Here is a 129266-nt window from a genome sequence, read left to right as displayed (position 1 = left end):
ATCTCACCATAATTCAATTGAAAATTTATTAATAAAAAGAGATGAGTGCATGTTTTTGCAAGCAGAAGGCCCAGGTTTGATTTCTAGCACTTTGTGATTTGTATACACACACAAACACACACACACACACACCATTAGCACTTAGCATTGAATTGGGACTAATCCCTGAACACTGATCAGTATAGCCTAAAAACTAACAGAAAGAAATTTAGAACCTAAGTGCTTTTATATTTAAGTTGAAGTGGAGAAACCAAGGAGCAAGGCCTAAAGAAGAAAGCCAGCCACCCACAGGGACAAACCTAAGTACAGCTACCTGATTGATGTCCCTGCCCATACTGCCTGGTCTCCAACCCTCCCCTGCAGGACACTGTAGTCAGGGCTGCCCTCTCTGTGGTCCACAGCTCATCCTCTTCCTCTTCCAGGCCCCGGGACTCTGTAGACAGTGCAAGTCCCGGCTGGACATCTTCAGGAAGACTCTCCAGTCACCTGATATCCTGGAGCCAGATAGACCTTAAAGATCCTGACTCATGCTAATGGTAGTAAAAGAGGTTGCCAAATAGTGGATCCAACCTGAGAGTCAAATCAAGGGCCTCTACTACTATCTAAGGCCTGAGCTTAGGGGGAGAACCCAGCCTAGAGGATCAGATTTGCCAGGCCTGCAGGCAAGGGACACCCATAGAAGGGGCTGGAGAGATAGCATAGCATGGAGGTAAGGCATTTGCCTTGCATGCAGAAGGAGGGTCGTTCAAATATGGTCCCCTGAGCCTGCCAGGAGCGATTTCTGAGCATAGAGCCAGGAGTAACCCCTGAGCGCTGCCAGGTGTGACCCCCCAAAAAAAGGGGGGAGGGGGACACCCATAGGGCACAAGTCTGCAAATGAGGGCCAGGGCTGGGGCTCAAGAGGGACCCCACATGAGCTTTGCATGTGTTGGGTCCTGGGTTTGAACAATCCCACCCTCAGCACAGTGAGAATCTGCCCCCCCCCCTTATACCCTTGTGTATTTGGCACTAGATGTGGTATTCAATAGAACTTTCCAGAACAACAATGTTGACACATGTGACCTTTTGTGTCCCTTCTAATTTTGTGCAGGTGCAATGCCGTGGCTTCCTTGCAAATCCACACTCTTTAAAACCCAGTGTTTGGGGGATTGAAAATAGGATAGAATTTAGGGCACTGGCTTGGTATGCAGCTAATCCTGGTTTAATCCCCGGCATTGAATATGGTGCTCAGAGCTTACTATTAGTAATACTCCTAGTAATAAAAATTGATGTAATTTAAGAAAGCCCAGTGCATTAATAAAAAATAAATTTTGGCAAGGCCAGAGAGATAGCATGGAGGTAAGGCATTTGCCTTTCATGTAGAAGGTCGGTGGTTCGAATCCCGGCATCCCATATGCTCCCCTGTGCCTGCCAGGAGCAATTTCTGAGCATGGAGCCAGGAGTGACCCCTGAGCGCTGCCGGGTGTGACCCAAAAACAACAACAACAAAAAATTGTGGCTATTTTGTCCATACCCAGACTATCACTCCTGCATGCTTGGAGAAACCATGTAGGGTGTTGGGGATCAGACCAGGGCCAGCTGTGTACAAGGCAAGCACCCTGCCTGCTGTACTAGGCTCAAGCCTCAGTAAAGCCCAGTGCTTTAGGGGTGCAAATATAGTCCTTGCCTGTGGTCAGCTCAGTTTTTTTGTTTTTTGGACTCTACCCATTTGTGCTTAAGGGTTACTCCTGAATTTCAAGTTACTCCTGAAATTACTCACAAATCACTCCTGGCAGACTCAGGGAACCATATGGGATGGGAGGGATCAAACCCCGTTCGGCTGCATGCAACAAATGCTTTATCCACTGTGCTATCGATCCAGCCCTGATCTTCACCTTTTAGGTTCTCCCAGAAATGGGCACATCTCTCGGTAAAAGTCCCCTCGCAGAGTATTATGCTGAGTGAAATGAGTCTGAGGGAGAGGGATAGACACAGAATGGTCGCACTTGTTTGTGGAATATAAAAGTAAAGATAATATAATAATACTATCCAGAGACAATAGAGATGGTGGGACCAGTCCATGGTAGGAAGCTTGCCACAAATAGCAGGGGAGCACAGTTAGGGCAGAGACTGTGACAATGATAGTTGGCTATGATCACTCTGGACAAGTATTAGGTGCTGAAATGAGATAAAGTGATATGTATGGTATCATTCATTAATAATATTGCAAACCAAAGCATCCCCAAAAAGGGGGTGGGTCTGGAGAGATAGCACAGTGGTAGGACGTTTGCCTTGCATGCAGCCGATCCAGGACGGACCCTGGTTTGAATCCTAGTATCCTATATGGCTTCCCATGCCTGTCAGGAGCGATTCTGAGCACAGAGCCAGGAGTAATCCCTTAGCATCACCGGGTGTGACCCCAAAAAACGAGAGAGAGAGAGAGAGAGAGAGAGACAGAGAGAGAGAGAGAGAGAGAGAGAGAGAGAAGAAAAATGCTGCCCAACAAGCAGGTAGAAGAGAGGGGGGACTGGGAACATTGGTGGTTGGAAATGTGCATGAATCAAGGATGTTAGACATTGTATGATTGAAACCCAATCATGAAATACTTTGTAACTGGGCCCGAGAGATAGCATGGAGGTAAGGCGTTTGCCTTTCATGCAGAAGGTCATTGGTTCGAATTCCGGCGTGCAATATGGTCCCCCGTGCCTGCCAGGAGCAATTTCTGAGCATGGAGCCAGGAATAACCCCTGAGCACTGCCGGGTGTGACCCAAAAACCACACACACACACACACACACACACACACACACACACACACACCACCACCACCACCAACAACAACAACAAAATGAAATACTTTGTAACTGTGTATCAATGTGATTCAATTAAATGATTTTGTTTTTGTTTTTGTTTTTGCTGTTGGGTCACACCCAGCAGTGCTCAGGAGTTACTCCTGACTTTATGCTCAGAATTCGCTCCTCGCAGGCTCGGGAGACCCTATAGGATGCTGGGATTCAAACCACCGTTCTTCTGCATGCAAGACAAATGCCTTACCTCCATGCTATCTCTTCGGCCCCTCAATTAAAGGATTTTTAATAAAAAGAAATAAAATAAAAATAGCAATGTTCGGGGCCGGCGAGATAGCATGGAGGTAAGGCGTTTGTCTTCCCTGCAGAAGGATGGTGGCTCAAATCTCGGCATCCCATAGGGTCCCCCCGTGCCTGCCAGGGCGATTTCTGAGCGTAGAGCCAGGAGTAACCCCTGAGCGATGCTTGGTGTGACCTAAAAAACCCCCCAAAATAAATAGCAATGTTCAAGTCAATAAAAAGGAAGAAAGTGATGCCATAGAGAAAGCACAGCGGTAAGGCATTTGTCTTAGACGCAGAAGGTGGTTCAAATCCGGCATCCCATATGGTCCTCTGAGCCTGCCAGGAGCGATTTCTGAGCATAGAGCCAGGAGTAAACCCTGAGCGCTGCCGGGTGTGACCCAAAAACAAACAAAAAAAAGTCCCCTCTCAATCGGCTCTTGCCTCACAAGGCATTTTGGCTTTCTCAGGGCATGTTTCCAGAAAAAAAAGTGGGAGGGGGGCTTGAGATATAGTCTAGGTCCTAGACTCTAGGAGGTGAGCTTGTAGTCTTGCTTATCACTGACCCCAGTTAGATCCCAGCACTGCATAAGGTATCCATAACACTCCCAGACCATGTGCTCAGGGGTCACTCCTGAAGACAGGCCTAGGAATAGTTTCTGAACATCATCACCAGGTGTGGTTTGAATTCCACATTGAATTCTAAGAAAAAGAACTTGGGGCCAGAGCAGTGGCACAGCAGTAGGGCATCTGCCTTGCACATGCTGACCTAGGACGAACCAAGGTTCAATCCCCTGGCTTCCCATATGGTCCCCCAAATTAGAAGTAATTTGAGTGCAGAGTCAGGAGTAACCCCAGAGTGTCACCAAGTGTGGCCCAAAAGAAAAAAAAAAAGAAGAAGTGGGCATGGAGTAGATCTATCTGCCGCCCTCAGTCAGGCCTCTGCACTGGGGTTTCTCACAGTTCAGGGGTAAAAGCTCTAACTCAAGGGTGGAGCAAGGTTCCCTTAATGTATGTAATGTCCCACAGCAGTCTCCCTTGTCCCTGCCATGCACATACATGACAGGACAATGATCACAGGGGCATAATCTGCAAGACTCAAAGTCTGAATTTGCAGTAAATGCAGAAGGGTGCTACCAGCTTGTTTGAGAGAGAGAGGCGGAGGGTGGAGAGAAGGGAACAGGGAAAGAGAGAGGAGAGAGGGAGAGAGATGATGATGATGATGATGATGATGATGATGATGATGATGATGATGATAATGATGTCAGAACATGGCAGATGGCATAACATACCCCTTTCACAGCAGAAAGGTAGGTTTAGAATCTGGAATCTCCTTTACTTTTTATTTTTGGTTTTTCAGTTTTATTTAATTTGGGGGCCGTGCTCAGCAGTCCTCAGGGCTTACTCCTGGCTCTGTGCTTTGGGATCACTCTTGGCCATATATGGTGCCAGGTGCCAGGGACTGAATTTGATTTGGTTGCTTGCAAGGCAAGACCTTATCTGCTGTACATTCTCTCCAGTGCCCTAGACATGATTTAAAAACCCCAAATACCCTGATTGTTGCTTAAAAACTCAGAGCTCTTGGGCTTCATTGTTAAGTCCCTGGTCTTTCTCCGTGATGTTGGCATTGAACTCATGGTCTCATACATGAGATGTGTATTCTACCTCCCAACATTTGTCGCCTCAGGGAACTTTCAGTTTTGTGTGTGTGTGTTTGGGGTGGGGAGGAACTTGGGGGTCACAGCCAGTGGTGCTCAATCAATGGATTGCTTCCAGTGAGGTTTGGGATCTTGTGTGCCAGGGCCCTCGGGCATGCCAAGCCTGCATTCTTTTCACTCACTGGACTGTTTCTAGCTTAATGGAACTTTGGTTTTAACCAAGTGAAGTAGATACTTGTGAAAGTCACTTTAAGTGACAATTGCTTGGCATTAGCTTCTGCAATCCCAGAACAAGAAATTAGCAAAGCTGCCATTTCTTCTCCTACTAACTTGTCTTTGTTCATCATGTTTATCAGGTTAAAACAATTATCTCCACTCTTATCCTTTAAGGAAAAACAGTACAACTTATTGAACTTAAAAACAAATAACTGTAGTAAAATGCCTGTCTCGAATACAGGCAGGGGATGGGAAGGGGGGAAGGGGTAATGTTACACTGGTGAAGGGGGGTGTTCTGGTTATGACTGTAACCCAACTATGATCATGTTACTTAAATAAAAAATATATTTAAAAAAAACAATTATATCCAAAGGTCAAGGTTGTGTAGCTTGACAGTAAAGTACATGCCTCAGATTAATGAGGCTCTGGGTTTGATCCCCAGCACCATGAAAAGGAATTCTCATCTAATAAGAGATTGGTAAAGTGTTATTTAAAATAAAAATCATTATTATTTGTTACATCCCATTTAAGGAAAGCTTGCACCAGACGTGGTTTGTTCCTTCCCTGGTGCAGTGCCTTCCTCTAAAAGAATTATTTGCCAAAAGGCCCACTTAGCAAAGTCAATCATTTGACCCTTTGCGTGGATCATTGGTGGTAATTCCAACATGGCTGTAACATTACATTTTTCTATTTGGCCACTAAGAAATCCAGCCTCAGCTCTCCTACAGACAAAGAAATGTCACTACCAAAAGCCCGCCAAAAGTCCCCTGCTGGCTAGTTCATATAACCTGGTGCCAACAGCTTGTTTTCCTGAGTCTAGCTCTATGATGGTAAAGAATTATTTCTGTCCCCACTAAAATCTATTTTGCGGCTACTACATAGACATAAAAATATATCTGTCTCTCTCCTCCTGGTATCTTGAAAAACCTGCTTTTTGCTAACCATAGACATCCCCAGCTCTGATTTCACTGACCTCCAGCAGAGTTCTTTCTCACCTGAAGAATGGTCTTTTTTGTTTTGTTTTGTTTTTTGTTTTTCGGCGGTGCTCAGGGGTTACTCCTGGCTGTCTGCTCAGAAGTAGCTCCTAGCAGGCATGGGGGGACCATATGGGACACCGGGATTCGAACCAACCACCTTTGGTCCTGGATCGGCTGCTTGCAAGGCAAACGCCGCTGTGCTATCTCTCTGTGCCCCTGAAGAATGGTCTTTTAATATGTTAATTTAAGGCTTGTTTCCCCATTATACTGCTCTCCTGCTCTTTGAGGACGACACCTTGCATACCAGAGTCTGTCCTTATAAAATGTCATCGGCTGAAAAATAAATTTGTCTCTCGTCCCTTGGGCGAGGGTCCCCATACAATGTATTTTGTGTGGTCTCATTTATTTCATATTTCATATTCGTCCACTCGTGCTCACGCTTCTCTCTCCGTGAAAGGTTCCCAGACCCCACGAAGGTTCTGCTTAGCAACACTAACCCGTCTGCAGCAATTATTATTTGGTGTTACCCACACCTGACTGTGCTCAGGATTTACTCCTGGCTCTTCACTCAAGGATCACTCCTGATAGGATTTGGGGATCCATTTGGGATCAAACCCAGGTTGATAAGGCAAGCAGCACCCTGGCCACTATATTATTGCTTTGGCCCCCCAAATGGTTTTAAATAAACAAGACCGTGATCTTATGTTTCCCTTTAATACTAACATTCCTCCAAGTGTATATATGGTCCTGTAGTGTTCACTGGTCTGACATAAACCTAATCAATGACACTTAGAAGCTAAATGTCTAAAACATGAAGATGGGCCATGACTTCTTCAGTGTTTACAGTCACGCCACACTCCATTTACAAACCTTCATCCAGGAATGATACGTACAGCTCGGGTTCTTCACTAAAACCAGACACCACCTTCTGAACACAGAGGGAAGCTGGTGTCCCCAGAAATGCTGATGGAGGAGAATGGGAGAAGCAGGAAAAAGGATTATAATGCAGGAAGCTTGATCCAAGTACAATGGCTCTGCGAAGTCTCAGTTTATGGCATAAAATCGGCCAATTGTTTTAACCATGAAATATCACATACAAGTATTTGAACACTATGCACCAGAGATGTTTCAATCATTACAAATCACAGGGTGGGGCTGGAGTCAGGGTATTTGCCTGGCATTTAGTCAACCTGAGTTTGATTCCCAGCCCCTCGTATGGCCCACTGAATCTGCCAGGAATGACCTCTAAGCACAGAACCAGGATTAAATCCTTAGCACTGCCATGTGTGACCCCAAAACAAAAACAAAATCACAGTGGCTGGGGCCAGAGTGATAGCACGGTCGGCAGGGTTTGCACTTGGTCAACTTGGTTTGATCCCAGCACACCAACTCGTCCCCTGAGCCTTCCAAGAGTAAGCCCTGAGCATTGCAGGGTGTGCCCCCCCCCCAAAAAAAATCCCAGGGGCCAAAATGAGAACTCAAAGGGCTGAGTGCAGGGTAGAATAGACAGTATAGGGGTTAAGGCATTTTTCTGACCCCCTGGTCTCTGGACACCTGGTCTAGTGGTCTTAAGACCCTCAGGCTGCTGTAGCCTCAGTGGTGCCAGGCAGACCGGCCCCCACATTTCCCTTATGCCCTGGAGGAACCGAGACAATAACCCACTTCCTCTTTCGGGAGCACCACTGCACCCTTGTTTCAGAAAAGGGAAACCTGGCAGGCACCCACAGTGCAGAGCTGGCCTCGTGGGCAGTGTGTGGCCTCGTGGGCAGGATACAACTAGAAGGAGGAAATATGCAACCCCTTCCAGTTCCTTCTTTCCATCCGCTTCCAAGGGGCTATGGGCCTCAGATCTCCGGGACTCAACATGGTACCATCGGTGCCTCCAAGTGTCAAAGCTGCTGCAAACTGACATGACCTGACAGGCGCCTGGGCAGCCTAGCCTCGGACCCAGGCCCCTGTGAGTGCAGTGGGAGATCTCTGAGGGCGCTGGAGGCTTAGGGCACCGGGCACCTGGGCTAACAGCTGGGCAGGGCCACATTCCTCACAGTCAGCGCTGAGTCACGAGGGCAGGAAGCAGTGAGTTTCTCGGTTTCACTCCTTGAGTTCCACTTCGTTTTGCGGATCACATGTGGTGCCGCTAGGGGCAGCAGAGCAGGGCTGGGCTGAGAGCCCAATTCCATGCATGCTGTCTGTCCATCCTTTCAAAGGGCACAGGGGGCTTATGGATAACGGCTTCATCTGTCAAGGGATGTAAAATCAACTCCACACGCTGTATCTCCAACCCCAGGTGGACCAGGTGAACGAATATGAATCAGGTTCGCGCATGAAATAATCTAAACCAGGCTGAGGGTGAAACACATATCTGGCAGTCTTTACCTTGAATCTACACCAAACTGTCTGCCATTTTTAATGAGTACAGAGACCACCCCTTGGTAGGGCAGTAAGGGCAGATAGCTCAGGCTAGCCCAGTGCTTCTCCATTATTTTCTGTCATGCCCCCTAGAAAGAAGAAAACATTTTTCACGCCCCCCACACGCGACTGTAAATAGTATCTTTAAAAAAAAAAAAACAACTTTTAACCTGCAAAACAAAAATATAAAAAATAATTTGCGCTGATTTTTAATCAGAGGTGATTTCTGGTTAATGGCTACAATGAGCACGCTTGCAATGCATAGCTTTTCCAAGCGGGGTTTGGAGCAGACACAGCAACTCTCAGCTCCAGAGACAAAACAGAGGACATAAACAGGGGGCTTAGCTTGTTATGTCAGTGTTTGTCGAGGGTCAAAACGCACCTCCTTTTACGGAGCCTTGAGGACCCCCCTGGGGGCTGTGCCCCACTATTTAAGAAGCACTGGGTTTGCAGAAGGATGGTAGTTCAAATCCTAGCATCCGACATGGTCCCAAGCCTGCCAGGAGCGATTTCTGAGCGTAGAGCCAGGAGTAACCCCAGAGCACTGACAGGTGTGACCCCCCCCCCCCAAAAAAAAAAAAAACCCAAAATACTTTCTAGGGGCCGGAGAGATAGCAAGGAGGTAAGGCATTTGCCTTTCATGCAGAAGGTCATCATTCGAAACCCGGTGTCTCATATGGTCCTCCGTGCTTGCCAGAAGCAATTTATTCTGAGCATGAAGCCAGAATAACCCCTGAGCACTGCCGGGTGTGACCCAAAAACCAAAAAAAAAGAAAAGAAAAGATAAGCACTGTGGCTAGCCTGAGTCAATCCCACCCAGGTTTACAAGTAAGACAATCTCTGGTTTAGGATAAATCCAAGATGTAAACAAACATACAAAGAAACCAGGGATGATCTTTAAGGTAAAATAAGGTGTAACCTAACAGAGGGAAGTTCTGCAACTTCCATTTTATTGATTTCATTTTTGAAAACATCTTGGTTTGAGAGTATGCTCACATACTCAGGTACTACGGAGTTACTTAACTCCTGGTAGGGCTCAGATGGCCATAAGTGATGCTTGTGGGGTCCCGTTTACTCCTTTATTTGTTATTTGTGTATCTTCAAGAGCTCCCAGAATGAGAAGTTGATTCCCATCCCCTTCTCCCCTTTTGGGGGGAGATCTTGGTAATATTTATCCACAGCAAATAATCCACACAGGAGGGTTAAGGGGTAAAAGGTTGGGCGAAGAGAGTTGTCAGCCTGCTGCTAGCTCCGAAAACACACCTTGAGCCAGCCAGTCAACTCTGGCAAAAGACCTCAATACATCGCTCCCAATCTAATTATCCAGTTCTCAAAGCGCCCCCACCTGGAAGGTCAAGGGGGGACAGCAGGCAAAGAATAATCTTATGGATTAGGGGATCAAATCCAGGCTGAGTATATGCAAAGCAAGCGCCTTACCAGCTGTACTACTCTCTCCAGTACCCTTAGCGAGAGTTGCTTTTTTCTTTTTTTTAAATCAAGAACGTGCATGAGATCTTTGTTTAGGGGGGCCATACCCGGCATTGCTCAGTGGGTTTCACATTCAGGAATCACCTCTAGTGGATTCTAGTGGCATTCTTGGATACAGAATACCAAGGATAGAACCTGGGTTGCCTGTGTGCAAGCAAAGAGGAAAGAGGCCTTTCCTGCTTTCTGCCTCTTAGTGAGTTTTTTTTTTCATGAATGAGTGTGGGATCTTGTAGAAATGCTTTCTTTGCATCTACTGATATGGTCATAGTGATTTTTATTAATATTTGTATTAATCTGGTATATTAGGCTGACTGATTTGTATATTAAGCATCCCCAGGATGAAATATCGCTAGCCAAACTGTAAACCATGGTGATTAAAATATTTAAAAAAGCCAAGTTGGGATTCTCCAGAGGGGCCATTGGCACAGAGCTGGTGCCAGGACGCTCAGGTACAAACTCAGCTATCTCTGGCTTCAGCACCTGGGCTGAGAAATGCCCTAAATGGAAGTCACTGAGATGCCACCCAGCTCTAAAACTCTCTAAGGCGTCTAGGAGCCAGGCACAGGCATAAGGATGATACAGCAAGTCACAAAGGTCAACCAAGGCTTGGGCGACAGTACAATGGGAGGGCATCTGCTCTGTACTGGGCTACCTGGACTTGATCCCTGACATCCCATAGGGGTCGTACACACACACGCATCAGGAGTAATTTCCAGGGTGTGTTCCCAAAACAAAATAAAATAAAAATAAAGTGGGGTGAGATAGTACGTGGATATGATCCCCTGATCCCCCACCAAGGGTGATTCCTGAGCACAGAGCTAGGACCTGATGCACCACTTGGTATGGCACCAAAACGACAACAATAAAAACAACCAACCTCAAACCAAAACAAAAAAAAAATTAAAAACCAAAAAAAAGAACAACCAACAAAAAGAATTAAAAAAATCTTTTCCCAGGGGGGCCTGAGAGATAGCATGGAGGTAAAGGCGTTTGCCTTTCATGCAGAAGGGTCGGGGGGGGTTCGAACCCCGGCATCCCATATGGTCCCCTGAGCCTGCCAGGAGCATTACTGAGCATAGAGCCAGGAGTAACCCCTGAGCACTGCCGTGTGTGACCCAAAAAACAAAAACAAAAAAACCTTTTCCAAGACTTATCCCTGCAGTGATGAGTGGCCCTGAAGGGGAAGAGGAAGGCTGTACCAGACAGCCTCACACTGCATGGACAAGGACTTAACAGAGCCCTGATTTCACCTACCAAGGGTCAGCAAAGAACAGCTCTATGTGAAAATGCCCACAGGGTACAGGGTCTGGCTTCAACAAGAAAATGCCACTTATTGACAGGTTTTTAGCTTCTTTTTGTTTTAGGGCCACACACAGCTGTGTTCAGGGGCTTGCTCCTGGCTGGACACAGGGCACAATATAGGGTGAACGCAAGTCAACTGCATACAAAGCCCTAGGTTTATTTTTTGTCTGGGGGTTTCACAGGTCAGGGGGTCACTCCTGGAGTGCCCAGGAAACCATGCAATGCCAGGGAACTGAACCTGCAACCTTGCATGCAAAGCCCGGCTGGACTAAGCCCACTACTGCAGGTTTGAAGCTACTAAAGAATCTCAGGTTACTGAAAAGTCTCATAAATGAGGTTGCAAACTGTGCTGAAAATTTGGCCCCCAAACTCTACTCAAGCCTCCAGTAAGCATCAAGGAGAAATGTCTTTTTTTTTTTTGTGTGTGTGTGTGTGTGGTTTTTGGGTCACACCCGGCAGTGCTCAGGGGTTATTCCTGGCTCCAGGCTCAAGAAATTGCTCCTGGCAGGCACGGGGGACCATATGGGGGCGCCGGATTCGAACCGATGGCCTCCTGCATGAAAGGCAAACGCCCTTACCTCCAAGGCTATCTCTCCGGCCCCAAGGAGAAATGTCTTATTCTAGAACTTAGCAGTAGCCAAAATGACACTTGCTTTAACAAAACTCTTGACTATTTTTGGCCACTAATATGGTATTTTTAATTTGATCAAATTGATTGCTACTTTTATAGGAACTCAAAGAAAACAGATAAAAGAAAAATCAAAGGGCTGGGGCACATTGCTTTGTGAGACCTCCAGTGCCAAACCAGATTTGGTTTTCTCCCCAAAATCGAATGTACAAATACTGATGGATGGGGCCGGGGAAAGTGGCGCTAGAGGTAAGGTGTCTGCCTTGCAAGTGCTAGCCAAGGAACAGACCGTGGTTTCAATCCCCGGCCGTCTCCATATGGTCCCCCCAAGCCAGGGGCGATTTCTGAGCGCATAGCCAGGAGTAACCCCTGAGCGTCAAATGGGGTGTGCCCAAAAACCAAAAACAAAACAAAACAAAAATACTGATGGGACTTGGTCAAGGATAAAAGGTAAACATGAGCTGTAGTAATGTAGAGTGGGTGGGTCTTACACATGAGAGGTTTAATCGATACCCCATATAGTGCCTGAGCCCACCAGGAATGACTCCTAAATGCTGACAGGAGTAAGCCCTGAAGCATAGCTGGTGTGTGTCCCCAATAATTATATAAAAGATGAACAACAGGAAGACTGATCAAGGTACTCATTAAGTTTAAAAGTATAGGAGCTAAGGAGCTGAAGTGATAATACAGCATGGAGGGTGCTTGCTTTACACACGTGGCTGTCCTGGGTTCAATTCCCTGGCCTCCCATAAGATCCCCCAAGTACCACCAGGACTGATTCCTGAGTGCAGAGCAAGGGAGGTAAGTCCAAGTATTGGCTGGGATGTGGCCCGCCAAACCAAAGTACATATATTAATAGAAAATGTAGGAGCTGTTCAAGATATTAAGTATCCCTATACTTAAGGCACTTGCATGTAGCTGATCCAGACTTGATCTTCCAATGTGATCAACACAGCAGAGGTGCCGCCCACGTCCAGAAAATAAATGCAGGTGGTACAGAAGATGCTCAGAATGGCTTACAGCACTTGCTGGGCAAGTTCAAGGCCAGGAGCTCGAATACCTCCATTCAGAATGGTTCTGATTATGGTCCAGTCAGAAAGAGCCCAGATGGCCCAAAAGCTTAGAAAGCCCGCAGGGACCCTGGTGGCTTACTTCGGGGCCATCCTGAACTCACTGTGGCACTGGAGACAGTACTGAGGCTCAAGGCAATACCTGCCTTGCATGTTCAATCCCCAGTGATTGCATAAACCTTTCCACAGCACAGAGCTAGGATTAATCTCAAAGTGCCATTGGGTGTGGCCTAAACCATTTATCCCCAAATCTGAGTGGGGGGGGTCCCTAAATGTGGGAAAAGGTGTTTGTGTATGTATGTGAGGGGTATGGCAGGGAGATGAGGGAAATTATTTACCCAGATTATGACAAGAATGCAAACACAATAGAAAACATAATAGAAAAAGAAAGCCCAGTAAGCTAAAAGGGGCTAAACCTGACCCACTTCAGACCTGAAATTGGCAGTCACTTCAGATACAGGGAAAAGAAGTAGCTCAGGGGCCTTTTTATGGATGCTCCTTGCTACAGGAGGCTCCTTTCTTCTTTGGGATGGCGTTTCCTTTGCTTTTTCCTCTTTTGTCTTTTGGGCCCTAACTCTGTGGGGCTCAGGGCTCACTCAATGGCTCTAATGCACAGAGATCACTCCTAGATGGTTTTGAGGGATCATATGTGGTGCTGGGGATGGAACCCAGGTCAACCACATACTAGGCAAGTGCCCTCTTGCTGTACCATCTCTTCAACCCTGGAGATGGGACTTTCTCTATGGAAATGTAATTCCATCCTGTCAAAGGCCCGGTATCCACTGTCCCAAGGTGGGGTGGCACTCTCCTACTGACCCCCAGAGGTCAATGAAACGCAAGTCTCAGTGGAAGTTAAAGTATTTATTGATGTGTTTAAACTCTGTACATTCTCCACAGATCAGATTAAGGAGTTGGTAGGTGAAGTTCATCTGTGCATAGTGGGAAGAGACATGGATAACGGAAGAAGAAAAAATAATAACAGCCACAGGGAAACAGAAAACAAAAACAAAAACGAACAAATGAAAAACAAGACCACAGGTTACCAGAACCTTCGGAATATAAAAAAGAGAAGATCTGTGAGCATATCCACGAACGACTAGACAAAGCATTACGGAGGGGGTGGGGCACGGGCGCTAGCTGCCGGGACCTTATTCTGAAGGCAGCGGAACCGCCGACTGCTCGCTCCCTTCCCCTCCTGCAGGAGCCCCAGGAGGTGGGCAGTGGAGGCCATGCCCATGTCCAAGGGGGAGGACAGGGACCGGAGCACGTGCCCGGGAAGAGCGGGAGGGGTTGGGGAGAGCCAGTGTGGCCTGGACACCCCATGTTGGCCCTGCTAGAGGCCCAACTATGTGATGTCAGCTCTGGTGAGTAGCTGGAGAGGGCCAGCATGTCTGGGATGGGGCCCCCGCTTGTGTAATTTCTCAGCCACCTCTGGAAGCTCATGGAAGGGAGTGGCTCCTCTGCAATGCCCTGTCCCCCCACTTTCCCCGACATAAAAGCCAGGCGGCAGATGAGCCAACCAAAGCCGATTCCACATCACATACTAGAGCCTAGAGCAGCACAGATAGGTCCAGTGGCGAGGAAGAGTGAGAGCAAGTCACCATAGAGAGGGACATCAGCTTAATTATAAAAAGGAAACTGCTGGGGCCTGAACCATAGCTCAGAGGGCAGACGCTTTCCTTGCACGCATCCAGCCCAGGTTTGATCCCCGGCATCCCATATGGTCCCCCAAGCCTGCCAGGAGTGATTCCTGAGCATCAAGCCAGGAGAAACCCCTGAGCATCAACAGGTGCGGCCCAAAAAACAAAGGAGAAAAAAAAAATAAGGATCAACAGTCACTGTGCTGCGGCCTTCAGTCCCCATCCTGTTTGAGTGTGTCATCACAGGGGGGGCAGGGTGTCTTGCAGGCATGCTGACTCTTATGGGGGAGATCGGTGGTCGGGGGGTAGGGAGAGTCCACCTGCCCCCATCAGATCTGCATCTGCTCCAGGTACTTATAGGTTGGGTTCTCGTAGCCATGGTTCTGCATCTTGTTCAGGTGACGCTCTTCTTGGGGTCAGCATGGGGGGTCCACCTGTGGAGATGAATGTGAAGGAACAGCAGGTTTGGGGTGGGGCCGGACCCATGTCCCAGCACTGAGCCCACCCTTCAGAACCAAGACTGTGCTGAAGCGGTGGGGGTCCAGGCGGCCGTTTGTTGCACTGAGTAGGTTCTGGATATACACCTCCAAGCCACACAGGATGAAAAGCTAAGCTAACCTGCGAGCAGCCTGCAGGGCCTTCTGTGTCCAAAGTGTGGACACAGGGCATTCAGAATCCAGGGCATTTTTTTAAAAACCTGGCAACAAGGGACCCAAAGTCCCAGCCCCAAGCTGAGGAGCCAGAGACCAGGATAGCGGAAAGGCATTTGACTTGAATGCGGGCCCAACCAGGTTCACTCCCCGGCATCCCGGAGGGGTTCCACAAACACTTTCCAATGGTGAGTTTTTAAGCTCCGTTGGGTGTGGCCCCCGAAAAGAACAAGATCCCAAAGTCGCCCCAGACTTTGGGCAGGGCAGTGAGGTGAAAGGGGGCATTTTCCTCCCGCGTCACCTCTACGATGCCATGGCTGATGGAGCCGTACTTGCCCTCTTCTCAGCATCACCAGGCTGATGACGATGACCGATGGCCACAGCCCACTGCGGATGACCAGCAGGCCGATGAGGGCGCTGCTGCTTAGGCTGAAGTCCTTCACGTAGGGCCCTGTCGCCTCCTGAGGGACAGAGAAGGGCACAGTGGGGTCCCCAACACCTTCTGGAACCCACGATCCCCGCCCACATGAGGGCCCTTGTTTCCCAGAACATTCCCACGGGGACTAGGATGTATGTGTTGGGGAGGGGGGAAGGACATACTTGTCTTAAGAGGCTACATACCGGCTCTTCCTGTAGGCCCCCCACTCTCTCAGGCATTGAAAATCATCTCCTTCACATCAGAGTCTCATCAATGACCTGAAACCATGGGCAGAGGATGGCACAAATGAACCCTTTCCTAGAGTGGCCACACACAGTGAATCTTACTCCTGATTCTCTCTCTCTCAGTTAGTCGTCTCTCTCTCTCTCTCTCTCTCTCTCCTCTCCTCTCTCCTCCTCTCTCCTCCTCCTCTCTTCTCTCCTCTCTCTCTCCTCTCTCTTTCTCTCTCTCTCTCTCTCTCTCTCTCTCTCTCTCTCATCTCTCTCTCTCTCTCTCTCTCTCTCTAGTGAATCTTACTCCTGATTTTTCTCTCCTCTCACAGTGAATCTTTTTTTTTTTTTGTTTTGTTTTGTTTGTTTTTGGGCCACACCCGGTATGCTCAGGGTTACTCCTGGCTGTCTGCTCAGAAATAGCTCCTGGCAGGCACGGGGACCATATGGACACCGGATTCGAACCAACCACCTTTGGTCCTGGATCGGCTGCTTGCAAGGCAAACGCCGCTGTGCTATCTCTCCGGGCCCTCACAGTGAATCTTACTCCTAATTTTTCTCTTTCTCCCTCTCTCACAGTGAATCTTACTCCTGATATCTCTCTCTCTCCCCCCCATAGAAGGGGCAGCGGCTACACAGGGTCAGCTGCAGTCATTGCAGGACCACATGTGCAGAACAAGGGGAGATAGACCATGCGAGGTGAGAAAGACTAAGATAAGGAAGGTACCTCAATCATCCCTGCAGGGGCCCTCCAGCTCAATACTGTGCACAGATGGATCATTACAGGTATGACAGACCTTGGCCTCGGGTCACAAAACTATAACCACATAAGCCATAGAGGTGGGTGGGGGTAGGATGGAGGTGCTGTGGAGAGGACACTATGGGGCCCAGGGTGGACAGGCTGGGGCTATTGTACAGGGATGACACAGCAATAACTGCAGCAAAAACACATTAGAAAGCCCAGAGCTTTCCCCTTTTAATTAGGACAGCAGGTAGGGCATTTTCCTTGCATAGGGATGACCTGTATGTCTGGGCTCAATACCAACATCCCCTAGAGCCTCCCGAACACTGCCAGGAGTGATTCCTGAGTGCTGAGAAGGGAGTGACCCCTGAATACTGCTGGGTGTGACCCCAAACCAACAAATAAACAAAATAATGCTAGAAAAAGGTATAGGAGGCAGGACCAGCCATTTCTGTCCAATTTCAACATGACTTGAAATCTGTCCATGGCAGGGATTGAGGGTCTGTGGCTGTCCCTCCAAAGCTGGGCAGCCTGCATGGGAGGCTCAGCATTCTGGGGGGGTATGAGGGGCATGAAGCACAGGGATGTATGAAGCAGTGTCGTGAACCAGCCCCACTCAAGCCCCTGCGCAGCAATGCTCACCATGTCCCTCGTCCACCTGATTCTTGCTGTTAATCACCTTCTCCAAGGCCCCCGATCAGTCCCCCTGGCTGGCTTGCCTACTCAGAGCCTGTGTGGAGAGGTCACAGCTAAGGGTCTGGGGTTGAAGGAACCCAACCCGAAGCTCCCCCCACTTGTTCTGGACACCCCATAACTCCTTAGAATGTACTGTGCCCTCAGGTGAAGGAGACAGATGGTGGGATGTGGCTGCATGGAACATGAATGTAGCCCCAGCACACGGTCACTTGACACACAGGGGTGGGGACCAAGTGAAGGACCAAGCTTCAACTGCCCACTTCTAGCCTAGTGAAGGGCAGTGATGCAACCTGGGTGCCCAGCACAGCATGGCAGCAGTGTCCCCACTCATCCAGCGGGCTAACAAAGCCCGCAGGGAATTTTCGCTCAGACCCTGTGATCCCATGTCCTCTACAACAGACACCTCTCAACACACCCCGTAACTCTGCTCTGTTCAATGGTAAGGCAGAACCAATAAGGACAAGTATTTGGGGGTTGGAGAAAGTGTAAGGGCTGGCCAGTGCATCACACATGGCCAAGTGCAGTTTGGTCCCCGAAATCGCAGTGATTCCAAGCAGGAAATAAATAAAAATGGAAGCACTCAGGAGGAAGGTGTCTCTCTCTCTCCAGAGAGCCAGGGCAGCAACACATCTCTGCACTCAGAAATCACTCCTGACAGGCTCGAGGACCACATGGGATGCCAGAGAGGGAACCTGGGTCAGCTGCATGCAAGACAAACGCCCTCCCTGCTGTACTATCGCTGTGGCCCCCCGCAACACATCACCAATGTCCTACACAGCAGAGCCACATACTCTGGCTGTTCTGCTAGCAGTTGGGTGGAAAGGAAAGAGTAGGTGCAGCCTCTGCATGTCCAGCCCCAAAGCCAAAGCCCAAAGCCCATGATTCCAGCTGCCCCAATCACACAGCCTTCACACATAAATCAGGGCTGCGTGGGGGAGACAGCTCAACTGGTTGAGCACCATTCTGCTTCCTGGAATCACGGCTCCGTCCCCAGCACCAGATGGTAGAGCTTCAGTCACCACTGGGATGTTCCCCAAATGAAAGGCAACCACCCAAGTACCGATCTGTACAGACACCCACAATTCAGGCCGAGGACAGTCGACTCGCTTTTGCAGGCTCCAAGTGGCCAACATTGACACCATGAGAGGGACAGTCGTGGAGCACAGGTGCCCTGCTCAGTAGTCACTCGGGACCTTCCCCACTCAGGGAGGACAAGATCAAACTTGAAAAATCACAAGGCTCTGGATTAATTCTAGTCCCACACAAGTCCAAACTGTGCCAAGACCTGGTCAATACCTCCATGTTTCCTAAACACAGGCCAAACCATTCTGGTTCTTAGAAAAAGTTAATATTTAAATGACTCCATGAAAAGACAACAAAGGCAGGAAGGCAAAAGAGCATTAACCCTGGAGGAAATTCCTCTAAATCAACATCTGCCTGGGCCAGAAGAATGTCAGCTTTCAAGCTGCACAGAACAAGAGGAGGTGGTACCTGCAGTACTGGGGGACTGAGGGAGACTCAAACCCTGCTTTGATGTCTGATTTTCAGCTAAGGGACTCCATAGGGCCCAGAGCAGTACTTCCTGGAACATACAAGGACAGGGAATGTCTGGACTTGATGCAACAAACAAAGCTGCCCACACTGGAATCTCATAGAACACAAATATCAAAAACTAAGAAAACAGGAAATAAGGTCTTCTCTCTGGAAAGTGTGGTGTAAAAGCTACACAGGAGACACACCCCTGAACCTAGACACCCCATGAAAAACCAATTTGCTCCCAAGTAAGGATGGCTCAGGGGACCTGCTGGATAGCTCCTGGGCTAAGACAGGGTTGCATGAAATGTCATGGAGTGGCTGAGTACAGGGGAGAGGAAAGGACTCCGGGTCAGGAAGGGGCCCCGCAGGGAAAAGTTTGGACCAAGAACCACAGAACCCAAAGAAAGAGGAACTGGAGCAATGGTACAGTGGGAAGTGATTGCATTGTGTGTGGTCAACCCAGGTTTGATCCAAGGATCCCAAAGGGTCCCTCAAACACTGCCAGAAAGATCCCTGAGCATCAATGGGTAGGACACCCCCCCAAATATCTATATCTATATATATCTATATCTTATCTATATATATATATATAGATAACAGTCATAGCAGAACTCCCTTTCAGGAACAAGTCTTTTTTTTTTTTCACCCCACCACTGCCTCGTCCCAACTCCCCAGAAACAGTCTTTAAAAAAAAAAGACAATAGGGGCCGGAGTGGTGGTGCAAGGGGTAAGGCGTCTGCCTTGCCCGTGCTAGCCTAGGACGGGCCTCGGTTTGATCCTCCAGTGTCCCATGTGGTCCCCCCAAGCCAGGAGCAATTCTGAGCACACAGCCAGGAGTAACCCCTAAGCGTCACCAGGTGTGGCCCCCCCCCCAAAAAAAAAAAACAAAATAAAAAAAAAAAAAAAAGAAGACAATAGTACAGTGGGGAGGGTTTTGCCTTAAATGTGATCAACCCCAGGATTGAGCCCAAGTATTCCAGAGGGTCCCCTTGAGGCTGCCAAGAGTGATCCCTAAGTGTAGAGCCAGAAATCAGCTATGAGTAATCACTGAGTGTGGCCCCCAAACCAATAACAGCAACAAAAGAGTAATTATAATTTGCTGACTATACACAGGCTTATAATTTTTTCTTTCATTTTTTATGGGAAGCCACTTACAGCTTGGAGCTGGGGAAGCCAATTGGGTGCTAGGGATTCAGCGGGACCCTCAAATGCAAAGCTGCACTTGGCCCCTTGAAGCTTGCTCCTGCCCCGCTGCCTCTGACCAGCCACGTCAGGGGGTTTCTACATTCCCACCTGCCCAGACTACAGGGATCCGGGAAGCTTGTGGAGTGCCATGTCCCCATCCCCTCTGCCATGCTCCTAGGACCGTGATGGCGAACCTATGGCATGCGGGAAAGTCACAATTCAGATATGCGGTGCTTGTCGCATAGTTTTTAGACAATAAAATCTTGTTATTAAGGTTTAATTGACGTGCTAGCACATTTGAGTAAATTCTTTGGTTTTGTGAGGCAGTTTGAGCACTCGGGTTCAAAAAGGTTAGCCATCACTGTCCTAGGAAATGAGGTGACGACAGGGACAGTGATGGGATGTGATGATGGAACAGAAAAGAGAACTTGTGACACATGTGGGTGGACGGAGAGGCTGGGGGTGTGGACACACCGACCTTTCTTCATGGGGTGGTTCGACTCCGGTTGAGGGTCTGGCAAGGAGGAAAATAGAAATAAAATAGCACAAGAGGAGATTGAGAAAGAGCCACCTTGGCCGGCTCTGCCACTGCCCTTCTGTGCTGGAGCCAGGCACTTAGGAGATGCAAAGATAAACCCCAAATCGCTTGACTCTTCTAGAGAGCGATTTTCTAAGGAAGTAACCGAGGGGGCAATAGACATGGGCTAGTTTTCCCAGGCAAGCTGTCAAAGCGAACCCCATCCGTGACGGCACCTCCTTCAGCTCTTCCTGCGTTTTCTTTCAGCTAGGGGCAGTGAGGGGCGTGGGCCTGACTCCACCTCATCAGATGCTGGACCCCTGGGTCCCTCTGAGTGAGGGTCAACTGGACTGCAGAGTTTCTGTCTGTCCATCCAACTACGTAGGGCAGCGGCCGTCACTGGCACAGACCCCAGGGCTCCCTGCTGCCGGCCACTATTTTTATCATCTCTACAGGGCAACAGTGAATAAACAGAATCGGGTTCCACACACTGGTCTGGCCTCACAGCTTGTTTATACCGGATGCTTTGAGACCCCATAATTGTGCCAGCTAGTTGGGAAGGCAGTGAGCAGGGCATCCTTCCCTTCCTTTGGCCCAGAGACCACCTCTGTATCCTAACACCAAAGATAGGCGTGAGAAGGTGAAGTTGGAGTGAAGCTGGTGAGTGAATGCCTCAGCTCCCAGCAGGCAACTGAGCAAAACAGGGTCTCAGGAAGGCCTTGAGCAGACAAGCCCCAGCCCACCAGTCACCCCTCCCCACTGGCCATATGCACCTTCGCTCTCAGGCAAGAAGGACGGGAAGGGGTGGAAGGAGTGGAAGGGCACCAGCTCCTCGCTCTCCTCTGAGCTCACACGCACGTCCACAGGGGTCTCGGAGATGGAAGCCGTGAACTGGTCCATGTCTGCCTGCTGCTCCCGAAGCAGATCGTCTGAGAAACACAAGGGCCAGAGGCAATTATCAGAAAGAATCTTTGGTAACTGTCAGAGGCAACTCCATGTGGGGTGGAGAGTGAGGTCTGCCAGCTTCAAGCCCAGAGCAGACTGCCCTCTGTTCTGGCCTCCTCAACTCGGGAGTCTACCCCATAATCCCAGGCAGTTAACTGTGCTCTTGCACAGCTCTGGCAGAGCAATGTCCTGACTCTGAAGCTTGAGGCCTGATTAACACCCACCAAGTCCACTGCTATCCTCTCAAGGTGTGGAGACCCAGAAATTTCCTCAGAAATCCCTGAGTCCCACAGATTCTCCAGCCTTCACAGACAGCCCTTCCTGGGAGAGTTTAAAGCTTGTGGACCTCCCTCCTCCCCAGCTTTTTGGTCCACAACCTGAGGTTCTCAAGGCTTACTCCTGGTGGTGCTCGGGAGAACCTATAGGGTGCTGGGGGTAGAGGCCAGGGCATTCTGTGCAAGGCAAGTGCTTGCTATACTTTCATTCCAGCCCCCCAAAACACCTATTTTCACTCTGAGCTTTTTGGGTTTTGCTTACCCTGGGGGGGATGGGGCTATTCCTAACAATGCTTAGGGCCTGCTCCTGGTACAGTACTCGGGGGATCATGCAGTATCAAGGGTCAAGCCTGAGGCTCCAGCACACAAAGCACATATTCCTTCTGCAGGAATCTGGGGAGGGATTGACCCCCCCAATCTGGCACTGCACCCACCAACACCTTAACTTTACCCTATTTCATTCTGACACCAATAAAACCCAGTACATGCTAAACTCAGAAGAGGTCACAGAAGGAAGTGTGTGCACACATGTGTGCCTGAATGTATAAGCATGTCGTACATACATATTCCATATGTACAAGCATGTACCTGAGTATGCATTTGTGTTAGTGCTACCCTGGATACATTAGCAACTCTGACCAGGCAGGCCCACAGGAAGTTCCCAGGTCCTCTGCAATTTCACACCTGAGATTTTTCTTCCGGTAACAGGAGATGGAGCGAACACAAGGCCCTGGGCTGCCCGCCACACTGTGACATGGCCACACTGGCCATGGTGGCCTCCAGACTTGGATGACGTCTGACACCCACACGGCCTCATCTGGCCCCTTCTCAAGCTCAGTGCACTGTCCCCTGCCTGAACCTGAATCCAGCACACTGTATACCTCTTAGCCAGGGGCTGTACCCACCAATTTCCTCCTGAATCTCCTGGGCGACGTAGGGGACCTTGTAGACCAGAGACAGGCTCTGGTTTCTCCGCTCCTCGATCACGTGGAGGTGTGTCATGACCTGGAGGGCAGAGAGCACAGGGAGTCACAGAGGCAAGGCCTATAGTCCCCTTCTTCCCCATTCCCATAGCCTGGGGGAGGAAAGGGGCGTCCTGCAGTTGGGGCAAAGTGGACCCCAGTAACCTAGGAATCTGTCCCCAGAGACTCCAGGCAAAGAGAACACTGAACCCCTCATTTTCTTTTTTTTTTTTTTTTTTGGTTTTTGGGCCACACCCAGCAGTGCTCAGGTGTTACTTCTGGCTGTCTGCTCAGAAATAGCTCCTGGCAGGCACGGGGGACCATATGGGACACCGGGATTCGAACCAACCACCTTTGGTCCTGGATCGGCTGCTTGCAAGGTAAACTCTGCTGTGCTATCTCTCCGGGCCCTGAACCCCTCATTTTTCACTGCCAGGGCAGAGCCTGATAGGCCCAAACCCTGGTGTTCCTCCCTTCCCCCATACATCCACTGCCAGTAGGTGACCAGGTTTTTCTTGAAGCACTCGCTAATGTTTCTGCACAAGTTTTAAAGACTAACCACAAGTGTTGAGCAGGCAAGGCCTTTGCGCCTCGTTTACCCTGGTCAGATTCGATGAGGAAGAGAGAACAAAACCAATGGCTGAATAAGAGCTCACCGGGGTGAAAGCATGTACCTTGCATGCATGAGAACAAGGTTTGAGCCCCAGCACTGTCAAAAATAAAGAGTTGATGAGGTTGAAAGGGACCCACTGTTGAGGACCAGAGAGAAAGCATGGAGGTAAGGCATTTGCCTTTCATGCAGAAGGTTGGTGGTTCAAATCCTGGCATCCCATATGGCCCCCTGAGTCTGCCAGGAGCGGTTTCTGAGCATAGAGCCAGGAGTAACCCCTGAGTGCTGCCGGGTGTGACTCCCTCCACCCCCAAAAAAAAGAAAAGAAAAGAGGGGCCGGAGAGATAGCATGGAGGTAAGGCGTTTGCCTTTCATGCAGAAGGTCATCGGTTCTAATCCCGGTGTCCGATATGGTCCCCGTGCCTGCCAGGAGCAATTTCTGAGCATGGAGCCAGGAATAACCCCTGAGCACTGCCGGGTGTGACCCAAAAACCACACACACACACAAAAAAAAAAAGTAAAGAAAAGAAAAGAAAAGAAAGGGCCCGGAGAGATAGCACATTGGCATTTGCCTTGCAAGCAGCCGATCCAGGACCAAAGGTGGTTGGTTCGAATCCCGGTGTCCCATATGGTCCCCCGTACCTGCCAGGAGCTATTTCTGAGCAGACAACCAGGAGTAACCGCTGAGCACCGCTGGGTGTGGCCCAAAAACCAAAAAAAAAAAAAAAAAAAAAAAGAAAAGAAAAGAAAAGAAAGGGACCGACTGCATCTCTGGCTTGTTATGGCAAATGGTTAATAAAGTCATTAACAAGCTTGGTTAGAGCCATAGTGAAGTGAGAAGGATGCTTTCCTTACACACAGCCAATCTAGGTTCAATGTCCCCTCCCCCCCAAGCCTAAGAGGACAGAGCACCATTGGGTGTGTCCCTCACCAAAATAAAATGTTGACTGAGGAAGAAGATCATTTTGCTATTTTTGGAAGGGGTCACATCTGGTAGTGCTCAGTGATTTCTTCGGGTGATATTTAGGGACACTCTAAATCCAGGTTGGCTGAGTGCAAAACAAGTGCCTTACCACCGTGGTTCTTACTTGGTAAAGCAACTACTGGAAATGACTCACAATAACCATAGACTGTACCTATTTAAATAAACGAGTGATTTCTCCAAAACTTTAAGACATACTCTATGGATCAGCTGCCCTCCTCCTCCCCACCCCAAAACTTATGCTTGCCCAATTGCATTTTAGGCCAAAAACCACCTTCTGGCTTGTTGTCACCCTAGAACATGCTGACACTAGGATGTTAACTCTTGAACTGTGCTGGTAAGGCCAAGTGCTAGTGAGCTGTTGCCCAGGTCCCTATAAACCTTTTTTCTTGTTTGGTTTTAGGGCAATATCCAGTTCTGCTCAGGGTACCTACCATATGGGGTTCTGGAGATGGAACCTGAGCCAGCCATCCCAAGGTCCTGTCTTTTCAGTTCTTCACTGAAACTCCCCCCGCCCATTTTTAAATATCTGCAGTGCTAGGGATAGAACCTTTAGTAGTGGCTAGAATGATAGCACAGTGGTAGGGAGTTTGCCTTGAATGTCGCCAACACAGCAGTATATGTGAGGCACTAACACATCAGAGACCTGGCTTTTTAGTTTTAAGATGTTAAGCGTGCCAAGGCTGTTCACTAAGGAAAAAAAAGAGAAAAAAAGAGGAAGGTACTGGAAGCTCTTCTGCAGTGAAACTCTTCAAGATGGGAGTGAGGGTGACCCACAAGACCAGGTCCTCCCCTGAGGACCCGAGGACCTCCCCTTGAGGTCCTCCCTGCAGTTACTTTGCTCTTCCTAAAGAGGGCGCCCTGAGCCAGCAGCTCAAACCTGTGGTCTCGGGGTCAAGTGATAAAAAGGGCAGCAGAGATCTGTATTGACGTCTCTGACCTTTAGAAGGCTGGGATAAAAGCAAATTAATTTTACATCTGCCATCCCTGAAGTCACGAGTGTGGAGGGGGAAAGCCCATTAGGGCGTGGCCCAGAAAAAGAAATGCCGGTGGCCCAGGCACCCACGTTCTGCCCAGCCAGAGCTATCACTGCACCATGACTCACCCACCCACGGAGGTCAGGGAGCAGGGAGCTCTGGCCAGAACTGCCTCCAGTGTCCTAGTCATGACCCCCCACACTGTGCCACTCACCCTAAACTTATTATTTCTCTCTCTCATTCTTTTCTTTTTTGACACTGATTTGCTCTACTAAGGGACACCATGCATCACTTTCAGCACACAATTCTTGTCCAGAGTGATCAGTTCCAACCATCATTTTCACCACGAATCATTCAGTACACTAACTGCATTCACTACTCTTGGTGGCAAGCTTCCCACCATGGACTGGTCCTCCTGACCCTCATATTGTCTCTGGGTATTATTACCATATATCTATTATGTTTCTTCTGCTGAGAAACTTCTGCACTTTAAAGGAAACGGTGACTAAGATACAAAGGTTACCCATGAAATGGGAGAATAGATCTGGGGTTTCCAGAGCCCAGAGTATGGGCTCAACACCATGCTATCTCTCCGGGCCCTCGCTCTTTCTTGATAACAGATCTAGACCATAAACTAGACATGTACACACACATTCTCTTTCTCTTCCTATTTCCTAACTATTTAGGAAGTACTTAACATTAAAAATATTATACAGGGCCTGGAGCAATTGTACAGCAAAGAGGGTTTGCACTGTACATGGCCAAGCTGGGTTTGATCCCCATATGGTCTTCCAAGCACCACCAGAGATAATTCCTGGTGCAGACAGGAGTAAGCCCTGAGCATCACTGGGTATGATCCCTGGTCACCCCAAAATAACCCAGAACAGAGATTTTGTTTTGTTTTATTTGGGGTCACACCCGGCGGTTACTCAGGGGTTACTTCTGGGTCTGTGCTAAGGAATCGCTCCTAGCAGGCACAGGGAACCATATGGGATACCAGGGTTTGCACCACCGTTGGTCCTTGATCGGCTGCGTGCAAGGCAAATACCCTACCACTGTGCTATCTTTCCGGCCTTCACAACAGCGATTTTAAAACCAGTTGTGCAAAGATCCAGCCCCGTACCCAATGCCTCTCTAAGAAGGCATTCTCTTGTTTTGTTTTTGGGTCAAAGGACCATGCAGTGTGGTATTGGGGAGTGAAATGGGCAGTTGGCTGCTAAGAAAACAAGCATTTTCACCCGTCTGATCTCTGCAGCTCCCCAAAGACATTTTCTTTTTTTTTTGGATTTTGGGTCACACCCGGCGGTACTCAGGTGTTACTCCTGGCTCTACACTCAGAAATCGCTCCTGGAAGACTCAGGGGACCTTATGGGATGCTGGGATTCGAGCCACTGTTCTTCTGCAAGCAAGGCAAATGCCTTACCTCCATGCTATCTCTCTGGTCCCCGAAAGACATTTTCTAGGGACTGTATACAATGTGGCACCAGAGCTGTCCACCCTGAGAGCACGGCATGCTCAGGGGTCCCTGGCTTCTGCCCAAGTACCTGGGGCTTCATCTGGGCCGCCTTCTCTGGGTCCACGGCCAATACATGCTGGTAGTGACGGATGGTGTGTAGACGGTCTTTGTTCTCCACACGGACATAACGCTGCAGGGCCTGGAGGATGCGGTGAGGCTGTGGGAGAAAGAACAGCTACTTTAAGACCCAGAGAAGGGAGGCCTCAGACTGTATTTGAAAATAACGCTTTGGACATTTTGAGGAATGAGAAACTCAGAAAGGCAGAAGCAGCAGTATTTTCATTTATTTATTTTTGTTGGGCCACACCTGTTATAACTCAGGGGACTATATGGGGTGCCAGGATTGGCCGGCCATGTGCAAGGCAAAAGACCTACCCAATGTCCTATTGCTCTGGCCGTAGTACTTTTATTTCTACTACTATTATTATTTTGGTTTAAGGCTATACCTGGCTATGCCCAGGGCTGACTGTGCTCAGGGACCAAATGTAACGTCGGATATCGAACCTGGGTAGGCCACATACAAGGCCAGCGCCTTATCCCTGTACTGTATCTTGGCCCTGGCACACAGCTTTTAAAAGCTTTACTACCTGTAAAGCAATAGGAAATACCTGTTGAAAATTAATTTCAAAGCTGTACACAACATTTTCTAGAAACTTGGACTCACGATCCTCCTCCATCCTCTCCAAAACTTTAATTATATGGTAGGCATGTCCTATGTCACTCAGAAGGACCACTTAAGGACATAAAGAACTAGGGGATAGAACAGATTTTGCACGCTTGGGATCCCAGTTTCTCCCCCGAACTGTAGACTCCCTAGCACCGGTTGAATCTCACTGGGAACAGCATTTGAGCCCCCTGAGCAATGCTTGGAAGCCCTGTGGCTGCTACCAGAGAAAGAGAAAGCAAACAAACAACCCTCTTTCCAGGACTCTTTACCATAGCATGTTCAAGCTGGAAAAGCCTGAGGCCATTTGCACCAAAGGATCTTGATGTTCCTTTTCTTACTAATCTTTTTTTTTTTTTTTTTTTTTTTTTTTGTTTTTGGGCCACACCCTGTGACGCTCAGGGGTTACTCCTGGCTATGCGCTCAGAAGTTGCTCCTGGCTTCTTGGGGGACCATATGGGACGCCGGGGGATCGAACCGCGGTCCATCCTAGGCTAGCGCAGGCAAGGCAGGCACCTTACCTCCAGCGCCACCGCCCGGCCCCTTTTCTTACTAATCTTAATTAGGCTAAGACTAGTCCAAAACCCACTGTTCTTGCAAGGTGCATCTAACGTGTGATGCCAAAACTCAGATTTTACCTATTCTCTCCTCGAAGTGGTCATTTCCTGTAAGGTGCTCCATGGCCCAGGAGCCTGAGTAGGAAGCCCAATCTGGCTGGCACATACCTGTCTGGTGTCTTTGCTCTGCTCTGCCATTCTATCACTTTCCCTGGTCACACGGTCTTACCATGATGGGTCACCCACATTCCCCTGAGGTGAGTCACACACAGGGCCTCGTGGAGGGTCATATACGCTCACCCGTGGCGGGTCTGCCTGCAGGGTGGCCAGGTAGCTCTCCAGGGCCATGCCCCGGCGGTCATTAAGCATGGCTTCCACACGGGCCAGATGCGTCTCCACCAGCTGCTGCTTCTCGCTGGCGGCTTCTTTTTCCAAAGCTTTCACCATGGCCTGGAAGTGCTGGGTGGGAAGTAGGAGGGAAAGATGACCCCAGAGGCCTGCAATTGGTGGCAGGGCTGCATGAGCCCCTCTCACACGTCGCGCACACCTCTCCTGGCAGTAGGGCCCACTTCCAGACCCTAGACCTTGAGGGCTGGGACTGTGCAGACGTTCATAGGTAATTGAGCAGAGCAAAGATGCTTGAGAGTGGGCACAGAAGGAAGGAGAGACTGGATCCAGGAAAAACACTGACCTGGTCTCAATGTCAGCACCCCATACCTCATGAACTGTGCCAAGGTCAGTGCCACAACTAGCAGCAGAAAATAAAGGCACATGCCCCTTCTCTTGGGGACACCTCTGGCAGAGCCAGAAAGAAACTTTACAGAGAACTTTATTTCCTGCCTTTTGAATTTCCAGTAAGTCTGAACAAAATAATAAAATCCCAAACCGAGGTAGAGAGCTGGCTTGTGTAAGCAGAATGTGACTGTCACAGCACAGCCAACAAAAATAAATAAAAACAGGGGACGGAGGGGACAGTATAGTAGGTAGGACATCTTCCTTGATGCTGTGAATCCCAGTACCCTAGTATTCCGAGCCTCTTTAGGAACAATCCCAGAGTAAAGAGCCAGGAGAAAGCCCTGAGCACCTCTGAGTGTGGCCCCAAACCAACCCCTGCCCCACCCCCAAAAGCTCCAAAACCAAAAAAATACAACTGTACTGGTTGACAGCTGCAAGGGGGCGTGCATGCACCCAGTCTGGCCCTACCTGGATGAGTGTCTGCCTCTCAGCTTTGGGGAGGTTCTTGGCCTGCAGCTCAGCCTCTTCCCACTCCTTCTTCACCTAGAACCAAGGTCAGAGCCACAGTGAGCACAGGCAGCCTGAGAACAAGCTCCCTTCCTCCAGTGATCCACCAGGCTCTGAGTCAAGGCAGGTAACTACACCCAGAAACACCACAAGTTAGCTGGTCCCAAGATCTGCCTCAGAAGGTCCCTAGCCACTTCCCCCAGGATTTTCAACCCTTGGCGCGCGCACACACACACACACACACACACACACACACACACACACACACACACCACACACACACTCACAAGACCCTCATATACATTCAAACACATTTGCAAAAATCACCCAACATACTCCCCCCAAGATTAAACACACATTCATACACCCACGCTCGAGTGTTATACACATTCACGCATCTACACAAAATCACTCAATATACACCCCTGCCCCCCACACTTCTGACTCATAAGTAATGGGGAAACGAAAATGTGCTTCTCAAACACATCAACCCAGCCAGGTGGTACATGTACACGAGCCCTGCCACCTTGGGGATCCTTCCTGCCAGCAAGTTCCTCACTCTGAGTTGCCCCCACCCAGCACCCATGTTTCCTGGGAAGATGCTGGCCAGGCTCTGCCTAAAGCAGAAAGAGAAGTAACTGAATGAGACTGACACGCACAACCTGACTAAGCAACCCCTGGGGTGTGCAAGTGCATGCTGACCCGGTCCATGCGGTGCCGGTGGCGGATCTCCAGCTGCTCCTTGGCCTTCTGGAAGCGGGCATGCTCATTGTCATCAGCTGACGTCTCGAAGTACACATCCACGTCACTGGTGGGCAGTGGTGTGGGGGGAACTGAAACACAGCACAGAGGTTCTGTGAGGGCCGGCCCAATGTGGGTCTGCAGGCACTTCGCTGCAGCCAGGGTACTCGGGGGGTGGGGGGGTGAGGGGGTGGGAGGGTGGTGACGCCAGTTGTGCCGGAACTAAGAGCTTCACACTTCTCGTCCATCACCGCTGAACCCAGGCCATGGCCAGGGCCAAGTCCCTCCAGGGAAGGCACCTACCAGCCACTTAAGAGGCCAGACCGGGAAGCCCAGGCCCCCCAACTTATCTGCATACAGATGGGGACAGACTATAAACTGTGCTTATCTGGTTTCAGTGTCACCCATAAGGCTTTCATCGTCGCCCCTGATCATAATGGCCAAAGAACAGGGACCAGAGTCAGTGGCTCTGCCTTACAGGACACAGCCATGGTCAGTGTGACAGGGCTGCCTCACCAGAGATGGGCCATAGAACCACTCTCTTTCCTCCCTCTGGCACTGTCTTGGTCAAGAGAAGCCTATTTCCTCTATCGACTCTCCACAAGCACCAGGATGACTCCCGAGGAGCCCAAGCGACTATTGGAGCCCCAGGAACCAACTGGGTACGGGGTCATACATTTCTGCTCAGCTACTATAAGCACCCACACCACAGCCTGCCCTACGACATGGCACCAGCTGGAACTGCAGCCAGGCCTTGCAGTGGCTCCCTAGGAGGCAAGGTGGCAAAAACAGGGTCCCGCCGATCACCAGTACGGGCACCCAGCTGGTGCTTCAGAGCAGCACAGTAGCATCCACTGCATCTCAATACAATACTGCTCAACTCTCAAGGAGCCCCATCCAGGCCTCGAGCTGAGGGCATTTGGGTGGGACTTGGGGGGGGGGGGTCACACCGGGTAGCGCTCAGGGATTACTTTTGGCTCTATGCTCAGAAATCGCTCCTAGCAGGCTCGGGGGACCATATGGGATGCTGGGATTTGAACCACCATCCTTCTGCATGCAAGGCAAACGCCCTACTTCCATACTCTCTTTCCAGTCCTGAGGGCATTTTTGTGGGAGATGGAGCCATCCCCAATTCCACAGGCCTGCAGGAATCCCCAGTTTTCAGGCTTTAACCAGAAAGGGCTTTGCTGTCCCTTGGTGGAGCCAGTAATTATTCGTTTTTTCCAGTTTTGGGGTCACACCCGAGTGTGCTCAGAAATCACTGATGGGGTTCAAAGGGCCATATGAGGTGCTGGGAATATAATCCAGCTCAGCTGTCTGTAAAGCATGCACCGTAACCACTACATTATCTCTCTGGCCCCTGGATCCAGTGTTTTATGAAGCAGAAAAGAGTAATTTCATTTTATTTTTGGTGTTTGCTCAAGGATGACTCCTGGTGAGCATAAGGGGATCATATGGAGCTGGGGGTCAACTCTGGGTTAGTCGCATTCAAGACAAGTACCCTCCCTGCTGTACTATAGCTCTGGCCAAGAAATAGAGTAATTTCAATCTCTACTTCTTTCCTGTAGAGGAAAAAAATAGCTTCTACCACGGAAGTTCCCTAAAGACTGTTTTTCCCCACCCTTTGAATCTCATCAAATGAAAATGTCAAAAGGCCTTTTTCACAGAGCAGGAAATATGACAGCCTAAGACTGGAAATGTCACCTGGCCGGGAGCAGAAAGGAAACAGGAAGGTGGACGGAAAAGCACAAGGCCCAAGGCTCAGCCATACACCGACAAGCACCGACTTGGAACCAATTTAAGAATCAAACCCAGAAGAAACTCCCCTGAGAGACCTACCAAGCTTTCCTTGCTGTGCCTGAGGGAGGCCCCTGTGCTACATTGTCTATTTTCTTAAAAGAGGGTGTCAGGGACCGGCCCCTCTTGCTGACACTGAATGTGGCCACAGCACTACAGAGGCCCAGTACTAGGCCAACCTTCCCAGGTATCTAGACCAGCTGCATCAGGAGTGCTACCGGTGGGCAGAGACTATGCCCACGAGACCTTGGTAAGGGGTTTGTCAGGTGAACGTGATAACTACTACACTATGGAAACTTAGTAAGGGGTTTGAAGACAAGCAGAGGCAGAGCCCAGAGTGGAGTCCAAGATGAACGCCTGGTCAGTCTTCCCTGGTGCCACCCAATCCCACACAGCAGTACAGGAGCCGCTGAGGGCACAAACACACAAAACACACGCAGCACGGGACATGGCGAACGGAGGCCACCCTGGCGGCAGCAAGCGGAGTCTAGATCTAGGAAGCACAGAGAAAGAGACCCAAGGCGGACGGCCGTGCCCACACAGATACAGTCACCAGGACGACGAGCACGGGGCCCGCTGGACGGAACAAGGCGGGCACGGCGCCAGCATGGCAGGACTTACTCATGGTCTTACACACAGCCATACAATAGTCCTCAGACTCAAAATTGTTCCTGTTGCCTCCGCAGCCGCCATAGATAAAGTGCACGCACTTGCCCTGGGCGAGGTCGAAGTACCAGCGGGGCATCACTGCCCGGCAGGGCCCGGTCATGGCCTCCTGGGAGCAGACAGCTGTATGGAGAGTCAGAGGTCAGCAGGCGGCCCCCAGGGTGTTGTCGTGGACACAGGCCGAGAGCAGGACGTGATCCCCAGCCCCAGCTGTCTTCGTGCTTCCCAACTCACACCAAGCCTTGCTTGGTGTCTTACCATTTCAGTTCGAAAGCAGTGAAGGAATTTTGAGTATTTGGTTTGGTTTTGAGGCCACACCGGCAATGCTTAGGACTTATTCCTGGCTCTGTGCTCAGGGACCAATCCTGGCAGGGCCTTGCACATGCAGTGCCATCCTGCTGAGTGGCACCCCAGGCACTCAACCAGAGTCTACTCCATGCATGTTTACATGGAAGTCCAGGAGTAGAGGGTGGTAGGGGAAGGCCCATCTCTGCTGTGGGGAACAGTAGAGCTCTCTACCTGTGAGTCCGTGCAGGGCCATGTCTAGGCGGACACTCGACTCTGTCTGAGGACAGTTGGGAGCTTTGGGCCCCTCATTGGACCTTCCTGGTTTCAAGGGACTTGGCAGGAACAGTATTGTGTTGAGCCCAAATCCTGTCCTCCCAGGGACCAGGTGGGGTGGCCTACGGGGGGGGGTGGGGTGGGGGGGGTGGGGAGTGGGGGGAATGACCACACAGAAGAACCAGGAACTTATAAGGGATGCAATGTCTATTCTAGCAGCCATGGAAGTGGGGCCAAGGGGTATATCTGAGGGATGGATCTTGGGGAAATATGGGAGACCCTGTCTGAGGGGGCACTATGGTATCTCATTCACCGAGTTCTCAGCTCTGAGTAGCCATCTGTTCTGGGTGTGGTCAGGCTAGTGGATGCCTCTTTTCACACCCACCTTTAGCATCATGAGCGGCGACCTTCTCCAAGACTGGGCTGGGCTCTGTGGGGTTTTCTTCCTTGTAGTCATCCCCCTTGTAGCTGTCATAATAGTAGTCACGATCTTCCTCCACTATATCATCCTCATCCTCCTCCTCCTCATCCTCTTCCTCCTCCTCCTCTTCGTCTTCCTGCTCCACCTCCTCATCCTCCTCCACAGCTGCCTCTGTGAAGTCTTCCAAATCCGCTTCAGTAGGAAACTCTCTAGAGGGTTACACAGAGGTTCACAGTCATAACCAAAAAGAAAAAAAAGGGGGAAGGTTGAAAGCAATGATTCCCTGGCCAGGCACAACAATGCTTGCCTTCCTGCTCCGAAATGCAGTGATAGAGAGGAAATCAGCTCAGCTGTTTAACACAAAAGGCCTCACTCGGCACAGCAACAGTAGCCCAGGGAAAAGGAGGCAGGTGGAGCAGGGGCAGCCAGAGAAAGGATGACCCGAATTCAGGAGGCCAGTCCCCAGACTGGGGGAAATCCCCAGGCCAGCTGCCCCTTCCCAGGGCCAGGATGAGGAGCACCTTTTATAGAGATCATAGTCCTCCTCCTCTTCGTCCTCGTCCTCATCAACATCATCCTCATCATCATCATCCTCGCCCTCGTTCTCCTTCACCATGGCAGATGCCATGACCTTGGCTTGGGGGCAGCACACGAACTCGGTGCCGTGAAACTCGTCCAAGCCGCAAGGCAGCAGCATGCCATAGCTGTACAGCGCCATCCCCTGGGTCAAACAGGCCTGGAAGAACCCACAGTCTAACATCAGGACCAGCCCCAGTTCCACACCCTCACAGGGACCCTGCCTGGCCTCACATGCCCCAGCAGCTTCTATAGCCTTAGATTTAAGGAAGGCCCAGAACAGGTCTACAGAGACCACCCCAGGCTGGCCAGCCATGCTCACCTCTTTGACCATTGTGTGCCACTGTTGGTGGTTTTCACACACTTCCATGTGCTCCTTGTGGAAGAACTGGCATTTCTCAGGCACCAGCAGGACGTCACTCACGAACTCGCCCACTGAGAAGAGCAGACCCATCAGATGCAAGTCAGCAGGGCAGGGTGGGTAGGCAAGACACGCTGCAGAGCCATGCTGGGAGAGCCGGTCTCAGACCTCACACATAGGGGGTACAATCCAGAGTCCCCAGTATCACCAGTTTGGCCCCCAAAATCAAAGGGCAACTGAATAGATAGCTGTAGGCCACGGGCCCAGCTCTACTAGGAGAGAAGCTCAGAAGTGGTCAGATAGTCTGGACGCATTCCAGGAAAAACTCTGAAGCTGGTCATGATGAAGCAGCAAAGCAAATGCAAATTCAGGGATGGTCTAGGCACCAAATGGTCTGGGCTCAGAAACTCTCATAGCTGTGTAAAGCGGGGTCCCCTTCACCCATGGCACTCCCCCCCTCTGCAAAAGTCATGTGCTCCTTTGTTTTGCTCTTCTTCTGGTTTTTGGTTCATACCCAGCATTGTTCAAGGGTTACGTCTAGGTTTTATGCTCTGGAATGACTTCTAGCTGTGCTCAGTAGTAATTGTACTCACATGTACATTACTACATGTACATGGGGCATGATGGGGTGCTGGGTAAGGTGCTGCTCTGCACAGAGAAGACCTGGGTTCCATCCCCAGCACCATGACACATAATCTGGGCAGGCCAGGGAGCTGGCTTGAAGAGCAATGGAGAGTTGGGGGTCCCAACCTACTGAGTTTACTGAAGTCACACAGTCAAATCACTGTCAGTGAGCAACACGTGAAGAGAAAAGAAAAACACAACACCAGGAACCCATGTGTGCTGGGCCCAGGGCTCTCTAAAGTCTCCAACCATCCCGGTGCTTTTCTTTCCTATTATCCACCTGCACTAGGGTTAGGGCTTGTTCTGAGCTGCTAAACTACTACATGGAGTTAAGGCTATTTCCCTGCCTAGGGATAGTCTCAGAAGCTCAAGCAGGGAACATGCAGGAAGACCCCGGGGGGATGGGAGGATCTTGGAGACCCACTAACAACCCCCCCCAGATGAACGTTTGCAGGACACAGACTAGAGGCGGTGAGGGTAGGAGCTACGGTCACTGTCCGGAGCAGGGCAGGGCCTTGGCCAGAGTCGACATTATCCACAAGAAGGGACACTTGCCACTAATCTCTGCTGGAGACTGCAAGTCACTCCAGGTGCCCAGACACGGGACCTGAAGTCTCTGATGGGGGTGGTATCCTCTGGATCACTCTGCCCAAACCTCCAGTCCAAAATAACCCAACAGCCATGAGTTTACAAAACTCTTCTTCAGAGCAGGAGACAGTCTATATATAAAGTCACAGATGACCACACTCTTCCCCCAAATCACAACTGCTTTTCTGTTTCGCCTGCTCTGTGTCTGCGATCAACCTGACCTCATCCTCACTTTAGCCAGCCAGCCTCGTTCCACTCACTGTTCACCCACCCACCCATCTGTCCCACCTTCTGTTCACTTTCCAAACCACAGACCCATTCATCAATTTATCTTTTCATCCCTATTGACATTTACTACCCACCTTCCTATTCATTCATCCATTAACTACCTTCCTTCCACCCATCCATTCATCCATCCCCCCTTCCTTCCACTTACCACTCATTCACCACACTCATCCATTCATCCATCTGGCCTTCCCACTCTCATCAATTCATCCATTCATCTATCTACTCATCCATCATTTTTTCCTTCTATCCACCATCCATTCAATTCTCCATCTCACTTTCCACGAATCTCCATCAACTCACTCACTCAACCACCTACCTATATTACCTTTCCCCCGCTCCCTTCCTTCCCTCTTCCCTCCCTCCCTCCCTTCCTTCTTTCCTTCCTTCCTTCCTCCCTCCCTCCCTCCCTCCCTTAGTACCCCAATTCCCTCCAGGAGAGATCCCTGATGCAGAGTCCAGAGTAAGCCCTGAGCACTGCTAGATATGACCTCAACACACACACACATACACATACACTAGCAACCTGGCACAGTATCCCCATTACTTCCTTACATGCCCCATGTCTTAAGAGTTTTTATGTGGTGCCCCCATCACTTCCCTACCTACCCCATGTCTTTGTTGTTGTTGCTGTTGTTTTAGGTTTTTGGGCCACACCCGGTGATGCTCAAGGGTTACTCCTGGCTATGCGCTCATAAATCACTCCTGGCTTGGGGGACCATATGGGACATCAGGGGATCAAATCGTGGCCCGTCCTTGGTCACCATGTGCAAGGCAAACACCCTACCGTTTGCACCACCACTCAGGCACCTCCTGACTATATCTTAAAGAGTTTTTACCTGTGGCTCTTGGAATATGCTAGGGAACCCCCCAATGGAAAATGTTATTCTAGAGGATGTTCAACCCGAGGAAACAGGGCCCACCTGTTTCTCTTCATCATCTCCCTCACCCCAGGGCTGCTGGGCAGCAGCAGCTTATATAGGTATTGATGGAACCAATGTCATCACTGCTGGGGAAGGGGCAGGTCACAGTTGACAAGAGACCACAGGCTATCCTCAGCTCTGTGTTTAGCAGCAGGCCCTGGCAGTGCTTGAGGCTCTAGCCGGGGTTGTTGGCACAGAACGAGAACCTTACCTCCTGCACTACCTCTCCGACCCCTCTCCAGGCCTTATCACTTCCATCTTTCAACTGTGACATGTGCGGTTCCTCTGAACTGTGCAGGAGGACGTGTGCTATTTCTGGCAAATGTGCTGTTCGGAACTGTCTCTTCACAGCAGCAATTTTTAGAACTGCTTGTGTGTTCAAAGGCCTATGCGGTTGTGTAACTCAGCGAATACGTGGAGTAAGTCATTAAATGGTTGATTTTCAGGTGGCTGAATTCTCTGTGAGCAAGGAGGGGCGGGGGGCTGAATACACAAAGTGATAGGGAGTAAACAGGATCTGTGGCTGTTCACACATACTCAACTCAACATTACATGGCTGGGGCCAGAGCACTGATGCACATGCGTGATCCTGGGTGCTGAGCAGAGCGAGGAGCAGATACACTGAAAGCCCAGACCCTGCTTTCTGAACCCCATTCCCTATGAAACAAAACCAGGGCTCTAGCGGTAAACGCAGCACTTGGGCAAAGGATGGGTCTGGAACATCTTTGCTTTGGGCCACACCAGCAGTGCTTATGGTTTATTCCTGATAGAGCTTGAGGGACCATATGGGTGTGTCAGGGATTGAACCTGGGTCAGCCATATGCAAGACAACATCCCTACCTGCTATACTGTTTTCCCAGCCCCAAGAGCATCTTTCCATAGCAGAAAACCAGGAATCACTCAGGAATGGCTGGGGTGCAGGGAAAGGTCTGGAATGGGCCCCAGTGACAGGAGCTGTATGGTTGAAGTCTACATTCGATGTGGGAGGGACTGAGCTCCATCAGAGCCAAGTGCTGCCTTGATGCCACCAACAGACTTTGGGTGGGACTGCCATGTGAGCACATGCCCATGACAGTCCCCAACCTGCTATGCAAGCACACTGCAGAGCACACAGCTTATGATGGACATTATTGCGGCAAAGGCAGCTGGAGAGGAGATGTGGATGAACCCAATGAACCCTGAAGCCTAAATGGGATCACAGGATGTGGCACCACAACTAGCTCTGTTTTCCGTGATTGTTCCATGGTGCTGTAGGAACATATGCCCGTGTTAGTAACAGGAGAAAAACACTAAGTCTACAATTTAGACTGTACAAAACAATGGGCAGGGCATTTGCCTTGCATGTGGCTGACTTGAGTTTCTTTCCTCTGAACCCTTCTAAGAGTAAGTTTTGAGCACAGAGCCAGGAGTAAGCACTGATGGGCCCCAAAACCAAATCAAACATATTAAAACAGTGGTGAGGGGTAAAGGGAGAGAAAATGTATTTTGCATCATTAATTATGCTAATATTAAGAAATTAAGAGAGATAGCATGGAGGTAAGGCATTTGCCTTCCATGCAGAAGGATAGTGGTTCGAATCCCGGCATCCCATATGGTCCCCTGTGCCTGCCAGAGGCAATTTCTTAGCATAGAGCCAGTAGTAACCCCTGAGCGCTGCCAGGTGTGACCCACCCCCCCCAGAAAAAAGAAAAGAAAATTTGAATTAGAAGGTGTACAGAAGTTTTGGTACTATTTTAGAAACATTCGTTCTGTAAACCCTGAGAATTTTTAAGTTACCTTTCATTTAAAAAGGTAAAAACAATTCTAAAAGGCTCACCACGAGGCTTTTGTTTGTTCTGGGACCAGACCTGGTAGTGCTCAGGGGTTACTCCTGGCTCTGCACTCAGTAATTACTCCTAGTTCAGGGGACCCAATGGGACATGAGGATAGAACCTGAATTGGCATGCATGCCAAGTGCTCTACCTGCTATATAATCTTTCTGGCCACAAAAAGGGTTTTATTTATTTTTGGGGGACTGGGCCACACCCAGTAGCACTCAGGGGTTTCTCCTGGCTCTGCGCTCAGAAATCACTCCAGCTGAGCTTGGGGGACGGGACCATGTGGGATGCTGGGGAATCAAGCCAATGCTGGGGACTGTCCAGTTAGCTGGGCCATGGAGCTGCTCCGAGGACTGGACAGAGCTGGAAGTTATACGAAGCATGAGTTCGGAGTAGTCTGAGTATAGTTAAGGTGTCCTAGTCCACAATCACGACCAGGACCAGCTTGTCTGAACTAAGCAAAGCCTGGTGTGAGGAGCCTCACAGCTAACCGGGTGTCAGCATCCTCAGGTGCTGGGTGCTAAATCCTGAGCTCTGCCCCAGCCCCCTGACCCTCCCAGACCTGAAATGCATGAGTCTGACCTTTCCATTAGTGTGTCTTGCCTCACCAGACCTCCTGTGTCTGGCTCTTAACTGGCAGCGTGGATATGAGGACACTGTGAGTCTCAGTGAGGGGGACCCTGGTGACACTCCTCCAGGCACCACCAAGTCACCAGGCTCCTGGAGGAGTGCACGGCCATTTGCTCAGGGTAGTGCTGCCAGCCAAACTACAGAGGAGACTGGACTGAATCGGGCCTATCCTTCCTGATCCAGGGGGGCAGGGACCCCAGCCAAGCCCTCTAAATTGGGAGTCACATTTGCAAACTAGCAGGAGGTGTGATGTGAGTGACAGGGCAGGGAGAGGAAAGGAAAGTGTGTCCTAGCCCTCAGGCCTTCAGCTTCAGCCTGGAATATTCAAAACCGATTCAAAGGGCCAGAAAGATAGCATGGAGGTAAGGCGTTTGCCTTTCATGCAGGTGGTCATCGCTTTGAATCCCACCGCCCCATATGGTCCCCAGTGCCTGCCAGGAGCAATTTCTGAGCCTGGAGCCAGGAATAACCCCTGAGCACTGCCGGGTGTGACCCAAAAACCACACACACACACACACACACACACACACACACACACACACACACACACACACACACACACACACACACAAACCAAAACAAAACAAAAACAAAGAAACAAACAAACAAACAAAAAATTCAAATTGCACAGAGGGACTGGGCAGACAGTTCAGGGGTACAGAAGGTGCTTGCTGGGCATGTGAGTTGACCCTGGTAACAGAGCACTGAGCTGAGGGCATTCCCAGAGCACTAAGTCAGGAGCAACTCTGGTGTACTGATTCAGGAGTGGCCTAGGAGCGCCACTGGTTGTGGCCCAAACCTGCAACACTGGGGAGCCAGCTCTGAGCAGATGTGGTTAGGACTGCAGGCTCAACTCTCCTGACAAGCGGGACAAAAAGGACACAGTGCTGGGTCAGGGGGAGATGAACAATCCTTGGTGCCCACTCATTACAGGTGCCACAGCCAGCAAGCGTGTGCTCTGCCAAGTGAGTGGACAGGGCAGCAACCCCTCCCGTCTACACCCTACCCATCCACCTCCCGCCAAGTTCACAACCATGACCAGCTTGTCTGACTAAGCAGAGCCTGGAGTGAGGAGCAGCACAGCTAACAGGGTGTCACGGCACCCTGGGGGATAAAAGGAAGGATCCCAACCCTGTGAACACTCTGCAACCTGCATGGGGGTCACTCACCCAGACACTTGAAGGGGGTCACCTGGTGGCTCTGACACTGCTTCTGGTCCCGGAGACACCAGTTGTCTATAGTGACCTCCTGGTTGGCTTCCACCACATTCGTGATCTGCAGCTTGCGGTACATCTGTGAGGGAGGGAGGGGCACACCCACAGGCACATCTGTGAGGGAGGACACGTCCAGGCACACAGGTGCTGGGTCCAGAACAGGTGGAGCTGCACTGCACCCTGGCAACCGCTCCCCTCCAACCCCAAGTTCTGAAGGAAGGACTCCAGAAAACATAGAGTGTGTCTGAAATACTGGAGTGCTGAACTTGGCTAATGCATTATTGCCTTCTAATTGCTTTTATGTCTTCAATTTTGCTTTGCTTTGTTTTTCTGGTTTTTTTTTTTTTTGTTTTTTTTTTGGGGGGGGGGGCCACTCCTAGCAATGCTCGGGGTTTAGTCTTCATTCTACACTCAAGATTTTTCCCATTGATGCTTAGGGAAAATATGGGATGCCAGGATTAAACCTGGCTCAGCTGTGTGCCAGGCAAGCACCCTACACACTATACTATCTCTCTGGGCCCTCTTTAAATATTTCTCATTTTTAGAAACGAAAACTTCAGGGACCAGAGCAAACAGTACAGTGGGTAGGGTACATGTCCAGCCCTCAAGCGCCTGAGGGTAGTTGGCCAGTGGAAACATCTGCTTCTGAAATCACTAAAACCTCAGCCCTAGCCCTGCAATATCAATATCAATATCTGTATCTATTTATTGTTTGTTTGTTTGGGGGCCATACCTCGTGGTACCCAGGGGTTACGCCTGATGAGGTACAAGAAATCTTATGCCAGGGAATGAACCCAGATCAGCCACGTACAAGGCAAGGTCTGAGGTGATTCCTCCCATCCTCTTGGATTTAGCCAGCCAAGAGGAATTGAGCAAACAGGGGTGTGGCTAGCTCCCTGTCTCCCTGTGGCAGGTGGTGGGGTTCCATCTTAGAGGCCATTCAGACAGGCAAGTCTGGGGCTCCATCCTGAGGACTCGTCGGAGCCAGGCATTGCCAGGAGGAGGAGGTAGATATCCCTTCCCACCGTGCTCTCACCTCCTGGCAGTACTGGAGAATCATCTCTTTGTTTCTGAAGCAGCTCTTGGTACCCGTGGGGTCAGGCTCCCACTTTCCAGTCTGGATGTTCACGTGCATGTTCGGCTTCCCGCAGACCATTGCTATCTGGGGTTCAGCGACAGCAAAGCGTGTGCCTGCGTTGGCTGCCAACACCTATACAAAAGGGAAGGAAATAGCTGGGCTTAATCCAGTGCAAGCACCAGGGCAGCTCGCTAGGCCCTTCACAATAAGCAGAACTGGTCACAGGCCCTGGCAAAGGGATTATGGGCTGGAGCACAAGGTTGGCATGTTCCATCACCATCACCATAGGATCAGGTATAACTCTGGGCATGAAGCTGAGAGTAACTCCCAAACAGACAAGGAAGCCAACAAAATTCACTGACAATATCACAAAACAGACCCATCCGATACTGAGAGCAGAACCCAGACTATAGCTAGGTCTGGAGAAAGAAAGAAAAAAGAACTGGGGGCCGAAGAGATAGCATGGAGGTAAGGCGTTTGCCTTTCATGCAGGAGGTCATCGGTTGGAATCCCGGCGCCCCATATGGTCCCCCGTGCCTGCCAGGAGCAATTTCTGAGCCTGGAGCCAGGAATAACCCCTAAGCACTGCCGGGTGTGACCCACAAAAAAAAAAAAGAAAAAAGAACTGACTTGAATATGGTGAGCACAGCCACCGCTGTCCCCTCACTAAACCATACATGTACACACGTATGTATGCCTGTTCCTTCACGCAGCATCACCCACCACCGACAGGATTTACAGTGACCATGTAGACAGAAGGGCTTGCAAAAGTGACTAGCTCTCTCAACAACTCTGGGCAAGAGGCGACACTTGGTGCTGTGCCGAATTCCTAATGAAGAGCAAGTTTGCCAGAGGCAGAAGGTGTAGGGCAAAGCTGGATGGGGACCACGAACACCCAACAAGAAGGAACTGTGAACTGGAGAGGACCAGGCATGCAAGGGTGTCTCCAGAGCCCATAGATAATTTGGGGAGTGGGGGAGATGTTGCTCAAACAGTAGGGAGTTTCCTGCCTTGTGAGGGCTGGGGTTTATGGGGAAGGGGAGAGAAAAGAAAAAAAAAAATAAAAAGGAAAGATACTGTCTTTTATCACTGGAAGAGCCGAAACCTTTTAAGCACCAAGTTGATCTCTACAACATGCAACTGTTGGCACCTGGCACATACAGAACCCAGGTTCTCGTCTAGCACCATTTTGCCCCTAAGCCCTTGTGGCTCCCAGAAGCACTGGGGAGGTGACCTAACCCCCCAGGCATCGGTAGAAACCAGAACAACAGGGAGTAGAAGCCAGCTAGAGCAGGTAGATCCGCTCGGGCACGACCAGCAGAGTGAGACAGACTTTAGGCCTGGAGACAGAGCACAGCCCCTCAGTGGGCACCAGCCACAGTGTTCTCAAGCAACACGTACTAACAATCAGCAACCATGGGAAGCTTGGTTCAACCCCCAGCACCCTCAGGAGTAATTCTTGAGCACAGAGTTTGGAGCAGCTGTTGACTGAGCACAGCCAGGCAGAGGCCAAATCAAATCCAACCAAATCAAATCCCACTAAAAACCAACCAACCAAACCAAGGTGTGGCCATGGACAACACTGACATTAGCTCCACCTCCTTCTCATGACAGTTGTTGGTTTCAGACCACAAAAATCCATGGTGTCTGGAGGTTCCGTTCCAGGTCAGCCACAAAGGGCAGTGGGCCGAATGAGTGCATTTGATCTTGGTCGAGAGGGTCAGCCTGCCTCTTCCCAAAGAACCACTCAAACACCAGAGGTTTAAGCAGCAGGAAGAGGCAGCCAAGCACAGACCTTGCTGCCCACTTGCACCCGGCGGGGTGGTGGGAAGTGCAGAGGGCCTGGATTGGAGCCAGTTGGCTAAGAGGCTGGTGAGGACTCACGTGTGAGTTCAGAAAGATTAATCCTTGCGGTCGGGAGAGACTCTTGAGAAAGGAACGTCAAAATGTAAAAGGCCTCTGCAGGCCCCTTCGAGGAATGGAGTCACCCAATGCCTGGCTGACATGGCATCTGCAGGATCGCTCTGTTATGATGTTTGGGGCAGTTTTACTTTGAAAAAGGCTCTTATTTAATGTGCTCTCCATTTTCTTAAGCACACACTGGGCCTCCATCCATTAGATCGGCATATGAATCAATCTGCTTCCTAATCTAGCAGGTTATAAATGGGGTCTCGAAGCCACATCAGCACTTGTGGCAGCCCCTGCCGCCCATGTAAGCTCTCAGGCCCTCCCCGTCATCTACAATTCAAGGAAGCACTTTCATGTTCCCAAACAAATGGCATCAATTGCTCTCTGAACCCGGAGGTTCCATCTGACTTAATAATTCATCCCTAATAAGAAATTCCACTTTATTAATCTGAGGCGGGGGTGGTGGTGGAGGGGAATTGAGCCATCAGAGAAGAAAGAGTTGAGCCATGGTGGGAGGGAGAGTTGAGCCATCCAAGCACTAAGTTGAAAAAAATTCAACTTAGTTAAAAAAGAAAAAAAAAAAAAAAGAAGCAAGTTTTAGTATCTTGGTTGAAAACCTGTAATGTCTTGACGCCATGAATGGGAATGTGACCCCATTTTAATGTGGGAAGACACTTTAAATATTGCCCCTCGGGCCCGGAGAGATAGCACAGCGGTATTTGCCTTGCAAGCAGCCGATCCAGGACCAAAGGTGGTTGGACCCAGGACCAAAGGTGGTTGGTTCGAATCCCGGTATCCCATGTGGTCCCACGTGCCTGCCAGGAGCTATTTCTGAGCAGACAGCCAGGAGTAACCCCTGAGCACCGACGGGTGTGGCCCAAAAACCAAAAAAAAAACAAACATTGCTCCTCAAGGTGCCTGCAAGACTAGATAGCTTACCAGGCTCAAGTGTCCCCAAGATGCAGTGTGCTCCCCCCAGGAGACTTTCACCTTAGTACTGAATGAAGCCCATTTCTTTGGGCCACAAGATGCAGCAGTTCTGCTGCTCATGAGCTCAGGTTTCACTCGGCTAGGCAAGCTTAGGTGTTAATAAATAAGCACCCAAGGAAGATCCTCCTGGCAGCGCCCAGCTTCCTGTAGGCAGAGACGTCCTCCTGGGGCTCAGCCTGAGTCACCCGAGTTCAGTTTCATCACCAGGCCAAGTCCCCCGAAACAACCCTCACTCCTGGGTGCACCAGAGCAAGTGGCTGCGTCCCGGTGTTTAGTTTGGCTTTGGGGACAAAAAGCAGGCAGCCTCCTAGAGGTGATTCGCAGCCGACTGGGCCGTTGTTGGTTCAGTGCAAGATTCTGAGGATGTGATACGCTGGGCTCTGCAGTGTTGGAGATATCGTGAGTGCAGTGCTGAGGTCACTCCAGTGGAGGTGCTGGGGTATCCAGGTAATGCTCAGGGACCCACATGGTGCTGAGAATCAGGCCTGGCCAGGCACTTTCTGAACTAACCCCAGGTCCCTACACCAAACTGTAAAGTCTCCTTCCTACTCAGCATCATTACAAGGATTTGCCCAAGACAGGGTGAAGAAGACAATGATGTCTGTGGGAGAGCCTGATGCCCTCCTCAAGGGCAACCACGTGCACAGGGTTCCTGAGGGAGAACAATAAAAAGCCACAGAAGGAAAAGGGAAAGCAGGAGAGAGCCTACAGACAGGCCTGCAGCACATTAGGATGACAGGTGTGTGTGGGGCGACTGAGTAAGTCTGACTCAGCGCAGAGTACCTTATGTCAGATGTAATATCAAGTGGGGGTACATTATGAGGCGGGGAGTGGGGAAATTGCTGCAATATTCTAGCATTCAACACCAAACTGAGTGGCCTGTCAGTTACCAGCCGCATCACTTGACTGGGTGGGATCAATCCAGAAAAGTGAAAAGGCACATTTTTCAGCATTATTATTTGTGTGTGTTGGGGTAGGGGGCAAATCCAGGGCCAAGGTAAGTGTCCTACCTACTTCGAAGGCACCTCGAAGAGGGTCACGGAAATATATATTGCACAGGTTCAATACCCTAGTCATCTGAACATTGTGCCATGTGCTCCAAACACGAGGTACGCAAGCAAGGAATCAATATATTCAGCCTGTGCTGAAGCGACAGTACAGCAGAGCCAGGAGTAAGTCCTGAACACCAGTGAGTATGGCCCAAACACCAAAACCAAAAATAAAATCCATGTATTCAGAATTTTAATTAAATTCTCTTTCCTTTTTTTGGAGGGAGGCACACCTGGCGGTCTCAGGTCTTATTCCTGGAGGGGCTTGAAGTGGGGATGGAAGAACATAAGGGGTGTAGGGAGTCGAACCCTGACTGGCTGCATACAAGGCAAGCGCTCTACTTGCCTGTACTATTCTTCTGCCCTGACCTCAGCACAGATGCAATCGTGTGTTTCACTGTCAACCAGATGACTAGTTAGCAGCCTCTCAAGATTCCTCATCAGCAGAGGCAGCAACAATGATCTAAAGGCAACATAAGGATGGAACGACCCACACAATTGCGAGAGAGAGAGGGAGAGGTTTCACTGGTGATGGGTGTAGTGTCGAAATAATGTCCGTGAGAAGCCATTAGTAATAGTATTGTAAGCCAAAAAATAAATAAAAGGCCTCTTTGGCAGTCGTGCCCGAAGCCTTCGATTTTACTGTTTTTGCAGTGGCAGGGACCGAGCCAGTTCTCAGTATGTGCAAGGCACAAGCCACCACCAAACAAGCCACACCTTTGATGAAGCACCCAATTAAAAATCTAAGCTTCAAACATTTCAACCTATTAATGCATAAAAACAGTATCTTCTTGGGGGCCGGAGCAGTGGTGCAGGTGGTGCAGGTGGTAACCTAGGACTGACCGCAGTTAGATCCCTGGTGTCCCATAGGGTTCCCCAAGCCAGGGGCAGTTTCTGAGTAACCACTGAGCGTCACTGGGTATGCCCCACCCCCCAAAAAATGCTCCACATCACTAATCATCAGGGAGATGCAACAATGATGAGGTACCATCTCATGCCACAAAGATTGCCACACATCACAAAGAAGAAGAACAATCAGTGCTGGTAGGGGTGTGGAGAGAAGGAAACTCTCATTCACTGCTGGTGGGAATGCCATCTAGTCCAGTCTTTATGGCAAACAATATGAAGATTCTTCAAAAAACGGGAAATTAAGCTCCCATATGATCCAGCTATACCACTCCTAGGGATATACCCCAGGAACACAAAAACACAACAAAAAGGTGTGCCTTTTGCACACCTGAATTCATTGCAGCACTATTTACAATAGCCAGAATCTGAAAACAACCCATATGCCCGGCAATAGATGAATGGCTAAAGAGACTGTGGTACATACATACAACATATATACAATGGAATACTATGCAGCTGTCAGGGAAAATGAAGTCATGCTGAGTGAAATAAGTCAGAGGGAGAGAGATAGACACAGAATAGTCTCATTCATCTATGGGTTTTAAGAAAAATAAAAGGCAGTATTGTAATAATAATTTAAAATAAAAGGTGGGAATGGGGCCAAAGTGATAGTACAGCAGTAGGGCATTTGGCTTGCATGTGGCGACCCAGGACAGACCTGGGTTCAATCCCTGGTCCCCCAAGCCTGCCAGAAGTGATTTCTGAGCATCACTGGGTGTGCCCCCCCCCCAAAAAAATATAAAGAGGGAAAAGACAGGCTGCAGAATCCCCATGTGCACAGGTTCTAGATCCCATCCTTGAACTTCTTCCCAGGAAGCCAGTACAGACATACCTTGGTCCACTGACCACTTGTCTTCTGTGAGCTCCACTGCCCTCCCCTGAGGACAGACTGAGACCATAGGCTGAGGGGTGCATATTGATGGGAGGGGGCCCAGTGCGATCCCCAGCAATGGCCAAGAACATCAGAGAAACTGAGTTCTGGGGCCCTCAGTGGGCAGGTCCCCTCGACTCTCTGGCCCTGCACCCGCCTAAAGGAAAGGATAATGATAACAGTGACGACACATCACATGTGGCCCTACAGTCTAACTGTGCAGGAAAGCAGGGGCGGGATGTGATCCTGCTTATGAGTTCTTCAAGAATGGGGGAGTATCACCACCACCACCAGAACAGCACTGCCACAGCTCTCCTAGTGGGCTCTTCTCGTGCAAAGGGGCTTAGCCAGATCTGAGCACTAGCAGGGATGGAGGATGAATGATAAAGCAGATAGCTCCCAGCTCTGCCTGACACCAAGCTGCCTCCAGCTTTTCTGCTCCCTGGCTCAGCCCCATAGCACCCAGGCTTGGATCAGGGAACGAGCAGATGCTTTGGCCATGTGACTGGGCATCACTCCCTCAACCCCCCTGATCCCGGACAGCATGAAAAGTATGAAGAGGCATATTCTGCTGGGCTTACTTCATGTAGACGAGCTGTGGAGACTGCAAAAACCCATGGTTCTTTTGGGAGAAATACGGGGGACTCAGTGCCCCCTGGCTCTGCTCAGACAACTGAATACCAACTAATCCTGACAGAGAAAGAAAATCACCAAGGCTGCTGGCCTCCTGGTGATGGCCCAGCTTCCAGCTGCTGAGCCGGAAGTGAGGTTGGGAGGAAGCTCCAGTTACCATGGAAACGCTACTGGGATCAAAGAGCCCTGTTTTCTGGAGTCTCCTTTCTCCCTCCAAGGCCTCCTAGAAGCGAATGAATCTGTCCTGCCCTCAGTCTTCACTTGGGTAGTCTAAGGGAGTGCCACCCAAAGGTCAGAGAAAGGTCCTGGGCATGAGGAACAGGTTTCCTTCCTGCTCCACAGTCTCAACTCCCTGCCTGGTGCAGGCAGGGCTAGGCTGACGGGCATGGACAGGCACTAAAGTGTCCTCTTGGACTCAACCTCATTGCTCAGGAGTAAGCCGGGTCTTTGTTGAATGTGTGTAGGACTGGGGACAGGTCTCCGACTCCCACCCATGAGCAGCCAGAGAGACAGCCCAGAAACTGGAAGTACCAGGTTTGGATGAGGGAGGACAAATTCGAGCCCTGGCACTGTTCGTAGCACCCCTCTTTGCCAAAATTTAACAAAAGGAAAAAGGAAGGGGAGAGGTTAATGTCAAGTAACACTCATCAGCACTCCTGATTAAAAATGAATGATCAAATAGGCCACCCTCAGTCACACATGGATTAATAGTGGCAAAAAATGAAACAAAAGGAACAAACCAGACCATCGTCTCAGAAATGGCCAGTCTGGATCGCTATAATGTCTTTTTTTGGGTGGCGGGTTCACACCCGGCAGCCCTCAAGGGTTACTCCTGGCTCTGTGCTCAGAATTCACTCCTGGCAGGCTCGGGGGGACATATGGGATGCTGGGGTTCGAACCACCGTTCTTCTGCATGCAAGGCAAATGCCCTACCTCCATGCTATCTTTCTGCCCCCTGTAATGTCTGCATTCCCCAGAAGAAGAGAGTTGGGGAGGGTATATACGGTGCAGGTGATGGAACTAGAGATTTCATTCTGGTTCGTATACTGACCCAACTCTGTATTTTATTGTCAAAGAGTTAAATCATAGTCCAAGGTAATAGCCTGCTTTCAGATATTCATGCTTTTGAAATAGAACAAACTAAACCTTTTATTAACGAGCAAAAAGTAACATCCAGGGAGATAGTACAGGGGTTAGGGCACACAAGTCCCAGGGAAGGCCTGTACCCATCAGCCTCACCAGCCAGCACAGAACTGCTGGCCTGATTGGCTGAGAATTGCCGGAAATGGTCCCCACCCTCCGCCAAAATAAAAAAGACAAAGAAATCCATCTTACTTATCCAATAGCCCAAGTTCATAAAATAACCTGCAGTGTGGTGTTTTCTTTTTTTTTCTTTTCTTTTTTGTGGGCAATGCCTGGTAGTGCTCAGGGACTATGCGGTGCTGGGAATTTAAGAGCCTCCAATTTCCCACTGCCCAAAATTTAACAAAAGGAATCTCTCTGGCCCCACAATGGCAGGGGTTTTCACTAAGGACAATCTCAAGTGCCACTGACCCGGGTCGCAGCACCAAGGTGGGCCCAACAGCAGCTCTGAGCTGGCCCTACAGGACCCCTTTCACATGACATATAGGCTGGAGAGAGTACAGCAGGGAGGGCACTTGCCTGCAATCAGCCAACCCAGGTTTGATCCTCTGCACCTTATCTAGAGGACCCCAGACCCCTCCAGAGTGATCCCTGAGTGCAGCGTTGGTGAACTGGTTCTGAGCAACACTAGGTGTGACCCCCCCCCAAACAAAACCAAGGTACATCCTGTGGAAATCACACTCAGGTCCCCTGCAGGGGCACCCCACCTCCAAGGGGTCTATATGACCTGCAACAGACTTTGGGGAAGCCCCTTAGAAAACACAATTATGGGATGTAGCGCGCATGAATCTGTCAGGGTACACCCTGCCCACTGCCCTCGTCTTCGTTTGAGAAGACTTCCTTTAACACCAGACTTTTCCTGAAGTATTTTGCGTTTGTTTGTTTTTAGGTGGGGGGAGCTGCAACCACCATGCAATGTCAGAAATCAAGACAGGCTCCCGCATGCAAAGACTGCACTCCAGTCCTCTGAGTCAATTCTCGGCTTTTAAAAACGCCCATTTTGGGGCTGGAGCAATAGCACAGTGGTAGGGCGTTTGCCTTACACGTGGCTGACCCAGGACGGACTTGGTTGAATCCCCGGTATCCCATATGGTCCCCCAATCTAGGAGCGATTTCTGAGCACATAGCCAGAAATCATCCAGGAGACCCCTGAGCGTCACCGGGTATGGCTCAAAACAAAACAAAACCAATAAACCCTTCATTAAAAAAAAAAAAAAAAAAAAAAAAGACAAGGGGTTGGAGAGATAGCATGGAGGTAGGGCATTTACCTTGCACGCAGAAGGACGGTGGTTCAAATCCCGACATCCCATATGGTCCCGGGGCTTGCCAGGAACAATATCTGAGCATAGAGCCAGGAGTAACCCTGAGTGTTGCCGGGTATGACCCCCCCCCCCCAAAAAAAAAAAAAACACCTCTATTTTTAAGGCTCTGCAGAAAAGGAGATAAATTCATAGGTGAATTATCCAACTTTGTTTATAAGACAAGTTGCTGAAAGAACCCTCACAGGGTATGGGAGAGAGCATTCTCATTTAAAAAATATCAGCCACCATTGAAAATACCAGCACTTTGGCCAGGAGTGATAGCACAGCAGGTAGGGTCATTTGCCTTGCAAGTGGCCAACCAGGGTTCAATCCCCGGCATCCCATATGGTTCCCTGAGCACTGCCAAAAAATAACCCGGAAGTGCAAAGCCAAGAGTAACCCCTGAGTACCATCAGCTATGATCCCCAAAACTGAATTAAAAAATATCAACACCATGTACAGTCACAGTACAATGGAGAAGAGGCTTGCCTTGCACGAGGCTGACCTAGACTCAATCCCTGGCCTCCCAAAGCACCACCAGGAGTGATTCTTGAGTGCAGAACCAGGAGTAACCCCTGAGCAAAACCAGGTATTCCCCCCCCCACATAAAAACAAAACCCAGCTAACATGTCCACCAGCAGCTCCCCTAACCATTTCACAGTGTTCAATTGGCAGTAGGCAATGTGCTGGTTTTAGGTTGAGAGCCAATCACGTCCTATTCTATATCTTTGTTGAACAATGGAAAATAACAGAAATGTGAGGGGCTCCACCCTCTCAAGTTCAAAGCAAGTCAAAAAGGTATGTTTGGCTGTGATTTATGCACCATTTCGAGTTAAAAGTAAACACAGACTCTATCAGAGAACACCAGATCTGCCTGCCGACAGCAACCCTTCCTGTCTGGGCCCCATGCCCATGCGCATTATTGTAATTATCAGCAATTTAAGAAAATAAAGTAATAAAGCTAGCAGGAGCTGCTAGTAGCTGTTTACTGCGGGCTGCTGGAGTCGTTAATTAGCCTTCTGAGCTTCAGCTACCTCCACTAAATGAAGGCATAAAGGAGCACAGGCAGAGGCCTGACTCCAGTAAAAGGAGCAAAAAAAGAATATAAACCAGCGTGGGCAGATGGACGGACACGGACCCGCAGTGAAAGTGTCAACTGTCCTTGCCAGAGATGTGCTGGGGAGCTGGGCCAAGGACCCACACAGCATGATGCAGCAGCTCCGATGAGGACCCTTCACTTTGAGGCCAAGAGAGAGTTTGCTGGACGTTTCCTAAGAGCTTGTAAATGTGCTGGGGCAAGGGCACTCCTGGATAACGGGTTCCCCAGCCCCAGTTTCTTTCTATCCCTAGAGCAATCTGGACCCAGAGCAAACGTCAATACCCAATAGGAAGTATAAGTTCCTCCAGGAGAGAAACCTCCTCCCTGCCCCATGACTTCTGTCTCTACACCGTATATCTGGAAACAGAACTGAGAAGGCAGAAGGAACCACTAGCACCCTCCAGGAAGTGACCAAGACCTTTAGGTCACACTGGTGCTAAGTGATGCAAAATAACTGAGAAATTGAGCTTTAAGGTCCCACCAGCCACTTTCTGAGGGTGAAAGTGCCTTCCTCAATCTTGGTGCTATCACCAGCTGGTACAAAGCGCTCAGGAAGATGTCTGGTCTTCACAGCAGCAGCTCTGTAATAAAAATGACAGATCTGGAGCAGCAGTGTAGAAGCCTCATTCTTTTCCTTCCCCTGCCCCCATCACCCCTGCAGCTCCTCCCAGGCACAGTGCTAGAACCCAAACCTGGGGCACTTGAAAGCGAAGTCCATGGCACCAGCCATGTGAGCTGTCATCTCCCAGGCCCCGAGCTTCAAATTTCTTCCTTATTTTCTCATTTCCATCTCTGCTAAGTGAATCCCCCAACAGCCCACAAAGCCTCAGAGGCAGCAGTGGGCAAAGGCTTCCAGTTACCTCCATATTTACACTCAACACAAGCCTGGTTTCTTTCTTAACCCAGACATTATCAAGTTCCCACTTAAAAAGGGTCTGAACGACTGTTGCACCCAAAGGTTCCTCCACCCATTTCCGCTTGCCCTTGGGTCAAATCAATACTCCTAATTATATGACTTCAACATAAATATTGAGTGCACCTGATTCAACGCCTTCCAAGTGGTGCAGGTGGCTATGTTCATGGGCCTGAAAGGCGTGTGACACTGAGCAGTTTCCAGAACTTTCATTTCCCATTTGTGGCTTCTGGGCTACTCCTGGCTTAGTGCTGGAGTGCACATGATACAGGGACCCCACCACACTCTAGTTCTCCCTGGGTGACTGCAGCTGGTCGGGCACCTCTCCCACCTTTACCTAGTTCCCTGCCCAGAGTTTCAGTCCAGACTCCCTGACTGAGAGAAGGGGCAAGAATGTTAAATTCTGTGTCAAAACTCCCACACACGAGTTTCACCAGTCATCTGCCAGTCACCTGTCAGCTGGGTGCCATGTCCTCTCTGAGCGGAAAATTGTTGCTCTGGTGCCCCAGATACACATAACCCAATCCCTGGGTACACTTTTGCTTTTTCCTATGGGGAAAGAGCTACTGGTGCCCTGGCAACGCCACACTGGGTATGGGTCTGGGCAATTTGCCAGCCTGTGCTCCCATGGGCCTGGGCACCCTCAATCTTGCTATGTGAAGTGGCCCCTCGACTAGACTCCTCCAGAGTCCCTCTTCGCTTTCCTGCCTGTTTCTCCATATTTCTGCTTCTTGTAGAAATTTTCTGTTTTCCCGATTTCTTTTTTCTGTTTGTTTGTTTTTTGTTTTCCCAATTTCTAAGTTCATGGCCAAAAGACCTTCCTCCCCGGAGGTTCTTCTCTGCCTGCTCCCCTTCCTGTGTACAGGCACATCCCATCCATTCCCACCCTGCTGAGCAACTCCCAAAAGGTGTGACTCAAAGGCATCAATCTGAAGACTATGGAGAGGAGGACGTGTGAACCAGCCTTTAGTTCTCCCTTCCCTCCAGAGTGGACTCCCAAAGGCTGTCCCCTGGTTATAAGACCAGGAGGGGGTTATTCCATTATTCCAGGGCAATTGTTGGGTTTTTCTTTCCATGTGGCCTCATCCCCTCAGAAGCTGCTAATTCTCCCTTCTTTGCTTTGCCTCTTTGGTTCTACAGAAATCAGGTATCATATGATCCCTTTGCTCTCCAAGACCAAGCAAACCAGGTTGGCTGCATGCAAGGCAAGTTCCCTCCTGACTATCCTATCACTCTGGCCCTCACCAGGATCTTAAAAGAGCTGCTACACAAGATTTAAGTCCTGGGCTTTTCAGAATTTAAGGAAGGTCACTTCATCAGGGCCATGCAGGCATTAGGAGCCTCAGGCTTCAATCGAGACTGCAGCCCTCCTCCCCCTCCCAGTCTCCTCTGGGACTCAAGGTAGATGAGATCATGAATGCAGGGCCCTAGAAGGAGCAAGTGGTGGTTGGGGGGGAGGGCACATCCTTCACTGGAGCAAAGAGTAAGGAAAGTCCAAGCTTGGGATGAGACTGTTGACAAGGATCAAACAGAGATGAATAGGAATAAGGCAGGAAATAAGACCCTGAGCAATAGATTCTTCTTCCAAGGATCAAGTATGGAGTGGGAGTGAGTAGGGGCAAGTGAAGAGTTGTGGGTGGGGATGACAGACAAAACTCCTCCCTTCTGGGCCCGGAGAGATAGCACAGCGGCCTTTCCCTTGCAAGCAGCCGATCCAGGACCTAAGGTGGTTGGTTCGAATTCCGGTGTCCCATATGGTCCCCCGTGCCTGCCAGGAGCTATTTCTGAGCAGACAGCCAGGAGTAACCCCTGAGCACCGTCGGGTGTGGCCCAAAAACCAAAAAAAAAAAAAAACCCTCCCTTCTAAACTTGAAGGAGACAAATCTTTCTGTGGAAGTTGTTCTGACGGCTGAAGGTCATTGCAAGACAATATAAAGCACAATGATGGGGGGAGGGCTTTGGGGTTGGGGTGGAGGGGTAGGAGTGGAGGAGGGAGATAGAGGGAGGGAGGGAGAGGGAAGGAGAAAGAGGGAGAGAGAGGGGGAGAAGGGGGGAGAATGGCTGGGCGACAATCACCCCATTCTGAAAAGACTATCAAAATCTAGGGGATTCCCCAACTCTCAGCTGGTTCCTAAAGTCACATAAGAGATACAACTGGGATAACCCCTGTTCAATCCCCCTTTTTTTACGGGAGTGCCAGGAGTCAAACCATTGATTCATTTCTTTTCCTGAAGCAATGCAACCTTCTCTTCCAGGTGCTAAACCCTTCTCTCCCTTTGATGATTTACAGACACTGCCCAGATCCAAGTTTAATCAATTACTCTGAGTGTCATATCAATTTGAACACAAGACAGACACCTCCTAAGTAAGTCAGTTAGGATGAGATGAAAGCAGAAGAGAGCACAGCAACCACTTTCAAGTTCCAAACGATTAATATTCTGGATGAAAAAAATGACACCATTCACTAAGTCAATTTTACATTTTTTTTTTTTTTGTGGTTTTTGGGTCACACCCGGCAGTGCTCAGGGGTTATTCCTGGCTCCAGGCTCAGAAATCGCTCCTGGCAGGCACAGGGGACCATATGGGACAACGGGATTCGAACCGATGACCTCCTGCATGAAAGGCAAACGCCTTACCTCCATGCTATCTCTCCAGCCCCCAATTTTACATATTTTTCAATAGTTAAAATGCCCTCAACCAGGCACCAGAGTGTGCCTAACCTGGGGTCTCCCCGAGCCCACCAAGAATGATCCTCGAGCAGGGACAAGAGTAAGCTTGAATACCCCAAAACAAAACAAAACAAGAAGCCCCAAATAACAGTCTGTATCTTAATTATTACATTATATTCACAGCAACACATACACTTGTGGATTATAAAGAGGCACTAAAATATGTAGCACAGTTTTGAATTCTTAAAAATTCACTGAGAAATTGAATATAATCTGAGAACACTATCCTCCAAGTCAGTTTATAAAAATAAACTAAGCAAGTCTTTCATGTCCTCATTTTTTGTTGTTGTTGTTGTTGTTGTTTTGGGTCACACCCGTCAGCGCTCAGGGGTTACTCCTGGCTCCACGCTCAGAAATCGCTCCTGGCAGGCTCGGGGGAATATGGGATGCCAGGATTTGAACTACCGACCTTCTGCATGCAAGGCAAATGCCTTACCTCCACGTTATCTCTCCGGCCCCATGTCCTCATTTTTAAGTGATTTGTCAATCCCAGCACTGTAAGGAACAAATTATTTCTGCCAATTCATGTAGGCACTCAGCCTCCTCTGCCCTGCAGAGATAGATAAGAGACACACACACACATTCTCATTTCTCTCTCTCTCTCTTCTTTCTCTCTCTCTTTCTTTCTCTCTCTCTCTCTCTCCTCTCTCTTCAATGAAAAATCTTTGCAAAGTATTTGGAATACTCAATGCCAGGATGAAAACACATACTCAAATTGGGTCGAAGTGATTTATTTTGGCCCTGGGAACAGGGTGATTTCGATCACTTCCAAATGCAGGAGGGAGAGGAGGGCATAGCATCACAGAAGCCAGACTCAGTTAAGGTTGGCAGAGATGATTTTCTCTGAGCTCATGCTCAGGCTCAATCTGCACTGGAGTCCCTGCCTGTCACAGAACATGTATGGGGCCCTCTTTGCTTTTCTCCACTTTCTCCCTTGGCAAATACTATTGTGGCACTCACTGACAGGCCAGCGCAAAGAAATTTCTCTTCAAGGACTAAGCAGAAAGAATGCTCCAAGTGGGGGCTAGGAAGAGATTTGGGGTGGGGGGAGGGTTTAGGCACGTGGCCTTACAAACCGGAGACCCAATTTTCATCCCCAGAACCCCATATATTGGTCTCCCAGTACTGCCAAGAGTGATCCCTAAGCACAGAGCCAGGAATAAATAAGCCCTGAGCTCAGCTGCGAATACCCAAAAATGACCATCACTCCTGCAAAAGCTCCGAGTGGAGTATTTAACACTTTACCTAACCCCTCCTCTCTTAGGGGCAAGAGAATCTCCCCAGCAGCAATGGGGATCCAATTAAGAGTCATGGTTAGTACTGCAACCCTTAACTCCATCTTCCCTCTCCCACGCCACCTTAGTTAATGAATTGACTACTCTTGTGGATGTTGGGACTAAACCCAGGGCCTCATCTGTGCAAGGCCATCCTCTCAATTCTTACCACGTAGCCCACCTGCAACTCAATATGGATTCACTACTCGGCTCTAAGATCCTAGCTCTGGTGTCTGTGAGACAAACACAGGAAGACATCGGACCACTACAGGGCTATGTGAGCAAGGACCCAGGCTCACATATGGTCACCCCATACTCTGTGGCAGTCCCCACATGCCCCCATGAGAGGCCACATCAACCTTCATGGAGTGGTTCAACCTGGCTGGAAGCTTATGGGGCTGGAGGCCGTGCCTTTGCATGTAATCTCTTACAATCTAGAATAAAAGACATTCTCACTTGATTCTCATCATTCAGTCACCAGTTTTAAAACACTGACTAGGGCCGGAGCAATAGCACAATGGGGAGAACATTGCAAGTGGCCGACCCAGGTTTGATTCCATATGGTCTCCCCAGCACTGTCAGGAGTGATTTCTTTTTTGGTTTTTGGGTCACACCAGGCAGCGCTCGGGGGATACTCTTGGCTCTGCGCTCAAAAATCGCTCCTGGCAGACACGGGGGACCATACAGGGTGCCAGAATTTGAACCACCGTCTTTCCCGAGTCTGCCATGTGCAAGGCAAACGCCTGAGAATGATTTCTGAATGCAGAATCAGAATTAACCCAACCACTGCCACTGGGCGTGGCAAAAAAAAAAACAAAACAAAGGCCAAGTTCAGGTGCCAATTCACCAGATTATATTGAGGGGTGTGCAGGGCATTCCTGAGTGGTGTAGATCCTGAGGAAGTTCATCCAACTGCCAATGATCCTTTTTCTTAAGAGTGGCCTAGAAGGGCTGGAGCCATAGTACAGCAGGGAGGGAGCATTTGTCTTGCACACAGCTGACCTGGGTTCAATCCCTGAATACAGAGCTAAGAGTAAGCCCTGAGCATTGCCAAGTCTGGCTGCATGGCCCTCCCCACCACCCCCAAAGAGAGAGTGGCTCAGAGAGGGAGAGAGGAAATGGAACAGGGAAACAGCTTTCAGGGGAAATCCTCTTCCAAGAGTGGCGAGTCCAAAAAACTCATCAAGAAAGATTTTGTCCAGAAAGGGTTTTTTTTTTTCATTCACTGGAAATCGGCCTTGTATAATAGACATTTCTTGCAAAAGGAAATTTCAGGAGTCAGGGAGATAGTACAGAGGTTAAGGCACTTGCCTTGTATGGTGCCAACACAATTGGTGCCAGCACCACATGACCCTGGCCCCTCCCCCCCTTAGTACTGTGAACAGTGACTCCAAACACATAGCCTTTGGCACTATCAGGTGTGGCCTTAACCGCCACCCCCACATTTTGGTTCAAAGCAACTTTCTTTTCTTTTGAATTCTGGGCAGTACTGGAAGCTGAACCCAGGCCCTGAGGTCCCCCAAGTCCTCCCTTGCACCACACAGGCCCTGAACGCCTACAGGAGAGGCCCTCTTGTGCCCGGCCTATTGGAGCCCCAAGTTCCACCAACTGTGGCCTGAAGAACCGGAAACACATTTTCCAGTCCTGTCCTCAGTCTCTGAGAACAACCATTGCAACCCGTGGGCAGGCTGTACCCTCCAATCTCCTTACCAATGAATGGGGAGTGTCCCAAAACCCCACATGACAGGAAAAAGCACCAATTAACCAGATAGAATAACAGGATAGAAGCTGGAATAGAATACCCAGGGTGAGACCCTGTGGGCAGCCAAGATACCTTATGGGTCAGGCAGCAGCAGTTACTGCTCCACACAGCACGTTCCAGGCCTGAGGCTGAGGAGCTCCATGGGCAGAGCTGGTGCTGGCGGACACCCCCAGTTCAAGCTCCACAGCAGCCAGGAGGGGCCACACCCTGTCCTAAAACTGCTGGGAGTGGCCTCCACAAGGACTGAGCTGAAAATAATCATCAGTGCAAAAGGTCTTAGCACCTGACACGGACACCCCGAGGTCAGGTGCAAACTCAGATCAACAGTGTTTAGTCCCCAGGAATCACGGAAACTGAGCAGGTGGGAATGTGGAGAAACTTTTGCACGTGGATGAAGGGAAGATGCCTGCACAGCCATCAGAGAAAAGAGCAACAGAGCAGCGACCCTCACTTAAGCTCATTCCAGAGTCACACCAGCTCTGCAACCTGCCCGAGGACCGACACTTTCAAGTGACAGAAGGAGAAAAAGAGAGGACCTAGATGTGACCCAAGTAAGGACAGTGTTGGGAGAGAGAGGGTCCTAGGCATTTTGGTGGTGCAGGAATTTTGAACATCTAAGCACACCCCGTGCTTCGTTGCTGTGAACCAAGTCAGTTAAACAACAATCACAGAAATAACGAAGAATTTGTCCTGGTAACCCACTGTGTAGTGGCAACTGAGACACACACTAAGCTGAGTGCTCACCCAGCACACTGTTTATGAAAGCCAAAGGACGAGAATACCCCAGACTGGTGCATGACAGACATCATACGGGGGTGTGCACATATGATAGGACAGCTGCACTCCAGAAACATTCTAGCACACAGACCCTAAGAACCTCAGCTAAGTAACCAAGGCCACTCACACTGGTCAGAGTATATGCCAGCAAGGTGACCAGACAGTTTCCCTAGGCCCAGGGAAAGAGCAGAGAGGCCTTGTTTAATGGGAATGGGGCTCAACTTTAGGATGAAAGCTAAAAATGGAGTATTTTGTTTGCCCAGCACAGTCAATGTACTTAATACCCCTGAATTAGACATTTTAAATATATATAAAAGTGAACCAGAGAGGGGCTGGAGCAGTGGTGCAAGCAGTAGGGTGCCTGCCTTGAATACGCTAACCTAGGACGGACCATGATTTGATGCCCCAGCGTCCCATATACTCCCCCAAGCCAGGAGCGATTTCTGAGCGAATAGCCAGGAGTAACCCAAGCGTCGCCTGATGTTGCCCAAAAAGCAAAAAAAAAAAAAAAAAAAAAAAAAAGTGGACCAGAGAGATAGTACAAAGGTTAAGGCACTTAATAACCAGGCCTACAGTAGCAGTCAAATCTCAGTTCCACCCTGGAACTCCCTCTAGGAGTGATTCCTGAGAGCACAGCTAGGATTAAGCCCTGAGCACTGCAGGGTATGGCCCCTAAACTATAAACCAAGGAAAAGCAAAGAAAGTGGTCGGCATCTAAGAAGAAGATAGGGAAGATGGGAGAACAGAGGTCAAGTGAGAGTGGGACCTGCAGACATTTACACTCTTTGGTCTCTGGAATCTGAAGCCTGTGGTTCTTGAACTCTGCAGCGCATGGACGGACTCAGGGCACAGACTGGAACCAGGTCTGGAGCGAGCAGGAGAGACAGGGCAGCACAGCGGTTCAAACTTACTGCTGGAAAGCCTGAGGATTTGAAGGAGCTATCTAGCAACTGGCAAGGCGCACACTCAATGGCTCTGCCTCAGAACCTCAGTCCCTGAAATGAGGGTGAGATCTGGGCGACTTGTATCTACACCAGGGGTCTCAGTACATTTTGTGGCCCTGCCCTAGAGAAATCTTTTGTTTTGTTTTGTTTTGTTTTGTTTTAGTTGTTTGGGTCACACTCTCCAATGTTCAAGGCTTACTACTGACTTTGTACTTAAGGATCACCCCGACTTTGCCTCCTGTGGCCTGCAGGTAAATTGAGTTTGAGACCTCCTGGTCTACACACTGCCAGACACAAAACACTGGCCTTGATTAACCTGTAAGTACCAATGGAAATGAAATACCAAACAGTCAAAAATAATTGGGAGCTGGGGCTGGAGTGGTGGCATAGGGCGTAAGGCGTTGTCTGCCTTTCGCGAGCTAACCTAGGATGAACTGTGGTTTGATCCCCCAGCATCCCACATGGCTCCCCCCCAAGCCAAGGGCGATTTCTGAGTACACCAGGAGTAACCCTTGAGCATCACTGGGTGTGGCCCCCCAAAACAACAATTAGGAGCTGGAGACAGTACAGAGGGCAGGGTGCTTGTCTTGCACCAGGTCCAACCCAGTTCTTGGTTCAATCCCCTGCACCGCCAGGAACGATCCATGCGCACAGCAGAGCCTGGAGTAAACCCTGTGCACAGGCAGGTGTGGCCCAACCACTCACCCACAATAAGTAGGTGGAAAAAACAAGAATATAAAAGAATAAAAATGGAAAACTGCAAAAGAAGACTTGTTGGAAACAGACACTGGATTATTAGACTAATATTTATGATGTTGAAAACTACAAAGGGCTGTGATCTGGAAACTATTTTAAAAAACACAATTTTGGGGCCAGAGAGCACCACTAAGAAATGCCAGGTGTGGTACAAAACAGAAAACTTCATAAAAATAAGCAAATAAGGCAATTTTAAAAATAAAGCTAAAGGGGCTGAAGCAGTGGCGCAGTCCATAAGGCGTCTGCCTTACATGTGCTTGCCTAGGACGGACTGTGGTTCAATCCTCCAGCATCCCATATGGTCCCCCAAGCCAGGAGCTATGTCTGAGCACATAGCCAGGAGTGACCCCTGAGCGTCACTGGGTGTGGCCCAAAATCCAAAAAATAAAATAAAATAATAAAGCTAAAACTGTAGTGTGTTTGCCTCACACATGGCAGACCCAGGTTCAATACTCAGTATCCCAAATGGTCCCCTGAGCCTGTCAGGTGCTATTTCTGGCCCCAAAACAAACAATTTATGTAATAAAATAATAAATAACTGTGCTCTTAAGTAGTAAAAGAATAATTTCAAATCTGCTCAGGAGAAAAAGAAGCTAACTGCAAAACAAAACAAAAAGCACTGAGGGGAGGAAAAAAGCACTGAGGGAAATTAAAAACCAAGCACATTTGTACCCATATTAAATATAAATGGATTAAATGTATCACTTAAAAGATAATGTCTACTAAGTTAAGGAAAAACCATAAACACATCTGAAACACAAAGATGGAAACATTAGAAAGAATGGGTGCCTGAGCACAGATAATGTAGTAGGGCCCTTGCCTTGCACACAACTGAGCTGAGTTCAGTGTCTGGTATCTTATAGAATCCCCCAGCACCAAGAGTGATGCCTGAGTGCAGAGCCAGGAATGATCCTTGAACACAGCTGAGTGTTATCCAAAAACAAAGAAAGATAGGTTTAATTGAAAAGGGAGCAAAAACATTACTAGAAATAAGAAACATAGCGGCTGACATTCTCTTTGGGAAGAAAGATCCTAAATGTGTACATAACCTAATAACACAGCCATAACATAAGCAAAGCATATAAAGTCGATGATTGAAGGAAAGGGGCAGGGAGTGAGCTCAAAGGTCTGCAGTGCACAGCTTTGTAAGGAGGCCCAGCTGGGTGTGGGCAGAAAGGAAAAAACACATAAACCACTGGAAGTAGGGTCTGCAAAATATACATTCTTTTCACTCACATGATGAAAATTTTGCAGATTAATTGAATCAAGAAGCAAATATTAAGCAATTTCAAAAGACTGGAAGTCTAAAACTATGTTTAGGTTGATAAAAAGACGAGTCAACAATTTACAAAAACCAACAAAATGATAAGAAATAACATTTAGAAATCAAGTCATGCACCTTTTCCCTTTTGGGGGGTGGCAGGGGGAAAAGATGAGGGGTGGGGAGGAGGAGCCACACCCAACAGTGCTCAAGCATTACTCCTGACTCTGCACTCAGAAATACAGCTGGTGGAAAAATGGGGGACCACGTGGGGTAATAGGGATCAAACCTCGGGGCCGGGCGGTGGCGCTGGAGGTAAGGTGCCTGCCTTACCTGCGCTAGCCTAGGAGACGGACCGCAGTTCGATCCCCCGGCGTCCCATATGGTCCCCCAAGCCAGGAGCGACTTCTGAGCGCATAGCCAGGAGTAACCCCTGAGCGTTACCGGGTGTGGCCCAAAAACCAAAAAAAAAAAAAAAAAAAAAAAAATAGGGATCAAACCTCAGCTGGCCACCTGCTTTACTATCGCTCCAGATGCAAGATATACTATAGCTCACGGGTTTAATAAATTTACATTGCAAACGATATATATTTATATATATATTACCACCACCACCACCTCCCACACTGCCAGGGAGGGGGGATCAAATCCAAGGCCTCACATACAGGAGTCATGAAGTCATGAGTTTTATTGTTGAGCCACATTCCCAATCCTCCAACTTTTTAATAAATAACAATAAAGTATATCTATAAAAGTCTATAGACTTGCTCTCTCTCTCTCCCTCTCCCTCTCTCACTGTCTCCCTCTCCTTTTCTCCCTCTCCCTCTCTCACTTTCTCCCTGTCCCCCTAAACAAAGAAAAAAAGAGAAAAAAAAAGTCTATAGACTTAAGCCTGCAAATCTGAAACCACTGGCTAAGGTCTGGAGATACACAAAACAGTAATGATAACACAATACTGAGAAGTTCTAAGTTGCTGAGAATAGCCGGTTTTCTTTTTTTGTTTTGTTTGGGAGCTGCACCCAGTGGCGCTCAGGGGTTATTACTGGCTCTGCACTCAGAAATTACTTCTGGCGAGCTCAGGGGACTATATGAGATGCCCAGAATCGACCCAGATGGGCAGCGTGCAAGGCAAACACCCTCCATATTGTGCTGTCATCTGGCCCTGAACAACTGGTTTTGAGTTGCAGTCAGCAATGCATGGGACCATGTGGGACCAGGGTTCGAACCAGGGTTGACAGCAATATAATAAAGTACTATACCACTCAGACACCTCCGACCCACAATGGTATTTTTTAATCAAATATTTATGAATAAACCTGATAGAAGACATCCTAGATCTGTGCAGAACTGTCAGCCTCTAACAGTAACTGGAGGAAAGGGTCTGAAAGAAGCCTATGATCCACTCCTGGGGAAAGACTTTCTAGGAAAATCTCAATTTTCCTTTACTGAACTACAGATTCAATACAACCTAGTCAAAAGTCCAATAGGTGGATGATGGGAGTTACACGTGGTAAATAATACGGATTCCAGAAAAGCCAAATCACTACCAGAGCTCAGTTGGTCTGCAGTCTTTTGTAAAGCAGTGTGTGAAGATAGTGCTCAAGGCACACAAGACAGACCAGAGTCCAATTAAGAGAAAACAATGACAAAGGCCAGGCAGAACAGAGGGAAGGGATCATCACATAGCACTGAATAGTTTCTAAGTTCTTGGGGCAGGACACAAAAGGGAACAGCCATGATTTGTATTTTGGAGCTATACCCAGAGTACTTAGGACTTATTCCTGGCTCTGCATTCAGGGATCACTCGTGGTGGGGCTCAGGGGACCCTATGGGATGATGGGGGTTGAATCTGGGTCAGCGTGTGCTTTTTTTTTTTTTTTTAAACTGACAGTACATTAGGCATTAACATTAGAACTTTTTCAAGTCATTTAGGAGAGTGAAAGGGAAGCATAGGGAGATGGCCTCTTTTAACTACCCCACAGTACAAGGCCCCAGAACACTCACCCACAGAAGAACCAGCACACAAGAACAGACAGACAGGCACAGACAGACAGACACACACACACACACACACACACACACACAAATGCAACTGGGGAAATGGGGACATCCTATTTCTTCACTGTTGGCAATAATTATAAAAGATTTATTTTATGAAGGTGAGGGACACTGTGATTCTTTCTAGGGCTGGCACACAGGAGTAGCAAGGCTTTAGATCCTAGTGAAAATAAGGTCCTTTAAACAACTCTGTGCACGGCTCCAAAACAAAATACTCAAAATGCCCCAAGAGACAGCACTGGGAATGATGCTGATAGGCACAGGGCAGAGATAACTTCAACAGTTGGGGGCCATTCTTCAGATCAAGAATCTCAGTATTCAGAAGCTGGAATGAAATAGAACAGTGGGCAGGCATTTGCCTTGCATATGGCTGACCCAAGTTTGATCCCCAAAGCCTGTCAGAGTTATTCCTGAGTGCAGAGCCAGGTATAACCCCTCAACACCACCGGGTGTGGCCCTCCACAAAAAAATGAATCTTGGGGTTGGAGTGATAGCACAGTGGTAAGGCATTTGCCTTGCACGCGGCCAATACAGGACGGACCCGGGTTCAAATCCTGTTATACCATATGGTCCCCAGAGCCTGCTGGGAGTGACTTCTGAGTGCAGAGCCAGGAGGAGTAATTCCTGAGTACCGCAGGGTGTGACCCAAAAGCAAACAAACAAAAGAATCTTAGCATTCTTACCCTCTCAGGTCACCCAAACCTGCTCACACTTCAATACTCATCAATGCAGCTAGTTCCACTAGGCTTGGTAATGCAGGGAAAGGAGTGTGGGTCCAGCATAAGAAGTACCTGGACATGTACACCCTATCCTGCTGGTGATTAAAGGTGCCTCAAGGCTGAGGACAGATGGGCCCAGGCTTGACTGAGCACTGCCACTGCATATGGCCCCATGAACACAAATCAGGAGACTCTCCTGAGCACTGCCAGGTGTGCCCTCCCCTCCAAAATGAGAGCCCAGAGATGGCACTGTGGGCTGGAGTGCATGCACTGTAATGAGACTGACATATGCCAGGGATGTCTGGGGTGCCATCCCGGGCAAGGCATCAGAGTAGCCTCCAACAGGAATCACTTTGGAAAGTTCTAATCTGACCCTTGTGTTTTATTACTTTAACTCTACAAAGTATGGTTTTGTTTTATTTTAAGGCTCAATGCAAGAACTAATCAAGATGGTTAGGTACAGGACACAACAGAATCCTCTTCTGATATATAATTTGATGGTTCTAGTTTAGAGACACACCCCGCTAGCCCCTCAGGGCTTACCCTTGGTGGTGCTCAGGAAGTCAGGGATAGAAGCCAGGTAGGTTGTGTGCAAGGCAAATGTATTCTGTTGTACTATCTTTCTGGACTTTTCTCATAATAATTTTAAAAAAAGGAAATTTTAGCATTGAAATTTTAGAACATTAAACAAAGTGAAATAAATGGAGAAAAACAAACACTAGATGATTTTTACCCAGGTAGACAATAGATGGAAATGAAACTGAAGAATAGATGAAACAAAATAAAATATTACCCCTGTTCTATCCAGGGCCCAAGAGATAGTACAAAGGTATAGTGTAGGGGCCAGAGAGATAGCACAGTAGCATTTGCCTTGCAAGCAACCGATCCAGGACCTAAGGTGGTTGGTTCGTATCCCGGTGTCCCATATGGTCCCCCGTGCCTGCCAGGCGCTATTTCTGAGCAGATAGCCAGGAATAACCCCTGAGCGCTGCCAGGTGTGGCCCAAAAACAAAGAAACAAAACAAAACAAAACAAAAAAAAAAAAAACACCAAAGGTATAGTGTAGCTTGCCTTGTAAATTTGGCTATACTGGGTTTGATCCCAACAATCCATGTGATCTCAAGCCCTGCCAGGAGTGATCCCTGAGTACAGAGCCAGAAATAAGGGTATACCTCCCCCCCGCCCCCCGGCAAAATTAACCAATGGACATTGACAACATAACTAAGAAGAGGTGGTAGAGGTACAAGGAAGGGTGGGGTATGTTGTGGGAGGATTTTGTTTTTTAAGACTTAAGCAATATAGGAACTGGGCAGTGAACAGGGGCCCTTTAATCTGTTTCTAAACTGTTAGCAATGTGCCTAATTAAAGGGAGAGGACTTTATCATCTCACTGGCTCCACTCCCCAGGTCTAACTGTAGCCTGCATCCAGCATTAGGACAATGAGAACAACACCTGACATTACCTGATTCTTCACTGCCTCTAAATCTGCGCTTTCTTCTCCTCTGTGCTAATTACACCTTGACTTTCCTTCTACAGTCCGTCTAAGGCTGCGCCTTACTCCTCCTTACCAGCCTTCAGTCCTGCTCACAACAGCCCTCAAAAACAATGGCCAAGAACCTAGACGAGAGACAGCAGCAATGTCCATGTTGCTGGCAAGACTTGAGCGCATAGACTCACAGGGCCACAAGTTGGCTCTATCCAATCAGGCCAGTGGAAAGATCGAGATGCAGGTTGACGGGAAGCAGTGAGCAGATTTTGCACAGGGTGACTGAAGGGGTTTGATGCAGGTGGCCTTCTGGAAAAGTCTCATCCCTCTCTCAGCAAGAAGTCCCCCCTTCCTCCTGACTTTTTCATACTAGTCATGCCCCACAGCATAGCAGCCAACTCAGCAATCTTGGGGGAGGGGTGACCTCTCACCCTCAGCAGCATCCCACACTAAGGCACTGAAGGGCCTGTTCTGGTCCACACTGGTGTCTGAATCAATGTCTTCCTAGTGTCAAGACCCTAAAGAGGGGCTGGAGAGATAGCATGGAGGTAGTGCGTGCCTTGCATGCAGAAGGACAGTGGTTCAAATCCCGGCATCCCATATGGTCTCCCGAGCCTGCTAGGAGCAATTTCTGAGCACAGAGCCCGGAGTAACCCCTGAGAGCCACCAGGTGTAACCCAAAAACCAAAATAATAATAATAATAAATGTTAAGGTGGCCAGGGTGATAATAAACATGGATGGCACACGGCCAAGTCAGGTTCCATCTCTAGCATGAAGTATGGTCCCCCAAATCCTGCCAGGGGTGATTCCTGAGCACGAAGCCAGGAGTAATTCCTAAGTATCATGGGATGTGGCCCTTCCCCCCCAAAAGAGTTTTAAAAAATAAAATTAGGAGCTGGAGCGGTGGCACAAGTGGTAAGGCGTCTGCCTTACCTGCGCTAGCCTAGGACAGACGGTCAGCAGTTCAATCCCCCAACGTCCCATATGGTCCCCCAAGCCAGGAGCAATTTCTGAGTGCGTAGCCAGGAGTAACCCCTGAGTGTCATCGATGTGGCCAAAAACCAAAACCAAAACCAAAAAAAAAAAAAAGAAAGAAATTAAATTAAATTAAATTAAATTAAAGGGGCCAGAGTTTTGGCACAGCATAGGGCATTTGCCTTGCAAACTGCAAGATCTGGGACAGACCTGGGTTACATCCCTGGCATCCCATATGGTCCCCGGAGCCTGCCAGGAGCAACTTCTGAGTGCAGAGCCAGGAGCACAGCAGGGTGTGGACCCAAAACAAAACAAATAAGAAATTAAATTAAATTAAAAATAAAATTAAAAAAGGAGAAGCAAGCTTGTAAATCACAAAAGGAAGGAAGAAGACTGATCAGATTTGAGGGGAGAGAGAGAAAGAGATAGGAAGAAAAGATGATGTGATTAAGATGAAATCTGCAACCAAAAGAGCATCTCCTGCTTGGAAGCTCCATCAAGCCTGATGGAAGAATTGAGTCCCTCACTCCCCATCCACCCCTTAGATGGAGAAGGAGGATTTCAGACTGTTTAGGGACTTGCGTCAGCTCCCAGCTGAGAGGTGCTGGGTTTTTGTTAGCTGCAGGTTTGTTTTGTTTTTCTCTTTGGCACAAAAACATCACCTGGGAGCACTGGAAAGGCAAAATTCCCAAAGGGCGTGTGTGTGAATCAGAACCACATGTGGGTGGGCAGGCCATGCCTTGTCTCCCAGGTACCAGGAAGACCACAGGGTTAACAACAAATGGGAAAAGTCAAGATTTGAACAGGACCAATATGGGCTTGAGGCCACGTACAGAGACTATACAAGGATGTTCCAAAACAATCTCATGGGCCCAAGAGACCATACAGGAGAGGCGCTTGCTTGCTTTCAGCTGACCGCAGACTCAAAGTCCAGCACTGCATATGGTCCCTGAGCACCACCGGGAGTGACCGCTGAGCATACATATAGTCCAGGAACAATTCCTGAATGCTGCCAACTGTAGCTCCCAAAACTCCAAAATATAAGTAAACACTGTGGTGGAGAGATAGCATAGCGGTAAGGCGTTTTTGCCTTGCACGCAGCTGATCCAGGACAGACAGTGGTTCAAATCCCCGCATCCCATATGGTCATCCCCCATGCCTTCCAGGAGTGATTTATGAGCAGAGAGCCAGGAATAACCCATGAGCGCTGCCAGGTGTTACCCAAAAACAGAACAAAGCAAAACAAAAAAAAAAGTGAACATAAATGATTAAGTAAATATAATAAATTAAAATGATGTCATGGGGTTGGAGAGACACCAAGGGTTATGGCAATGGCTTTACAAGACTGACTTGGATTTGATCCCCATCCAAACCCCGTCAGGAGTGATCTCTGACTGAGCACAGGGCCGAGTGTCTGAGAACAGAGCTAGGAATAAGCCATGAGCACTGTCAGGTGTGGTTTCCAAATCAAAATATAAAAACAAAGACAAAAAAAAAGTTATTATTAGGACTGGAGAGATAGTACAAACGGTAAGGTGCTTGCCTTGCATGCAGAAGATGCTAAGTTTGATCCCTGGAATTCCATATGGTCCCTGGTGTACAGCCAGGTATGTCCCCAAAACAAGCAAAAACAAAGAGCAATTATTTGTTGTACCTGATTCAAAGAACTGTCCATTTCTATTTGAACATGCCTGGTGGAAGCTTCTAGCACAGACCATAAATCAAGGTACAGGCCCTGGACTAAATGTAATTAAGTGACAAGGTAATCTAGTTTATCTCACTAAAAAACAACTCAGGAAAATTAGATTAGAGGCAAATTTCAAATTCTCTCAAATGGGTCCTCCAAGTAAACTTCAATCACTGTATAAAACATGCATTCCTATTTTTATTCACACAGAAAACTCTCTGTGTTTCATTTTCTTGCAGCGGCTCATATCAGAGCAATTCAAAGTAGCAAATTTTAGACAGCAGCTTTAGTACGTAATACGTGCCATTTCTATAAAATAGATCTGTTATAACCAATTTATATATACTAGATATGAATACTATGAATATATATATGAGTACTATATATTATATAAAAAACAACAGAATAACCACGTGACATATATATACACATATACATATATTATATATATAATAGAACAACAAAATAATATTCATTACCAAAATAGACCTATTGTAACCAAGAGATCTAGAGAACAATAGAACATACACTACCAGGCTGGAGAGATAGCATGGAGGTAAGGCATTTACCTTGCATGCAGAAGGTTGGTGGTTCAAATCCTGGCATCCCATATGGTCCCCCAAGCCTGGCAGGAATGATTTCTGAGTGTAGAGCCAGGAATAACCCCTGAGAGCGAGCTGCTGGGTGTGGACCCCCCTCCCCCCCAAAAAAAAGAACATACACTACCAAAATGTCCAGGGACGTTTCCCGAAACAGGACTTCAGGTTGTTCTGAAGTTCTTATTGTGTACCTACTAATTTTTCTCTCTGCAAGGTAACAACACATTATACTACATATATACAAATTTTCTTCTGCTCTTCTTTCTCAAAAGCCTGAAATTCAATAAGGATGAGTAATAGAATTTAAAAATCTTCCAAAGTTTTTAACTTTGATTTTCCATAAGTCAAAACAAATTGAGTACTGTTTTGTTTTCAATAGGAAACACGCCCAATAGACAGATGAAGGCTGGGGCCACCTCCTGCTCTGAGGGTCCCAGTGTTTTTGGGGGTCAGGCTCTCAGGGCCAAGTGGCACTGTTCGGGGACTTGGGCAGGACTGAGCAGAGCCTCACAAGCACATGTGGCACCATGAGAGATCTCCCCAGAATTCAGATTTTTGTATCTGGTTAGAAAAAAAACAAATGATAGGGGCCGGAGCACTGGAGCAGCAGTAGGGCATTTGCCTTACACGCAGCTGACCTAGGATGGACCGTGGTTCAATCCCCTGTGTCCCATATGGTCCCCAGAGCCAGGAGCGATTTCTAAGCACATAGCCAGGAGTAACCCCTGAGCGTCACTGGGTGTGGCCAAAAAAAAAAAACAAAAATCATAAAAAAAAAAAATTATCCTTCAGCTATTTGCTGCCAAGAATTCTAAAGCTCTTTATTTCTAAAAATAACCTTATTTCTGAATGCTTTGATGGCCATTATTGGGCCAACCTACAAACTGAAAATAACATCAGTAACCTAGATCAAAGCTTCGGGGCTGGAGTGATACAGTACAGCAAGTAGGTGACTGCCTTGTATGTAGCAGACCTGGGTTCAATCCCCAGTATCTCAGATGAGTAACCCCAAAGCACCATCCCAGTGTTGCCCCAAAATCAAAGGGGGAAAAGTTTGCTAAATTTGTGCCAGTACATAAGAACATTAAGGGGCAGGAGGTTTGGGGAGACAGTACAGTGTGTGGAGTTCATTGATTTGCATGCTGACAACCTGAGTTTAGTCCCTGGCACCCAGAGGATCCCCCAAGTCCCACCAGGAGTGAGTCCAGAGCACAGAGCTGGGAGTAAGCTCTGAACACTGCCATGTGTGACCCCAACACAAACAAAAATACATTTAAAATGTTGAAGAAGGAAAAAAAAAAAAGAAAATAACATGAAAGTTCTGTAAGACAATGGTCCTGGCCCTGAGCAAATACACACATTGAATCTTTTAGGCAGAAGGGCCAGGCAGGAAGCCACCAGGCCTCGCCCCATCTCACAGAGAAACTAAAGCAGCATTCTATTAAACATAAAGTTACTTTTAAATAAAACTTTTTGTTTTGTTCTGTTGTTTTTTGTTGTTGTTGTTTTGACTTTTTGGGGGGGCTACCTGTGTTGCTCAGGGTATACTCTTGGCTTTGCACTGAGGAATTATTCCCAGCAGGCTTGGGGGCCACTCTATAGGGTGCTAGGGACAGAACCTGGGTCAGCCACATGCAAGTCAAGTGCCCTCCCTGCTGTAGCTTAGTTCCTAAATAAAACTTTTTTTTTTTTTTTTTTTTTTTTTGGTTTTTGGGTCACACCTGGCAGTGCTCAGGGGTTATTCCTGGCTCCAGGCTCAGAAATTGCTCCTGGCAGGCACAGGGGACCATATGGGGCGCCGGGATTTGAACCGATGACCTCCTGCATGAAAGGCAAACACTTTACCTCCATGCTATCTCTCCGGCCCCCTAAATAAAACTTTTAACTCAGGGCAAAGAGATAACTCAATGGACTGGAGCATATGCGTTCTGCCAAGAGGTCCAGGTTTGATCCTAGCACAAAGGGGAATAGCCCCTCAATACATCTCAGTATGGTCCGAGTGGTTTTTAAAATTTTAACTGAAAAACCACCAAACCAAAATCTTCAAAACTGTACTTATATGACCCAAACAGATAGTACAGTTGTTCAGCACATGGCCAATCCAGGTTCACTCCGGCATCCCATATGGTCTCTCCGAGCACTACTTAAAGAGTAATCCCTGCGTACAGCCAGGAGTAACATCAATCGCCAGGGGTGGGCCCCCCAAAAAATACCAAAACTGTGCTTATAACCTCTTACAATCTTAAGATCATGACAAGCAGCCTTCATAAAAGAATCAGGGTGGGGGGGCCGGGCAGTGGCGCTAGAGGTAAAGTGCCTGCCTTGCCTGCGCTAGCCTTGGATGGACCGTGGTTCGATTCCCTCGGTGTCCCATATGGTCCCCCAAGCCAGGAGCGACTTCTGAGCGCATAGCCAGGAGAAACCCCTGAGCGTCACCGGGTGTGGCCCAAAAACCAAAAAAAAAAAAAAAAAGAATCAGCGGGAACAACATACTAATAAAATTGTGGGGACAATGGCCTTGCATACGACCAATGTGACATGGTCCCTGGAACGCCATATAGTCCTGAGTTCTGTAAGCACAGAGCCAGGAGAGAGCCCTGAAACCACTGGGTGTGGCCCAAAATAACAAAGTGCTAATAATAAATCATACAGGACCAACTTCAAGCCAGTTATTAAATTAGCACTATCCAGCAGAAATGTTACACAGATTAATGCTAAACCTTAATCAACTAAAATATAATCTTTCAATATAATCAACATAAATCACTGAGATATTTTTATTCTGTTCTCAATATTCACAATTTAGTGTTCATTTTATACTTAGGTTTTTTTTTTTTTTTGGTTTTTGGGCCACACCCGGCGGTGCTCAGGGGTTACTCCTGGCTGTCTGCTCAGAAATAGCTACTGGCAAGCACAGGGGACCATATGGGACACCGGGATTTGAACCAACCACCTTTGGTCCTGGATCGGCTGCTTGCAAGGCAAATGCCGCTGTGCTATCTCTCCGGGCTCTCAGTTGTTATTTCTGCCTGGCTTTGTGTCAGGAATTATTCCTGGCAAGCTCAGGGGACCATATGGGATGCTGGGGATCAAACCCAGGTCAGCTGCATGCAAAATAAACACCTTCCCAGCTGTACTATTGCTATGCCCTCCCTCCCCGATTAAATTTTTTTTTTGGCTTTGGTTGGCTGGTTGGTTGGTTGGTTTGGTTTTGGGGGCACACCCAGTGGTGTTTAGGGGTTACAGTGGTGTTTAGGCTCTGCAATCAGAAATCACTCCTGCCGGGCATGGTGGACCACATGGAATGATTGAACCTAGAAAAGCGAACCTAGGTCAGCTACATGCCTTAAATCCAATACCATCTCTCTGACACTGCACACATATGCTCCTAATAAAATACAGTTAAAGACTGACATTTAGGGCCAGAGAGAAAATAGCACAGTGGTAGGCTGTTTGCCTTGCACGCAGCCAATCCAGGACAGACAGTGGTTCGAATCCCGACATCTCATATGCCTGTCAGGAGCGATTTCTGAGTGCAGAGCCAGGAGTAACCCAAGCGCCCCCACGTGTGACCCCCAAAACAAAAAAAAAAAACTATCAGTTCAAACATTTGAGTTTTACAATCACCAAACTAACTACTGTTTCAACTGTTAACATAATTACAAATTAAAGAGAAAATTTATTATTATTATTATTATTGTTATTGTTATTGTTATTATTCCTCAATCCCAAAAGCCACACACAGCTACTGTGCTCTGGGGACAGCCCAGATGATGAAACCAACTCCCTCTACGAAAGAAGGGACCAGCCTGATAAACTAAGCCACTGGAACTGGAGCACTACTACAAGGGGTAGGGAGCTTGATTTCACAGTCACTCTGGGCTTATCCCTCAGAATTCCATATGGTCTCTCCACCACTGCCAGGAGTGATCCCTGAGCGCAGAGCCAAGAGTGAACCCTGAGATCCTCAACATGTAGCCCAAAAATAAAATTTAAAACAAGGGGCCGAAGCGATAAGGCATTTGCCTTGCACACATCTGACCTAGGACAGACAGCGCGATTCAATCCCCCAGCATCCCATATGGTCCCCTCAAGCCAGGGGAGATTTCTGAGCGCACAGCCAGGAATAACCCCTGAGGTCACCAGGTGTGGCCCAAAATAAAAAAACAAATCAACAAAAAATCTTATCATATTTATCAAAATAGTGCTTACTGAGGCCAGAGCCTATAGTAAAGTGGATAGGGCATTTGCCTTGCATGTGGCCAACCCAAGTTCAATAGCCAGCATCCCATATAGACCCCTGAGCCTGCAAGGAGTGATTTCTGAGCGCAGTCAGGAGTAACCCCTGAGCACCGCAGATGTGGCCCAAAACTAACGAACAAAAAATGTGTGCTTACTTTCCCCACCACTCAAATGCAAACACACACACACACAGCCTCGGATTTGGGGGGGGGCCACACCCAGTAGTGCTCAGGGTACTCCTGGCTTTGCACTCAGGGATCACTGGCAGGGCTGCAGAGGAGGAGAAGAAACTAAGGTGAGTTTCCTGTGAACTGGCTCTCATATGGCCCAACTCCCTTTTAAAAGTGGCCCAAGGATCTCAAGTTCTGGCCTCTCTGGCCATGCAGGAGGTGCCACTTCCATGCCAACTTGGGCTGCAATTCCCACCATCTGAGCCCACACCAGAACTAGTCTCAGATTTAAGAGGAAGTGGCCCTGAGAACAGAGCTGGATTGGGGGGGGGGGGAGCGGGGGAGAGGGGTTATTTTTAAACAGGTGTAAGGGATTAACTCAGTGAACACTAAGGTACACAAGAAAAGATTCGCCAATCAATAATTCTGTGCCAAGCAATCTGATCAGGGATTTGGCCAGAATCCTTTGGCAAATCTCAATCGGGTCCCTCTCAGAGACATCCCGATTTAGGTCATTCTCCCTTCCATTAAGGTCGAGGCAATCCTTTAGCCAGCAAGCAAATACACACAATCCAATTATTTATACATAAATGAACACAATTTTGCCTGCCTAACAGGAAAAAAAGGAAGAATTTAGAATGGTAAAAAATACAGCCACCAATTTGGAATGCAAGTTACCATAAAATGGCAATGAAAAAAATAAACTTTTTAAGGAAATGTCTTAATTTTCCTGTCTAGACTGATTTTTCAATCGAGCAACGTGGCGGGTAATGAACAAACTGAATCCACAACCACCAATTGTGGGTTCTAGTCGATCTCTTTCTGGGTGGTGGGCAAACACAAGTATTAGTATATTGCTTAAGCTTGAAGGTATTCTTTCAAATCCTAGGCCTGGTGAATTCACTAGTGCCTGAAGTTACTCAAGCCCCTGGGAAAGGAGCTATAGAGTGTTTGGGACAGCTTGACCTTAAAAAGCCCATTTTCCTTTCCCTTCCCTTCCCATGCCCAATGACCTAGCTTGCTTCCAGGGGCGTGAATCTGTGATCGGGGATACAAATCTGACTATTGTGTGCAGCCTGAAAAAAAAAAACAAGCCAAAGTGATCTTCTAAAGGAAAGTTAAGTGTATGTTCAACCTTTCCGATTTAAGATTTACCTTCCTTCACTGCCATCCCCCTTAAGACTGTGAGAGCTTTCCAAAAGCAGAAGAAAAAGCAAATTCTGCAAGAGATTTGTTCTTGCTTCTTTTACCTGGGATGAATGGGGGTGGGCCTGCCTTCTGCAGAAGGCATTAAAACGGGGTTCTTCTTGGAAAAGTTTTGGGTGAATGAATGCCTATGGAACCCCAACCTGGCCTCACTCACTCATCTCTCTGAAACTGGTAAAAAAAAAAAAATAGATAAAAACGCAGGCATCATTTCAACATTTAAAAATAGGAATCAACCACCGCAGAAACACAACCGCTATTTCCAGCAGCAGGCTGGAGAAGGGGACCCCGCAACCCTCTCGGAGGAGAGAGTCCCCCAAGGCCTCAACTCCCGCCAACCAAGCGCCTCGCCTGCAAACCCGGGGAGTTGTGCTCCTGAACTAGCAGCTCTGGGGGGCAGTGCCTCTCTTCCTCCATGACACCCCCCCAAAGAAAGCATCAGCAGAGATCACCCACCAGCAGCCCCCGCCGCCCCTAAAGGGGGTCTGATCCCCGTGGGGGCCTGAGGAGCCTGGGGCTGCAACAACGCCGCCTCCTCTCCCTGACCATCGCCTGCGTGCACGGGCTCGAGGGCCGCCCTGAGCGGCGAGCACGCAGCCCGGGGGCCCGGGACGCGCACCCCGCACCGCGCGGCCCCCTTTGCAAGGGCGAGCGAGCCCGGGGAAGCCCGCCTGCCCGCCGTGCACGGCTCCCCGGGGCCCGGGTGGGCCGCTGCTTTCGGGGTTCCCGCGGGAGGCCGGGGTGGGCAGCCCGATGCCTTTCATTCGGCCTCTGCGGCGGTGCGGTGCGGTGCGGTGCGTTGCAGCGGCCCGACCTCCCGCGCGGAGCACTGCGCCAAACTAGGGGCGGGCGCGCCGGCCTCTCCCCGCAAGCAGGCCGCGCTCCCAGCGCCCGGGGAGGGAAGGCGCCCACCTCCACGTAGCCCGCCAAGGCGGCGTTGGGAGCCGTGAGCCCCAGCAGCAGCAGCAGCAGCAGCAGGAGCCGACCCGGAGTAGGGGCCACGGCGGCCGTACTGCCGCTGACCGCCATCCCTCGCCGACCGACCAGGTCTCTTTAGCACTTGCAAGCTGCTTGCAGGATCCGACTCGCGCAGGCGCACTCAAACCAAGAAGCGACTCGACCGCGACCCAGAAGCATCTGAAGCTCCGCCGCCGCCGCCCCGGGGATTTTATACCCGCCGGAACTGACGTCACTAATCGAGTCACGCCCTCCTCCGACTCCGCCCCCGGTCACCACCCAACCAATGCGGGACTGCGGAACCGCCCCGGGCCACCCTCCCTCGTTTCACCTAAAGCAAATCAGCGCGCAGAAAAGCCCAACGGTCCCGCCCTCTATTAGCATACAGTCACGCCCCCCGCCCTGGATGTAGGTTGCAAGGCGCTTGGGCGGGGGTCGCGCTTCGGCTCGCTAGTCTCTTGCACCCAATGCTGCTGATGCTCTCGGTGAGCGCTGCGTCGGTCACTGTCTGCCCGCGCGCGGCCTCGCGATCGGGCACCTCCCGTTTCCCCGCCCCTGGCCGGGTATTTTTCACATTCTTCTGGGAGTCGCCCTCTTTGGAGTTCTTCAAAAGGTTTTTTTAGGGACCCGGAGTGATTGCACCCCCGGTGGGAAGTTTGCCTCGCTTGCAAGTAGCCCACCCGGATTTCATCCTTGGCAGCCCATATGGTGGTCCCAGGAGTGATTTCTGAGCGCAGAACCATGAGTGATCCCTGAATGCAGTCAGGTGTGGCAAAAAAAAAAAAAAAAATATATATATATATATATATATAACATAAAATAAAATATTATATTATATAATTATATATAATATAAAATAAAAAAGGTGGGAACAGGGGTGGAAGGAGCACAACATTGGTGGTGGGAATGCCCCTGATTCAATATCACTATGTACCTAAAATATTACTGTAAAACATTTGTGATCCACTTTGGTCAAATAATTATTTAAAAAAATAAAAAGGGTTTTAGCCAAAACAAAAAAACTAATTGTTCCAAATCTAGGCAGGTGTACCGAGGTCCCTGCTTCGTTTCCCAAGCGGTGGTAGATTTAAATGGGGGCTCCTATCTTTTTCTGCCCTTTTCCTGCCTGCTCCTTGCCCGGAGAAGGCCTTGCCTTTCTTTTTCTTGCACACTTTTTGCCCCAGTTTTCGGGGGTAAGGCCATGCTCAGGGGTTCCTTTGGCTCTGCTTACAGAGATCACTCCTGATGATGTGACTCTGGGGTAATTGGGGATCGAACCGGGCTGGCCACATTACCGGTTGTCTTTACCCTCTGTACTCTTTTTTTTTTTTTTTTTTTTTTTTTTTTTTTGGTTTTTGGGCCACACCCGGTGACGCTCAGGGGTTACTCCTGGCTATGCGCTCAGAAGTCGCTCCTGGCTTGGGGGACCATATGGGGCGCCGGGGGATCGAACCGCGGTCCGTCTCCTAGGCTAGCGCAGGTAAGGCAGGCACCTTACCTCGAGCGCCACCGCCCGGCCCCGCCCTCTGTACTCTTTTAGGTTCCTTCACCCCGCTTTTCTAGACCTCATCCTTCTTGACCTATTTATGCTCCCTCGAGACTGGGCAGGCTGCTTCTCCCTGGAGATCAATGTCGAAAGAACTACAAGAACCTTAAATTCCCCTTGCCCTTGCCCAGGAGGTTTAGGGGGGAAGGGTGGTTTACCATTCCACAGCTTCAGAGCACTTAGCCAGAGGACCCCGCCCTCAGCTCTGCTCACCCTCCTTGCTCGAGGCCAGTAACATTGAGCTGGGAAAGTGGTCTGCTGCGCTGTGTCACAACTGGCACAACCTCCCTATCTGGAGGGATCCTGGCTTTGTTTCCTTTCAAGAACCCTAAGATTTATGTCTCTCCCTCTGTAGATCCTGGCTAGTCCCTGATGGGTTTAAGAAAAGACTCTCCCGGTGGAGCAAGAAAGAGAGACCTTATTGGCTAAATGAAATGGGGCCACAAGGCCACGGGAATAAGTGAAATGGGGCTACAGAAAGGCGTGATTTTCCCGCCCTGTTTGGTGGCTTGCCCAGCTCCTGGGGGTGTACTGACCACCCCACTGGACAGTTCACAGCTTCCCCTTCAGAGCTCTTTCATCCTTTCTTTTTTTTTTTTTTTTTTTTTTTTTTTTTTTTTTTTTGTGGTTTTTTGGTCACACCCGGCAGTGCTCAGGGGCCACTCCTGGCTCCATGCTCAGAAATTGCTCCCGGCAGGCACGGGGGACCATATGGGACGCCGGGATTCGAACCGATGACCTTCTGCATGAAAGGCAAACGCCTTATCTCCATGCTATCTCTCCGGCCCCTCTTTCATCCTTTCTTAATCTTCGACCTATTGAAAATATTGTCCTTTAGGGGCCGCCGAGGTGGCGCTTGAGGTAAGGTATCTATCTGCCTTGCAAGCGCTAGCCAAGGAAAGATCGCGACCGAGATTCGAATAGATCCCCCGGTGTCCCATATGGTCCCCCCCAAGCCAGGGGCAATTTCTGAGCGCTTAACCAGGAGTAACCCCTGAGCATCAAATGGGTGTGGCCCGAAAAACCAAAAAAAAAAAAAAAAAAAAAAGAAAGAAAATATTATCCTTTAAAGGGGGAAGGGAGGGCCCGGAGAGATAGCACAGCAGTGTTTGCCTTGCAAGCAGTCGATCCAGGACCAAAGGTGGTTGGTTCGAATCCCGGTGTCCCATATGGTCCCCCGTGCCTGCCAGGAGCTATTTCTGAGCAGACAGCCAGGAGTAACCCCTGAGCATCGCCGGGTGTGGCCCAAAAACAAAAAAACAAACAAATAAAGGGGGAAGGGAGTGCTCCCAAACAATGGTCAGAGGGCAGGCACCACTCCCTTAGGCCAAGCTCTGTGATTTGGGGTATATTCAGTGATAGTTGTGTTGACAGACAGTGTAGACATCAGTTCTAATCTCTGCAGTGGCCTGGGCAGGACTTGGTCCCAGCCCAAGACCTGCATACACAGCATGCATTCCAACCCTTGGCACTATCTCCAGGGCCCTGAAAATGTTCTCATTCTTCCTCCTCTCAATGTCTCTCCCATTCCACTGGCCAGACTGGCATGTGGAATGCCCCTCTCAGACCAGGCTCTCAGTAGTGTTTGTGTAAGGAAACCAGCCCAGCTGACTGTAGACTGGAATGTCTCACCCAAAGCCCTATCCCTCCCACCCCCAGGGCTCTCCCTATACCCATAGCTGGGCTATACAGAGAACTAGAATTCCCTGCAGTCTGAAGGGCAGAAAAGACCCGAGAGAGCTTCCTGCCTTCATGCCCATGGGAGAACTCAGGAAGAGAAGGCAGCAGGACCGAATCCACTGGCCAGAGGATCTGGAGTTTTCAAAGCCTTCACCACTCTGGGGGGAAAAATTCTCTAGGCTCAGAGCCCCACTAAGGCAGAGCTATCAGCCCCTGTCACTGTGTCAGTCACAATGGGTTTCTCTCTTCTGCTGTCACCTGCTTTCCTTCCTACTGAAACCAGTAGAGGGGCAAAAGAAGGCAAAGTAAAGATGCGATCCCCCCACTGCCCCAGGCTGCATGAAACCAAATCCAAGGGTCCCTTACCCCCTAGAAAGCCAGGTTCTCTTGGGGATGCTCATGATTGTTGTTTCTCTGGGGCCTGCCCTCACAAAATCAACAATTTAAATCTAGGGATCTATTTTGTTTAGTTTGGAGCACACAACCAAGCACTGCCCAGGGCTGACTCCTGGCTCTGCATTCACTCCTGGTGGGGCTCAGGTGACTAGATGGGGTTTGCCAGGGGGGGTACCTAGGGGGTGGCATGCGAAGGGTAAGAGTCTTAACCTGTATGCCATCTCTCTAGCCTTAGGATATCTTTGTAGAGATCTCCCTACTTCGTTCTTTTCCTTCCATAGCAGATTGGTGGCGGCTCTGAAGGAAACAGGCCTGGTCTGACATATGCATGGCCCTTTTGGAATGCAAGGACGAGTGTCAGTGGGTTCTCAACCTGGCCTTGGGCCTATTATGGCGAGCCTTGAAATTTTTTTTTCTTGGTTTTTGGGTCACACCACGGCAGCAATTAGGGGTTACTCCTGGCTTTATGCTCAGAAATAGCCCCTGGCATGCCACGGGGACCATATGGAATGCTGGGATTCAAAACCACTGCATGAAAGGCAAATGCCGTATCTCCATGCTATCTCTCCTGCCTGGCAGCCTTGAAATTTGCCAAGCCCTGGATGAGCTCCTGTGACTGATCCATTTCATTTCTCAGTGATGTAGGCTGCTTGTGAATGTTTTTTGCTTCTTTGCTCTTCCTCCCACCTGAGGAGTACATCTTCTTTGCTTTTCCCCAAGCTTCTGACCATGACTCAGCCATACTATTCCTGAACCAAATAGTAATCACTGGCTTTCCTTCTTTTCTATTCTCCACAATGCAGTAATCCAACCCAGAGCATCATATCTGTATGGTATACACAAAAAGCTCAGCCATATCTCTTATTTTCTTCATTATCTACTTAATTTAGGGAGAGTACCATCCCCAGAGGTACTCAAAGGCTACTGCGTGGTACCCAGAATTTAATCCCAATGATAATCAGGGGATGTGGGGCTAGAGAGATAGCACAGCAGTAGGAGTGGTAGCAGTAGATAGCACAGCCTTGCACGAGGCCCACCTTTGATGGACCTGGGTTCGATTTTCTGGCATCTCCATATGGTCCCCTGAGTTTTCCAGGAGTGATTTCTCAACGCATAGCCCTGGAGTGACCCCTGAGCACCACAGATTGTGGCCCAAAAACCAGAAGGAAGGAAGGAAGGAGGAAGGAAGGAAGGAAGGAAGGAAGGAAGGAAGGAAGGAAGGAAGGAAGGAAGGAAGGAAGGAAGGGAAGGAAGGAAGGAAGGAAGGAAGGAAAGGAAGGATAGAAGATAATCAGGGGATCATGTAGGCAGAAAGAAAGAAAAATAAAGAAAGAAAGAAAGAAAGAAGAAAGGAAGAAAGAAAAATAAAGAGAGAAAGAAAGAAAAAGAAACAAAGAAAAAGAAAGAATAGAAAGAAAGAAAGAAAGAGGAAAGAAAGAAAGAATAAAGAAAGAAAGAAAGAAGAAAGAAAGAAGAAGGAAGGAAGGAAGGAAGGAAGGAAGGAAGGAAGGAAGGAAGGAAGGAAGGAAGGAAGGAAGGAAGGAAGGAAGGAAGGAAGAAAAAAGATAATCAGGGGATCATGTAGGCCCCAGGGCTTTCTACACGCAAAGTCTACACTAGTTATCTGAACTCTGTCTTAATTACCCCAAGAGTTAGAACAAGAAAAAAAAAGAACCCCAAGAGTTTGAACAAAAAAAAGAGTTAGAACAACAAAAAAGTTAAGAAGACTTAGTTACCCCAAGAGTTCTTTTTAGGGGTGAAAGAGTATCTTGTTTATCTCTGTGCATCTGTTGTTTATCATAGAAGTAGTGAAAATTTTTGTTCTTGATTGAAGAGGAAACTCAGTGAGTTTCCCATTTGACACAGAGGATACAGCTCCAGGATGAGTAAGCATAACACTAAACAGGAAGTTATGAAGTGTCTGGGAGAATGGACTGGATATTTCACGGTAGTTACAAGAAGTCAGGATATCAGGCGAGATGGCAGAGAATGCTAGCTGAGATTTCCTGAGACCAGCCATAGGATGCAGAGAGAGACAAAAGTTGTTCTTTCGAAGTATGGAAACAATGTGCGCAGAGGCAGAGTTGTAGAAGAGACTATGTCCCAGGTCTCTGGGAAAGGATATCAAGCTGCTATGCTATATAACTTAAAATGGTTCATTTTGGCTAGAGAGATAATAGAGGAGTTCAGACATTTGCCTTGTGTGCCTATGCAATAGTACACAGCTGTTCTGAGTTTGATCCCTGGGATCCCAAATGGTCCCTTGAGCCCTGAGTTCCTGAGGGCAGAGCCAGGAGTAACTTCTGAGCAGCACCAGGTGTGACCCAAAAAGAAAACAACAAGGGCCAGAGTGATAGCACAGTAGTAGGGCATTTACCTTGCATGCTGCCGAACCCTGGCAGCGCTCAGGATTCACTCCTAGCTCTGCACTCAGAAATCGCTCCTGGCAGGCATAGGGTACCATACAGGATGCCAGGGATTGAATCCAGGTTTGTCCCAGGTTAGCAGCATGCAAGGCAAATGTCCTACTGCTGTGCTTTCTCTCCAGCCCTGTGCCCATTCCTTTTGTTCCTGCATATTTTCCTCTTCCTCTTCTCCACCTGCTTCCTCATAATGTCAACCTGCTCCTCTTTAGGATTTCTTGGGTTCCTGGGGTGCACTCCTTCTTCCCATCACCTCCAAAATGTGTGCAAGCTAGCAGCCCCTTTCAAATTTTCAGGGGTGAGTCTATTTCTCATTTCCCTGACACTGGTCCACCTGTGCCTGGAAGGCCCTAAGGTAGGCATGTGCTCAGGCAGCAGCCCTGGACCCTGTCTGGGCTTCTCTAGGGTGCAATAAAGGGGGTAGTAGCAGAGTTGAGACCCCCGCCAAGAAGTAACACTACCTGAGGTGTGTGTGTGTGTGTGTGTGTGTGTGTGTGTGTGTGTGTGTGTGTAGCAAGCAGGGCCCCAGGAAATCTCCATGTGGACAGTAGGCAGAAAGGGCAAAGAGCAGGCATATCTGGAGAGGCAAGAGAGCAAAAATACATATTTCTCTTAGTTGGAGTCTAGGATTTGTAATAAATAGCAAAGTGGGAGGATTAATGGTTTAGGTAAAAAATTCTGAGAAGGGGCCGGGCGGTGGCGCTGGAGGTAAGGTGCCTGCCTTACCTGCGCTAGCCTAGGAGACGGACCGCGGTTCGATCCCCCGGCGTCCCATATGGTCCCCCAAGCCAGGAGCGACTTCTGAGCGCATAGCCAGGAGTAACCCCTGAGCGTTACCGGGTGTGGCCCAAAAAAAAAAAAAAAAAAAAAAAAAAAAAAAATTCTGAGAAGTGGGCTGGAGCAATAGTACCCCATTAGGTCCCCCAAGCCTACCAGAAGTAATTCCTGAATGCAGAGTGAAGAATAATCTCTGAGAGGCCAAAGTGGTAGCTCAGCAGTATGGCATTTGCCTTGCAATACAGCTGACCCAGGATGGATCCGGGTTCAATCCCCTCCCCGGCATCTCATATGGTCCCTCGAGCCTGCTTGAAGCGATTTCTAAGTGCAGAACCAGCCAGGAATAACCCCTGAGCACCACCGGGTGTGGCCCAAAAACCAAAAGAGGAAAAAAAAAAAAAAAAGAAGAAGAACCTCTGAGCACCGCCAAGTGTGGCTCAAAAAAGAAGATCTTGAGGGGCCAGCAGTAGGGTGTTTGCCTTGCACACGCTAACCTAGGATGGATCAGGGTTCGATCCCCTATCACCCTATATGGTTCTCCAAGCCAGGAGGGATTTCTGAGCGCATAGCCAGGAGTAACCCCTGAGCATCACCAGGTGTGCCCCCCCCCAAAAAAAAAATCTTTGAAAAGCCACTGAAAGCTCTGGACAGAGAAACAGAATTGTCCTTTAAGAGCTAGAGGGATAGCACACTGAAAAGAGCTTTTGCCTTGCACGTGGCTGACCTGAGTTTGATCCTTGGCATCTCATATGGGCTCCTGAGCCTGCCAGGAGTAATTTCTGAATGCAGAGCCAAGAGTAACCCCTGAGTGCCATCAGGTTTGGTCCCAAAACAAAAACATCGTGTCCTTCAGACACAATGATAGGGAACTGGATTGATACTTGAATGGATAGGGCTCTTGCACACAGGTGACCCAGATCCTCAACATCTCAGATGGTCTCCTTAGCAACTCTAGGAGTGATTCTGAGTGTAAATCCAGGAGTAAGCCATGAGCATGGCTGGGTGTAATCCCCAAACAAAGCAAAAATAAAAAAGACAGTGATTGGGCCCGGAGAGATAGCACAGCGGTGTTTGCCTTGCAAGCAGCCGATCCAGAACCAAAGGTGGTTGGTTTGAATCCCGGTGTCCCATAAGGTCCCCCGTGCCTGCCAGGAGCTATTTCTGAGCAGACAGCCAGGAGTAACCCCTGAGCACTGCCGGGTGTGACCCAAAAACCAAAAAAAAAAAAAAAAAAAAAAAAAAGACAGTGATTGCACTTACTGCATGGAAAAAAAAACAAAAAACTAGAGCCCATATGAGTCTCACTCCTTGATCTGGGAATCATCATACCTGCGAGTCATACCACTGAAGATGGTGGAATCATGAAAAATGCAGCCACAATCAAAGTCTAATTTTTTGGACACTCCCAACCACAAATGAATTCTACATCAAACACACCATGAATTGAGGTATTACTGGCAGTGCTCAGGTAATGAAAGAGGGTCTGAGTGAGAAAAGTTGAAGAGACCCCAGGCTAGAGGCAAGGAGATCAACATGGTTCATTGGTGATGCTGGAAAAGAGGCAAGAGGGCAAAGCAAGGAGAGAAGTGGAGGATTGTAGGAGCCAGGCACTCACGATCAGTGAAAAGGTAAAGAACCAAAGAGAAGGGAGAAGGGAGCTAAAGAACTTCACACCAAAACTTGTATCCAGAAAAAGGTCCAAATGTCATCAGCAGGAACCAGAAATGAGATCATGGGAAAGGCAGGAGTGGGAGGTGGCAGAATGCCAGCAGAATCTCCAGTCTGAGCTACATAGTGATTACATTTAGAATGTGTGCTTGATGGGGCTGGAGAGATAGCATGGAGGTAGTGCATTTGCCTTGCATGCAGAAGGTCAGTGGTTTGAATTCTGGCATCCCATATGAATGGTCCCCTGAGCCTGTCAGGAGAGATTTCTGTGCATGGAGCCAAGAGTAACCCCTGAGTGCTGCCAGATGTGACCCTCCCCCCCCCCAAAAAAAAAGAATGTGTGCTGGAAGAGGCATTATATAGGGCATTTGCCTTGCAAGTGGCTGTCCAGGGTTTGATCCCTGGCACCCCCTATGGTCCCCCTGTACTGCCAGGAGTAATCCTTAAACACAGAGCCAGGAAAAAGCCCCAAGCACTGCTAGGTGTGGTCCAAGAAACACAACAAAAAAAATTAGAGGGGCCAGAGAGAATAGTGATTAGACATTTACCTTGCAATGCCACTGACCCAGGTTCAATCCCTTTCATCCCATGTGGTCCCCGGAGCACCACCAGGAGTGATTCCTGAGTACAGAGCTGGGATTAACCCAGACCAAAAACAAAAACAAAATAATGATAATTAAAATTCCATGTAGGTGGAAGAATAGCCCAGGGGCTTAGCACACCTTCCCAGTAAGTGTATGGTCATGAGACCAACCCCTGTGACTAGGTTTTCCAAGCACAATCTTGGCAGCTCTGCTTTCTGTGATTTCCGACCCACACCATAGGTGTGTGTCATAACACACAAAAAGCACCACAACCACAAAAATGTGTGAGTGTCACAGCCAGGAAGAGGCCAATGTGAACTCCTAACCAAAACCTGCACCTAGCACTTAAAAGTGTCCTCCCAGTGCTGGGAGGCTTGGCAGGCCCCCAGCCATCCCCCTCTTTCTCCCCTGACTCCAGGCCTTCCCTGGGTGCCAGCTCAGATGACCAGAAGTGGGTTCAGGTGGACTCTTAAGGGGTCTTCAGGCTTCCCCCCTCCCTCCGTACTCCAGTGGGGAGGTGCATGGGGAGGAGGGCAGGCTTCCGGTTTCTTCTTTGATTCTGGAGACCAGCTCTTGCCAGGCATAGGGTTTGGGGAGGCCCCATACCGAAGGCCTTCTCCCTAGTCTGGGGATGTGCTGGAGGCTTGGAGGACTCTATCGGGGTCATCAGGCTTTCCCCCTACCTCTCCCTACACTCATGGGAATGTGCTTTGGGAGGAGGGCGGGCAGTTCTAGCACTGGTTTATGTTGGGACAGTCACTGGAAATTTTTTCTCCTTGGTCTCCTATTGATAGTATTGTATGCATATAGTTTTATGCATAATATCCATCTTATATTGACCTTGATACTGCCCTACAAAGCTCATTTCTAATCTTTTACTGCCTCAGTCCCAACCCTTATTTCCCCCCATCTACCCATGTAGGTGCAGCTCATGACATGAAGCTCACCACATAGAGTGATGAGTGCAGTTAGAGAAATAACTACACTGAAAACTATCATAACAATGTGAATGAAGGAGGGAAATAGAAAGCCTGTCTCAAGTACAGGTGTGGATGGGGTGGGGAGGAGGGAGATCTGGGAAATTGATGGTGGTAATCTTGCACTGGTGAAGGGGGGTGTTCTTTACATGACTGTAATCATACAACTACAATCATATTTGTAATCACCGTGTTTAAATAAAGATAATTAAAAAAAAGTGTCCTCCTGGGAACCTATGTATGAACACCACAACCAAAGGAGTACCAACCTCAGTGAACACTGCACCAGGATTGTGTGCTTGTGTGATTCTCAATTAACAAAGCAATAACAACAACAAGAATTATAGGAAGGTTGGAGATATAGATAAACCTCTAATTAAGAGAAGGAAGGAAGGAAGGAAGGAAGGAAGGAAGGAAGGAAGGAAGGAAGGAAGGAAGGAAGGAAGGAAGGAAGGAAGGAAGGAAGGAAGGAAGGAAGGAAGGAAGGAACTTACCTAACTTAAGACTTACCTAACTCAAAGCTAAATCCAGTAGGTTTGGGGCCAGAAAGATAACACAGCAGGGAGGACTCCTGATTCCTGGCCTTGTCAGGAGTAAACTCTGAGCACAGCTGGATGTGCCCTCACCTCTCTCTCTCAAAAAAAAAATGTTTTTTTTTTTTTTTATCGAAAGAGATAGCAACAAAAGAAGCTGAAAGAAACCCGAAGGATTCTATTTTGACCTAGCCAACTTTAGTCATGGCCACAGGAAGTACAAAGCTAGGAAAGGCCAAGTGATATAAGAAGTCAAGCAGGAATGCTGGGCTTGGAGCCGTGAACTTGCCTGTGGGACCTTTCTTTGAAAGGATGAAAGCTACTAACAGGAAGTCCAGGATTGGGTGAGTATGGAGAGGCAGCAATTTTCCAAAAGATGTTTCCTGTGGAGGGAGTGGACCAGATGGTCGCTCACATGGACATGGGTGGGGAGTTTCTGTTGTTGCCGTTTGAGGGTGATAAAGCACTAGACAGGGGCTGGGGACGTGGAACATGTCTTGCCTGATTGGTCCCAGCACTGTATTGGGGTGGGCCTCATAACCACCACCACTACCAACAACAACAACATCAAAACAAAAGGAGATAGAATTCAGGGCTAGAATTCAGGGGGAAAGCATCTGCCTTTTGTGGATCAGACTCTAAGCTTGGTTCCTGGCACCACCTGGTTTTACAAGCACCATTGAGCTTTACCATATCAGGCAAATACCTGAACACTGCCAGCCATTACCCCAAAACGTAAAGGAAGAAGAGAAGACAGCAGATAGGAAACTGAGGCCAAACAACATGTCTGCAGCCAAAACTTAGTAACTAGGAAAGACAAGATGGACATTGAGTCTCGGTTTGTGTGCCAGACACTTGGGGCTTCATCCCCAGCACTGCTAGCCAGTTCCCTCCATTAGGAAACCACCATCTCTGCAAACCCTCAATTGGAGTCAGAGCTGGCCATTCTTTTTGCTTCCATTTCATTTTATTATTAATAATAATATTATCAAGTTGGGTTTTGGGCCACACATGGTGGTGCTCAGAGATTACTCCTGACTCTGCACTGAGAAATTAGTTCTGGCATGGCCTGGAGGGGGTACCCTATGGGATGCAGGGATTGAACCTGGGCCGACCACCTGCAAGGCAAGCACCCTCCCTGCTGTTCTATCTCTCTGGTCTCTTCAATTCCATTTCCATGCAGCTCTGAATGTTCAGGAAAACTATACTTCAATTAATAAACTGTATAACAATGTGACTGCGGGGGTGATGGCTACCTACCCCCAATGCTCCTCCTGCTCCCCAGGCGTCTGCCTTCCCTGGGCTCCCTTCTCAAAGTAGAGCAGGTTTGGCCTTTCCTGATTGACATCTTCACCACAGGACCCAATCATTAAGATTTAAATACTGTCTTGGAGGAAGCCTTCCTTTTTGTTACTGCCTACTGAGGAGATGAGCACAAGGGTCTTATTTTCAAACAAATGCACTAGACAAGATTTTCAAGCACCTGAATAGGGAACACGCAAATTCAATAATGCTAGAGCAGGGTCTAGACAGGGAAGAACAAATACTTCTTGCTTTCAGATATAATGATCTGCATGTTTAAGTGTGTCTGAAGCAGAAAGCTTGAAAAGTAATTTTGGTTATCATAAATATGTAATGTACAGGGGGCTCTGTGGTAGGGGTTAGAGGGTCATACTCAGTAGTGCTTGGGAGCAGGCAGACTTAGGGATCAAACTCTGGGCCTTAAACATGTTAGGCTTGTGCTCTGAGAAACAATTTCAGTGGGGGATAGAGAATACCCCAGCAGTGCTCAGGGCTCCTCCTTACTCTCTGCTCAGGGAATCACTCCTATTGGTGCTAAATGGGGGCATGGTGGTGCTCTGTGTGTTGTGATATCCTATGTGGTGCCAGGGATCAAAATTGCATCGGCCACATGCCAGGAAAGGCGAGAAAGTATCCTAACCTTTGTGCTATCTCCCTGTCCTTGAAAAAGTCTTAATATTCTATACATATTTTGTTTTGCTGGTTAACTGGCCCACAAGCTTGAAGTCAGCATCTGACGTCTTTCCTGCTCTTCAGCTAATTTCCACCATTGGAAGGGGCTAGGTTGGTGCCTCCACGCCCAGCCCTTGTCTGCTGCCAGCCCCATCCAGCATCAGCTGCCTGGCTCACATGCAGGCCCTCCCGCTGCCTATGTGCCCAAGGATGAGCACACTAACCTGCAGCATGCAGAGAAAGAGAAAAAGGGGTGTAGACTTGTGCTTTTCACTTGGGGCCAGGGGGCTCAAAGAGCGGCAAAATTGGGGACTAAACTCTCTTGTTTCTGGGGGTTTCCTCCCTTCATTCTGTCTTACTTCTTACCCCTTTCTCCATACACATGCAGATAAGCTCGATTGATGTTCCTCTGCTCTCACCTAAGAATGACAAGAGGGCAGCTAAAATTGGTCAAGAAAGATCCATTGAGCCCCTGTTGTCTAATTGAGACTATTTGGTGTTTTCTGACCCTCCACTCTGTTCTTGACCTGGTACCACACTTGCAGATTAAACTATGCAACAAGACAGACACAAGACTTAACTATAAGCACAAATGTATAGCGCACAATTTTTCTTTTTTTCTTGGGTCATACCCAAAAGTGCTATTGGCTCTGTGCTCAGAAAATCACTCCTGGGGCCTGGGGGACCATATAGGATGCCGGTACCATATAGGATGCTGGGGGACTGACTACGGGTCCATTTCAGGTTGGCTGTGGTAACAAGGCAAATGCCCTACCACTGTGATATCACTCTGGCCCTGCACAGCACACGATTTTGCTGAGCTCAAACCAAAATTCCACCAACCCTAAGGGGAACGAGCAATTTTCCTTAGTTCCCCCTGACTTCATTCATTACCCTGACCAAGATGACACAGAAGACAGAGAGCCTTGCAGCTCAGTAGCAACCCTTGACCCTCTCCAGAACAAAGGTCAATAAGAGTCCTTTCTGCCTCTCAGTTCCTGCTGCAACCCCAGGACTCCTCCAAACTCCTCCAAACAGCTCCTGCTGCAAATCTTGTGGCCCCTGCCATGACCCTAGGGAATAGTTGGGGCATCCTGTTCTACCTCTAGCCCAGGTATAATTCTGTGTTCAGTTTTTCCCCATCGGGCCACACCAGGAGCTTCATCTCCCATAGGCCTTCAGGTAGGCTTGAGGAGATTTCAGAATATCTATGAGATCTTAGTAGCTATGTTTAGTGACCTGGTCTTGTCATTCAATCCCAAGGAGCCCCCAAATGATAGGGTCTGGAGTGGAAGGACAAGACCACAACAATTGAAATAAAGCAGAGCAAACCTTTATTCCATCTACAAACAAACTACAAACTGTTCTATGAGGAGGCAACCCCACCCAGGGGTTACAAGCAGGTTACATAGGGCTAGAAGCAGTAAGTCTTGACTTTTAAGTTTGATGACTTGTCTAAGGTGTTTCTAGAGTGTTTTATCATGTCCTTATCTTTTGTTTTGGGCGTGACGCTCAGGGGTTTACTCCTGGCTCAGAAATAGCTCCTGGCAGACACGAGGGGGCCATATGGGATGCCGGATTCAAAACTACCGTCTGCATGTCAATCGGCTGCATGCAAGGTAAACGCCCTATTGCTGTGCTATCTCTCTGGCCCCAATACATCCTGTTTTAATCCGCTCTCACATCCTACCTGATTGGCTGACACAGAGTCCACAGCCTACTTTCCCCTAATATAAATATCTTTTTCCCACCTACAATAAACTGAGTGGCTGATGAATGCTTCTTTGAAATGTGGGACCCAACCTCACCAACGACTTTTACATCTTGGGATCTGACTTCACCAGCAGCATATGATACCCCATATGACTGCCTGAACCCCACCACAAATGGTCCTTGAATGCAGAGCCAGTAGTAGGCCCTGAGCACTGCAGGTGCTCCGGTCCCCAAACAAAAACAGAAGTATCAGAGAGTTAGGGCCAGAGAGACAGTACATGATGATGAGCTGGATCACATGATCTACATGTGGGAGTCCCAGTTTGATATCCCAAACTGCTGGGCCTCCTAAGTACTTCCTGAAGCAGCGTTCGAGCAATGAGCCAAGAGTAGCCCCAGCTCCACTGGTGTGGTCCAAACAGAGAAAAGAAAAGAAACAAGAATCCAAGGGGAAAGAGGGACTGATCCTGATTGGGGTTGTGTTGTGATTTTATTGTTCATTGAGCCCCACACACCACGCAATGCACTTATTCAAAGTGCTAAGATTTGAGTACTTTTTGTGTCCATAGAATGGTGCAACTGTCACTACAGTCCATTGAGAACATTTTGATTGCACCGAAGAGAATTAATAAACGCATTCATGTATTTTCATCTACCCCTTCCTCCCACGGATCCCAGTAGCTTTAGGTAATCACGGGGGTTTACCTTCCTGTAATCTATAGTTTTGCCATTTTTAGTATGTTTCAGTGGAAACAGAGACATGAAGTTTTCGTGACTGGCTTCTTTCTGTAGGTCCTGTCAGTCCTTTGTCTCTTCTTACAGTCAGAACAGTGGCCCTGAATGTGTGTATTTGCATTTGATGTGCCTGTTCATTAGTTGGTCCATAGACTGTTTTCACTTGGGGCTATTATGAAGACTGTTTTTATGGGCATTTACATGTACGTTTTTGTGAGTATAGTTGATTTTGGAGTCACACCTCACTATCTCAGTGCTGGGGGAGGGCATGTGGTACTAGAGTTCAAGCCCATGTATTCCACATACAAAATAAGTTTCAAATCCCTTTGTGTCTCTTCTTCTAGTTTGTTTTGTTTTGTATTTTGCAGTGCAGGGATCTCAACCGGGTATACCTGACTCTCACTCTGACTGCCCAGAAACATCAGATACCATCTGTCGAGGTATCTGAGATGCTGATACTGACTTTATTTCCTATTGATCACAGCAGCTCTCTGTGACTGAGAGCCTAAGTCATCTATTTGATCCAGAAGGTGGGTTGGAAAGAGGACAGCATAGAGAGCTCTTGACTTGCAAGTGGCCAACCCAGGTCAATCTCTGGCACTCCATATGGTCACCAAGCACTGCCAGGAATGCTCCCTGACCGGAGCGGTGGCGCAAGCAGTAAGGTGTCTGCCTTGCCTGCGCTAGCATAGGACGGACCAGCCAGGAGCGATTTCTGAGCGCATAGCCAGGAGTAACCCCTGAGCGTCACTGGGTGTGGCCCCAAAAACCATAAATCAAAGATCAAAAAAGAAAAAAAAAAAGGAATGATCCCTGAGCACAGAGCCAGGAAGGAGTACAGCTGGGTGCCCCATAAAACAAAAAAAGAAAAAAGTAGGTGGATGGGGGGAGTTTGGGAAGATCTTCAAAGGTATAAGCACTAACTTAACATATGCAAATTTGAATCCCCAACATTGCATGGTCCCATGAGATCTCTCTCTCTCTCTCTCTCTCTCTCTCTCTCTCTCTCTCTCTCTCTCTCTCTCTCTCTCTCTCACACACAATACACACAACACACACACACACACACACACACACACACACACAAGTGCTCTATCGCTAGGCTTCACCCTACACCACTATTACTCTGAGGGCGCCTGGAGCCCCCTGAGAGGGCTCTTGCTCAAACAGGCTGGCATCCCGCCTGGAAGCACAGTCAGCAGCAGCAGTCCTGGCTGCTAGCCCTTCTGGGGCTTTTGATGTTGTCTGTACTATTTTGAACTCAGAAGGATCTGACCCACAGCCCACAGAGAACATAATGCAAACATACTTTTAAATCCCTGGTTTCGTTCCCATGAGGGTGACCTGTCCAATGCAGACAGGGCGAAGCAGGTCTGCAGGTGCTGATCTCGAAAAACGTAATCTGCCACAGAACCTATCCAAAAACCAGGTCCTGCCCACGCTGAATGTGACTGGTAACTCACCCAGAACAGGACATTACCATGATCAAATATGGTAGAATGGCTCTGAGAGAAGACCTGGGCATGACAAGGGTTGGAGAGACCTGCAGCTGCCCAAGTTTTCATTGGGCAGGTCAAATATGGGTTTCCCAGTAGTCTCACCAATCACTGACAAGAGGGATTCCTGAGTACAGAGCCAGGAGTAAGCTCTGAGAATCCCCATGTGTGGCTCCAAGCCTTCCCCCCCCCCCCCCCCCCTGCCAATAAAAAGACACTTGCCTTGTTATAATATGATCCCTGGTCAACCCCAGTACCTGGTATGGTTCCCTCCCACGCACACCTGAGTACTTAGGACTAAGTACTTAGGACTAAGCCCTAAGTATCATCAGATTTGACTAAACCTTCCTCTGACATATATGATAATGTAAAAGACCCATTTTGATAAGTTTTATTTTGTAATTCCTCAACATTACAATGGTATTATGGTTGCATTAGGAATATATGAATATATATACACATATATATATACAGTATATCAATGCTTCTCAATTATTTTCTGTTATGCCCCCACTAGGAAGAAGAAAACATTTTTTGCATCCCCTGCATGACTGTAAATAGTATTTTTATTTAAAAAACATTTTAACCTGAAAAACAAAAATATATATAAAATAATTTGAGCTGATTTTTTAATCAGAGGTGATGTCTTGGATTAATGGCTACAATGAGCACGTTTTGCAATGCATAGCTTTTCGAAGTGGGGTTTGAAGCAGGACACGGCAACTATCAGCTCCAGAGAGATACAGTGACATAAACACAGGGCTTAGCTTGTTATGACAGTGTTTGCCGAGGTCAAATGCGGTCCTCTTTACAAAGCCTCACACCCCCACTATTTGAGAAGCACTGATATATATACATGTTTATATGTATCTGTATATATATGGCCAAAGAGATCGTATAGGGAGATAAGGTGCTTGCTTTGCCCACAGCTAATCCTGATTCAATTCCTGGCCCCATGGATGGTGCTTTGAGCACTGCCAAGCCTGCTAATCCCTGAGCACAGTTCTGGGAATAAGCCCCGAGTACAGTCAGATGCATTTCCCTGCAATTCATAGTTTTTATCATTGAGATTGGGACTATGAATTCAACTTTTCAGAAATGATGGAATTATTGACACTGATGTATATGCTGGAGAGCAACATAGATAAACCATAATACAAGAGCTTCAAGCGATATATTTAATGAATTTGGTACTTAATACTAGATTATCACAGACTCAAATTAAGATCCCCAAGTAAAAAGATTGCAACAGTCTTCAGAGGAAAGCCTGAAGGATGGAGTTATCACCCATTTTTGTAAGGGAAGTTATTCATTTTTTTTTTTTTTGGTTTTTGGGCCACACCAGGCGGTGCTCAGGGGTTACTCCTGGCTGTCTGCTCAGAAATAGCTCCTGGCAGGCACGGGGGACCATATGGGACACCGGGATTCGAACCAACCACCTTAGGTCCTGGATCGGCTGCTTGCAAGGCAAACACCGCTGTGCTATCTTTCCGGGCCCACGAAGTTATTCTTATAGTGGTTATTTTTCAACTTTTGCTCTTGGCTACAGCCCTAGTTAGATTAAAGTTAAAGCTTTTAGAATCGTTGAGGTTGAATTTGCAGTGATTAAGAATAAAACGACTTCTGGGCCCGGAGAGATAGCACAGCGGTGTTTGCCTTGCAAGCAGCCGATCCAGGACCAAAGGTGGTTGGTTCGAATACCGGTGTCCCATATGGTCCCCTGAGCCTGCCAGGAGCTATTTCTGAGCAGACAGCCAGGAGTAACCCCTGAGCACCGCCGGGTGTGACCCAAAAAACCAAAAAAAAAAAAAAAAAAAAAAAAAAAAAAAAAAAAAAGAATAAACGACTTCTGAAGAGTCTTGCCTTCAAAGACTGAATTAAGATTGGTTTTCTAAGGGCTGGAGCAATTACAACAGCAGTAGGGCGTTTGCTTTGCACTTTGACGACCCGAGACAGACCTGGGATCGATTCCCCGGCATCCCAGATGGTCCCCTGAGCCTGCCAGGAGCGATTTCTAAGCAAGAGGTAATGTAACACCTGACCACCACCAGTGTGGTCCCAAAATATAACAAACCAAACAAAAAGAATTGTTTTTTTTAGGATTGGGAGTGATAGTACTTGCCTTGCTTGGTGGTCGACCCGAATTCAGCAACCCCTACAGTCAGTTCCCCCAAGGCCCTACCAGGAGTATCCCTGATTTTAGAGCCAGAAGTAAGCCCTGAGCCCTGGCTCCAAAAGCAAAGCAAACAAAAAGCAAAAATAAGGGTCTTCTTTTTAATTATTTATGGTGTCCTTTTGCTTATTTTGGGGGTGATGGTGGTGCAGGGGCTTGGGACTCAATCCTGCAGTACTAAGAGCTTATTCCAGGCTCATTTTGTATTCAGGGAGCAGCGTGGGGAAACCATTTTATAGTTCTGGGGTGAAACTAGGGTCTGCCCCGGCAAGACAAGTGCTGTAAGCCCTGTACAATCTCTTGTCCCTTTGCTTAAGTTTTATTAAATCTAATGGGGGTTCTACCCCGAGCTCTGCTGTTTTCTATCCCATTACGTGGAGTCCATTTTTATCAGAGGTGTTTGTGGTAAAAACCCAGTGGCTCTTAGCCACTGGCAACTTTATTAGCTGTGATCTTCGTATTGCTTCCTCAAACTGCTGACTTCAATCATTCCCTTGAGGAAAGGCAATTTTGTCAATTTTACCCAGGCTTAAGAAATTCTGACCAAAAAAGAGATGTGGAAAACAATATTATAAATCCTGGTGCCTCAGATAAAAAAAAAAAAGTAGATGTAGGATCTAGAGAAATAGCTTGAAGAAGTAACTGGAGTTTAAAGGCTTTGCATGCAAAGGCCTAAATTCAGACCCTGGTACCAAAATGCTTCTCTCCACAGCAATGCTAGACTACCAATACCTCGACCTATGCACTGAACCATCTAAATATTACTAGGATGACTTCAGATCTCCTGAACATTTCTAAGGATAACCTTCCCACACACATAAAGCAAGACACATGAGAGAAAAAAAAAGAGGAAAGGCTAGATAAGAAAGACTCCTGGTTAGCCAAAGTGAATTCTGGGACCTGTTTGTAACTTTTCCTTATTAACATTCTGCTCCATTTTTGTTTTTGTTTTTGGGTCACATCCTGCAGCGCTTAGGGGTTACTCCTAGCTCTGGGCTCAGAAATCACTCCTAGTAGGCACGGGGGACCATATGGGATGCCAGGATTCGAACCACCGTCCATCTGCATAAAAGGCAAACGCACTACCTCCATGCTATCTCTTCGGCCCCTCTGTTCTATTTTTTTTTTTTTTTTTTGGTTTTTGGGCCACACCCAGCGGCGTTGCCCAGGGGTTACTCCTGGCTGTCTACTCAGAAATAGCTCCTGGCAGGCACCGGGGGGGGGGGGGGGGGGGGGGGGGGGGGTGGGTGGGTGGGGGGTTTTACCATATGGGACACCGGGATTCGAACCAACCACCTTTGGTCCTGGATCGGCTGATTGCAAGGCAAACACCACTGTGCTATCTCTCCGGGCCCTGTTCTATTTTCTTGATGGGTCACATCTGATAGTGCTCAGTCTTACTCCTGACTCTGTGCTCAGGGATCACTCCTGGAGGGGCTCAGAGGACTACAGGAGGTGCTGGAGATTGACTCTGGTTGGCTCCATGCAAGACAAGCAAGCATCTTACCCTCTGTATTATCACTGTTTTGTTGTTGTTGTTGTTGTTGTTGTTGTTATTTTTGAGCTAAACCCAGCAATTCTCAGGTATTCCTGCAGGTAGTGCTACCAAAGGGACTTTTCATTGCCAGGAATTGTACTCAGGCCTCCTGCATGCAAAGCACATATTTAAGGACTAGAGAGAGAACAGCAAGGAGGGTGCTTGCCTTGCACACAGCTGACCTGGGCTTAATCCATATGCTCTCCCAAGATCCACCCAGGAATAAATCCTGAACATTTTGGTGTGCCCTCAAAACCAAAATTTAAAAATGCATATACTTCAGCCCATTGGAACTCCCCAGTCCTTTATTCTAATTTACCTCAAATGAATGCAGTGTTATTTGACTTATATGCATCAAGTGAACACCCTGAAATACCCTTTGAGTTAATAGTTAGTACTGCCTACCATTAACTCACTTAGAACCATCAGGGATTCATTAAGTTTAAGGAAAACTGGAAATTCTAGGGAGTTGGAAAGATAGTATAGTGGGGAGGGTTCTTTCCTTGCACATGGCTGACACAGGTTTGAACCCTGGCATTCCATATCTTGTCATAAGTGATCCCTGAGCATAGCCAGGTATGCTAAAACACACAAACAAAAACAAAAACTGAAAATTCTTTTTTTTTTTTTTTTTTTTGATTTTTGGGCCACACCCGGCCGTGCTCAGGGGTTATTCCTGGCTGTTTGCTCAGAAATAGCTCCTGGCAGGCACGGGGGACCATATGGGACACCGGGATTCGAACCAACCACCTTTGGTCCTGGATCAGCTGCTTGCAAGGCAAACGCCGCTGTGCTATCTCTCTGGGCCCTTTAGGTTTTTTTTGGGAGGCACAACCGGTGACACTCAGGGGTTACTCCTGGCCATGCACTTAGAAATCACTCAGGGCTTGGAGGACCATATGGAATGCTGGAGGATCGAACCATCCTAGGCTAGTGCCGGCAGATGCCTTACCACTCCATGCCACTGCTCCGCCCCAAAAAACTGGAAATTCTTAAGCAACGGTTGACATGTTATGCACTATCAAGCTATAATAGCCACCAAATCCCTGAGTCAAAAGCATCTGGTTTATTATGGTGATGATATTTTCTATTCAATATATCTAGGGGCTAGAGAGATTGTACAATGGTTAAGTAAGGAATGTGCCTAGCACATGACTGTGACTGTTGTACCTGATTCTTTTTTTTTTTTTTTTTTTTTTTTGGTTTTTTGGGGTCACACCCGGTAACGCTCAGGGGTTACTCCTGGCTATGCGCTCAGAAGTTGCTCCTGGCTTGGGGGACCATATGGGACACCGGGGGATCGAACCGCGGTCCGTCCAAGGCTACCGCAAGCAAGGCAGGCGCACCTTACCTTTAGCGCCACCGCCCGGCCCCGTACCTGATTCTTATTCTAGCACCTTATATGGTTCCTTCAGCAGTGCCAGGAATGACCCTAGAACAGAATGGCAAGGATAGCCCTAAGTGCTGGGGGTCTCTCTCTCTCATGTTCTCTTTTTCATGTTCTCTCTCTCTCTCATATTCTCTCTCTCTCTTTCTCTCTCTCTCTCTCTCTCTCTCTCTCTCTCTCTCTCACACACACACACACACTCATACACACACAGTCTCTCTCTATATATTTTGCCACACCTGGCTGTGCTCAGGTATTACCCCTGGCTCTGCAGTCAGAAATCACTCTTGGCATCTCTCTCTCTCTCTCTCTCTCTCTCTCTCTCTCTCTCTCTCTCTCTCTCTCTCTCACACACACACACACACACACACACACACACACTCATACACACACAGTCTCTCTCTATATATTTTGCCACACCTGGCTGTGCTCAGGTATTACCCCTGGCTCTGCAGTCAGAAATCACTCTTGACAGGCTTGGAGGACCAATAGGGAATGCTGGGGATCAAACCCAGGTCAACCATGTCAAGGCAAACACCCTACCCACTGTGCTATCACTCTGGTCTAGAAGTCCATATTTCTTTTCTTTTCTTTTCTCAGAAGTCCATATTTATATTTAAATTTTACTTTATGGCAAACTTTATTGGTAGAATTTTTATCTTTGAAATATGGATTTAGAAAAATGTTGAAATTTTTTCTGAGGAAAAGGTTATATTAATATAGAAATTAATTGAGCCCCAAGTTCAATTAATGGGTCTTTTTGTTTGTTTGTTTGTTTTTGGGTCACACTCAGCAGCGCTCAGGGGTTACTCCTGGCTCCACGCTCAGAAATCGCTCCTGGCAGGCTCAGGGGACCTTATGGGATGCCGGGATTTGAATCACCGTCCTTTTGCATAAAAGGCAAATGCCTTACCTCCATGCTATCTCTCCGGCCCCGGGTCTCTTTTTTTTTTTTTTTTTTAAATTTTTATTGTGACTGAAGTTCATTACACAGAACTATTTATGGTACATAGTGACAATGAATGAAGGGCATTCCCACCACCAATTTTGTCCTCCCTCCACTCCTGTTCCCAGCATGTCTCCATATCTCCCTCCTTCCCCCCCCCCCCAGAATACTAATGTAACTGGTCACTTTACAGCTTGTTGTAGGTTGGGTATCTATTCTGTTTGGTGTTCCAGTCTGGTCATTTTTTATTTATACTACATATTCATATGACTGGTCCTGGTATTATCCTTCCCCCCCCCTCAATTTATGAGCCTGAATGATTCAAGTTATGCTATTCTGTTGGAAATAAAAAGGTTAAGGAAAAGAGAAGAACAAATTTGGTATCAACTACTAAAAAAAAATTACCAAATAATATCCACAAGAGTGAAAAAGAGAAGTCAAAAAATATATATAATCAGATAATGAGTTGAAAATTTTTATTTCGCTTCTTTCTTCGGAGCCAGACCAGAGACACCAAGGATCATAATCTCTCCAGGACCCACACCCAGTAAGATGTCCCACCCAACTACTGTGGGGCCGATTCCTGCCGTGTGATTGGGCACCCAGAGACTTAAAAAGGACAGCTTCACTGCTCTCTGCCTTCTTTCTTCGGAGCCAGCCCAGAGACACCAAGGATCATAATCTGTCCAGGACCCACACCCAAAGAGCACTTCACTCTGCGGCCGTGCTTATCTTTTAACCCCTGAACTCCATTTGTCCACATTGTAAGAAGCAATCTACAGTCTTAACAATGGAAAAATTTTGCAGTACGACCCCATGTTTAAAGAATCAAGATGGCTGCTCTGATAGTCCAAAAAGTAGAACACAGCTAGGTATCCTCTCAAATAAGAGGTTTAGAGTAGAATTATGGAAGATGTTTAGGGAACTCAAAAAAAAGCATCAATAGACTTGACTGGAACACCAATAAGCATCAAGAGGATTTGATGACTGAAATTAGAAATTTTCACGCTGAAATAACAGGTCTGAAAAATTCAGCTTATGCAGCTCTTGCCAGGTATGGGGTTGAGGAGACCCCATACCGGAGGCCTTCTCCCTAGCCTAGGGAGTGCTGGGAGGCTTGGCAGGCCCCCAGCTGTCCCCCTTTTCTTCCCCTGCTCTCCACACCCTCCCTGCGTGCTGGCCCAGATCACCAGAAGTGGGTTCAGGTGGACTCTTAGGGGTCCTCATGCTTCCCCCCTCCCTCCATACTCCAGGGGCAATTGCATGGGGAGGAGAACAGGCAGATATCTGGCTCCTGGTTTTCTCTTTGATTCTGGATGTCAGCTCTTGCCAGGTACGGGGTTTGGGGAGGCCCCATACCGGAGGCCTTCTCCCTAGCCTGGGGAGTACTGGGAGGCTTGGCATGCTCCCAGCCATCTCCCACTTTCTCCCCTGGACTCCAGGCCTTCCCTGGGTGCCGGCCCAGATGGCCAGAAGTGGGTTCAGGTGGACTCTTAGCGGTCCTTAGGCTTCCCCCTCCCTCCATACTCCAGGGGGGAGGTGCATGGGGAGGAGGGCAGGCAGATATCTGGCTTCTGGTTTTCTCTCTGATTTTGGCCAGCTCTTGCCAGGTATGAGGTTTGGGGAAGTCCCATGCCAGAGGCCTTCTCCCTAACCTGGGGAGTGCTGGGAGGCTTGGCAGGCCCCCAGCCATCCCCCTCTTTCTCCCCTGGAATCCATGCCTTCCCTGGGTGCCAGTCCAGGTGGACTCTATAGGGGTCATCAGGCTTTCCCCCTACCTCTCCCTACATTAATGACAATGTGCTTTGGGAGGAGGGCGGGCTGTTGCAGCACTGGTTTATGTTGGGACAGTCACTGGAATTTTTTTCTCCTTGGTCTCCATTTCGAAAACCATGCGGGGGCTAGTGCCCCCACGCATACAATATATATTGATAATATTATATGCCTATAGTTTATATATACATAATATTCATATTGTATTGTGACCTTGATACTGCCCTACAAAGCTCATTTCTAATCTTGTACTGCCTCAGTCCCAACCATTATTTCCCTCCATTTACCCATGTAGGTGCTGCTCATGACATGAAGCTCATCACATAGAGTGATGAGTGCAGTTAGAGAAATAACTACACTGAAAACTATCATAACAATGTGAATGAATTAGGGAAATAGAAAACCTGTCTCCGGCCCGGAGAGATAGCACAACGGCGTTTGCCTTGCAAGCAGCCGATCCAGGACCAAAGGTGGTTGGTTTGAATCCTGGTGTCCAGCCAGGAGCTATTTCTGAGCAGACAGCCAGGAGTAGCCCCTCAGCACCGCCGGGTGTGGCCAAAAAACAAAAAAAAAAAAAAAAAAAAAAAGAAAGCCTGTCTCGGAGTACAGGTGTGGGTGGGGTGGGGAGGAGGAAGATTTGGGAAATTGGTGGTGGGAATCTTGCACTGGTGAAAGAGGGTGTTCTTTACATGACTGTAATCAAACAAATACAATCATATTTGTAATCACGGTGTTTTTTTTTTGTTTGTTTGTTTGTTTGTTTTGGTTTTTGGGCCACACCCGGTAACGCTCAGGGGTTACTCCTGGCTATGCGCTCAGAAGTTGCTCCTGGCTTGGGGGACCATATGGGACACCGGGGGATCGAACCGCGGTCCGTCCAAGGCTAGCGCAGGCAAGGCAGGCACCTTACCTTTAGCGCCACCGCCCGGCCCCACACGGTGTTTAAAGATAAAAAAAAATTTAAAAAAAAAGAAAATTTTAATTTTATTTATTCACTATGTATACTTACACTTAAAATTCTATTTTCTCATTCTAAGCCTCAATTGCGATTGCTTTTAGTAGTATGTACTGGCTAGAATTGATCTTAATGAAAACCTATGAAGGAAGAAGCCAACTCAAAGAACATGTGTTAGGGCTTGGAGAGAGAGAGAAAGAGTTCAGTGGGGAAGTAACCACTAGGGGTGAGTGGGTGAGTCCTGAGCCAGGACATTACTGGGTATAATCCTAAAAGCCAAAACAAAAGAAAAACACATGCATTATAGAGGGGGATATGTTTTTTTTTTTAAAAGCTATTAAAGAACTCAAAATCATGTGTTTAGAGATTTTAAATTTTTAGCAATATTGGATTGTCCTTTATTTTGTTATTTGTACCATGCCTGGTGATGCTCAGGGTTTACTCCTGGCTCTGTGCTCTGGTGGTGCTTGGGAGATCAAACCCAAATTGGCCACTTAAAAGACAAGTGTCCTACTCACCATACTATCTCTTTGGCCCTGAACTTTATTATTTTTTTTTTTATAAACTGTTGAGGTTGTTTTATTTTAAAAACAAAAGCAAAACTGTTTTTTTAATTCTGGTAGATGTAATTTGCAAGAACAAAAGAGAGAAAGGCAATCCTTTATATTCAGCTTTGGGATGTTTATTTTTAGAGTATTATCCCCAAATTTGGTTCCCCTAGTTGAGAAAGAAATGCTCAATTTGGGAATAGTCCTTCCCCCCCAAATCAACCAAACATTCAGAGGCTAGAAAATAAAGCATGTGGTACTTATCTTGCTGACATAATCACAAATGGGAAATAATGTTCAGATTTACTTGTTACATTATTACAGTGACAAAGATTACAACTCAGTAAAGCAGGTAGGGCACTTGCCTTGCATTGCAGCTGACCAGTTTTCAACCTCCAGAACAAAATATGGTCCCTAACACTGCCAGGAATAATCCCTAAGCAAAGCAAGTCAATACAAACCCCCAAAACCTGCTTTTTTTTGGGGGGGGGGTTGAGGGCTTTGGAGTTTTTTGTGGGGGTTTTGGAGTAATGCTCAGTGATTACTCCTGTCTGCAGTCAGCAACTATTCCTTAAAATGCTCAGGTGTAAGATGACACCCAGCTATTGACCCAAAATAAAGGCATTCCCCCATCTTCCTCTTTTCCTTAAATCTCTTCCTTTGATATGTAAAAGCCCACCTGGATCTTACTCCACCCTGCCCCACCTGGTTGAATTTTGTACTAGGTTTTATAAAGAAAAAATGGTTTTGGCTTGGTGCACTCAGAGATACCATTAGGTGCAGATGGACTCTATCACTCTCTCTTGACTGGCTTGGTTTATTAATCCTTTGATTATCCTATCTGCTTCAGACACAGCCTGGGGTTGGAGATACAGTGCATGGGGTGATTTCACAATTGGCACCTGAACAGGATCTCAGGACCCAGGACCCAAGAAGACCCCTATGATGGTGAGTTATTTTACCCTCTGGTGGATTATCACCATGATGGCTTCTTTGAACTATACTGAATGCGCAGTGCCCTTCACTGGAACATCAGTGCACGTGCCCCCTATTCTGAACGTGGCAGAGGCCTCCTCAGGTGGGATAGAAGCAGACAGTGAAGGGGAGAAAGCTGAAGACTCTGAGCAGTGTCCCTGAGGCCAGAGCCCACCACTTTTCTTCTGCCAAAGGTGACTGTGCAAGGAACTCAGCCTCCAAATCTGCAACAGTTTATTGAGGTTACTGCTGGGTTAGAAATCAAAGAGAAAGCTTCATTTGAGGGGAAACAACAACAATAAGATAAGTGGGTACCAGATTCACTCAGATTCCAGCCCAGGAACCAAAAGCCTTTCCATCCCAGATAACCTCAGCAGTGTACTACAGAAGGAGAAGATGGGGGGCCGGAGAGATAGCATGGAGGTAAGGCGTTTGCCTTTCATGCAGGAGGTCATCGGTTCGAATCCCGGCGCCCCATATGGTCCCCTGTGCCTGCCAGGAGCAATTTCTGAGCCTGGAGCCAGGAATAACCCCTGAGCACTGCCAGGTGTGACCCAAAAACCAAAAAAAAAAAAAAAAAAAAAAAGAAGGAGAAGATGGAGAATCCAAGTCCAGCCAAAGACCAACTAAGGAGTAACTGCTTTCAGATAACCTCCTGTCACTTTCTTTTAGGTTAATCTCTCAGTCCTATTTGCATCAGTAACTCTATTGCTGGTTACACAATGTGTTTTACATGTATAGATTTTAATAGTTACTGTTTTGTTCTCTCTCTCACTGCAAACAGAAAATTTTATATCCAACTTTAGTGGTTTAATATTAGTTTGCACAGTTCCAGGTAAACGCATAATGTTGTTAGATTTTTAATGGCTCTCATTTTCCATTTGGGACTGTTTCCCAATTGTTGTGATGCTTGATTGTGTATATTATGTAGCGACTTAGTCTCAAATTATGTCTGCAAAAATGCTCTAATGTCTTTGTCCACAGAAGTCAGTGGAAAAGGAAATTGGATACTATAGACTCTTATTACAGTGCTCATTATAAGAATGTTTTAGGGGGGGAGCGCAGTGGCGCTAGAGGTAAGGTGTCTGCCTTGCCAGTGCTAGCCTCGGACGGACCTCGGTTTGATCCCCCGGAGTCCCATATGGTCCCCCAAGCCAGAAGCGACTTCTGAGCGCATAGCCAGGAGTAACCCCTGAGCGTCACTGGTTGTGGCCCAAAAACAAACAAACAAACAAAAGAATGTTTTAGCACAGTTATTTTCAAACTGTATATATATCTAAAGAAATGTTTTTATGATTTTGTTAGGGATATTAATGGAAAAAGGACTCATATTCTAGATTCATATTACAGTACTTTGGAGTGAAATGTTTAAGAATTTTCAAATGAAGTATATCTACAGAAAGGTTCTAATGTTTATGTTCAGAGAAGTCTATGAAAATATTTTTGTGATATGGAAAAGCCAATTGTTCTGAGAATGTTGTATTCATAATCTGACCTCTGACCCTTTTACAGTTAATTTTTACTATGCCTATACAAAATAACAACCACTTTTCTAAGTTCTGACCTCGAAGCACAGTAGAACAACACTTTTTTATTCCTCTTTTTTTTGTTTTGTTTTATTTATGTATTTATTTATTTATTTAGGTTTTGGGGCCACACCTGGTGATGCTCAGGGGTTATTCTTGGCTATGCACTCAGAAATCACTCCTGGCTTGGGGACCATATGAAATGCAGGGAATTGAACCCAGGTCCATTCTGGGTCAGCTGCATATAAAGAAAATGCCCTACAACAGCACTATCTTTCGGTATCCCTCCAGCCCCTTTATTGTTTTGTTTTAAAAAGAAAGGGTGGAGGGGCCGGAGAGATAGCATGGAGGTAAGGCATTTGCCTTGCATGCAGAAGGTCAGTGGTTTGAATCCCGGCAACCGATATGGTCCCCAAGCCTGCCAAAAGCAATTTCTGAGCATGGAGCCAGGAATAACCCCTGAGTGCTGCCGGGTGTGGCCCAAAAACCAAAAAAAAAAGGGTGGAATTGTAAGATGACACCCAGTTATTAATCCAAAACAAAAGTGTTCCCCTATCTTCCTCTTTTCCTTAAACCTCTTTCTTTGATATGTAAAATCCCACCTGGATATTACTTCCCCCTGCCCCACTTGGTTGAATTACTGTTTTAGTTAAGAAAGAGCAGTTTTGGCTTGACACATTCAGAAATATTAGGAGGCACAGACTGACTCCATGACTCTCTCCTAATTGGCTTGGTTTATTAATCCTTTGCGGCTACCCTACCTGCTTCAGAGCCATCCTCCTGAGGTAGAAATACACATGTGGGGGGTGATTCCACAACGTGGCGATTTATTTTACATTCAGGGAACCATATGGAATATCGAGGATCTAACCTTGGTTGGCTGTGTTCAAGTCAAGTGCCCTACCTTGCTTCAATTCAGAATCTGGTTTTTTGTTTGTTTGTTTTACTTTTTTTTTTTTTTTTGTGGTGTTTGGGTCACAACCGGCAGTGCTCAGCGGAAACTCCTGGCTCCATGCTCAGAAATTGCTCCTGGCAGGCACGGGGAACCATATGGGAATTCGAACTGATGACCTTCTGCATGAAAGGCAAATGCCTTACCTCCATGCTATCTCTCCAGCCCCAGAATCTGTTTGTTTGTTTGTTTGTTTGTTTATTTATTTTGGTTTTTGGGCCACACCCGGTGACGCTCAGGGGTTACTCCTGGCTATGCACTCAGAAGTCACTCCTGGCTTGGGGGACCATATGGGACACCGGGGATCGAACCGCGGTCCATCCAAGGCTAGCGCAGGCAAGGCAGGCACCTTACCTCTAGCGCCACCGCCCGGCCCCAGAATCTGTTTATTTTTAAAAAGAAAAATAGATCATATTAAATAGGAAGCAAAAAAGAAAAGAAGTGATGTGAACAATGGTGACAGGGATGAGGTTTTTCAATTTATCTACAATTATGAAGCACCCTCGAGAACACACATTAAATAGCACCATAATGATTACCACCTAGTTGACTCAGCTGCAAAGACAAACAACAAATGAATTGATTACGCCATAATGCAGGTCACTCAAGATTCAGAGACATGGCCTTAATTCACATCAAAGAAGATTGAATTAATTATTGATTTTTTCCCCCCAAATGACAGAAGAATTAGCCAAGGAAAGCAAAATATAATTCATGATTCCTGGGATCTGATAATGCATAGAGAGCACTATATAGCTTGCAAATTCCTTTATAATATATTATTTCATTTGATCTGCTTTTTACAAACACATGATGTGGTCTTCTGGACAGAAGTCTCTATTCTTTTGTTTGTTTTTGTTTTAGAGCAATACCTAACTGTTCTCAGAGCAGATTTCTGCTTCTGTACTCAAGGATTACTTCAGTAGGCTCAGGAACCATATGGGATGCTGGGTATTGAACCCAAATTAGGCTTGCATAAGGCAAACACTCTGCCAACTGCACTATCTCTCTGACTCTTTTTTTGTTTTGTTTTATTTTTGTTTTGGAGCCACATCTGGTGACACTCAGGGGTTACTCCTGGTTATGAGCTCAGAAATTGTTCCTGGCTTGAGGGACCATATGGGAAGCCTGGGATCAAACCTGGGTTTGTTCTAGGTCCGCCACATGCAAGGCAAATGCCCTATCACCGTGCTATCTCTCTCTGACCCTCTTTTATTTTTCGGGGGCTCTGTCTGGTGCTGCCTGGGCTTGGAACTCAGAGATTACTCCTGGTGGTGGAACCAAGGGATACTGGATTTCCTGCATGCAATGTATCTTCCCTGTCCTGTTAAGCTAGCTCTCTGTCCCAGAATTGTCCATTTTTTATTTTACAAAGAAAAAAGTGAGGGGCCGGGCGGTGGCGCTAAAAGGTAAGGTGCCTGCCTTGCCTGCACTAGCCTTGGACGGACCGCGGTTCGATCCCCCGGTGTCCCATGTGGTCCCCCAAGCCAGGAGCAACTTCTGAGCACATAGCCAGGAGTAACCCCTGAGCGTTACCGGGTGTGGCCCAAAAACCAAAAAAAAAGAAAAAAGTGAGAGTAAAGAGAAGGCAAACACTTTCTAATGGTTTAAACCGTAGGAAAGGTCATTTGAAACTGGTATGAATTTCAAAATAGTGGAACGGGAAGCAGAGAGTTGGGTGGGAGGACAGGGGAGATAGTACAGTGGGTAGGGCATCTCATCTGCCTTAGTACCATCAACCCAAATTCATTTTTGTTTGTTTTTTGTTTTGGGTCACACCCTGCAGTGCTCAGGGGTTACTCCTGGGATGCTGGGGATGGAACCTGAATCCATCTCAGGTCGGTGCATGCAACGCAAACATCCTACGACTGTGCTATTGCTCCAGCTGCTATCAACTCACATCCAATCCCCAGTATCCCTTATGGTCCCCCAAGCCCACCAGGAGTGATCCCTGAGCACAGAGCCAGGACTAAGCAATGAACATCTCTGGGTATGACCTCATAAAATAAACACATACACAAATAAAAAGTGAGATGGGGCCATAGACATATTACAGTATGTAGAGAGCTTGCCTTGCACACAGTCAAGGATCAATCCTTAGCACCCTATATGGTCCCTTGAGCCTTCTAGGAATGATCCCTGAGAGCAGAGTCAGGAGTAAGACCTGAGCACAGCTGAGTTGGCCCCCAAAGCCCCCAAAATAAATAAATAAATAAATAAATTTAATGGGAAAAAAGGAACTGATTATAATTAATACTTTTAATTAAAAAACCATTGGGGGGTTGAGTTTGGACTACACCTGGCAATGCTCAGGGCTTACTCTTGACTCTGAGCTCAGGAATCACACCTGACAATGGTTGGGGGACCCTATGGGATACACGAAATTGAACTCAAATTAGCTGCTTGCAAAGCAAGTGCCCTCCTTGCTGTACTATTGCTCTGGCCTCCTGCTGATCACTAATTCTGACCAAGATATTTGACTCTAGGGAGCTACAGCTCTACATTTTGTCTTTGGCTTTTTGCCCCAAGTTATTTCTCCATTATTCATTTTTCTTTATTTTTATTCAGAGCTGAACTCTGACTTACCTTGTTTCTTCACAGTAAAAGGCATCAATGTCTATTTATCTTCCATCCATCTGGCCTTACATTTTAATGTAATTAAATTACATTAATTTAATGTAGAGAAGAGAACATAGTAGACTGCAAATTCCTGGTGCCTCTCTCTAAGGATTTGAATCACTAGATGTTAGGTGGAGCCTGTGTATCTGATATTTTTCTTCTAAGCTTATAACTCTGTGGGGATGAGGGGGGTAGTATAGTCACCTTTGTTGATGTTTGAGGGCTAGTCTCAGCTTAGTGCTCCAATCTATCTTAGTGATGTTTGGGGGACCACGTAGTCCTGGGATCAAACTCAGGGTTTCTACATGTAAAGCCTACAATCAGCCCTTTGAGTCATTTTTCTAGCATGCATGGAGCTATTCTCAGACAAGTGGATTGAGCATTGCTGTAGACAATACATTCAGTGAGCAAAGAGCTTATTTGTAAGTAGCACTTCTGGGCGGCTGATTAAAATCAAAGAGGCTTCTTGGTTCCACTTTCCAAGCTCATTATTGTTCCAGCAAAGAGGAAGAGATAAGCTGGGAGCCATGATTAGCCCCAAGTGAATTGGCGCAAACTTAACAAAGGGGTCTCAAACTCAATTTACCTGCAGGCCGCAGGAGGCAAAGTCAGGGTGATCCTTGAGTGCAAAGTCAGTAGTAAGCCTTGTACATTGGGGGGTGTGACCCAAACAACTAAAACAAAACAAAACAAAAAAAGATTCCTCTAGGGCAGGGCCACAAAATGTTGTACAGAGGGCAACGAGTTTGAGATCCCTCTGTCAGACAGAGTGCTATTATAATGCCATGGATGGCAAGAGTCACAGAAAGGCATGAAGACATAAGATTTCTTTCTTTTTCTTTTGGCAACCTGCATGCCCAAGATGGGACTCATCTCCAGGGGCTGGAAGGAGCTTCGGTTGGCTTCATGCTAAAGGGTAAGTGCAGTGTGCATCTCTTGGAGACAGACATGACTTGAGATTTGGTTGCCCTAGTGATAGTTTCTCTCGGGGCTAACATTTAAGATCCACATGGTCACCACAACTCCCAAGTCCCAGATTACAACCTGACACAAGGGAACTGAAACCCACAAAAGTTTTGCCCCTTTACTCCCTCATGTTCCTCACTCCAGCCTCTCTAAACTCTCCTCTGCTTGCCTTCTGAGTTTGCTCCAACTTTTCTCTCTCTTCAGCTAGCTTCTCCCAACCAGTGTTTCACGAAGGCTACCTTACAATGCCTTTCAAATGGCTGAAGGCCTACAGCATCCATTTCTCATTGCTGAAAGCTTTTATCGTTTTTTCAAACCTTTTTCTCAGCATTTTTCCACTTTGTTCTCAGGCCCTGAGGCAATGCTTGCAAAGGATATTCTCTTATTAATTGAAATAATAAAATACTTTATGGGCATCTGACTAAATATGCTGATTTCATGTATAAATGGGATATTTGCCGTTCTTACATAGCCATAGCATGCGCCTTTGAAAAGAAGCTCAGTGGAAAAATACACAGAGAGAAGAAAACCATTAAAACATTAAAACCATTTAAAACATTAAATAAAGAGAGAGATTACAGAATCTGAGAAGAGGAATGTAAGAGAAATAAATTCATGAGCTTTTTTGGGAGATGGGGAAAGGCAGGGAGGACGACTGTGTCCACACAGACACTGCTGGGTTGGTACTCAGAGGCTACTCCTGGCAGTGCTCTGGGGATTATGGGATGCTATGGGGAGTCCTGGGCCTCTAGAATGCAAGCATATGCTTCCCTGCCTTCTAGCCTGTCTCTAGAACCTCCTCACTGTCTTTGAAAGGACTTATTTGCCAGGAAGTCCACGTTGATTCAGCAGGTACTGGAGCAGCCCACTGATATTTCAGAGAGTGTGGATTCCTGGGGAGATGTTGGCCACCGGGACCTCTGGCAGCTCACTGACCTTCTAGATCCCTGACTACATGCCAAGCCATCTCCTGCTCTATCCCCTGTATCTATTAGTGGACCATTAGTTTGCTTTCCAAGAAGGAAATAGATGGATGCGTGTCTAAAGATGAAATTGAATTATCTCTCCCAGTTGCCTTAAGTCCTGACACTCTGACCAGGAGCCTCAGATGGGGGGGGGGGGATGTGCTAGCGTGTCTCCTGGGAAGCTCTTGAGCTGAAGCTCTTCAGTTGAGAGAGAGAGAGAGAGAGAGAGAGAGAGAGAGAGAGAGAGAGAGAGAGAGAGAGAGAGAGAGAGAGAGAGAGAGAGAGAGAGAGGTTTTCAAAGCTGAAACATGAACAAGTGTGATGGGACATGGCACAAGGGCAGGAAATGCTTCTGAGACACCCACATGTTTTTTTGTTTTGTTTGGGGACTACTCTTCGCTGTGCTCAAGGCTTACTCCTGACTCTGTACTCAGGGATCTCTCCTGATGGGATGCTAGGGATTGGACCAGGAGAAGCTACATGCAAGGAAAGTGCCTTCCCCACTAGCCCAGTGATATTCTCCCTCACAGGGTGGAATCACAGATCTTCTGTTTCAAGATTATCAATGTATTCATTAATTTTCTTTTTAGTTTGCTTTGGTGTTGGGCCACACCTGCGAGGGTTCAGGGGCTCTTTTCAGTAGGGTCACTCCCTCCTGTGCTTAGGGTCCAGAGGATTCTGGAGATTAAATCTGACACTTCGGCATGCAAAGTCAGTGCTCAGTCTTTTAAGTTATCTTTAATCAATTAGAACCTAGGGAGCTGATGATGTGGTACCGGATAGCACACCCCAGGTAACTCAGGCATTCAAACAATTCTGCTTTAGATATTTAGAGCCAAGTCCATATTTCTTAGCATATATATTTTTGTTTGTTTGGGTGCCACAGCTAGCAATTTTGGGGACCACTACTGTAGAACTCTTTGGGGGACCAGGCTAAACTGAGACTTGAACCTGGGATCCCCAACCCTTTGAGTTCTCTCTCCCTGACTCCATAAATGAATCATTTTTTCCAGTTTTCTCAGTGCCAGGGCTTGAACTATGGCCCTACCCATGCAAAGCCTGTGTTGTGTTGCTAAGCCATTTGCCCTGCTTGTTTTTTTTTTTTTTTTTTTTTTTTTTGTGGTGCCAGGGATCACGCATTGCCTCCCAGCCAGTGTCCAGATTTCCAAACAGGCAGAATATTGGCCTTAACCAACCAACTCTTGAGTATGAATCCAAATGGAAAGAAATGAGTGTTTAAAGAGGCAAAAGGTCACAGGGGAAAAGGGATTGAGGTTAAAGGAGTCTCAGTAATACAATTCTAAACCAAGTAGGGTTTTAAAAAAATACAATCACCTAAATACATCAACCAAATTACCTTGCCTTTTGTTCCTCTCTTTTTTTCCCCAGATGGAATGGAGTCAATTGGCAGATGAATTTGGCATTATGTAACCCAGGGAAACGTAAATGAAAAACAAACACTAGGCAGACCTGAGTGACTGTGGATTAGATTAAATATTTACACTCCATACTACAGATCTTTTGTAAAGGGCAATTTTATGAAGAGAAGATGCAATAATGGAAGGGTGACAGGAAGGATTTAATTTGTGTATGAGCTGCTGTTTGACACCCAAGGCCAATGTCAAGCTGGGCCAGCTGCTAGCAGGCTACTGGGCATCACAAAAGAAAAAAGCCCAGTAGTGCTGAAACGGCATGTGAACATACAGTGGTATAGCAGTTGAAGGTACAGGGAGGCCTGTAGAGAGGCCTGTAGAGAGGCTGGTAGAGAGGCCGTGAGAGCTAGTGCTGCAGTTGGATTGTACTGTTCCTTTTCTATTTTCTCCTCAATCTCAGCACCCATTAGATACAGTTTTTCCTACCAACCCAAAGTTCCTTTTTTGTTTCAGGGTCACTCTTGGCAATGCTGGGAGACTATTTAGTGCCAGGACTCGAACACATTAACGTTCCAAGCTCAGAGCTAAAACCTGTTTTATGCTTTGCCTGGGGCTGTCCCCTTCAGTGCTCTGGCTCTGTGCTCGGGGGTTTTTCTTAGTGGTGCTCAGGAGACCATGTAGTCCCAGAGATTAAACCCAGCATGCAAAATCTGCTCTGAGCCAATCTATTTGGTCCTAAACTATTTTTAGCATTTGTATATTATATAGTTATATAAATATATAACATATTATATACAATATAAATATATGTTTATATATGACATTATATATTAAATATACATGAGTACATATAACATATATATATATATTTTTTTTTCTTTTTACTGTAAGCCACACTCAGCAGTGCTCAAGGACTTATTCCTGGCCATGCTCTCAGGAATAATTCCTACTGCTCTTGGAAGATCGTGTGGGGTACTGAATATGAAACCTGGTCAACATTCAAGGTAAGCACCCTACCCATTATAATATCTCTCTATCCCCAAATGTTCAAATGTACATCCCAAGTGTACAAAGTATGGCACTGACACCAAGTGGAAAGACCCTCTTCCACTGTCCTTAAGTCACGTTAGTTGTTTAATGTGTTTCCAAATTTACTGTGTATTTCAGAAAAGGCATATAGGTAAGTTTACATATGCTACTGCGCTATAAGGTGGGGATATGGAAGTGTATCCCATGCCATGAATCCTTAAGGAAACAGATATGATATGAAACAATAATGACATGTCATCTGCATATCCTCTAGAATGCCTGGTCCTCCAAGGACAAGAAATCACCAGGGTCGAGCAACTGTGGAGCAGAGCCCTGAGCTTTGTTGGCTAAAATGTTTACTGGAGCAGTGACTGCAGAGCCCAGTGTAGAACTCTACCTAGAAATGAAATGTGGTTGGGGTATATAGCTGCAGGAAATGAAATCATCTCAAATAACTATTTGTTCCTCCATGTTCATTGCAAAATTATCTACAATAGATGAGATGTGGAAACAGCCTCAGTGTCCACCAACAGAGCAGTAGAACTCAACAATGAGATACACACACTTACATAATATCACATACACACTGGAATATTTATGATTTAACTATTTTATCTTATTTATTTTGGTTCATTCAGGGATTGCTCCTGGTGGTACTGGGAGATCACAATGGGTACCAGGGGTCAAATCTGGATTGGCCACATGGAAGACATGTGTCCTGCCTGCTATACTACTTTACCCCATCATTTTGTTTTGTTTTGTTTTTTGGGTCACACCTGGCAGTGCTCAGGGGTTACTCCTGGCTCTATGCTCAGAAATTGCTCCTGGCAGGCTCGAGGGACCATATGGGATGCCGGGATTTGAACCATCGTCCTTCTGCATGTAAGGCAAACGCCTTACCTCCATGCTATCTCTCTAGCCCTCTACCCCATCATTTAACACTTTTTAAAAGGATCCATTCTTTTATTTGCAGTAACATAGATGACTTGTTTTTAGACTCAGGAAATATGGCTGGACTGATAGCTCGGCAGTAGGGCATTTGTCTTGCGTACTACTGGACTCGGGAGGGACTCAAGTTCAATCACCAGCATCCCATATGGTCCCCCAAGCCTGCCAGAAGTGATTTCTGAGCACCGCAAGGTATGACCCCAAAGCAAAGCAAAACAAAAAAGAAAAAAGAAAAAAAAAAGAAAGAAAAAGAAAAGAGGGCTGGAGAGATAGCACAGCGGTAAAGTCGCCTTGCAGCAACCAACAGGACGGACCCTGGTTCGTATCCCGGCATCCCATATGGTCCCCTGAGCCTGTCAGGAGCGATTTCTGAGCGTAGAGCCAGGAATAACCCCTGAGCGCCGCTGGGTGTGACCCAAAATCAAAAAAAAAAAAAAAAAAAAAAAAGAAAAGAAAAAGAAAAAGAAATGCTCTGCATACAAGAAAGGGTTTTGCTTTTTTAGTCATGCCCCTCCCCTGGGAAAGAGCCCAAGCCTCTGCGGAATAGTCTCCACTTCTTCTGCAGTCTGGCCGCCAGATTCTGACCCACACCTTGGCTGGAAGGTACATCCTTTATGGGCTCTGCAGAGTTTGCTGAAGTGGAAGGTCTGTGGCTTGGCCACATCCTCTGGACTTCATTGCCCGGCCCCCACGTTCAAGCGCTTGAGCACACTTGGCAGGTAAGGCTTCTGTGAGTGTTAATACAGTAGTTAACCAGTGCAGCGCCACACCTAGGTTCCATTGAGGCTCTAGGAGCAAGACATGATGCTTGTTTTTCTCCATTTCCATACCTTGTGCAGAAGCCTTAATGCTCAGTGTCTTGAGCCTCATTATTTTATGGCCATCAGCTTTCTGTTATTCCCTGAAACCCTAGGAAAGCATCTGACCTTGATTGCCCTCCGCTCTCCACTGCAGAAAAGAGACCCTGCTCTGCGCTCCACTGGGATCAAACAGACAGTTTTGATTCCATCACATCCCTACTGATGCGAGGAGGCCTGGTCACCTTGCAATGTTTGTATCTCCTTTTTCAAGCAGAGAGCAAGCCTGCTTGAGGCTACAAACTGCCCACCAGGCTTGCTCTTCAAGCCGTTGTTCTCCTGAACAGTCTCACTTACTTCTATCCATGATTCTTTGTTGTCCCTTCTCCCCCCATTGCTCTGGAGAAGCTGTGTCCTCTGTTGAACATCTTTTTTTTTTTATTTGTTTGTTTTTTTTTGGGGCCACCCCCAGTGGTGCTCAGGGGTTACTCTTGGCCCTGCACTCAGAAATTGCTCCTGGAGAGATAGCATGGAGGTAAGGTGTTTGCCTTTCATGCAGAAGGATGGTGGTTTGAATCCCGGCATCCCATCTGGTCCCCTGTGCCTGCCAGGGGCGATTTCTGAGTATAGAGCCAGGTGTGACCCAAAACCAAGAAAAAAAAAAGAAAAGAAATTTCTCCTAATAGACTCAGGGGACCATATAAGATGCTGGGGATCTAATTCGGGTCTGTCCCAGGTTGGCTGTGTGCAAGGCAAACACCCTATGACTGTACTATTGCTCTGGTCTCATATATTTTCTGTCTTTCTCTCCCCTCACATTTTTTGAAACAAGTTTTGTTCAAGAAAGATACCTTGGGACCTGGAGCAATAGTATAGGAGGTAGTGCATTTGCCTTGCATGTAGTTGACCCAGGTTTGATTCCCAGCATCCCATATGGTCTCCCAAGCCTGCTGAAGTGATTCATGAGTGCAGAACCAGAAGGAAAGAAGGAGGGAAGGAAGGAAGGAAGGAAGGAAGGAAGGAAGGAAGGAAGGAAGGAAGGAAGGAAGGAAGGAAGGAAGGAAGGAAGGAAGTAAGGAAGCTAGGAAAGGAGAGAGGGAGGGAAGGAGGGAGGGAGGGAGGGAGGAAGGAAGGAAGGAAGGAAGGAAGGAAGGAAGGAAGGAAGGAAGGAAGGAAGGAAAGAAAGGGAGAGAGGGAGGGAAGGAGGGAGGGAGGGAGGGAGGAAGGAAGGGAGGGAGGGAGAAAGGAAGAAAGAAAGAGAGAGGAAGAAAGAAAGGAAAGAGAAAGGAAAGAAAGAAAAGAGAAAGGAAAGAAAGAAAAGAGAAAGGAAAGAAAGAAAAGAGAAAGGAAAGAAAGAAAGGAAGAAAGAAAGAAAGAAAAAAGAAAGAAAGAAGGAAAGAAAGAAAAAGAAAGAAGGAAGGAAGGAAGAAAAGAAAGAAAGAAAGAAAGAAAGAAAGAAAGAAAGAAAGAAAGAAAGAAAGAAAGAAAGAAAGAAGAAAAAAATGAACAACAACAAAAAATCTAATCTGCCCCCAATTAAGCACCTTGAGCTTTCAATTTTCAATTTATTTATTGATGAAAGGAAATTTTGTTTTTCCCCCATATATTGTAGCAAGGTTAGCTTTTTTAAATTTTATTTACTTAATTTGTGGGGACACAACCAGCAATGCTTAGGGCTTACTCCTAATTCTGTGCTCAAGAATCATGACTGGCAGTACTTGGGAACTACACGGGGTGCCAGGAATTGAATCTCAGTCAGTTGAGTGCAAGTCAAGGGCCCTCCCACTGTCCTATCTCTCAGGCCCCCAAATGGTTTTTGTTTGTTTGATGATGATAGGGAGATACTCCCAGCTTGATGCTTGGGGGTCCCTGTGTTGCTGGGGGTCAAATCTGGGCATGTGCTCCTTTGAGGCATGTAGAGTTTGTGTTCCTTTGAGCCATCTCTCAGTGTTGTAAATATCTTTATGGGGAAATAATTTTCACATCTTAAAAGCCCGTTGAGTAACTTGAGACTTCAGTCAATGTAGCTGGTTTGTCATATCATCATTATTCCTGTTCAAGAACATCTCCATCCCCTAAAGATCCTCTAGCTCACACACAGTCACTCTGGTCCTATCTGCCAGCATCAGGTGCCCTCAGTCCCCTTCATTGCTATGCAGGTTGTTAAACATATGCCTATGATTGTTAGCTTTGGACTTGAGATCCATCCAACGAAGACCAGAGGATGCAGCACAATAGTGCAAAAGCAAGGGAATTTATTGGAAATACCAGCATGTTGGGGCTACACCTTTCCCAGGTGGCTACCACAGCCCAACTTATATTCTTAGTTTTATACCCAGTTTAGAGAATTTTAGAATGGGCTAGATGACCATTGCGGGATTGACTACATATTACATCATTGCTTATAGGGCGCTAGGTGATCAGTCAGACCTAATAAGGATTTTTATGGTGGTTGCAAGCAGGGTGTGTTGGCCTAGGTGTATGGGATGAAATATAGGATGTAAACAGGATTTTGGGCTGGAGGTCCTGTGGTATTTCAGGAACTTGCTGTGTCATTTACAGTAAGAGGCCTATTGTAATCACCTGAATTGAAGCCTGTGGTGACTATGGTCTGGTCCTTATGTCTAAAGCAAAGCATGGTTACAGAAGTGAAACAGCAGTTAATTATAAACTTATATTCTACTATTCCCTTCTAATAGTGGTCTGTGTCTGACTTCTTTCAGCATCAGATTTTGTGGCTCAGCTTTAAACAATCATTCATACATCAGCTTAGCTTTCTAAGCTGGGGAAGGTCAAGGGGTGGGAGGGAGGAAGGAGTTGCTGGAATGTATGGTGAATTTGTGATGCCCTTTTATAGAAATTGCCAGGATGCTTTTGAAAGTGGCAGCATCATTCTACATACCCACCAGCAAAGTCTGAGGGTGCAAGAGGTTAGGTTTATTTTGCTTAAAAATATGCAACTGTATTTGAACCAAAATTTGTTATTGCTGTTGTTTTAGTGTTGGTGGTGCTCAGGGCTTACTCCTGGCTCTGAATCTGGGATCACTCCAGGTTCAGTGGACCCTATGCCAATTGACTGAGTGCAAGGCAAGACCTTTAACCACTGTTCTATTGCTCTAGCCCACTCATAGCAAGGAATTTATCTGTGGGAAACCTGAGGCTGAGAGATATTTTTGGACTTGCAGACTACATGGCCTTGGGCAAGCTGCTATTCTTTCATCTCTGGCTTTTCCTTCTAGGAAACTTCATTTAGGAGATTGGAGGATGAAGGAGCAGAAGTATTGCCTAGGGTTAACAGGAGAGATTAGGTGAGTAATGGAGCCTATTTCTCACCCAAACCTGGATACCCAGCCCAGGAAATGCTTTCTGTGACTCACTTACTTCTTCATCTTGGGAGTGAAGCTTGCTTCTGGTTATTGGATGACACAGTAAGTCAGCGAGCCAGGCCATGGACAGATGTCCCCTATCTCTGTAGACAGTCCATTTAAGCTTGGCTGCCCCAAAGCAGACAGAGGAGAAGAATTTTCTCTTGTCCCTGTGTCAGTGAGTCTCTCATTGCTGAAATCACATCTGTAAACAAGTCCAGGCCACAGCTGAGTGCAATGTTCTATAGACTTGTTTTGTGGTATTGGTCTAAAAAAAAGCAGCAGGGTATAGACATGATTGCATCAAGACCCAGGAGATTTGGGTGTCTGGTTTAAAAGGGAACACAGAAATGATGCATCCCCTCACCTTGACCTTCAGCAAGATATTTTCTATGTTTTTTTTTTTTTTTTTTTTTTTTTTTTTTTGGTTTTTGGGTCACACCCGGCAGTGCTCAGGGGTTACTCCTGGCTGTCTGCTCAGAAATAGCTCCTGGCAGGCACGGGGGACCATATGGGACACCGGGATTTGAACCAACCACCTTTGGTCCTGGATCGGCTGCTTGCAAGGCAAACACCGCTGTGCTATCTCTCCGGGCCCGATATTTTCTATGTTTATTAAACACTATGTTTTATAAAGTTTCTCATAAGACAGTTGTTTCATGCATACAATGTTCCAATATCCCAATCCCACCACCAGTGTGACCTTCCTTCTATCAATGTTCTCATTTTCTTTCCCACCCTCTGGCTTGTCCCCTTAGTAGGCACATAACAGATTTATTTCATATTTGCAGCAGGACTTTAATCAGTGCCTTCCTTCCTTCTTTCATTACCTTTCCTCTCCAGCCCTGGGTTCAGGAATTCCAACACTCAAGCTTCCGCTCCTATGAAACAGGAAGGTTAGTGAAGGAAGACTAGAGAATAAATGCACTACCTGAGGCCTGATTTTTTATTAGCAAGAACCAAACCACACCCCAGAGTGAAGAATGAATACTAAGTAGGGAGGGACCCAGTAATCCAACACCAGATCACTTCCTGGGGTGGAGAATGAATACTGAGTAGTATGGGACCCAGTAACTCAACACATATGCCTTTCTGCATTGTTATGAAAAATATTTTTTATGAAACATGTTTTCCATGACAATAGAAATTACTATATTTATGATTTTATTTGACACCTGTGTGAGACACCCAGGTTAGTGTCTACCACACCAAAGGCTGGGCTCTCCTTAGCTGTGAATGTCAAGACAGCCCTGAAGCTGCTGTGGCTAGAAGGAAAAACAAAACAAACAAACCAGAAGAGAGTTTAAAGCTTTTAGTTGCATTGGAGCCAAGTTGATGTTCATCAGCACACCACCAAAGACCATTCACAACAAGCTTTAGTCAGCTTACACTTGATTTCTCACTCTTCACTTCCCTCTTGGCTTTATCTAAACAGGGGCCTGGGATTTGTCTTAGTGAGAGATCATGGACTCTGCATATATGAGGTCTTGGTTCCATCCTTGATGCCCCTAACTCTTCCTTGCCACTAGTACACAAGCCATTTACTCACTCTCTTCTTTCTAGCACCCACTGCAAAGTCTGAAAATAAAGTGATGTTCAACAAATAGTACTTGATGAATTAATAGTTATTTGGGCCTGTCAAGGGCTATATTAATTACCTGTGACTTTTCAGGAGAAGCCTATTAATTCCTGGGCCCTTCTTCCTAATGGAGGGGTCACACATCTGGTTAAGAGAAAAAAGTGGTGTCAGAGCAATAGCACAGTAGATAGGGCATTTGCCTTGCATGCAGCTGACCCAGGCTTGATCCCCAACATTGCAGATGGTCCTCTGAGCAGCACCAGGCATGGCCCCTGAGCACACAGCCAAGAGTAAACCTGAGCACTGCCACGTGTGACTCCAAAACAAAAAAAAAAAAAAAAAGAGACTGGCTGAAGAAAGAATTCAACAGGCTGAGCATTCTTTGCATGTGGGGGATCCTGGGTTTGTGTTCCAGCACCAAATGACTGACTGAACACATCTGAGAGTGACCAATGAGCACAGAGCTTGTCCTGAGTATAACTGGTTATGGGAAGTGAGAGAAAGAGACAAAGCAAAAGAGAAAAACAAAGAAGTTACACTCTATTTTTTATCTCCTCAGGGTAGAAACATTGACTCATTTAATTCTTTTTTTTTTTTTTTTTTTTGGTGTTTGGGCCACACCCGTCAGTGCTCAGGGGTTACTCCTGGCTGTCTGCTCAGAAATAGCTCCTGGCAGGCACGGGGGACCATATGGGACACCGGGATTCGAACCAACCACCTTTGGTCTTGAATCGGCTGCTTGCAAGGCAAATGCCGCTGTGCTATCTCTCCGGGCCGACTCATTTAATTCTTAAAAATATAATTTCTTTATTTGTATATTTAAAGAACTGTGATTTACAAAGTTATTGGTAGTTGAATTTTAGGTATATAATATTTCAACACCAATCTAATACCAATGTCAACTCTTATCACCAGTGATCCCATAGGATTCATTCAATTCCTAGATTTTGCTGTTGTTTTGGAGCCACAGCTGGTGGTACTCAAGTACCGGTACTTCACTCAAGAATTACTCCTGCAGGGGCTGGAGAGGTGGCGCTAGAGGTAAGGTATCTGCCTTGCAAGCGCTAGCCTAGGATGGACCTCTCGGTTCAATCCCCCGGTGTTCCATATGGTCCCCCCAAGCCAGGGGCGATTTCAGAGCATGTAGCCAGGAGTAACCCCTGAGTGTGAAACAGGTGTGGCCCCAAAAAACAAAAACCAAAACAAAGACCAAAAAAAGAATTACTCCTGCAGTTACACAAGGGACCATATAGGTTGCTGGGGATCAAACATGGGTTGATTACATATAAGGCAAGCATCCTCCCCACTGTTCTATGTCACTGGCCCCAGTATCAACCTTTTGATGTAGAGTAAATCTATAAAGAAGAGTGGGACTGAAGAGATAATATGGCTGGGAGGGTGCTTGCCTCATATATATATAGTCCCTGAACCTACCAAGAGCAGTCCCTGAGTGCAACACCAGGAATAAGCTCTGAGCACAGACAAAGTGACCCCAAAACCACCCATCGCTCCCTAGAAGAAAAGAAATAGGAAAAGGGCTAATTTTCTGATCAGACAGCAGTTCATTAAAATGTAATTTGAAGGACATTAACCATCATCCATTCAAACTTAAACTGCTTATTGTTTTTTCAGGAAAATATAAACATTAAGAAATGAATGGAAACGTAATTCAAAGTTCTCTATAGGGTATTAAAGATGGTTCACCCTTTATAAACTAAAGGAAGGTTATCATTAATAGTCCATCAGTGCTATTCCAGGAAATTGATTAATTCAAACTACCAAGAGAGTCTTAAAATTTAGTCAATTTCAAATTAACATATACATTTATAAATTTAATGATAGTGTAATGATTTTACTATCAAAATGTCTTATTCTATTGTATGTATGATCACTGATATTATAATAGAACAAATGATCAAATCCTCTAATTGTACACCTATTGGCATTCCTGAAAACTAAATCTTATGCAAAAATATAAAAATGTTTGAGGGCCAGACAGATAGAATAGGAGTTAAGGTGTTTGTCTTATATGTGGCCAACCCTAGTTCGATCCCTAGCACAACATGTGGACTGTAGAATAAAAATATAAATATATAAAGTCCACGTGTTTGGTGAGGCAACCCCAGGCACCATGTTTCTAACTCCTCAGGTGAGTTGGCCTGATGAAGCATAATAGCAGTGGAGAAATAATACACAGCAGTCAGAAAAGATATTCACTGGAGTCAGCTCTCTTTATTTCTTATGACTTTTCTCTGCCATGTGCTCATTTTTCCTGAGTTTTTCCTGTGCTGCCTATCCCATGTCTTTCTCTCACTTTTTCTTCTCTTCTAGCTCCCCCCAACCAGACTTTTTTCTTTATTTAAAACAGCCTGCCCCATCCCAGGTGTGGGATCATCCAGATGGGATTAACATCTCAAAAGAAAGTTTAGGTAAAGGACATTGAGGAAAGGGTTACAGTGGTCCACTGAATACCACCAGGATTAATTTCTGAGCACATTACAAACAGACAAAACAATGAAAGTTTTTGTTTATGAAATTTGACAACACATTAATATATTAAAAAACTATGAGGTTGGAATAAAACATTATATTCAGCAGTATAATGAGTAAAAGATATAAAAGGTAAAAGGCATAAAAAATAGATATTTGATTAATAGATAATATGGGAACATTATTTAATTTCAACTTCATCCATTATAAGGATCCTCCATTTGCTGTCATATCTATGGTTGCTGAGTGTGTGATAAAATGAGGAACTATATTTCTGTTGTCAGTATAAAATTGAAGCAATCCTTTTGGAAAAATATTTGGCAATACATATCAGGGATCTTTAAAATGTTTCTGTGTTTTAGTAATTTCATATTTATAATCTACACAAAAGAATCCTACACAAGAAAAAATAAATATATGCCAGAAGATACTTGTAAAAATATTTGTAGTCAGGGCCTGGAGAGATAGCACAGCGGCGTTTGCCTTGCAAGCAGCCGATCCAGAACCAAAGGTGATTGGTTCGAATTCCGGTGTCCCATTTGGTCCCCCATGCCTGCCAGGAGCTATTTCTTTTTTTTTTCTTTTTTTCTTTTTTTTTTTTTTTGGTTTTTGGGTCACACCCAGCGGTGCTCAGGGGTTACTCCTGGCTGTCTGCTCAGAAATAGCTCCTGGCAGGCACGGGGGACCATATGGGACACCGGGATTCGAACCAACCACGTTTGGTCCTGGATCGGCTGCTTGCAAGGCAAACACCACTGTGCTATCTCTCCGGGCCCTCCAGGAGCTATTTCTGAGCAGACAGCCGGAGTAACCCCTGAGCAATGCTGGGTGTGGCCCAAAAACCAATAAATAAATAAATAAAAATATTTGTAGTCAGGGCCAGATTTGTAGTTCAGTAGTAGAGCACTTGCTTTGCATGTGTGACACTCTGGAATAGATCATTAGTCCTGCCAAAATAAAATAAATTTATATAGTTACAAACCAAGTATCACATATGTATTTAGTTAAGTTTTACATAAAATTGTGAACCGGCATAATGACTTCCATAAACATAAATTTGAGAAGAAAACAAAACAGATTAGGGGCCAGAGAGGGATAGTACAGTGGGTAGGACACTTGCTTTGCATGCAGCTAACCTGGGTTTCATCCCTGGCATAGCATATGGTCACTTGAGCACTGCCAAGAGTAATTTCTGAGTGTAGAGCCAGGAGTAACAGCTGAGCATTGTTGGGTGTGGTCCAAAAATAAACAAAGAAAAAAGAGAACAGATTATAGAACATATACTATGTGATACTAATTATATAATGTTAAGAATATAAGGGCCCGGAGAGATAGCACAGCGGCGTTTGCCTTGCAAGCAGCCGATCCCGGACCAAAGGTGGTTGGTTCGAATCCCGGTGTCCCATATGGTCCTCCGTGCCTGCCAGGAGCTATTTCTGAGCAGACAGCCAGGAGTAACCCCTGAGCATTGCCGGGTGTGACCCAAAAACCAAAAAAGAAAAAAAAAAAGAATATACAAATAGGGCCCGGAGAGATAACACAGTGGTGTTTGCCTTGCAAGCAGCCCATCCAGGACCAAAGGTGGTTGGTTCGAATCCCGGTGTCCCATATGGTCCCCCGTGCCTGCCAGGAGCTATTTCTGAGCAGACAGCCAGGAGTAACCCCTGAGCACCGCCGGGTGTGGGCCCCCCAAAAAAAAACCAATATACAAATAATATTACATGTTACTAGTAATGCATATTAATGTGGTTTAAGTAGAGAAAATGCCTGAGTTAAATAATCTTGTAATGACTGGAGAGATAGTACAGGGGTTAAGTCTTGCACACTTAAGTCTTGCATACTGCTCTCTCAGGTTCTATTCCTGGCACTTTATACTGTCTCTTGAGGACTGCTAAATGTGCCTCCAAACAAAATGAGAGGCTAGATAGATATACAGCAAGTAAGACTCTTGCTTTGCATGTGGTCAACCTGGTTTTATTTAGAGGGCACCACAGTTGGTCCTCTGAGCTCAGCTAGGCTTATTCCTGAGCATAGAGCCAGGAATAAGCCATGAGCACAACTAGATATATTCCAAAACTAAAAAAAGATGAAAACATATGTTTGGAGCAATAGTACAGCAGGGAGGGCATTTACCTTGCACTGAGGCTGACTAGGGTTTAATTCCCAGCATCCCATATAGTCCCTGAGAACCCCCCAATGAAGCCTCATCCCTCCTTTCTTCCTAGGTAACTTGACCTTACCTGCAAGACCCCGCCCATTCCTGGGAGGGGTCTTGGGAAAGGTAGATAAGGCCTTTGACCCAGGGGATTAGCGCTCTCTGCCCTTTTGGTCTTAGGCCAGCATGGAGGTCAAAGGGAAGATGGCTGAAAGGAGTTAAGATGCAGGGCTAGCTAAGAATGGCAGTGCTTGAAAGGTTATGATATAGGCCACACACATGTGGTGAATAGGGCATGAATAAAGTTGATGCTTCCTGATGCCTGCCTGTGAGTGAGTTCAATACCCATCGCTTTCCTGAACCCCAGACCCGCCGGTTGATGGGGGATGAAGCCACATGGCCCAGGCCTAAGGACAAAGGCCTCCATCCTTCACCATCCATCACCATTGCTAATTATTTAATGCAACACCCCCAGAGTAATTCTTTTATGCATAGCCAGTAGTAATCCAGGAGCACCCCACACTTTCCACAATAAAGGTGTGGGCTTCCCACACAACCCACAAAAGGGAAAACTGAAAATTCCAAAGCAAAACGATAACCAAAAAAGTCATCCAGAATGTATGAAATTAGGGCTAGAGGAATAGAAAAAGAGTGGTTAAGGAGCTTGGCTTGCATGTAGCTAACCAGAGTTTAATCTCTGGTACCACATATAGTCTACTAAGCACCACCAGAAGTAATTCCCAAGCATAGAGCCAGGAGTAACTCCTGAGCGCTGCTAGGTGTGACCTCCACCCCCTAAAAATTCGAATGAAAAGCTAGTTTGGTAACATGGAGCATATATTTTCTGTAATATGCAGGCAAACACATCACATATTCAAAATGATCATGACCATATAAAAATCATTCAAACCCCTGGAAAAGAAACACCTCCATGGGGTGGGACAGATAGTGCAGAGGGTAGAGCACTGTAGGGCATTTGCCTTACATGTGTTGGACCCAAGTTCAACCCCCAACATCCCATATGGTCCCTCAAGCACTGATAGGAGTAATTCCTGAGTGTAGAGCCAGAAGTACAGAGTACAGCCAAGTGTGGCAAAAAATAAAGTTAAAAGAAACACTCATGCTTCTCGTTGGAGGTGACAGTATTACTTTATTTATTATGCATGGTTGTTCTTTGTTTGTTTTGGTGTCATATCTTATGATGTTCAGGGGTTACTCCTGGCTGAGCACTCAGAAATTCCTTTTAGTGGTATTCAAGGAACTAAATGGGATGCCGGAGATTGAACCTAGGTGAGCTGTGTGCAGGAAAAGCACCCTCTCTGCTGTTCTATTTCTTTTTGTTTGTTTGTTTTGTTTTGTTTTGGGGTCACACCCGGCGGTGCTCAGGGGTTACTCCTGGCTGTCTGCTCAGAAATAGCTCCTGGCAGGCACGGGGGACCATATGGGACACCGGGATTTGAACCAACCACCTTTGGTCCTGGATCGGCTGCTTGCAAGGCAAACGTCGCTGTGCTATCTCTCCGACTGCTGTTCTATTTCTATCCTTTCTTTCTGTACTGTCTCTGGGCTCGTATTCTGCACACGTTTTGAAAAGGCATTCAGGCTTTTTAAGTATTTTGGGAGCAGGGGTAAGAAGCAAAGTGAATGGGCAAACTTTTGATTTGGGAGGCCTCCCAAGCACTGCTCAGGGAACCCAGGGCTCCAAGGGGTGGTTCTGGGAAGTTCCAGGACATCCTGGTGGCTACAGGGTGCTTCCTGGTTCCCATCAGCAATTTTGGGGGAATGGTGATCCAATGGTGATCCTTTTCTAGGGAATCTGCAGCCCCCATAGTTCTCCAGGTCCTCAGGCCAAGTATGGATGTGAACCTGAACCTCAAGACTCACAGAATCCTGTGTGGGCAACACAGGGATGATCTCTGCAAGGAGACAGGTGTCAGTTTTATCTGTGAGCCTAAAGCCTCTGCTAGGACTTACTCCAGGGAAAAAGGGAGTCCCTTCTGCTCTGCCAGGAAGTATCCCTGAGCACTGAGCTAGGAGGGAAACCTAAACACAGAGACAGGAAGGATTTCTGAGCTCCATTAGGAGGAATCCCTGAGCACCTCCAGTAGGAAACTCTGTGCACATTTATAAGTGATCCCTGAGCACTCTCAGGAGTAAACTGGGTGTAATCAACCCCTGACCTCCAATAAGCAACAGCAAAACTGTGCTCAAACTTCCATGGGGAAAAATACTGCAAATTCCTGATCTGCTTCTCTGCCAGCCACAGAAACATCTACATAATCTGGCTCAACCATCTTTCTACCTCACCTCCTGCAAATCTTCAGGAAAGGCAGGATTTCTGTTCTACTCTGCGGCATCCTCTCCTCTAACTCTCTCTTTGTGTCTCCCAAAAAGTCATCTTTCACCAATGGAGGGGAAATGAAATGATTCTCTGGTTTAAAGTCCATAACCATCAGTTCTGCAGCTGCTTGCTTGCATTCTTAAAACAATTGCTTTGGGTCTGCTCCAAAGGTCTCTGGCTTAGTCCAAGAATGTAACTTCTCCTTAATGACTCCCAGGCTCCATTTAAAAAATGGCTTCAGAGCTGTCAGCTTTCCACACACAGAGAGATAGTCAAAGTCTATGCCAATATTTACTTTTTGGTCTTATGCTAGCTATTAGAGTATATTGACAAATTCAGTATTAGAATCTTTTGGGTTCTTTTGGGCCACACCCAGTGGTACTTGAGGGTACTTCTAGTTCTGTGCTAAAGAGTGACTCCTGATGGTTCTTTGGGGAGCCCTATACACTGCTGAGGATCAGACCTGGCCTGGAAATATGCATGGCAAGTGCCTTACTGTTTGCCCTATCTCTTTGACTAGCCATATATGGGTTATGTTTGTGGTGCCAGGAATGGGCCCAGAATCTCATAGTGAGGGATGTTTTACCTCTGAGCCAAGTCCCAACCCTTAACAATTCACCTGTGAGTCACAATTTACATATGGATCATGTGAATGACGAAAAGCAAGTCCACAAACATAGACCGAGTAGTTGTGTTCATGAACTATGTGCCAAGAGACAAACAAAACTCAGAAGAATTTGGTTTTCTCTTCCTAGAAACCTACTTGTTATCAATGATGAATGTGCAGGTGTCCATGGTTAATGATACCTTCTGGTGAGGGCATTTAAATAAATGCAAATTTCAAAGTTTTCTGTCTTGTTTAGACTCAAATGAAAAGCAATGGGATGTTAGACTAGAATTCAAAAAAGAAGCCTTGAGAGGCAAGAATCTTGCTTAGTTCTTGAATCTTCTCTTGCTTTATACAATAAAGATGAGAAGTTAAGAGAATATTTATATCCTAGGGCTTTAGGTGGGAAGGACAGAAGAATCTCTGGGGAGAAGAAAAATCCTTCATTTCAGGGATCTGAAATAATTGGACAGTGGGTAGGGCATCTGACTTGCTTACCTGGGTTCTATCGTTGCCGACCCATTTTCTACCCCATTCCCACCCACCCCATTTCCCAAGCCTGCCAGGAATGATTCCTAAGTACAGAACCAGCAGGAAGCTCTGAGCATAGTCAGTGTGGCCCACAGACCCCCAAATTAAAAAATAATAATTTCCTCAGGTTTTCACCAGACTTTTTAGATTACAAAAAAAAAAAAAATGCCTGGGTGCATCTCCTTATAACTGTTTTAGAACTTTTCTGTGGGCAATTCCAGTTTCTCACTTCCAGCCAGCTCCATTCCCCACGGAAACTGCTGGTGCTCAAGATTAGAAGACCTCATTAGGGACCACCCACATTAAATCTAAATAAAAGGGGGGAGGCTGCAGCCATTTTACAGCGGGAAGGGGATTTGCTTGGCACACAGTTGACCCAGGTTCCATCCCAGGGACCCTATCTAGTCCACTGAAGAGCACCAGGGATGATCTATGAGTGCAGAGACAGGATGAAGTTCTGAGGTCAGCTGGGCATGACCCCCAAGCCAAAACCAATCTTAAAACAGGACATCCTCGTGGCTCAGGACCACTCGTGTCACCTTGTTGGTGTTGATGTTGGTGGCAGGGGCAGAGGGGTGAGCAGGGATGCCTGGGTCAAACTTGAGCTCTTGTGCATGCTAGGCATGCGCCCAGCTCGGGTTCTCCTGGCCAAGAAAACACTCACTACACTTCACAATTCCCCTGCTTTTCCCCAGAAAGTGTATTCTGCTCAGTTGCACAGTGTAACGTGTTTGTGTGTTTTATCAGGACTACACCTTCCTTCTTAGTTTAGTTTATTTAATTTGTTTTTGGGCCACAACTAGCAGGTACTCAGTCTGGGCTTACTCCTGGTGGTGTTGGGAAACTGCATGGGATGGTGAGATTCAAGCTTGGGTCAGCGGTGTGCAAGGCAAGCGCCCTGCTCACTGCATTTTGGCCTGTGGATTTTCAGAGTCTTTGGATTACTTTAAATCAGGAGTCATTGGTTGTTGAGTAGGAATGTTTGGTTTCCGAAAAACAGGAGCATTTCAGAATGAGAAAGGGCAGACGGTGGGCTTGGCGGATGGGGCATGGAGGTATGCTCGCCCAGTGGAGCCTTCCCTGGTTTGCAGCCCCAAGGTCCCAGAACCACGTTCCTGGGGTGCAGAACTGGGCTCAGCTGAGTTTCTTTTGAGTGCAAAGCCGGGTGCAATTGCTCTCCCCTGCCAAAGCATCTCGAAAAGGCCTCGTCGAGTGTGTGTGTGGTGTGGGAGGTGGAGAGTGGGTGGCCTGCTTGGCCCCCAAACCAACCACCATCAGCCAGCGCCCTGGACTCCAAGAACCAGCAAAGTGGGTGGACATTAGGCCTGCACCGCCGCCGCCCAAGAGTCGACGCTTCTGATTGGCTCCGAATGCAAACACCGCCTGAGCCGCGCTCTCTGATTGGTCGTCGCCCTGTACGGGCCTGACAGAAAGCAAGCAAGCAAGAAAGGGGCTTCCGTCATTGGGCCAGCGGGGGCGAAAGAAATCTCCTCGCGGCTTTCCAGCCCTGCTGAAGGAGCGCCTCCCGGGGCGGGGCCCCTCATCATGCCTCTGAAAGCGGGGGGACTGGGGCGCGACTCATCCTCCTCATCTGGAGGCGAAGCCGAGGGCCGCCAGCGCGCAGCCAATCACGCGGCGCCGGGGGGAGAGTCAGGTTGCCGGGCAGATTATGCTAATGAGGCCCCGCCCCTTCGGCGGCTCCCACTCGGCGGCGGGAAGAACCACCTGGCGGCGGCGGAGGGGGGGGTCCGGTTTGCATCACCCTTAGGGATCGAGGGCCGGGGACCCGCCCCACGCCCGGCGCCCCGCACCCCACGCCGTGTAAGTACCCGAAGGCTGGAGGGCGGCGGGGGAGCGGGCGTCCGGCGGGCCCCCGCCACCGGCGGGGTGTTTGGTCTCCGCTTAGTCCCACCCAAAATGGCGCCCGGCGCTCTCCCTCGCTCGCTCGCTCCCGCTCAGGCTCGGCGCTTCCCAGCCCGGCCGGGGCCAACCGACCGCGGCCCGGGTGGGGGGAGCCGAGGTGGCGGCGGCGGTGGGGGGAGCGGTCCCGGCGGCGCCGCCCGATGGTACAGTCCAGCCCGGACTGGGACGCGGCACCTCGCGCGCGCGCTCGGGGTGGGTGGCTGGCGGGCGGGCTGCGGGGTCGGGCCGTGCGCGCCTCCTCCGCGGGGCCCGGGCCCACGGGCCTCGCCCGCCTCTGCTGGCGCCGCGTCCCCGGCCGCTCGCCCCGGCCTCGCCCGCCCTGGCAGCCCCCGAGCCGCTCGTCCTTCGCGCGCACCTCGCCTCCCCTGGCCGCGGTGCTTGGTTGGGCCGGACTCCCGGCCGTTGCAGCCGGGCGCAGTTGCAACCAACTCTTTGCTCGGCCCAGGC

General features: G+C 47.6%; 1 protein-coding gene across 2 annotated transcripts; it reads right to left on the bottom strand.

The window, feature by feature from the left end:
- Positions 1–20681: 20681 nt before the first annotated feature.
- Positions 20682–76041, bottom strand: APLP2 (amyloid beta precursor like protein 2). Of its 2 annotated transcripts, XM_049778226.1 has the most exons (13): positions 75813–76041; positions 41397–41570; positions 40316–40439; positions 34241–34353; positions 33864–34078; positions 33307–33551; positions 32316–32483; positions 29859–29989; positions 29118–29192; positions 28215–28373; positions 26722–26850; positions 22552–22651; positions 20682–21355 (listed from the first exon to the last, which is right to left on the bottom strand). In XM_049778226.1, the coding sequence occupies exons 1-13, from the start codon at positions 75927–75929 to the stop codon at positions 21135–21137; spliced, it is 1971 nt and encodes a 656-aa protein (XP_049634183.1). In that variant the 5' UTR covers positions 75930–76041; the 3' UTR covers positions 20682–21134. The 2 variants fall into 2 exon arrangements, with proteins under 2 accessions (XP_049634183.1, XP_049634184.1); XM_049778227.1 differs by lacking the exon at positions 32316–32483.
- Between the last annotated feature and the right edge of the window lie 53225 nt (positions 76042–129266).

Source organism: Suncus etruscus, chromosome 8 (genome assembly GCF_024139225.1).
Source record: "Suncus etruscus isolate mSunEtr1 chromosome 8, mSunEtr1.pri.cur, whole genome shotgun sequence".
Lineage (NCBI taxonomy): Eukaryota > Metazoa > Chordata > Mammalia > Eulipotyphla > Soricidae > Suncus > Suncus etruscus.
The sequence above is the reverse complement of the archived record's forward strand: the minus strand, read 5'-3'. Positions and strand labels throughout refer to the sequence as shown.

What these genes read in the sequence shown, in the direction of transcription:
- APLP2 (XM_049778226.1), bottom strand. Translation starts at nt 75,929, where the DNA reads ATGGCGGTCAGCGGCAGTACGGCCGCCGTGGCCCCTACTCCGGGTCGG. An exon ending in CGCCGCTCATGATGCTAAAG is followed by an intron (nt 32,484 to 33,306) that starts GTGGGTGTGAAA and finishes CTCTCCATACAG; the next exon opens with CTGTCTGCTCCCAGGAGGCC. An exon ending in CGGCCCAGATGAAGCCCCAG is followed by an intron (nt 22,652 to 26,721) that starts GTACTTGGGCAG and finishes TCTGCCCTCCAG; the next exon opens with GTCATGACACACCTCCACGT.